Raw genomic sequence first — 144,179 nt, forward strand, 5'->3', positions numbered from 1 at the left:
GGTTTGTGTCGTGATCAGAAGAGTTTGTTCGTTTTGGTGATAGTGTAGAGGGATTTGCAATTGACATTTTTCTCTGATCTCTTGAGTATGAACAGTTTGTATTGGAAGTAGTATGTATACTTGCTAATATAAATTAACATCTGAAAACAAGTGTACTAAGAAAAAAACACAGTTTCTACAAGAGTAGGTCAGAGGCTAGGAATATTGCAGCGCATCATTCTTCTCCTGACTGCCCAAAGCTTGTCCATCTACAAGGCAAAAGTTAGGAGTGTAATGGTATACTCCCCACTTGCTTGGATGGGTACGGCTCCAACAACCCTTAAGAAGCTTTACACTATCGAGGATAAAGCAACCTGCTTGATTGGCACTACAACCAAAGCATCCACCACAAATGTTCAGTAGCAGTAGTGTGTACTTTCTACAAGATGCACTGCAGAAATTCATCAAAGATCCTCAGAAAATCCCATGACCACTTCTATCCTGAAGAACAAGGGCAGCAGAAACATGGGAGCGCCACCAATCTCCCCTCCAAGCCACCCACCATCCTGACTTCATAATATATCTCTGTTCCTTCACTATTGCTGGGTCAAAATCCTGGAAATCCCTTCCTAACGGCATTGTGAGTCAACCCACAGCAGGTAAACTGCAGCAATTCAAGAAGGCAGCTCACTGCTGCTTTATCAAGGGCAACTTGGGATGAGCAACAAACGCTGGCCAGCCAGCAATGCCCACCTCCCATGAATGAATTTTTAAATAAAAAGTATAAGGTTCCATCTTGAAGACACTATATGTTTCCAAAGTGAAAAAAGATGTCAATAATAGCTGTGGTTATAATCTACGAGGAGAAAGTGAGGACTGCAGATGCTGGAGATCAGAGCTGAAAATGTGTTGCTGGAAAAGTGCAGCAGGTCAGGCAGCATCCAAGGAACAGGAGAATTGACGTTTCGGGCATAAGCCCTTCTTCAGGAATGAGGAAAGTGTGTCCAGCAGGCTAAGATAAAAGGTAGGGAGGAGGGACTTGGGGGAGGGGCGTTGGAAATGCGATAGGTGGAAGGAGGTCAAGGTGAGGGTGATAGACAGGAGTGGGGTGGGGGCAGAGAGGTCAGGAGGAAGATTGCAGGTTAGGAAGGCGGTGCTGAGTTCGAGGGATTTGACTGAGACAAGGTGAGGGGAGGGGAAATGAGGAAACTGGAGAAATCTGAGTTCATCCCTTGTGGTTGGAGGGTTCCTAGGCGGAAGATGAGGCGCTCTTCCTCCAACCGTCATGTTGCTATGGTCTGGCGAAGGAGGAGTCCAAGGTCCTGCATGTCCTTGTTGGAGTGGGAAGGGGAGTTGAAGTGTTGAGCCACGGGGTGGTTGGGTTGGTTGGTCCGGGTGTCCCAGAGATATTCTCTGAAACATTCCACAAGTAGGCGGCCTGTCTCCCCAATATAGAGGAGGCCACATCGGTTGCAGCGGATGCAATAGATGATGTGTGTGGAGGTGCAGGTGAATTTGTGGCAGATATGGAAGGAATTCACCTACACCTTCACACACACCATTTATTGCGTCTGCTGCACCCAATGTGGCCTCTATATTGGGGAGACAGGCTGCCTACTTGCGGAATGTTTCAGAGAACACCTCTGGGACACCCGGACCAACCAACCCAACCACCCCATGGCTCAACACTTCAACTCCCCCTCCCACTCCACCAAGGACATGCAGGTCCTTGGACTCCTCCATCGCCAGACCATAGCAACACGACGATTGGAGGAAGAGCGCCTCATCTTCCGCCTAGGAACCCTCCAACCACAAGGGATGAACTCAGATTTCTCCAGTTTCCTCATTTCCCTTCCTCCCCACCTTGTCTCAGTCAAATCCCTCAAACTCAGCACCGCCTTCCTAACCTGCAATCTTCTTCCTGACCTCTCTGCCCCCACCCCACTCCTGTCTATCACCCTCACCTTGACCTCCTTCCACCTATCGCATTCCTGAAGAAGGGCTTATGCCCGAAATGTCAATTCTCCTGTTCCTTGGATGCTGCCTGACCTGCTGCGCTTTTCCAGCAACTCATTTTTAGCCATGGTTATAATCTAACCTACAATTACATAGGCAACTGATTTGTAAGCCAGCTACATGAGACCCGAAGACGGAAGTGATGGAGAACATAGTAATAATTCAATGAGGATGTAAGAGACATGAGAAAACAGAAGCTCATTAATAGTCAAAAACAAAATAAGGGAAGGAATATAATTCAGGTGACCACACATTTGGCATCAGACATGTAAAAACCAGTGGCCTTAGTAAGCATGTTGAATGTCTTTATTGAAAATACTGTACCACTGATGCTTGTGACAGACCTTGACCATCTATTGCATTTACAGTGCTTACAAATTAGAGCATAAAAGATTGAATAAAATCTTAATTTCATCTTCAAATATAAAATCTTCTATTATTCAAATTTTAGCTGATAGAGACCAAAAAAAAATGTTACTCATGGAAGAACGGGAGGCTGATTAGTCTTTGAAGTTAGGAAAGGCATTATTTTGTCTCCAGAAAGTTAAGTAAAAATGATGGAAGTTGTGTTTCTGTTCCATTATGTGGATCGCAATCTGTCTGAACAGATTGATTTTAAACTGCGTTTTAGTATGTAGTGGTGTTATTATGGGAGTGGTACCAAAATTCCCTATTAATTTATGTTGACCTTATCTTAGGAAGCGATCTATCTGGAGACCATGTGCTGCCTCCAGGGGTTTCCATAAGATCCATTGAAGTTGTTAAAGATAAGGAAGTAAGAGCAAGATGAATGGACTTGGAGGAACATTTGCCTGACTTTGAATCTATTGTGAAGAAGAATGGTTTGACTCAAATGGTGTCTGAACATTGGAAAACCCAGACTTTTGAGATTAAAAAGGCACTGAAGTATCAGATTGACCAGAACGAGAATTTAAATTTAAGCCAAATGAAACTGAGCTCAAGCTACGTTATTTTCAGGAAATGCTTAAAGCAGCTGAAGAAGAACCTACGATTTAACAGGAAGAGAATGATTCAGCTGTTTGGCTGGCCGAGACTTTATTTTCACTGAGAATTTCTTTACTGACCTAGAGAATAAAAGGCCTACAGCCATGAAAAGAGCAAGGAAATCCAAACATAAAACCTGAATAAAGTGGTTTACTAACTGTGTTTAAAAGTTAGTGCCCTATTGACAATGTAATGTTTTGTTCTAAAGAAGAACTAAAGGACATACTGACAGGACATGAGAAGAGGAGTTGTAATACACGACTTTGTCTTGATGTACAGCTTTTGGCTAATGGAATAATCAATAATCATAGGGATTGTCTCTATCAAGAACCACGCTGGTACTTAAAGTTACCCAGACTACCATTTGTATAATCATTGAAGAATACTGGAAAACTGCAAAGTATAAAAGGTGATATTCTGTGATAATGGTGAACACAAAGCCACTAGCAGGAAAGCAAGTTCTTATTTACTTGAGAGAGAATGTTAATGACCCAAATATGTCAAACTTCAATGCTAACTGTGGATTGTTGAGTGGTAATGGGTTAATCTGTGTAAGAATGTTGATGTGAATTGTGAACCAGTGAGCCGGGAGGAAAGGTTGATTTAAATATATTGTGTTTAGCACATTCATTGTTAAAAGACGTGGAAAGTTCTTATTCACATAACATCAGATTATAATCCAACAGGTTTAATTGGAAGCACTAGCTTTCTGAGCACTGCTCCTTCATCAGGTGATTGTGGAGTACATAATTGTAAGACACAGAATTTATAGCAAAAGTTTAGTGTGATGTAATCAAATTATACATTGAAAAATATCTTGATTGTTTAAGTCTCTTGTCTGTTAGAATGACCGTGTTAGTTTCACTTCTTTCATATGCAACTTTTTTTGAAAAGTTACATTCTCAGGTTAACTGTAACAATTGGTGTTATATGAAAGAAGTGAAACTAACATGGTCATTCTAACAGACGAGAGACTTAACAAACAATCAAGGCATTTTTCAATGTATAATTTTGGTTACATCACACTGTAAACCTTTGCTATAAATTTTGTGTCTTACAGTTGTATACTCCACAACCACCTGATGAAGGAGCAGCATTCCGAAAGCTAGTGCTTCCAATTAAACCTGTTGGACTATAACCTAGTGTTGTGTGCTTTTAACTTTGGACACCTCAGTCCAACACTGACATCTCCAAATTATGGAAAGTTCTTAGTTTTGAGTAGTGTTTTTGGAAACCTGTCAGTTTGGTGATGACTTTTAATCTTCTGATGGCATGGTGAGACCTCATAAATATGGAATTTGAAAGGTTATTTATCTGTTTAATTTAAAGGAATCATGAGACCTGCTCTGAAATCTGCCTCACAACAAACTTGGATGATTTGGTTGTTAAAGGGGAGCTTTTGCTGGGGTGTAGGATGTTTGCACCTGTTAATCTTCAACACTATCAGAGAGATCTTAGGAATGTTAGGTTTTTAATGTCTCCTTATTCCGAAATAAAATGGAGTTGCGAGCTTATAAGGTAGGTAATCAGTATCTTGACCTTTGTTACAAGGCTGATGTTATTGCCATGGAGTTGGACTTTTAGCAAGGAACAAACCATAGAAAGCTATGGCTTACCAGATTGTCTTAAGATATCCTTGAACCTAATGGGTCAGTCTGCAGGAATCTGAGAAAGTGATAGAGGTAACCTATTGCTCTTCACCAAGGCTACTTCAATAGCATCTTCCAAGCCCATGCCTTCTAAAACCTGGAAAGACGAGGGCAACAGATGCATAGAGCACCACCACTCTGCAAGTTCCCCTGCAAATCACACACCATTGTGACTTGGAGTCATTCTGCTGTTTCTTCACTGTTGCTGGATCAAAATTATTGAACTCCCTTGCTTCACTGCCCTGTAGGTGTACTGGCTGCCATCCTTTCCAGAGCAGTTAGGAATGGGGAATAAGTGCTGCTTAATCAGCAATGCCCACACCCCTTGGATAAATGAAATGGAAATGCAGGTGAGAGCTAGTGCTCAAATTGTAGAGAAAACAATTTGGAAGGATTTATGCATCTCTAAAATTTGCCTAGCTTTGGTTGAGTGAAAGGATCTCTGGGGTCACCCTTGTTGTAGAAGACAGCCTAGGGATAACTGGCTGGAAAAACAAGCAGTCATCAGCAGCTGTGAACAACTTTTGGACTGGTTCCTGAAGAATGAAATGTCCAGTTGAGGGACACAAGGGAAAGTGGGTACTGCAGATGCTGGAGATCAGAGTCGAAGAGTGTGGTGCTGGAAAAGCACAGTTGAATCGACGTTTCTGGGCACAAGCCATTCATCAGGAATGAGGCTTGTGGGCCAAAGGGGTGAGAGATAAATGGGAGGGGGCTGGGGGGAAGGTAGCTGGGAATGTGATAGGTAGATGAATGTGGGGGTGAAGCTGATAGGTCCGAGAGGAGAGTGGAGCTGCTCCACTCTCCGACTTATCACCTTCACCCCAACCTTCATCTACCTATCGCATGACCATATATCTTCCCCTGAGTGTCTCTTCCTCCCTCTCTCTTCCCTTCCTTTCTCTCCTCTTCCCCCAACCACACACACACACACCTACACACCTCTCATTTATCTTTCAGCCCCCTTGGCTCACAAGCTTCATTCCTGATGAAGGGCTTATGCCCGAAACATCAATTCTCCTGCTCCTTGGATGCTGCCTGATAGGCAGTGCTTTTCCATCACTACACTCTTCAACACTTGAGAGCCACAGTGAGCAATGAAGGGGTTTTTGGCCTTTTTAAATGTCAAATTGGAGAGCTTTTGTGGCAAACTGCTCGAAGGTCCAGGTTCAAGTCCCACCTACCCCAGACATTGTTGTAACATGTCTGAACAGATTGATTTAAAATATCTAAAAGTTAAATAGACCCTTTCTGTAGTTTGGAGTACAAGCTACCTCTTGTACATTGTATCGGCAATATTCCTTTTACATGTTTATTATAGTAAAAGTCATAATTTGCTATCTTGTCATTTTTCATAATTGACTGAAAAGATAATCAGTCACCACAGGATATTTCACTGTGATCATTGTAAATTAGCTACCCTCGTCCTTTTGGACCCGTCTGCAGCGTTCAACATGGTTAAATCTCCATCGTGCCTCTCTACTATTACTTGTATTTTTCTGTCTAATTAGAGCCAGAGAATTATTAGCAGTGGATTTTCTTCCTGCTTTGGCACTTTTGCCTCTGGTATCATCCAAGGATCAGTTCTTTTGCTATTTTCATCTATGTGCTGCCAAGTTACAGTATCATTCTAAGGGACAGTGTAGATTTTCATATATGCTACCTAACCAGCACCACTCACAACCATCTTTTTCCTTTACTTCTTTTTGTTTTCATGGGATGTAGGCGTCACTGGTAGAGCCAGAATTTGCTACCAAACCCTAATTACCACTTAAGTGGCTTGCTAGGTCATGTCAGAAGGCAGTTGTGTGTCAACCACATTGTTTTGGATCTGGAGACGATACCAGATGAAGACAGTAGATTTACTCAGACCATAAGACATAGGAGCAGCAATTAGGCCATTCTGCTTAGCCTAGTCTGCTCCACCATTCAATCATAGCTGATAAGTTTCTCAACCCCATTCTCTTGCTTTCTCCCCATAACCCTTGATCCTCAAAAACCTATCTACCTCCATCTTAAATATACTTGATAACCTGGCCTCCACTGTCTTCTGGGGCAATGAATTCTATACATTCACCACTCTCTCTGGCTGAAGAAGTTTATCCTTATCTCTAAAAAGTTTTCCCTTTACTATGGTATTCCCCCTGGTCTATCCAATCAATGGAAACCTCTTTCCAACGTCTACTCTGTCCAGGCAATTCAGTAATCAGTAGACTTCAATTAGATCACCCCCACCCCCAATCCTTCTAAACTCCATCGAGTATAAACCCAGGGTCCTCAAACTTTCCTCAAATGTTAAGCGTTTCATTCCTGGGACCATTCTCATGAACCTCCTCTGAACACACTGTAGGGCCAGTACACCCTTCCTGAGATATGGAGCCCAAAACTGTGCACAATACTCCAAATGTGGTCTGACCAGAGTCTTGGAGCCTTGGAAGTACATCCTTGCTTTTATATTCAAGTCATCTCAAAGTAAATGCCATCATTGCATTTGCCTTTCTAACTAGTGACTCAACCTGTGAGTTTATCTTGAGAGAATCCTGGACTAGAACTCCCAACTTTCTTTGCACTTCAGACTTCTGAATTTTCTCCTCATTGAGAAAATAATCCATGCCTGTGTTCTTCCTAAAAAAGTGCATGAACTCGCACTTTCCCACACTGGTACCCCTTGTGTCACTTCTTTGTCCACTCTCCTAACCTATCCAAATCTTTGTACAGCCTCCCTGCCTCCTCAATGCTACCTGTTCCTCTACCTATCTTTGTATTGTCCGCAAACTTAGCTAGAATGCCCTCAGTTCCTTCATCTAGGTCATAATGTATAAAGTGAAAGCTACTGTGAAGAATGTTGGTGAACTATGTAGGCTTTTCAGCAATCATTGTAGTCAACTTTTGCTGAGACTAGCTTTATAATTTCATGTTAATTTAACTTGAATTCCTTCAACTGCTATGTTGGCATTTGAATCCATGCTCTCAAAGCATTATCCTGGGCCTCAGTCCAATGACTGTATGACAATGTCACCAACTCCTCTATTATTTCTAAATTGTCAGACTACTTATCTGGCATCCAGTACTGGATGACCAAAAATTGCATACTGAAAAGACTGAATCAGTGTTTATGGTCACTGTACTAAAATCTAGCCCCCAATTATCAAATCCATTTCTCATCTTGAGGAGAGATCAATTTCTTTGTATTCATTCTTCAACTGTGGGTGTCACTGGCTGGGCCAGCATTTTTAAGGGTCAACCATAAGCCTTTTGGGTTTTATGGAGTCTCATATAAGCTAAACTGGGTATGAATGACTGACAGATCTTGTTTCCTGAAGGGTATTAGTGAACCAAATGGATTTTTAAGACAATTGACAGTGGTTACATTTTCTGACTTTATTTCCAGATTTTTATTGAATTCAGATTTCACCATCTGCCATGGTAGACTCAGATTCAAAACCCATGTCTCTAGATCATCATTAAGAGCAAAGTACTGCATTTACCTCTAAATCATAGATCTGATGGAAGTCTTAAAGATATTAACAGAATTGTTTGTAATGTATATGAATGATTTGGAGAATGTAGATGCCTGATTAGTAAGCTTGAGGGCAATGTAGAGATTGTGGAAGCTACAGGTAGTGAGGAGGATTGCCAGAGGGCACAGCACAATATAGATTTAATTTGGACAAATGCAAGGAAATTTGGAATATCTACTGCAGGAGGGAAGTACTGCAGTGAATAGTCAAACCCTTAGTAGTATCAGCATAAAGGGATCTAGGCATACAGGTTCGCAATTCCTGAAAGTGGTAACACAAGTAGATAAGTTAGTCGAGAAGGCATATGGCATGCTTGACTGATCAGTTGGGGTATAGAGAATAAAAATGGGTAAGTCATGTTGCAGCTGTATAGAATTTTAGTTGACCCTCATTTGAAATATTGTGTACAGTTCTGGTTGCCGCACTACCAGAAGGATATGGTTGCTTTGGAGAGGTTGCAGAAACAGTTTACCAAGATATTACCTGGTTTGGAGGGTTAGATTAGATTCCCTACAGTGTGGAAACAGGCCCTTTGGCCCAACAAGTCCACACTGACCCTCCGAAGAGTAACCCACCCAGACCCATTTCCCTCTGACTAATGCACCTAGCACTACGGGCAATTTAGCATGAACAATTCACCTGGCCTGCGATAGGAAACCCACGCAGACACTGGGAGAATGTGCAAACTCCATACAGACAGTCGCCCGAGGCCAGAATCGAACCTGGGACCCTGGTGCTGTGAGGCAGCAGTGCTAACCACTGAGCCACCGTATTACCTGTGAGGAGAGATTGGACAAACTTGATTTATTTTCACTTGAACTTTGAAGCATGAGAGGTGACCTGATTGAAGTTTACAAAATTACGAGGGGCGTGGAGAGTATGGATAATCGGAGTCTTTTTATCCCAAGGTAGAAATGCCAGTTATAGGTTTAAGGTAGGGGGTGAGTTTAAAGGAGATGAGAGACATGTGTTTCACGTGGTGGGTGGTATGTGCTGCCAGAGGAGGTGTTGGAGGTGAATAACATTAGCGATGTTTAAGAGGCACCTTGACAGGTATGACTAGGTTAGGAATAGAGGGATTTCAACCACATAGAGACAAAAGGTTTCTAGTTTAAAAAGGCATCATGTATTGGCACATTCTTGATGGACCAAAAGGCCTGTTCTTTTGCTGTTTTGTTCTTTGAAAAGACAGGATAGATAAAGACAAAAAGTAAAAAAACTGCGGAAACAAAATCAAAAATTGCTGAAGAGCCTCAGCAGGACTGGCAGCGTTTGTGGAGAGAAATCAACATTTCAGGACCAGTGACCCTTCTTCAGAAGTGTAGCAGTTAAAGGTAATTACTTCCACTGGTTGGGGATTCTAGAACTAGGGGGCATAATCTGAGAATGTGGGCCAAACCGTAGGAGAGCTGTTAGAAGGCAATTATATACAAAGGGTGGTAGATGTTTGGAACTCTCTCTCCTACATGCTGCAGTGGATTCTGGATCCATTGTTCATCTTAAATCTGAAAAAGATAATACCTTTGCATAACAAACAAATTTAAATATATGAATCAAAGGTAGGTATGTAGAGTTAGGCCATATATCTACCATGATCTTGTTGAATGGCAAAACAGACTCAAGGGGGGTGAATGGCCTGCTCCTGTTCCTGTTCCTGTTCCTGTTAGCTTGAGTGTCTGCTTTTACTAGACCAGTGATTTTATGACTATGCTGTCACCTACTCATCTGGTTGATTTGTAGTCTTGATGTCATATTTGATCTGAGATGAGCTTCTGATCTCTTATTTGTACCATCTGTAAGAAAGCCTGATTCTTCCTCTAAAATTGTTCAAATTTGCCCTTATCTCAGCTTATATGCTGAAATCCTTATCCATACTTTATGTCACTCCTTTTAAACCTACCACCTGAGATTGCATTTTTACTCATCTGATCTAATATCTCCTTATGTAATTCCTTATAGTAATTAAGTTATACTGCTGCTGTGAGTGCTTTAGATCGTTAAAGGTATAGTTAAATGTATGTTGCAATTCTTTAATTTTTATGTAGGTGCTAAAACAATGCCATCATTGATAATAGTTTGTCACTTTTCAATGGTCAGTAATGAAATTGAGTGTGATAGCAGGCGTAAGGTGCTGAATGGCCTACTCATGTTCCTCAATCATACGAATATGGGACTTGAATATAACACATGGGAGCATGATTAGGCCATTTGTTAATCTACCAACCCTGTTCTGCCACTCGGTAAGATCATGACTGATATGGTTTTGGTAGGAGAAAGTGAGGACTGCAGATGCTGGAGTTCAGAGTCAAAGATTATGGTGCTGGAAAAGCACAGCCATTCAGGCAGCGTCTGAGGAGAACGAGAGTCGATGTTTCGAGCATAAGTTCTTCATCAGGAATGTGGGGAGTCCAAGGGAGCTGAGAGATAAATGGGAGAAGGATAGTGCTGGGGCAAGTTAGCTGGAGATGTGAAAGGTAGATTAAGATGAGGAGTGATGGTGTTAGGGTGGAGTGGATAGGTGAGAAGATGGACAGGTAGGACAGTTCAAGAGGCTGGTGCTGGGTTGGATCTGGGATAAGGTGGGGGGAGGGGAGATGAGGAAACTGGTGAAATCGACATTGATCCCATGTGGTTGGAAAGTCCCAAGGCAGAAGATGAGGTGGATGTCTAGAATTTGCTAGTGGAAGAAGTCCAGGAATTGCATGTCCATGGTGGAGTGGGAGGAGAAGTTTACGTGTCCAGTCACAGGGCGGTGGGGTGTTTGATGTGTCCCAGAGATTTTCTCTGAAACGTTCTGTAAGTTGGCATCCTGTCTCCCCAATGTAGAGGAGACCACATCGAGAGCAACAGACGCAGTAGATGACATGTGTGGAGGTGCAAGAAAAATCTTTGTTGGATGTGGAAGTAACCTTTGGCCTTGGACGGAAGTGAGGGGAGAGGTGTGGGCACAGGTTTTACACCTCTTGTGTGGCAATGGAAGGTACTGGGAGTGGAGGGTGGGTTAATTGGGGGGGGGGGGGGGCGCTGACCCTAACAAGGGAGTCGCAGAGAGAATGGTCTCTGTGGAACGCAGATAGGTGTGGGAAAGGAAATGTATCTCTGGTGGTGGGGTCTGTTTGTAGATGGTGGACATGGCAGAGGATAATATGTATCTGAAGGTTGGTTGGGTGAAAGGTGAGGACTGGGAGTGGGGGAGGTGTTGAGGAGGTGTGCTAGAGAGCATTGTTGACCATGTGGGAGGGGAAATTGCAGTCCTTGAAGAAGGAGGCCATCTGGGATGTTTTGAAGTGGAATTGATCCTCCTTTGAAGCTGATGCGGCATAGGCAGTGGAATTGTGAGTAAGTGGTAGTGTTTTTGCAGGGGAGAGTGGGCGGAGAGTCCAGGTAGCTGTGGCATTTGATGGGTTTGAAGTAGATGTCCGTGTTGACTTGGTCAACCTCCTCGTGAGAGCATGAGGTGGTGCTAATATAGTCATTGATGTAGCGGTGGGGAATGGTGCTGGTATAGCTGCAGAAGATGGACTGTTCCACATACCTGATGAAGAGGTAGGCATGGCTCAGGTCCATGCAGGTGCCAATGGCTACCCCTTTGCTCTGAAAGCCATGGGTACCCACATGGGCCCGAGCTATGCCTGCCCCTTCACCTGGTATGTGGAACAGTCCATCTTCCGCAGCTACACTGACACCATTCCCCACCTTTTCCTCCACGACATCGATGGCTTTATCGGCACCACCGCATGTTCCCACAAGGAGATTCAGCACTTCTTCAACTTCACTAACACCTTCCACCCTGACCTCAAGTTCACCTGGACCATCTCAGCCACCTCCCTCCCTTTCCTGGACCTCTCCATCTCCATTTCCAGCAACTGACTCAACACAGACATCTACTTCAAACAGACCGAATCCCACAGCTACCTAGACTACACCTTACTCCCAATTCCTCCGCCTATGCCGCATTCCAGAGAATATCTCTGGGACATACACACTAAGCAACCCCACTGATCTATGGCCAGACACTTCAATTTCCGCTCCCACTCCACCAAGGACAAGCAAGTCCTGGGCCATCTCCACCACCACATTCTAGCCACCGACACCTGGAAGAAGAATGCCTCACCTACTGCCTTGGGACCCTCCAAAAACATGGAATCAATGTGGATTTCACCAGTTTCCTCATGTCCCCTCTCCCCCACCTTTATCCCAGATCCAACTCGGCACCGCCCTCTTGAACTGTCCGACCTCTCCATCGTCCTTCCCACCTATCTGCACCATCCTCCACTCTGACCTATCACCATCAGCCCTCATCCTTATTCGACCTATCGCATTTACAGCTACGTTCCCCTCAGCCCCCCTCCTATTTATCTCTCAGCCTCCTTGGGGCCCCCCACATTCCTGATGAAGAGCTTATGTACAAATCTCCTGCTCCTCAGATGCTGCCTGACCAGCTGTGCTTTTCTAGTGCCACATCTTTTGACTCTGATCCAGCTTTGGTCTCAATGCCACTTTCTTGTCTACCCCATAACCCTTGACTCCCTTGTCGATCAAAAATCTATCAAACGTGTCTTGAATAAATTTAATGGCATGATTTCCACAACTTTCTGGGGAAGATAATTTCGCAGACTAACAACTCTGAGAGAAACATAATTCTTGTTCTTAAATTGTGTCCCTGTATTTGTATAGTTGTGCAAAACTTCCCAACTTGTATGCTCCAATTCCCTTGCAGTAAATTCCAATTGTCCTTTGCCTTCCAAATAACTTGCTATTCCTGCATTCTGAAGCTTTTTAAACTTCCTTCAGGATTGCTGGCTAGGCCAGCATTTATTCTGCATCCCTATAATTTTGTGATTCATGTAACAGGAAGCCCAGGATTTTTGCTGATGTTGTATTCTTCCTGCCAAAGTGGACAAGTATACATTTTCCCAAATTAAACTCTATCGGGCAAATGTTTGCACATTCACTTCCCTAACTACATCCATTTGCAGACTCTTCACCTCCTTTTGACAACTTTATTTCCTGCCTTTCTTTATGTCATCAGCAAACTTAGTTACCATACTTTCAGCCCCCGGATCCATGTCATTGATATTGTTAATTGTTGAAGCCAAAACTCTGATGCATGTGGCACTCTACTTTTATCCCTAAACTGTTTTTTCTGTTTGCTAGCTAATCCTTTATTCATGCTACTCTGCAACGCCAACAGCATGTAGTATTATTTTGTATAGTAAATTCTAATGAGGCACCCTTGTCAAATGCCTTTTAGAAATCCAAGTACACCATATTTGTCAGTTCCCATTTATCCACCTTGTGTGTTTCTTCATCAAAAAATTCAAAATTTAAACACTATTTCCCTTTCACAAAGCTATATAAACTTTGCCTAATCTCACTATTACGCATGTAATCTTTTTAATGGATTTTAGTAATTTCCCTAACTAGCCTATAGTTTTCCTGCTTTCTATCTACTCCTTTTCTTGAATAAAAATGTTACATGCTTATTTTCCAATTTGCTGTTTCCTTTGCAGGACATGAGAAATTTTGGAAGACGTTAACAAAGCATCTACTACCTCTAGAGCCAATTTTACAATCCTAGAATGCAAGGCATCTGACTCTGGACATTTGTCAAACGTTTTAGTTCTAATAGTCTTCCCCCATCTTTTTCCGAAGATGGTGATTACTTTACTTTAAGTTCTTTCTTTATGTTCACCTCAAAGTCATACAGAAGTAGACCCTTTGGTCCATGCTGACCAAGTTTCCCAAATTAAACTAGTCCCAATTGCCTGCATTTGCCCCATATCCCTCTAACCTTTTCCTATTATTTGTACCTATCCAAATGTCGTTTAAATATTGTAACTGTATCTGCATCTAACACTTCCTCTGGCAGTTTATTCCACATATGAACTACCCTCCATGAGGAAAAAGTTGTCCCTCAGGTCCCTTTTTAAGTATTTCTCATTTTAGCTTAAAAATATGTCCTCTAATTTTGAAATCCCTCACCCTAGGGAAAAGACCTTTGTTTTCACCTTAACTGTGCCCCTCATGATTTTGTTGACAAACTGCCTATGTCAACAAGACAGAAATGTGAGCTTTTAAGGTCTGGCTGAGGCTGATGTTTAAGTATCTATGGGAAGATTTTCTTTAAGTCTTCTACATTGAAGATCAACACAAAATACAACATAGTTCAACATAGTTTACCATGAGCATCATATGAACTGTGCTAAGGTATTGTGTTTGAATGAAAATAATTTACAATTTAACCTCCAAGATATTGATAATGATGGATTCAGTGGTGATAATGCCATTGTATATCAAGGGTGATTGTTAGGTTCTGTGTTTGGAAGTGGTCATTGCATGACATTTATGTGGCACAAATGTTTGCCACTGCCAATACAAACTTGTTCAGGACTTGCTGCATTTGGACATGGACTACTTCAGTATCTGAGTAGTCACAAATGGTGCTGAACATTGTGTAATCATTGGTAAAAATCTTTATATCTGACACTATGATATAAGGGAACTCATTGATGAATCAGCTGAAAATGGTTGGTCCTAGAACACTTCCTTGAGGAACCCCTGCAGAGATGTCCTGGATCTGAGATGACCAATCTCCAAAAACCAGTACCACCATCTTTTGCTGTAGGTAAGCCTCCAACCAGTGAAGAATTTTACCCCAATTCTGGCTGAATGTAGTTCTGCTAGGGTTCCTTGATGTTAAAAGCTCTCACATCACCTCTGGGGTTCAGTTCTCTTATCTATGTTTGAGCTAAGACTGTATTGAGGTCATGAGTTGAGTGGCCCTGGTGGAACCCAAACAATGTCAATAAACAAGCTATTACCAGGTAAGTGCTTTTTTAACACATTGTTAAAGACACCTTCCATCATTTTTGTTTGATGATCAGTAGTAGACTGATGGGACAGTGAGGGACTCGTTTGGATTTATCCTACCTTTTTAGCATGCAGGATATACCTCGGCAAGTTTCCATATTGGGCAGATAACAGTGTTGTAGCTGTACTAAAACAACTTGACTAGTGACATGGCAGGTTCTGGGGCACAGGTCCTCAGTACTCTTGTTGGAATGTTGACAGGGTCTATAGACTTTGTAGTATCAACTCCTCAACTCAATTCTTGATATGGTGGATTGAATCGACTGGGCTGAAGGAGAAAGAGCAGTAAATGCTGGAGATAAGAGTCTTAAAATGTAGCGCTGGAAAACGCAGGTCCGGGAGCATCCAAAGCACAGGAGAGTCGCCATTTTGGTGAGACATCAACTTTCTTGCTCCTCAGATGCTGTCTGACCTGTTGTGCTTTTCCAGCACCACTCTTCTCGACTCTAATTGGCTGAAGACTGAAATCTTTGATGCTGGGACTTCTGGAGGAGGTTGACTCTTGACACTTCTGGGTTAATATTCTTGCAAATGTTTCAGCCTTGTCCTTTGCATTGGTGTGTTCAAAGTCGCAACACTATGGAGAAGTGCTCTACTCAATATAAAGACAATATTTCAACACTCCTACTGATCCATCAGAGACTAGATCTTAAAAAGCAGAGAGCTTAAATCTCTTGAGGGAGGCTGACTTTTAAAGATTGCTTGTTTATGACTCCATGTAAAGTATGGAGTATGGGTTGCTGCAAAGTATATGGGATGTTTTGGTTAAATCTGTCTCTTAATATGCAGTTTGTTCTGTGTTCAATCATAATTTGCATGTTAATTTTGGATAAAGGAATATCACTAGGGGCAGCACTGTGGCTCAGTGGTTAGCACTGCTGCCTCACACGAGTTCCGTTCTCTCGGGCAACCGTCTGTGTGGAGTTTGCACATTCTCCCCGTGTCTGCGTGGGTTTCCTCCGGGTGCTCCGGTGGTTTTCCTCACACAATCTAAAGATGTGCAGGTCAGGTGAATTTGCCATCCTAAATTGTCCATAATGTTAGGTGCATTAGTCAGTGGTAAATATAGGGTAGGGGAATGGGTCTGGGTGGGTTACTCTTCGGAGGGTCAATGTGGACTTGTTGGGCCAAAAGGCCCGTTTCCATATTGTAGAGAATCTAATCTAATCTAGCATCACAATCACATAATTGTAACAATGCAAAACATATCCATTCAGCTCATTGAGCCTGCACCAGTTCTGTTACCTAGTGCCAATATCCTGCCTTTTCCCATATCCTTGCACACCTTGTCTATCCAAGACCTTCTTGAATGCCTCAACTGAACCTGCTGTTTCCTACCTACTTGTGTGAAAATGCTTTTTTTCACATTGCCCTTGCTTTGTTTGCACATCATTTTAAATCTGTTCTCTCTTGTTCTTTTTCCTTTTTGAGTAGGAACAGCTTCTACTATTTACTATGTACAGTCCAATCATGATTTTGAAAACTGTCAAACCTCTCAGCTTTCTTCTTTCGAAGGAGAACATCCCAACTTCTTCAATCTATCCTCCTCACTGAAGTTTCTCATTCCTAGAATTATTCTTGCAAATCACTTCTGCACTGTCCCAGTGCATTCAAACCTTTCCTATAATGTGGCACCCACAAATGTACACCATACTCAAGCTGAAATCGAACGTGTTTTGTACAAGTTCAACATCACATCCCTGCTCTTGTGATATATGCCCAGTTAATAAAACCAAAAACACAATATGCTTTAATTGATCTCTGCACCTGTCCTGCCACCGTAATGATCTGTGCATGTATGCACTCAGGTACCTCTGCTCCTGTACCCCTTATTTTCTTTCAATTTTGTTCCGAACAAACTGTATCATCTCACACGTCTGTATTGAATCTCATTTGCCACCTATCTGCCCACTCCATCAACTTGTCAATGTCCTTTTGAGTTCCACACTGTCAGTTTCATGGTTTACAAGTCTTCCAAGTTTTATGCTTTCTGCAAACTTTGAAATTGTTCTCTGTACAAAAAGATCCAGATCATTAATATAAATTAGGAAAAGTAAGGGTCCCGATTCTAACCCTTGGGGGATCCCACAACAAACTTTTCTCTAGTCCAAAAGATTGACCTTCTCTGTTTCCCCTCAGTCAGCCAGTTCTGTGCCAAGTTGCAACTGTCTATTTTATTTCATGACCTACATCTTATCCTCTCAAGTTTGTGTGGCACTGTATCAAACACCTTCGACATCAAATAGCATTTTTTTCATCAACCCTTTCTGTTATCTCTTCAGAAAACTCCAGCAAATTAGTTAAACACTATTTCCCTCTTAGAAGTTGCTCTGAATTTTCCGAATCAACCCAACTTTGCCTTTATGACTATTAATCTTATCCAGAATAATTACTTCTAGAAGTTTCCCCACCACCGATGTTAAACCAACTGGTTTCTAATTGCTAGGATCATCCTTACATCCTTTCTTGAATAAGGCTGTATTGTTTGCAATTCTCCAGTTTTCTGGCACCTCAAGTCTAAGGAAGACTGAGATCATGGCCAGTGCCTCTGAAATTTCTACCCTTACTACCTTCACAATCCTTGGATGCATCTCATCTGGTTTGGTGTCTTGTCAAGTTGAAGTGCCAACAATCTATTCAAGACTACTTGCTTATTAATTTTGAGCCCTTATAATGACAGTTGCCACGCCTCTCAATGACCTGAGTAGCAGCATTCTCCTTTGTAAAGTTAAGTATTGTTGATTTTCTACATTACTGTTTTCTGTAGTGTTAAAACCTGTTCTGTTTTGTAGAAATTTGTGGCTTTATTCCATTAGTCAGTAATTGGGATTTATTGTCATGTGTATTTTAAACAAAAAGTTTAGATCCCTGCCCTGATCCTGTCCAAAGTTGGAAATCTGGTCTGGGAGCATAGCATAAAATATTTCTTCAGAATGAGAAGTAATATTGAAACATACAAGACTTTGAGTGTATTTGACATATAATGAGAGAATATGTTTCCTTGCTGGGTAGCCCAGAAGCATGGAGCACATTTTAAAAATGTCTTCCATTTACAGCAGCATGAGAATAAATATCTTCTGTGAGGCATTATCTTTGGAATTATCTAGCCCAAAGTGTGGTGGAGACTGAGGCATTGAGTTTATTCAATAATAAGTTGATCAGATTTCTTATCTGGAAGGGAGTTGAGGGTCACATGGATTAGGGAAGGTGGCAATGGGGAAGATAAAGACAGGCAACTTACTGCTACTATTTTTTTTCAGTTTTTGATTAAAGCAGAACAAAGAAACAATGCTGTTGAATTTCAGCAGGAGTTGTACTGATTTCAGTCTATAAAGGCACACATAGCAGTGGCTGGAGCTTTACATAAATCAAATTTGTCTGGTGAGATTCTGTCAATGCATTTTGCTATGACAGATTGCATTTCCCAATACAATAGGGTAAAACACTGTACCTTTACCCTATTGTCATGCACATTTAGATGAACTCAGTATCAGCTACAGAAAGATGAATGGGTTTTTCAAGATCGACTCAAAATTCACTCATCATTGAATACTTACTAAGTTCTTACTTGTAACTTTGCTGAAAGAAATTGTAACAGAGACATTTCCTTAATGTAATGAAATCAATTTTTAAATAAAAACTAGATTAGTCTATTTCCATTTTCTTTACCCCAATTCCTTATTTGTGCTGTTTATTGAAAATAATATTCTGTACTTTTAATATCTTCCATTGAAAATCCGTATCAAACTAATCCTTTATTTTCATGACGGTTGAGAAATGGCATTTTGTTCTCTTTCTCGCATTCTCTCTCTCTTGCATTCACTGTCTGTCAGCCTCTGTGTGTGTTTCTCTCTCTCTCTGGCTTTTTCGGTCTCACATTCGCTCTGTCTCATTCGCCCACGCATACACTTTTGCTTTTCTCCTGTTTCCTTCCGTATAACATTATTTGGCATATTCTGAGCCATTGAATTTTTACTACATTGCTTATTTTGTCAGTTATTTTATTAACTGTACTTCAGATTTAATATGTTTGCTAACTGTTGTGAAAAATAATTGATTTTCCTACAATACATTTTTTAGTAAAGTCCTTCAAGACAGATTACAGGGCATTCTAGTATAACATGATGGTTGTCTCCCTCTGCACCCTCACACTATGGGAAATCATATTCTGGGAAACAGCTATAGAAAGTTGCTGAAGAAGATCACAATTGCAAATCGTTAAACCCATTCAGGAGAATGTTCGCATAATCCAAGCAGCGTCCACAATTCATCAAGCACGTTATAGCCAACTCGCGTTGATTAAATGCACGTTATACCAGAACGACCTGAACTTCATTCCTACCACCTTCCCTTTTGCTATAATGAGATGGCTGTGCAACTTCTGGTTCAACAAAGGGCCATAGAATCCTGATTGGAGGAGTTCGTACATGGAATTATGGGAAAAATAGGCATGGATTTAGGATACCATCTGTTCAAAGACTGAACAGGAAAATGAGGTTGGATATAGGTTCATAGTCTACAAGGAGATAGATACTTTTAATCCCTGGATCAGGTGGGACTTGAACCCACACTTTCTGGCCCAGAGGTAGGGACATTATTTATTGCACCTTAAAAGGCGTTCCATTTCTATTCATAGATACTCCTCCAGAAGAACGAAGGGGATTTGATTGAGGTAAATAAAATGCGAGAGGGGACAGTCTCAAACAAGAAGTCATGGATATAGAATGAGAGAAGTAGTTTCTGTTTATCTCAGTTTTGAACCTACTTCTCTCAGGGTTGTGAATCTGTGGAACTCACGCCCTCCGGGTGCATTGGAAGTGTGGAATCAATCAACAGATTCAAGAAACAAATATTTATGTTTTTGATGAAAAGTTGAATAAAGGGTTATGAGGACAGGCAGGAAAGTGGATTTGAGACCAAGATAAGATCAGCCATGATCATGTTAAATGTAGAGAACACGCTGAAAGGGCTGAATTGCCTTCTAATTTCTATTGTTTTATGTTTCTGTGTTCAAAGCCTACCTCACTGACCAACCTTTTCCAGCAATTTCTGCCTTTGTTTCTTTTAGTTAGCTGTTTTGCTTTCTCAGTGTCAAATTTTGCTTTTGAAACTGCTTCTGTGAAGCACCCTGAGATGCTTTGCTACACTGAAGGTAAAATACAAGTGTATTTTATTTGTTGAATTGTCTCTATGTTCACTATGATGATGCATTGTTATTTTTCCAGCAGGCATAACTCTGAATTTGCCACAGTAAACTTGGGGGTACAGTAATAGCATTCTCGCATACATTTGTCAATGCTAATTTTGTAATGATGGATTTTACTGTTTAAGCATGAAACTTTTCTCTATAGAAACCACGGCTAGTCCAGCAAAAGATAATTGCAGAATGAATCGTTATAAGAATAAAGCATTAAATCCTGAGGAATTGCGTAGGAGAAGGGAGGAAGAAGGGATTCAGCTAAGGAAACAAAAACGAGAGCAACAGGTATGCACCTTTGGTTAATTTGAATCATTTTATTTCCAACTGTTTCAAAGTATAACAAACCAATTTGAATGTTGCTGGCTAATTGGACCTTAGCAATTTAACCTTGAGTTCAGTGACAAATTGACTTCTACCACCCAAAAATGTCTCGGAAGAATAGGCAAGTGCACAATCCAATGATCAATTATTAATTTTTTTGTTTGTGAAGAAAGTTGACTCCTGTTTTTGCAGATATAACAGTAATCAATTACTTTTGAAATCACTTGATTCTTAGATCACTTGATTGTAAGATGGCATAAAATGTGACATGGCACTGCATAACAGTTCATTGATTCCAAAAATCTAAGATGTCATGATTAGTTTAGTATTTCCTACTCCGTAAGAAACAATATTTTTTAAAACTGTTCTTTAATCTAATTGCAGTTGGCATTATTATTGCTTATTTACAAAATGAAACAGAAGAACGTTGTACACGATAGTTGAGATGTTCTTGGGATTCTGGACTGCTTTTTGAAACTGTTACATAATTCTTTTGAAAATTATCGCATACTTTTATTTACTGTGTAACCATTTTGGATAACACGAGGTTATCAAACCATTTATGGAATGTCCATAGTTTAATTGTTGATTATAAAATGGTTATTTTATGGAAAAATGAGCAATATTAGAATTCTGATGCAAAGTATTACTCTTTTCCAGCTATTTAAAAGGAGAAATGTGGAGCTTATAAATGAAGAATCAGCCTTATTTGAAAGCCCTCTCATGGATTCATATGTCAGTTCAACTGCAGCAGGGGTAGGAGCGATGTGATGAATGACTCAGTGTTAATGGATCATTCCAGTTTGTTTAAACAGTTTGTTTAAATGGTAAAGTTAAGAATTTTGAATTAACAACTTTGAGTGCAAAAGGAAAATTGGGAAATTGAGTTCAATAGATTTTGTAATTTGTAGACTAATGCATGAAGAAATGACAATCAAAACAGTTGTTGTCACTCAGTAATGTTTCCTTTAAAGAAGGAAATCTCAGTGCTATGAGTGATGAACATAAGACTTTAGAATATCTCCTAAGTCCATCCATCAATATGTCCACCACCATCAAATCTCCTCAACACTGACTTAAAAAGTGCAACATTTGTGCTGTAAATGTCATTTCTTTATTCAACTAAAAATAAAGGCAAGCATTAAGAAATGGTGACACTAGTGTTTGAACAATTTAAATTAATTTGGGAAGAGTCATGATTTAAAAGCATGTTTGTATTAAGAGATAATGGTAAAATATTGAAATTTATACTGATTAGTTATGTTTTTTTTAAATTCCAAATTGATGCAATTGAATTCAAATAAATGGTTAAAACATATTCATAATGCTTAAATTGTGTCAGCCAGGTTTCTTGGTGAACTGCTTTATTTGGAGTTTCTGTCCTTCATGTTTTTTCAGTGCCCAGCTGGATGCAAATCCAACCTTGCAAGGCTTTATAGTTGTAAAAATAAAACATGTTGGAAATACTCAGGATGTCTGCCAGCATCTGTGGAGTAAAATAACGGAGTTTATATTTTAGGTCTGAACTGTGAACTTTGGTTTTTTCTCCTCACAGATGCTGCCAGATCTGTTGAGTATTTCTAGCATTTTCTCTTACTCTAGATTTCCAGCACCCAAAACTTTTCTTATTGTATCACTAAAATTACTTTCCTGTGAACGTTTATGTCTTTCTGGATTGTTACGAAAGAAGTTGTACTATTTGTATCTTCTAAATTGTATTTTCAATTCAGGAGGGTGTGATCACAAGGGAAATGGTACAGATGCTTTTCTCTGATGATACTGAGCAGCAGCTAGCTACCACTCAAAAATTTCGAAAATTGCTTTCCAAAGGTAATTAAACTTCACTGAAAACTGAAGGAAACGTGGATGAGGTCAAAAATTGCTAAATGAATGATAGTTGTAGGGCAGTGTCCCCTACAAAATGATTATCTGCCCTTTTAAGGCATGTAAGAGTGGAAGGCTGGTTAAATTTAATTGGATTGTTTGTATTGACGGACCAAAATTAATAATGGCACTTCATAGAAGATTGAACGAGCACACACAAATTCACGTATTTCTAGCCATGCCACATGTATTATTATTGTCCAAAGTACTGTAAGTCAAACACCACTTTTTTTCTGAAATGGCAGTTTTCATAATCATAAGAGATATATTGTAGAGGCGAAAGCCCTTCCAGCCCTTCATTAATGTAGGTTTCTTAGACTAACATTACAAAACTCATTCCATAATTTCATTTTCTCTCAATCATATAAAAATTTGAAATGCATTTTGTCACTTCTAACACTTGAATACAGTTTTTGATTGCACATGGATTGTAGTAAATACTCCAGAACCCATATCATTAAAACAATCCTCTGGCCATCAAAACTGCTCTACCATTTTAATAAGATCATAAGTGAACTGACTGTGGCCTTAATTTCACTTCTTTCAGCCTGCTGCTCATAATCCTGACTCCACAGTAGATAAAGATCTGTCGAACCCCACTTTGAATTTATTCAATAATTCAGCTACTACTGCTCTCTGTGGAAGAGAAGTTGAAAGGCCAGATATACCCTCTAGAGGATGAAATTTCTCCCAGTCTGTCTTTAAATAGGAGATTCCTTACTTTTTTAAACTGTGCCCCATAGATCACCACATCTGACTAACCTCTGTTCCTACCCTATCAAACTTGGTCAGAATCTTGTTTGTTCTAAAAAGGCAATCTCTCACTTTTTCAAATGAGTACAGACCCAAATCTTTCATCATTAAAGAAACTCTTCATCCCAGGATTCCATCTGGTTGGACTTCTCATAAATCATAGAATCCCAACAGTGCAGAAGCAGGCTATTTAGCCAATTGAGTCCTATACTGACCCTCTGAAGAGCATCCCACCCAGACCCACCTTATCCCATGGCTAATCCGCCCAGCCTGCATATCCCTGGCAATTTAACAGGGCCAATACACCAAAGAAAGCGAATGCAATGTTGTCTCTTATCTCAAGAGGGTTGGAATATAAAAGCAGAGATGTACTACTAAGACTTTATAAAGCTCTGGTTAGGCCCCATTTGGAGTACTGTGTCCAGTTTTGGTCCCCACACCTCAGGAAGGACATACTGGCACTGGAACGTGTCCAGCGGAGATTCACACGGATGATCCCTGGAATGACAGGTCTAGCATATGAGGAACGGCTGAGGATACTGGGATTGTATTCGTTGGAGTTTAGAAGATTAAGGGGAGATCTAATAGAGACGTACAAAATAATACATGGCTTTGAAAAAGTGGATGCTAGAAAATTGTTTCTGTTAGGCGAGGAGACTAGGACCCGTGGACACAGCCTTAGAATTAGAGGGGGTCATTTCAGAACGGAAATGCGGAGACATTTCTTCAGCCAGAGAGTGGTGGGCCTGTGGAATTCATTGCCACGGAGTGCAGTGGAAGCCGGGACGCTAAATGTCTTCAAGGCCGAGATTGATAGGTTCTTGTTGTCTAGAGGAATTAAGGGCTACGGGGAGAACGCTGGCAAGTGGAGCTGAAATGCGCATCAGCCATGATTGAATGGCGGAGTGGACTCGATGGGCCGAATGGCCTTACTTCCACTCCTATGTCTTATGGTCTTATGGTCTTATAAAACTGCACCACTTTGGGTTGTAGGAGGACACCAGAGCATCCTGTGGAAAGCCACACAGACGCTGAAAGCATGAGCAAATTCCAAACAATCGCCTGAATGTCGAATCAAATTGGGATCCCTGGTGCTGTGAGGCAGCAGTGCTAACCACTGAGCCACCATACCACCTTCTTAGTATTGCTTCACAGGCATATATCCTTTCTTCAGTCAGGTGACCAAGTACTCGAGGTACAGTCATACCAATGTACTAGGTAAAAACAATGACTGCAGATGCTGGAAACCAGATTCTGGATTAGTGGTGCTGGAAGAGCACAGCAGTTCAGGCAGCATCCGAGGAGCAGTAAAATCGACGTTTCGGGCAAAAGCCCTTCATCAGGAATAAAGGCAGAGAGCCTGAAGCGTGGAGAGATAAGCTAGAAGAGGGTAGGGGTGGGGAGAAAGTAGCATAGAGTACAGTAAATGACCTGGGAGTTGCAGTGGGAGAGGGACTCCCTGAGATTCTTGTAGATAGAGGAGGAAAACTTCTTCAAGGCAGGCATCCTTGCAAGAGGATTCGCATACCAATGTACTGCCCAGTTGAAGCAAAGCTTCTTTACTTCTATACTCCTTTTCCTTTTTCAAGTTCCATTCCTAATTTCTTAACGTAAGTGCGCCCTAAATTTTCATACAGGTAGTTATAGAGTCATAGAAAAGTACAGCATGGAAACAGACCCTTAGGTCCAACTCATCCATGCCGACCAGATATCCAAAGCTACTTTAGTCCCATTTGCCAGCACTTGGCCCATATCCCTTTAATCTCATCCAGGTGCCTTTTAAATGTTGTAATTGTACCAGCTGCCTCCACTTCCTCTGGCAGTTCATTCCATTCGCACACCACCCTCTGTGTGAAAACGATGCCCCTTAGGTCCCTTTTAAATTGTTCCCTTCTCACCTTAACCTATGCCCTCTAGTTTTCGACTCCCCCACCACAGGCAAAAGACCCTGTATATTTACCTTATTCATGCACCTCATGACTTTATAAACCTTTTAAGGTCACCCCTCAGTCTCTGAAGCTCCAGGGAAAACAGCCTCTCCCTGTGACTCAAACCCTCCAAACCCGCCAACATCCTTATAAATCTTTTCTGAACCCTTTCAAGTTTCACAACTTCGTTCCGTAGGAGGGAGACCAGAATTGTACACAGTATTCCAAAAGTGGCTGAACCAATGTCCTGTAGAGCTGCAACATGACCTCCCAACTCCTATACTTGACATTCTGATCAATAAAGGCAAGCTTGCCAACTGCCACCTTCACTATCCTGTCTGCCTGCGACTTCACTTTCAAGGAACTGTGAACCTGCGCTCCAAGGTCTCTTTCTTCAGCAACTCTCCCCAGGACCTTACTATTAAGTATGTAATTTCTGTCCTGATTGGCCTTTCCAAAATGCAACACCTCCCATTTATCTAAATTAAACTCCATCAGCCATTCCTCAGCCCATTGGCTCATCTGATTAAGATCCCATTGTACTCAGAGGTAACCTTCTTCACTGTCCATTATACCTCAAATTTTAGTGTCATCTGCAAACTTACTAACAATACCTCCTACGTTCATGTCCAAATCATTTATATGAATGATGAAGGTTGCGTTCTTGTGCAACCCCGCATTATAAAAAAAATCGCGCTTTAGAAGCAGCGCTTAATGTGTTGGGAGTGTAATCATGTTACAGCCAGCATACATTTTAGACGTTCGGAGTTCTTCAATCCTCCATCTTTTGTATCCTTACTACCAGTTTTAAGATCTTTCATTTGCACTTTTTATCAAGTTTTTAATTGCCATTTGTAAGCTCTTATTCGATTTGTTATCTTTATTTTGCAGTGAACATATGTGGATGGCCTTGAGGTTTGCTTTGTTAAAACACTGTTATGAGCGGGTTGGAAGTGTGCACTGTCTCTCTATCTAACCTCATTACCCGACTGGTGACAAAAAGTTAAATGTTTTACCCAGTTACTGACCTGGCTATTTACATATTTGATATTAAGTTCTGAGTACAGGTAGTTCTTCTGTAACATGATGGTTGTATTCTTGTTCAACCCCACATTATAGAAAAATCATGCTTTAGAAACAGTGCTTTAAGCATTGGCGATTTAATCATGTTTCAGCCACCACGTGTTTTAAAAGTTTGTGCTTTAGAAATAGTGTTTTACGGTTGTCAACCATGTTACAGCAAATTCACATTAACAAAATGCGCGTTATAGCGGAACAAGTTGTAATAAGATACATTAGCCAAGTATCTTAATAGCAAAATTGTTATAAAAACAAGCCTTATTTTACAAGTATGCAATTTTAATACTAATACAGCTGATTAATTTAGAACTTGAAATGTGAAAATTTAAATATTTGTACTTCTAAATAACCCAATTGATGTATGCACAAACACGTTAGAAGAAAATTTAAAGGAACTGTCTCTGCAGAAATGAACACTGGCCAAAACAGTTGTTAATCTTGGAGAATAAAAGTATATTATATGAAATGTTTCAGAGCTTTCAGTCCAGCGTCCTGGTACACTTAGATGGGCACTGCTAGAACACAGGCGAAAGTGAGGACTGCAGACGCTGGAGATCAGAATCAAGATCAGAGTGGTGCTGGAAAAGCACAACAGGTCAGGCAGCATCCGAGAAGCAGGATAATCGACGTTTCGGGCAAAAGCCCTTCATCAGGAATGAGGCCATTCTTGATGAAGGGCTTTTGCCCAAATCGTCGATTATCCTGCTCCTCGGATGCTGCCTGACCTGCTGTGCTTTTTCAGCACCACTCTAATCTTGACTGCTAGAACACAGACTGTTGTCACTGTGCTCTTCAAGTATAGTTCATCCAGGCAATGTCTTGATGAAGTCTTCTTAACAGTTTTTCAGGAACAGTAGTTGTTTTGATTTTATTTTTCAGTTCTTGCACAGGATACTTAAGGGTTTCTCAGAAATTTAGCAAAGACTGAGCTTGGGGGTCTTATCTCTTCACAGAGATAAGTACCATAAAGCCACATTTCTGACAATCATAAACTCAGACATGTGACTTCCAGTAAATCCAAGTCGTTAACTTAAGTCGCATGACTTTCAGTAACTTTTTTTATCAAGTGTCCCACAATGTGCCTTCAGTGAATTTTAAAAATAAGGTCCAGGTATCTTTTCAATGCTCCAAATGAACCAACTTTCACAATTCTAAATATAAATGATTGCTGTTATTCAATTATTGCAAATAGATATTAATTCTTGAATAATACATGAGAATTTAATATAGTTTAATAAATTACATTCCATGATTAACTTAATGTAGAGAAAGGGGGGAGGAAAGCATTCTTTTGTAACTAATCTTTGTGTTCATCAGAACATATTCGCTTACAGTAAGAGGGCAGCCTTTTGCATCCTTGTGAAGTCTCCAGCCAGTTCCTTATTTTATTCATGGAATATGGGTCTTGCTGGAAACGCCAGCATTAATTACCTAGAAAATTGTCTGTAAACTGCACGAATGTGCACATGTGCAGCCGCTCCAACTAGTGTTAGCATTGATTTTGGTTCCAGAATTCTTTGCTGTGCATGGGCAATGGTGGTTGCCTATCCCCAGTTTTGCCACACTTCAGTTCTCCTTTTTCCTTCTTGATAGTGACTGTTACTGCTTTAGTAGTGTTATGATAGTCCACATTTATCACTTTCAAATTTTAACATCAGTTATTTCAATGTTATGCTGGATGCCTTTGGACTTAAACCATGTTTTAAAAATGGATACACACTGACCTAAAATTGTTGCTGTGATTGAGATACATGGAATAAACAAAGACATCTGTACTTAAATTAATGAAACAAGTCAGTGCCAAAAGGTTGCATCTTCTGTTTTAATTTTTTTGTTATTCATTGAGGGGATGTGGGCTTTGCAGGTTGGACTAGCAATTATTATTTTCCTCGCCATCCCATCAGCATTCTGCTGAGACCATTCGATCCGCAACTCCCTTGTTAGGTCCACGATCCCCACCAATCCACCCTCCATTCCTGGCACCGTTCCTTGCTGCCGCAAGAGGTGGGAAATCTGCGCCCAGACCTCCCCCCACCTCTACCCAAGGTCCCAAAGGATCCTTCCACATCCAACAGATTTTTCTGCACATCCAAACACCTCATCTACTATGTCTGTTGCCCTGAATGTGGTCTCCCCTACACTGGGGAGACAGGACACCAACTTGCGTAACGTTTCAGAGAACACCTCTTGGACACCTGCAACAAACAACTCCACTGCCCTGTGGCCAACCACTACAATTCCCCCTCACATTCAGCCAAGAACATGCAAGTCCTGGGCCTCCTCCACCACCACCAAAGCCTAGCCACTCGGCTCCTGAAGGAAGAACATCTCATCTTCCGCCTTGACCCTCCAACCATACAGCATTGACATTAATTCCACCAGTTTCCTCCTCCCCTTTCCACCTTGCAACTCCGTACTGTTCTCTTCAACTGTCCTACTTGTCCATCTCCCTTCCCACCTAACTGCTCCACCCTCTACCTTGACCTATCATCATCACACCCCACCTGCACCTACCTATCATCTTCCCAGCTACCTCCCTCCCCACCCCCAGTCTCAGCTCACCCACTGCCCACATTCATGATGAAGGGCTTATGCCCGAATGCTGTTTGAATGTTGTCTGACCTGCTATGCTTTTCCAGTGCCACATCTTTCAATTCTGATCTACAGCATCTGCAGTCCTCATTTGATGAGGCCACACAAAGAAAAGTACAGCACAGTACAGGCCCTTCGGCCCACGATGTTGTGCTGAGGAGCGGCTCAGTGGTTAGCACTGCTGTCTCACAGCGCCAGGGACCCAGGTTCGATTCCAGCCTCAGGTGACTGTGTGGAGTTTGCACATTCTCCTTGTGTTTGTGTGAGTTTCCTCTAGGTGCTCCAGTTTCCTCCCACAGTCCAAAGATGTGCTGGTCAGGTGAATTGGCCATGCTAAATTGCCCATATTTATAGGTGTATTAGTAGGGAGTAGGTGAATGGGTTTGGGTGGGTAACTCTTCAGAGGGTCGGTATGGACTTGTTGGGCCAAAGGGCCTGTTTCCGCACTGTAGGGAGTCTAATCTAATCTAATCTAAGATAACCTAACCTATGCATCCTCAATTCACTGCTGTCCATGTGCATGTCCAGCAGTCGCTTAAATGTCCATAATGACTCTGCTTTCACCACCACCGCTGGCAGCGCATTCCATGTGTTCATGACTCTGCATAAAGAACCAACCTCTGACATCTCTATACCTTCCTCCTAACAGCTTAAAACTCTGACCCGTCATGGCAGTCAGTCCTGCCCTGGGAAAAGTCTCTGGCTATCAACTCTATCCATGCCTCTCATTACCTTGTACACCTTGATCAGGTCACCTCTCTTCCTCCTCTCCAGAGAGAAATATCTGAGCTTAGTCAACCTCTCTTCATAAGACAAGCCCTCCAGTCCAGGCAGCAACCTGGGAAACCATCTTTGCACTCTCTGCAAAGCCTCTGCATCTTTCTTATAATAGGGTGACCAGAACAGGACACAATATTCCAATATTGGTCTCACCAGGGTTTTGTAGAGTTACAGAAAAAACTTTGCGTCTCTTAAACTTGATTCCCCTGTTAATGAAAGCCAAAACACCATATGCTTTCTTAACAACCTTATTCACTTGGGTGACAACTTTGAGGGATCTGTGCACTTGAGCACCATGATCCCACTGTTCTTCCACACTGCCAAGAATCCTGTCTTTAATCCTATATTCAGCATTCAAGTTCGACCTTCTAAAATGCATCACTTCACATTTATCCAGGTTGAACTCCATCTGCCATTTTTCAGCCTAGCTCTGCATCCTGTCTATGTGGATTAGTGGTGCTGGAAGAGCACAGCGGTTCAGGCAGCATCCGAGGAGCAGTAAAATCGATGTTTCAGGCAAAAGCCCTTCATGCTTTATTCCTGATGAAGAGCTTTTGCCCGAAACGTCGATTTTACTGCTCCTCGGATGCTGCCTGAAGTGCTGTGCTCTTCCAGCACCACTAATCCAGAATCTGGTTTCCAGCATCTGCAGTCATTGTTTTTACCTATGTCATGCTGCCGCCTGCAACAGCTCTTGACATTATCAACTGCACTTCCAACCTTTGTGTCATCTGCAAATTTACTAACTGACCCCAAAACCTCCTCCTCAAAGTCATTTATAAAAATTACAGAGCAGAGACCCAAGAACAGAACCCTGTGGGACACCACTCACCACTGACCTCCAAGCAGAATACTTTCCATCTACAACCACTCTCTGTCTCTGTCAGCCAACCAATTCTGAATCAAGAGAGCCAAATCTCCCTATATCCCATACCTCCTGACTTTATGAATGAGCCTACTTTGAGGAAACGTATCAAATGCCTCGCTGAAGTCCATATACACCCCATCCACTTCCCGACCTTCATCAACCTGTCTCATCACCTCCTCAAAGAACTCAGTAAGATTTGTGAGGCATGACCTGCCCCTCACAAAGCCATGCTGATTGCTTTTAATCATGCTATACTATTTCCAAATAGTCATAAATCCTATCCCTCAGAATTCTTTCCAAAACCTTGCTGACCACAGATCTGTAATTGCCAGGGATTTCCCTATTACCCTTCTTGAAAAGAGGAACAACATTCACCTCCCTTCAATCTTCCAGTACAATGTCCATGGGGAGAGAGGAAGCAAAGATCTTGGCCAGAAGCTTAGCCATCTCCTTTCTCGCTTCTCGGAGCAAACCTGGATAAATCTGGTCTGGCCCTGGGGACTTATAAATCTTAATGTTGCCAAAATTTCCAGCACATCAACTTGCTCAATCTCAATCTGTTCAAGCCTGTTTCCCAGCTCCTCAAAGTTCTCATTCACAACAAGGTCCCTTTCCTTAATGAAAACTGGAGCAAAAAACTCATTTAGGGCTTCCCCTGTCTGCTCAAACTCCATGCACAAGTTCCATACGCTATCCCTGACCGGCCCTACCTTCTCCCTGATCATTCTCTTATTCCTCAAATATGAATAAAATGCTTTTGGGTTCTCCCTAATCCTTCCAGCTAAGCCTTTATTGTGCTCCCTCCTGGCTCTCCTCAGTCCATTTTTGAGCTCCTTTCTAGTAAGCCTGTAATCTTCTAAAGCTGATCTAGATCCTTGCTTCCTCCACCTTACATAAGCTGCCTTCTTCCTTTTGACATGAAGCTCCTCTGTTCTCATCATCCAAGGCTCCTTAATCTTACCCCTTGCCTGTCTCAGAGGACCAAATTTGTGCATCACTTGCAACAACTGCTTCTTAACCAGTTTCCACATGTCTGCTGTGCCCTTTCTGTGGAACAATAGCTCCCACTCTGTACTTCCCAACTCTTGTCTGATAGTGTCATAATTTCCTTTCTCCCAATTAAATATCTTCCCATGGTAACTGCTTTCCCTCTCCATGGTTATGGTAAATTTGAGGTAGTTGTAGTCACTGTCACCAAAGTGTTCTCCCACCGCGAGATCTGACACCTGTCCTGGCTCATTGCCATGCACCAAATCCAAATTGGCCTCTCCCCTCATCGGTCTGTCTACATACTGAGCAAGGAAACAATCCAGAACACACCTGACAAAAACGGCTCCATCCAAACCATCTGCACTAAGGAGGATCCAGTCAATATTGGGAAAGTTGAAGTCACCCATAACAACAACAACCCTGCTACATTGGCAGATTTTGGAAAAATGCAAATCTATGAATTCTTTAATCTCCCTACTGCTAGTAGGGGGTCTGTAGAAAACCTCCAATGAGGTGGATGCTCCCTTGCTGTTCCTAACTTCCACCCATACTAACTCAGTAGGCAAACCTTCCTCGACAACCTTCATTTCTGTAGTTGTGACGCACTCTCTGACTAGCAATGCTATACCGCCTCCTCTTTTTTTCCCCCCTCCTTGTTCTTTTTAAATGTTCTAAACCCTGGAACATCTAGCAACCATCCCTATCCCTGTGAAACCCACGTCTCAGTTATGGCCACAATATCATAGTCCCAAGTACTGATCCATGCTCTCAGTTCATCACTCTTATTTCGGACACTCCTTGCGTTAAAACAGACACAACTTGATCGATCCCTTTGTTTCATCACAAGAAAAACCTCCCTGATAGATTCACTACATCCTGTCACTACCCCATCTACAACTGCCCGTCTCTCAGATATGTATCTCTGGTTCCCATCCCCTGCCAAACTAGTTTAAACCCTCCCGAACCACAGGAGCAAATCTCCTACCCGGGACATTTGTGCCCCTCCAGTTCGGGTGCAACCCATCCTTCATCAACTGGTCCTATCTTCCCCAGAAGGCATCCCAATGGTCCAAATATCTGAAGCCCTCCCTCCTGCATCAGCTGCACAGCCATGTGTTAAGCTGCAGTCACTGCCTGTTCCTCACCTCACTATGTCATGGTACTGGTAGCAAACCTGAGAACATTACTCATCCTGCACTTCAGCTTCCAACCTAGCTCTCTATAGTCACTTTTCAGATGCTCAGTCCCTTTTCTGGCTATGTCATTGGTACCAATATGTACTACGATTTCTGGCTGTTCACCCTGCCTCTTCAGAATCTTGTAAACCTGGTCAGTGACATCCCAGACCCTGGAACCGGGGAGGCAACATACCTTCCAGGAGTCCCATTCCTGACCACAAAGTCTCCTGTCAATTCGTCTACCTATTGAGTCACCTACCACTAGCGCTTTTCTATTCTCCCCCCTTTCCCTTCTGAGCCACAGTGCTAAGCTCAGTTCCAGAGGCCTGACAACTATGGCTTTCCCGTGGTAGGCTGTCCCCGCCAGCAGTATCCAAAATGGTATACTTATTACTGAGGGGAACAGCCACAGGGGATCCCTGTTCTGTCTGTCAGTTCCCTTTCCTCCTCTTGACTGTGTAACCCAGCTGTTCTTATCCTGTGTCTGAGAAGTGGCATTTCCCTGTACATCCTCTCAATGTTCCCCTCAGCCTCCCAGATGATCTGCAGTTTATCCAGCTCCAGTTTCCTAACTTGGTTTTCGAGGAGTTGGAATTGGGTTCATGTCCTGCAGATGAGGCCAGTGGAGACATGTGTCGTGTCTCTCACCTGCCACATTGTGCAGGAGGAACATGCAACTGCCTTTTTCAGCCATATCCCACTAATCTAAAAGCCCACAATGGACTAAACAAGGAAGAGGGAAAAAAGAATAGAAAACCTGAAGAACTTATCGAGTTTACAGACTCTTATTAAGGTTTGAGGAGTTGGGTGGGAGAGAGGCCTATATGGTTTAGGGTCTCAGGTTTGACTCTCACCTACTTAAAAAAAAATCACTTCCCCTTCCAGGCAGCCCTTGCTTCTCTCTGCCCTCACTCCTCGCCACTTTGTAAAAAAATGGAAGCCCGACTCTCGAAGTAAGTCCCTTTTTTAAGTGGGAAAGCTTACCCTTCCTGGCAGCCCTCTCTTCTCTCTGCCCTCTCCTTGCTGCTGTGCAAAATATGGTGCATCTGGAGCAGTTTTGGTCCCCTTATTTAAGAAAAGATATTTCAGTGGAGGCAGTTCAGAGGAGATTCACTTGGATGATCACTGGTAGGGAGGGATTGTTCTATGAGCAGGTTAAACATATCAAGTCTCTATTCATTGGAATTGAGAAGTGATCTCATTGAAACATACAGGATTCTTAAGGGACTTGTAGGGTACATTTTCCCTTATCATCATCTCAGAATTAAGAGCAGCCAATTTAAGACCTAGATAAAGAAGAATTTCTTCTCTCAGACTGTTGAGCGTCTTTGGAAATATGTCTTACAGCTCTCTCTGGTAAGAAGTCCTTATGTATATTTAAGACTGAGATATACAGATTCTTGATCAGTAAGCGAATCATGGGTTATGGGGAAAGAGTCGGAAAATGGACGTGAAGAGTATTGAAACAGCCATAATCCTATTGAATGGTGGACCAGGCTTGAGGTAGAATCATCTATTTCTTATGGATTTCTGTTGTGTACACAAAAAGCAGGCCAAATCCAACTTGACCAATTATCATTCCATCCGTCTACTCAATCAACAGTTTCATTCCTTTTCTGAGGCTTTTTAGCAGTTTGATGCAACTAGTTACGTTCTGTCTATTTTTCCTTCTATGCAGACCTCCAGAGGTCTAAAACTGGAAGGCTACATGTCAGCATGCCAACCTGTGTGCAACCACACGTCTGTGCAGTCTAGAGGGAATGTTGTAACTGAGTGTCATGCTAAGCCGTTTGATTTGATTTATTATTGTCACATGTACCAAGGTACAACAAAAAGTATTATTTTGCTTGCTAACCAGACATAAGTTTAAGGTGAAAGGGGAAAGATTTAAAAAGGACCTGAAGAGTAACTTTTTCACACAGGGTAGCGCATAAGTGAATGAGTTGCCAGAGAAAGTGGTGGAGGTGGGGGTACAATTACAAAATTTAAAAGACATCGAGATGCGTATTTGAATAGGATGGGTTTGGAGGAATAAGTGCCAAATTCTGGCACATGGGGCTAAGTCAGATTGGGATGTCTAGTTGGTGCAGATGAGTTGGACTGAAGGATCTGTTTCCATGCTGTATGGCTCGATAACTCTCTGACTCCAAATCATACCTTACATAAATACATCGGGGTAATAGAACAGAATGTGGAATATGGTTTTAGATTAGATTAGATTAGATTACTTACAGTGTGGAAACAGGCCCTTCGGCCCAACAAGTCCACACCGCCCCACCGAAGCGCAACCCATCCATACCCCTACATCTACCCCTTACCTACACTACTGGCAATTTAGGATGGTCAATTCACCTGACCTGCACATCTTTGGACTGTGGGAGGAAACCCGAGCACCCGGAGGAAACCCACGCAGACACGGGGAGAACGTGCAAACTCCACACAGTCAGTCGCCTGAGGCGGGAATTGAACCCGGGTCTCTGGCGCTGTGAGGCAGCAGTGCCGCCGTGCCGCCCAAACGGTGTTACAGCTACAGAGAAATGCAGAGAAAGATCAACTCAAACATATACAAGGTCTGTGTAGAAGTCTGATAATAGCAGGGAAAAAGTTGAAAATGTTGACGCAGCAGCAAGTGTAGACTGAGTCAATGGAAGACTGGCTGTTTTTTGTGATGGACTGGGCTGCATTCACAACTGTCTGTAACCTTTTGCAGTTTTGGTTAGATCAATTGTCATACCAAGCTGCAATGCATCTGGGTCGGCTGCTTTTTATGGTGCATCTGTAAAAATTGGGAGGAGACATTAGATTAGATTAGATTAGATTAGATTACTTACAGTGTGGAAACAGGCCCTTCGGCCCAACAAGTCCACACCGCCCCGCCGAAGCGCAACCCACCCAGACCCATTCCCCTACATTTACCCCTGCACCTAACACTATGGGCAATTTAGCATGGCCAATTCACCTGACCTGCACATTTTTGGACTGTGGGAGGAAACCGGAGCACCCGGAGGAAACCCACGCAGACACGGGAAGAACGTGCAAACTCCACGCAGTCAGTCGCCTGAGGCAGGAATTGAACCGGGTCTCTGGCGCTGTGAGGCAACAGTGCTAACCACTGTGCCACCGTGCTGCCCATTCATACACCCTGAGGAACACAGTGTTTCAAGTAGGCACCTCATGACATGCCAGAGTACAAGAAAGAGATGGATATCTTAGTGGCATGGTGTAAAGACAGCAATCTCTTCCTTAATGTCAGCAAAATGAAGGAGTAGGTCACTGACCTCAGAAAGTTGAATGGAGGACATGTCTCTGTATCAATAGTGCTGAGGTGGAGGTGGAGGTGGTCGAGAACTTCAAGCTCTAGGAATAAATATCATCCACAATCTATCCTGCTCCATCCACGTTGATGCTCCAGTCAAAAAACACATACAACATCTCTGTTCCTCAGAAGGCTGAGGAAATTCAGTATCTTCAGCATGTAATATTACTAATTAAAATTCTAATCCCCTTATAAATTTCCCCATTACATGCACAGACCAGCAATTAGAGGGGAAAAATTGGCACGACTTCAAAAACTTTTCTTCCCAGGTACTGTAATAGAGATGATTTTTATGACTTCTCTGCTGGCCAGTAAATTGCTTTAAATGTCTCTCTCCAGGTACTTCCACTGCTTCATAAGAAACATAAGACGGATGGTCCCCTTTTAAAAGGTTTCTGACTTATTAGTTAAAACTCACAGACAACAGCTGTGGCAGGATAGATAAACTGGTTTTCTTCAGGCTTACAGTTAAATATAGAATAGAGAGCTGGGAAAGAACTGAACATTTATTTCTCATTCTGTGACTTGTTCCCAGCTTCACACTGTTATAAAGCCATAGTCATACTGAATGAAAACAGACCCTTCAGTCCAACTTGTCTGTGCTGACATGCTAATCTGACCTAGTCTCATTTGCCAGCATTTGGCCCATATCCCTCTAAACCCTTCCTATTCATGTACCTATCCAGATGCCTTTCAAATATTGTAATTTTACCCACATCCACCACTTCCTCTGGCAGCTCATTCCATGCACACACCATCTGCTTAATAAAGTTACCTCTAATTTTGGATTCTCCCACACAAGGAAAAAGATCTTGGCTACTCACCTATCCATGCCACTTAAAATTTTATAAACTTCTATAAGGTCACCCCTCTGCCTCCGATGCTTCAGGGTGAGAACCAATCACAATTGTTGACAGACAAAAAGGCCTCTGTCATTGATAGTCCATAGACAACTCAATTTCTTGCCAACCAGAGCTACATGTGTATACCCGCTTGGCTCCAAATTGTCTGTTGCTCAGCTTCAATCATGCTCGTTCAAACAAGGGTGGTACAGTGGCTTAGTGGTTAGCACTGTTGCTCCGTGGTACCAGGGACCCAGGTTCGATTCCAGTCTTGGGCGACTGTCTGCATGAAGTTTACACATTCTGCTTGAGTTTCCGTCAGGTGCTCTGGCTTTCTCCCACAGTCCAAAGATGTGCAGGGTTGAGAGTGTATTGCTGGAAAAGCACAGCATGTCAGGCAGCATATGAGGAAATCCGCTCTTCCTGATGAAGGGCTCTGGCCCAAGACGTCAATTCTCCTGCTCCTTGGATGCTGCCTGACCTGCTGTGCTTTTCCAGCAATACACTCTACTCTGATCTCCAGCATCTGCAGACCTCACTTTCTCTTCCAAACATGTGTAGGTTAGGTGGATTGGCCATGCTGAAATTGTCCATAGTATTAAGGCATGTGTAGGCGAGGTGGATTAGCCGGGTCGATGTGAGGTTCTGGGATACGGTGCGGGGTACTGGGTCTGGGTGAAATGCTCTTCAGAGGGCCAGTGCAAACTCGATGAGCCAAATGGCTTCATTCCACACTGTAGGGCTTCTAGTTGTTTATGTATTGTGCATAATGGGTGTCAGGTTACTTGCTTTCAAAACTGTAGTGACCCTCTCAGGCATTGATTTTAAAACAGCTCTTTCTCGCTTCAGTCCCCAGTTTGTGAAAAAGAAAATATTAGAAAATAGTCTGTACACCAGTGAGAAAGCAAATTGGGAAGATATTTGTGTCGATTACAACCAGTCTCTGATGTACACTTGTAGCTGCAGTGGTTTATTATGGATTCTCCAGGAAGTTTCCAGTCAATAATGATACTCCAGGATTTGATGGTGAAGGATTTAACAATGGTAATGATGTTGAAAGTCATTTGGGGATAATTGGAGTCTGTCTTGTTGGAGATGATCATTGTGCCTCGAGTGTTGCCCGTATCTAGCTCCCTGTAGATATCAACTGCTTCATTACCTGCTGATAATTGGACACTGCAATCATTAAAGAGTATAGAGGGAGTGTCATTGAGGTAGCTAAAGGCGGTCAGCCCGTGACAACAAGGCAATATTTGATGGAATGTGGCATCAAGGACCCCGAGCAATACTATTGCCAATAGAAAAGCAGGGATGTGTGGGTGGGGTGGATCTTCAAGGTTTGCATAAAGATTTGTAGCTCTGGTACTGGTTGCCATAGTTGTGGGTATGTTCACCAAGCTGGGAAGTGTGATCAAGAATATACACCGGACTATCAACACCATGCTCAAAGGGATAACATTTTTGAGAGAGGAGGAAACTAACAACCAAATTCCATTCCTGGATGTGATGGCAGAAAGAACACAGAACTGTGAATGCACAACAGAAAAGCCATACACGCTGACCAGATCCTGGACTACATCAGCAACCACCCAAACACACAGAAGAGAAGCTGCATTCGGACCTTGTTCAAAAGGGCTACAACACACTACACCAGTCCCAACCTGAAAAGAGAAGTAAAACGCCTCTATAAAGTCTTTGCCAAGAACAGATATCCCCACAACTTCATCCACAAATGCCCAGCAGACAGACAACGCAACAAGGACATGTCACAACCTAACACACTAGCCACACTACCTTGTATAAAAAAACATCTCTGAACTGACAGCAAGTCTTCTCTGACCACTCAGATTCACGACAGCCCATAAACTGACAGCCACGCTCAGACAATAACTCACCAGAACAAAAGACCCTATGCCCATTCATGTGCAAAACAAGATTCCATGCAAAGACTGCACAAAACATTATATAGGGCAGACAGACAACTAGCAATTCACATCCATGTGCATCAACTAACTCCTAAATGCCACAACCAGCTGTATCTGGTAGCCATACACACAGATGACAAGAACCACAAATTCGACTGGGACAACACAACAATAATAGGAAAAGCTGAACAGAGGACAGCCAGAGAATTTCTACAGGCATGGTACTCGTCCATGGACTCCATCAGGAAATGCATTGACCTAGATCCACTATACCAACCACTGCAACGAACAACGGGAACTGGCAACCAGAAGCAGCAGGAACAAAATCAAATAAATTCCAGAAGAGACAGTACAACATCAATTCACATTAAGCTCCAAAGCACTTAGGATGTCACCTAGAAAGGGGACAAAATGTCTACCAATCAACTTCCCAGCTCGGCGAGCTACAGGGTGGAGATCCTTCCACTGTTTGAAGTCATACCTGACAAAAGAAAGATGGGGAATTGTAATTCTTAGAGGTCAGTCATCTCAGCTGGAAGAGCATCTCTGCAAGCGATCCTCACGGATTTCTTGGAGATCCTCTCTGACCAATTTGACCTTTTTTTGAAAAGGTGGCTAAACATATTGATAATGGTAGTGCAGTTGATGTGGTTTACATGGACTTCAGTAAGGCATTTAGCAAGGTCCCACATGGAAGGCTGTTCCCAAAGGTAAGAGTCCATGGAATCTAAGGTAAGTTGGCAAACTGGATCAAAATTGGTTTACAACTCGGAGGCAAAAAATGATGGTGGAAGCCTGAGACCGGTGATGTCCCACAGGGATCAGTACTGGGACCTTTAGACTCTGTACATTAATGACTTGGATAAGAATGTAGAAGGTATGATTAGGAAATTTGGTGATGACATGAAAATTGGTGGTGGTAATGAGCAGGGAGAGTTATTTACAGTCTACTATTGATCAGCAGGTAAATTGGGCAGAGCAGTGGCAGATGGAATTTAATTCCAATAAGTGTGAGGTGAAGGATTTTAAGACCATGACACATAGGAGCAGACGTTAAACCATTCAGCCCATCGAGTCTGCTCCACCATTCAATCTTGGCTGATAAGTTTCTCAACCCCATTCTCCCGCTTTCTTCCCATAACCCTTGATACTCAATCTATCTATCTTAGTAAGGATGCCTGCCTTGAAGAGGTTTTCCTCCTCTCTCTACAAGAATCTCAGGGAGTCCCTCTCCCACTGCAACTCCTAGGTTATCTACTTTCTCCCCATCCCCACCCTCCTCTAGCTTATCTCTCCACTCTTCAGGCTCTCTGCCTTTATTCCTGATGAAGGGCTTTTGCCTGAAATGTCGATTTTACTGCTTCTCAGATGCTGCCTGAACTGCTGTGCTCTTCGAGCACCACTGATCCAGAATCTGGTTTCCAGCATCTGCAGTCATTGTTTTTACCTATTGATTTTAAACCTACTGCGAATCCTCTTGCAAGGATGCCTGCCTTGAAGAAGTTTTCCTCCTCTCTCTACAAGAACCTCAGGGAGTCCCTCTCCCACTACAACTCCCAGGTCATATACCTTCTCCCCACCCCCACCCTCCTCTAGCTTATCTCTCCACCCTTCAGGCTCTCTGCCTTTATTCCTGATGAAGGGCTTTTGCCCAAAACGTCTATTTTACTGCTCCTCGGATGCTGCCTGAACTGCTGTGCTCTTCCAGCACCACTAATCCACTATCTATCTTGGTATTAAATACAATAAATGACCCGCCCTCCACATCCTTCTGTGGCAATGAATTCCATAGATTCACCACTCTCTAGCTGAAGATGTTTCTCCTTACCTCTGTTTAAAAAGGCTTTCCTTTTACTCTAAGACTGTGCCCTCTGGTCCTAGTCTGTTCTACCAATGGAAACATTTTCGCAAACATCTACTTTGTCCAGGCCATTCAGTATTCTGTATGTTTCAATTAGATCCTCCCTCATCCTTCTAAACTCCATCAAGTATAAACCCCAGAGTCCTTTAAGGTTCCTCATATGTTAAGCTTTTCATTCCTGGGGCCATTCTCATGAGCCTCCTCTGAAAATGCTTCAGGGCCAGTACATCCTTCCTGAGATATGGGCCCCTAAACCCCACACAGTACTTGGGACGTCTAATCAGGGAAGGATATGCACAATGAATATTAGACCCCTGTGGAGTACTGAGAAACAAACGGACCTTGGTATACAAGTCCATAGACAGAATGATGAAGGAGGCAGCATTTGAGATGCTTGCCTTCATTAGCTATAGCAGAGAAATAGAAGCGAGGAAGTCTTGTTAGAGCTCTACAGAGCATTGGCTAGGTCATGGATGGAATGCCATATGCAGTTCTGGTCGCCACGTTGTCAGAAGGACGTGATTGAAATGGAGACGGTAGAGAGCAGTTTTACAAAATGTTGCGTGGGATGAAAAGCCTCCGTTTTGAGGAGAGAAATGGATAGGCTGGGTTTGTTTTCCTTTGAGTACAGGAGGCTGAAGGGGAATCTGATTCAGGTACACAAAATTCAGAGAGGTATGGACAGGGCACTGTTATGAAAATGTTTACCCTGTGTCATAACAATACATTTGTAAAAGTTTCTTCCCCATGGCAGACGTGTCTAAGACTAGATGGCCTAAGTTTAAGATGAACAAAAAAAATTACAGCACAGGAATAGGCTCTTTGGCCCTTCAAGCCTGCGCCAATCCAGAACCCCTACATAAACCTGTAGACTATTTTCTAAGGATCTGTATTCTTCTGCTCTCTGTTCATTCATGTATCTGTCTAGATACATCTTAAATGACAATATCGTGGCCACCTTTACCACTTCTGCTGGCAACGTGTTCCAAGCACCCACCACCCTCTGCGTAAAGAACTTTACACGCATATTTCCCTTAAACTTTTCCCCCCTCACTTAAAACTTATGTAATTGAGTCCCCATTAACCTAGTAATTGAGTCCCCATTCTGGGAGGGAAAAAACTTCTTGTTATCCACCTTGTCTACACCTCTCATGATTTTGTAGACCTCAATCAGGTCCCCCCTTAACCTCCATCTTTCTAATGAAAATAATCCTAATCTACTCAACCTCTCTTCATAGCTAGCACCATCCATACCAGGCAACATCCTGGTGAACCTCTTCTGCACCCTGTCTAAAGCATTCACATCCTACTGGTAATGTGGTGATCAGAACTGTACACAGTATTCCAAATGTGGCCAAACCAAAGTTTTATGCAATTGTAACATGACCTGCCAACTCCAGTACTCAATACCCCATCCGATGAAGGAAAGCATGCCATGTGTCTTCTTGACCGCTTTACTGACCTATGTTGCCACCTTCAGGGTGCAATGAACCTGAAGACCCGGGTCTCTCTGTACATTAATTTTCCCCAGGGCTTTTCCATTCACCATAAAGTTCTCTTTTGAACTGGAGCTTCCAAAATGCATCACCTCACATTTGCACCAATTGAACTCCATCTGCCATTTCTCTGCCTAACTCTCCAATCTATCTGTATACTATGCATTCTCTGACAGTCCACTTCACTATCTGCTATTCCACTAATCTTAGTGTCATCTGCAAACTTGCTAATCAGACCACCTGTACCTTCTTCCAGCTCTTTTATGTATATCACAAACAACACTGGTCCCAATACAGATTCCTGTAGAACACCATTGGTCACAGTTCTCCATTTTGAGAGACTCCCTTCCACTACTACTGTCTGTCTCCTGCTGCCCAGCCAGTTCTCTATTCAACTAACTAGTATAACCCTGGACTCCATGCGACTTCACTTTCTCTGTCAATTTACCATGGGGAACCTTATCAAATGCCTTACTGAAGTCCATGTATATGACATCTACAGCCCTTCCTTCATCAATCAACTTTGTCACTTCCTCAATGAGGAGCATATGTTTTAGGGGAGACCTGAGGAAAATTATTTTTACCCAGGTAGATATATGAATGTATGCATTCATATATCTACCTGGATAAAAATAATTTTCTTATTCGTTTGGCTGAACTGGTCCTCACCCTCAACAATTTCTCCTTTGAATCCTCCCACTTCGTCCAGATGAAAGGAGTAGCCGTGGACACTTGCATGGGCTCCAGCTATGCCAGTGTCTTTGTCGGCTACATGGAACAGTCCATCTTCTGGAGTTACACCAGCGCCACTCCACCTCCGCCCCCCCCCGCCTTTTCCTCCGCTACATTGATGATTGCATTGGCGCCACATCATGCACCCACGAGGAGGTTGAACAGTTCATTAACTTCACTAACACATTCCACCCTGACATTAAATTCACCAGGACCATCTCTGACACCTCTCTTCCCTTCCTGGACCTCTCCATCTGCATGAACAGTGACCGACTCAACCTCCGCATACATCGCATCATCCTCCGCCACCCTCCCTCACCTCCATCAAGGTTTCACCTGCACTTCCACACGTCATTTAGTGTATCCGTTGCTCCCGATGTGGTCTCCTCTACATTGGAGAGACTGGATGCCTACTTGCAGGGCGCTTCAGAGAACTTCCAGGACACCCACATCAATCAACCCTACCACCCCGTGGCTGAACATTTCAACTCCCCCTCCCACTCTTCTGATGCCATGCAGGTTCCGGACCTCCTTCACTGCCACTCCCTTGCCACCTGATACCTGGAGGAAGAATGTCTCGTCTTCCACCTCTGGACCCTTGAACCCCTTGGCATGAATATGGATTTCACCAGTGTCCTAATTTCTCATCACCCCACCTTACCCCAGTTCCAACCTTCCAGCACCGTCCTCATGACCTGTCCCATGTGTCAATCTTCCTTCCCACCTATCTGCTCCATCCTCATCTCCGACCTATCACCTCCACCCACCTATTGCACTCCCAGCTACCTTCCCCCACCCCACCCCCCCTCCCATATATCTTTCCACCCCCGAGGCTCCTAGCCTCATTCCTGATGAAGGGCTTTTGCTCGAAACATCGATTTTCCTACTCCTTGGATGCTGCCTGACCTGCTGTCCTTTTCTAGCACCACTCTAATCTTGACTGTGATCTCCAGCATCTGCAATACTCACTTTCACCTCGATATATGAATGTGCTGCCAAAGAGAATGGTGGGAGCTACTACTCTATCAACATTTAAGAATCATCTGGTTACATACTTAAAATGCCAGGACCTTATATGTGATGGACCAAGTGCAGGCAATAGGATTATTGTAGTTAGTGGATAAGAATTGGTTCAGTGAATCAGCTAAAATTTGACAGATGATGTTTAATGTGGATAAGTGTGAGGCTATCCATTTTGGGCGAAGGAATAGAATTGCAACTTATTCTCTGAATGGAGAGAAACTTCAGAGTGGTTCGGGGCAGAGGGATCTGGGTATCCTATTGCATGAATCACAGAAACGTAGTACGTAGGTACAGCAGGTAATAAAGAAGGCATATGGAATTTTGGCATTTATTGCTCAAGGAATAGCATGTAAAAGTAGGGGAGTGTTGCTACAACTGTACAAGGCATTAGTGAGACCACACTTGGATATTGTGTACAATTTTGATCCCCTTATTTGAGAGATATAGTTGTATTGGAGGCAGTTCAGAGGAGGTTTGATTCTGGAGAGGAGGAGTTTGTCTTATTGTTGAGCAGTTTCAGTCCATATTGTCTGAAGTTTGGAAGAATGAAAGATCTAATTGAGGTATATAAGATGTTAAAGGGGATTGACAAAGTAGTTATAGAAAGAACATTTCTTCATGTGGGGTAATCTAGAACAAGAAGTCATAAGTTTATGATAAAGAGTAGCAGATTTAAAACCCAAATGAGAGCAAATTACCTATCTCAAAAGATCGTGAATCTGTGGAATTCACTCTCCCAGATTGTGGGTGATGCTGGGACAATGAGTGATTTTAAGAAGATAGGCAGACAGATTTTTAAAAAATCAGTAAATGGTTTAAGAGTTATGAAGAGCAGGCAGAAAAGTGGAGTTGAGGCCAAGGTGAGAAGTCATGAGCAGACTCACGAGGTTGAATTCCCAACTTCACCTCCTAGTTCTTATGTTCTTATAAGACTTCAGCACTCTCCTAGGTTTCTGTTAGCACCTGAAGTGCTTTTTGCTGTGTTCAGTGCTCTCAGTAATTTCTTGATTGCAATAAATAAATAGAACAAAAGTAGAAATGGGTGAAGGTTGATATCCGAGATGGTGGTGGACCTCAGAAGAATGCTGAAATAGGTCTCCACCCAGTACTTCCAGTTGAACTTGGTTTCAAGTTCTTGAGTCCTTTTTGCATCCTTGTTGGGCTCTGCCGTCATTTAAAGAAAGGTCTTTACAATTTCTTTAATTGTTTTCTACCATTCATACATCTAGCACCCCGGAGAGCTTTGACTTGATCTGTTTGTTATGAAATTTCTTAGTCCAGTTTACAGCATATAACGTGTGTTGTTTAGCATGCTTGTAGCTTTGGTGTCTAATTTTTAGGTATGCTGCCTGGAGCTGCTCATTGGGTTGGAAGTGTGGAACTGGGTCAGACAATTTCCTGATTTGTTGTTAGAACTTTTTGATGAGGATCAAACTAGATACTTGCCATTGTGGTAGTTATTAAGTGACTGGGAGAAAGTGAGGACTGCAGATGCTGAAGATCAGAGCTGAAAATGGGTTGCTGGAAAAGCGCAGCATGTCAGGCAGCATCCAAGGAGCAGGAGAATCGACATTTCGGGCATGAGCCCTTCTTCAGGAAGGACTGTCAACAGTTATTAAGTGCCCTTAAACAGTTATTAAGTGCCTGTCAACTGAGGGACCTCCTGCCTCTTACCTTAAATCTATGCCCCCTAGTCATTGATCCCTTCACCATAGGGAAAAGTTCCTTCTTGTCCACCTATTCATGTCCCTTGTAATTTTATGCATCTCATGTCCTGCCTCAGTCTTCTCTGCTCTAAGGAAAACAACCCCAGTCAAAGAAAATCTAGATTTATCACACATAAAATGATACAAAATCATAAACTACTTTATACTGTGTCAGAACTAAAAGTAATGGTCTTGCTATAAATTTAAAAAATCAGCCCTTTTACCCTCAAATACCTTACAGATACTCAAACCACAATGAAGGGTTACCCTTCTTCCATTTTAAAATCCATTGGTTTGTGGGCATAGCCGTACTTGAATCTTCTGCATTCACTTGATCTATCTCCTTCAGTTAATGGCTCATCACAAGACCGTTAAACAGCTAACATAGGTTCTATTATTAAAATTGATTGCTTAAGTTCCTCTTCCATAAACCTTTTTCTGGAGCTTTCTATTAGTCATAGTAACCATTTCGGGACTTCTTTTCTTCTGCCTGGTAGCTCTGTCTCAGACCTGTTCTGTCTGATTGACAGAATCTGCACCGAGAGAAACTCTCTGGTTTGTCATCCTGTTCTGTCCTCCTAAACAGACTAGTTTCTGTGTCTCATTTTTTATTAAATTCTTCTCACTGGCTTTCCTTTTAAAACCTAATTTAAATGCATGTAACAACATTTCCAGTCAACCTGGCACCACTCTAAGAACTCAAATGTAATTAAGTCCTTATCTTAAAGTAGATTTTGAAATATAAATCAAATTTTAAATTATGGATGGTTATGTCCACTTCGGAATCCAGTTTTTCACATCTGCACCGAGGAGGCAATGGCTTTGTGTTATAATCATTAGACTATTAGTCCAGAAATGTTCTGGGGACCCAGTTCAGATCCCACCATGGTAGATTATTGAGTTTAAATTCAATAGAAATCTGGAGTTGAGTTGAATGATGTCCATGAAGCCATTGTGGATTGTTGCAAAAGTCTATCTGATTCACTAATTTCTGTTAGGGAAGGAAATTGCCATCCTTATCTGTTCTAGGGTACATGTGATTCCAGAGCCACACTAAAGTGTTTGATTGGTCTTCACTTGCCTGGCCTAGCCAGCAATGCTTCCTGTGAATGTATAAAAAAAACTATACAGTTACAACCTTTTCCTTCATTGTACGTTTGTCTTTATCTTCAGCATGGCAACCTTGTATCAGAATACTCTTTGTTCTGATATCCTTTAACTCTAGAGTTTTGCATCCGGGGTAATTCAAATCGTTCAACTCATTGTTACAAGTCCTTCAGTTATTCAGTCCGTTGGTCCTTCAGTTCATTAGCCCTCGCAAAAGAATCAGTCGACTCTGATTGAGAAAGGTTTTCTCTTCTGCAGCCAGCTTTCTCTCCAATCTAACTGGCTTTGCACACAGAATCACAAACCTATAATTGACTTGAGCTTTTATTTCGTTTATCATTTGTCTCCCAAGCAACTTTGTGACGTGATGATTTACTGGAAACCGTGTGCTTCATCAGAAATAAAATTTGAAGGAAACCTTATTTTTTTAGAAGGATTATTGCCTCAAGATAAGTTTTATTTTCTCTTGAGGTGCATGGGCCATCACAATATATTTATAGACTGAAGATTTGCAATGTAATTTCAACATCAGGTCCAAGTTCAATGAAAAGATAGAAGATACTTCAAATCACACACCATTATGCGCATTTGACTTTTGAGAGCTGTTATTCAAGGAAAATAGCGTAGATGTTTTAAAAATATTTGCACAATGTTTTTCTTTTTTTCTTACATTGAGTACATTGTGTAACAGTTGCTTTAAAAGTTCGAATTGCATGTATTTTTCTCTTTTAAAAAAACTTCTGTTTAAAAGCCACAACTTATTTTGTTTTAATGAAATCTTATGTTTCTTTTTAGAGCCAAATCCTCCTATAGATGAAGTAATCAACACATCTGGTGTTGTAGAAAGATTTGTGGAATTCTTGAAAAGAAATGAGAATTGTACACTACAGGTAAATCTTTTGATGTTATTCTTTGTTAGCTGTTGTATTTGTTGGTTAGAAGCCAGCTGGGTCTGTGGCTCAGAAGGGAAGGGGAGAAAATAGGAAAGCAATAGTGATAAGAGATTCAAATGGTTAGAGGAACAGACAGGAGATTCTGTGGTTGCAAACGAGACTCCCGGGTGGTATGTTACCTCCTGGGTGCCAGGATCAGGGATGTTTTGGATTGAGTTTGCAGAACTCTTAAGGGGGAGAGAGAGCAGTCAGAAGTTGTGGTACAAATCCATACCAATTACATAGGTCAGGAAAGGGATGAGGACCTGAAAAGTGAATATAGGGAGTTGGTTGGAAGCTAACAGGCAGGACAAGCAGAGTAGTAATCTCAGGATTGCTACCAGTGCCATGGGCTAGTGAGGCTATGAGCAGAGTGTGAGTGCAGATGAACATGTGGCTGCAGGGCTGGTGTAGGAGTGAGGGATTCAGATATGTGGACCATTCGGATACCTTCTGGGGTAAGTATGACATGTACAAGGAGGACGGGTTGCACCTGAACTGGAGGGGCACCAAAACCCTGGGCAGGAGGTTTGCTAGAGTTCTTCAGGAGGGTTTGGCAAGGCAAAGTTTCAGTCAGTGTGATAGGTTGAAGGGGTTTGTCTATTTTAATGCAAGATATTTCAGGAATAAGGGTGATGAACTTGGAGCATGGATCAGTATGTGGAACTATGATGTTATGGCCTTTACAGAGACTAGGATATCACAGGGGCAGGAATGGTTGTTGAATGTTCCAGGGTTTAGATGTTTCAAAAAGGAATGGGGAGGGGCTGGAGATAAAAGAGGTGGAGGACTGGCATTGCTAATGAGGGATAGTATCACAGCTATAGAAAGGGAGGTAGTCAAGGAGGGTTTGCCTACAGAGTGAATATAGGTAGAAGTCAGAAACAGGAAAGGAGCAGTCACTTTATTGGGAGTTTTCTACAGACCTCCCCAATAGCAACAGAAACATGGAGAAGCAGATTGGGAGGCAGATTTTGGAAAGGTGCAGAAGTAGCAGGGTTGTTATCATGGGTAACTTCAACTTCCCTAATATTATTTGGAGCCTTCTTAGTTCAAATAGTTTAGGTGGAGCAGTTTTTGTCAGGTGTGTCCAGGAAGAATTTCTGACTCAATATGTAGATATGGCCTCCCCTCTGGTCGGCCTATTTGATTTAGTGCTTGGCAATGAAACATGCTAGGTGTCAGATTTCTTGGTGGGAGAGCATTTCAGTGGTAGTAATCACAACTCCTTAAACTTTACTATGGTCATGAAGATGAATAGGAGCAGACGGTATACGAAAGTATTTAATTGTGGGAGGAGGGAAATTACAATGCTATTAGGCAGGAACTGGGCATCTAAGTTGGAAGGCGATGTTCTCAGGAAGTGCATGACAGAAATGTGGAGGTTGTTTAGGGAGTACTTGCTGATACTGCTGGATAGATTTGTCCCACTGAAGCAAAAAAGGGATGGTAGGGTGAAGGAACCTTGGGTGACAAGGGATGTAGAACATCTAGTCAAGAGGAAGAAAGAAGTTTATTTAAGGTTGAGGAGGTAAGGATCACACATGGCTCTAGAGGGTTATATGGTAGTCAGGAAAGAACTGAACAATGGACTTAGGAGAGCTAGAAAAAGCTTTAGTGGGTAGGATTAAGGACGACCCTAAGGCATTTTACATTTTTATGTGAGGAACAAGAGGATGGCCAGAGTGAGGATATGGCTGATCAGGGATAGTGGCAGTACACTCAAGGATTTCACTTTTATTTCAATACGGCAATCTTTATTGTAAATAAAAGACTTGAATAAAACAAGCATTGTTAACTTAAGCTTTTCTTCCTACTTCTCCCAAGAACTGTTTTAGATGACACATCACTTTTGAATTTATTCCCTTCTGAAGGGACCACTCATAAGTATGCTACAAGGTTCTGGAGAACTTGCCTTCACTCCAGCTATACTTAGAAGTAAAACTAATGTTTGTCCTCTCTTGACTTTGGATGTCTCAGTCTGATATTCTAAAAGCTACACTGGTTAATTTCTTTAGCATTAAGATATTTGAGGCCAGCTGCAGATCTTGCTGTTAGCTCTTGTCTGTGTAGTCTTCCAGCTTCTGTTCCTCAGATAAAGGCATATCTGCCTTCCAAGTGGCCATTGGTAAACATATTATTCTGGTTAGAACACAGATCTATTTAATACTTCTTTATTTTATCTAACTTTTCTCTCAATGAACTGGAAAACATGCCCAAACTGCTATGAAAAACCTCTCTCAGCCTTTCTATCCTCCACCTAAGACAGTATAGCCTGCTCCAGACTGACCTTTTTAGATTAATTTCACCTCATTTACAATTTCTCCTTTGATCTAGTGAAGTAAACACATTTTATAACTTTTCAGGGTTTCCTAGATGCACTTTCAACTAATTGAGCTCTAACTCACAAAGCAAAAAAAAACTCTCTCTGGATTTCAGTTTCTATCTGTAGACATACCTCCAGTTCTCCAGCTGAATAAGACCACCCATTGTTATATGTTAGCGAGTTTTGAGAAGATTTGTAGCTCAGGTTGAGGTGCTGGATGTAAGTTTGCTCTCTGAGCTGGAAGGTTTCTTTTCAGACATTTCATCGTCATACTTGATAACATAGTCAATGGGCCTGCAGTGAAGCACTGGTGTTAGTGACCTGCTTTCAATTTGTGTTTAGGGTGAGGGTTAATAAACACAAATTGAAAATGGGTCACTAACATCAGTGCTTCAACGGAGGCTCACTGATGATGTTACCTAGTATGGTGACGGAACGTCTGAAAATGAATCTTCTAGCTCAGCGAGTGTTCTTGTCTTTCTAGCTGTTTGTTTTAAAGCGTCATGACCCCGACGTTTTTGAGTGTAATAGACTCCAAACAGCATTAGTTTAATATATTCCATTTTCTGCTATTAAACTTAAATTCCTTAAGCAAAAATAATGCTCAAACACATGAACCATGTGTTAGATATTTGCAGTGCATGTAAAACATATCCATGAGTAAACATTTCTTAAGTTATAATAAATCTGACAAACCCATACCTGATGGGTTGCACGCCAGGATATAAAAATAAAGTAACTACAGAGATGCATACACACAGGAATCCTTAGATTCTAGAAATGTGTCGGAGGAGAAGAAAACTGCCAATGCACCACCCTTGTTCAAAAAGGGAAAAAGACAAAAACCAGGTAACTGTAGGCTTGTTAGACTAACACTTGCCATTGGGGGAAATAGTTTGAATCTAATAGAAAGATTGTAATAGCAAAACATTTAGAAATACATAATCGAGCAAAGTCAGCAAGAAAGGGAAATCGTGTCTGAAAACTTTATTTGAATTCTTTGAAGAAGTGACAAACACAATAGTTAAAGGGGAGCAAGTAAATGTAAATTTTTGAATTCCAAAAATCATTCACTAAGCCACCACATATTAGGCTAATTAGTAAGACCCCTTGGTGTTAGGTGTAGTCTATTAGGAGAGATAGAGAATTAGTTAGCTGTTAGACAAAGTTGGGACATGAGAGCATTTTTATAATGTCAACCTGTAACTAATGGAGGGATACAGAGATTAGTACTGGGGGTGCAATTATTTATAATATATGCTAATGATTTAGATTATAGAACAGAATATACTTTTGAAAGTTTGTAGATTTACAAAAGAAGTTGGAGGGTGAGTGTTGAGTGTGTCAACTCTGTGTCAGTAAGATATAAACGGGTTGAGTGGGTAGAAGCTTAGATGAAATATATTGTGGGAAAACATAAGATTATGCACTTTTGCAGAAAAAAATAGGGAAGATGAACATTATTTGAATAGAGAAAGACTCAGAAAGCTGTATCACAGAGGAATTTTGGGAGGGCAGTGTCCTTGTACATGAATTGCAAAGAGTTAACATACAAGTTGAACAGTTCAATGGCATGTTGGTCTTTATTTCATAGGAATTGGAGTGTAAAATTAGAGAAGTTTTGTTAAGGCTATGTTAAGCACAAGTTGGACCATCGCTAGAACACTACAAACTCTTTTGGTTTCCTTATCTAAGGAAGTTTATGCTGATGTTGGAGAAAGTCATGGAAGGTTCACTATGTTGATCCTGGAAAGGGAGAGATTTTCTTATGAGGAGACGGTTGTGTTGGTTGGGCTTAAACTAATTAGTGTTCAAAAGAATGAGAGGAAATCTTAGTTGATATCCTCAAGGGGCTTGAGGTAATAGGTGCTGTGAGGTTGTTTCCCCTGGTGGGAGAGTTAGAACCAGAAGGCATAATCTCAGTGTAAGGGGTTGTTCATTTAAGACAGTTGAGAAGGAAGTCCTTCTCTTCAGCCAGCGGGTGGTGAATCCATGAAATTCATTGCCACAGAAGGTTGGAGAGGTCAGGTCACTGAATATATTTAAGACTGAGATAGATTCTTGAGTATGAAAGGTTACAGGGAGAAAGCAGGAGAATGGGGTTGAGAAACCTATCAACTATGATTGAATGGCGGAGCAGATTTGATGGGATGAATGGTTTAATTTCTACTCTTACATCTGATAGTCTTACAATAGTCAATCTGTGAATTATTTAAGGCAGGCAGCATTACATTACATTACAGTGTGGAAACAGGCCCTTCGGCCCAACAAGTCCACACCGACCTGCCGAAGCGCAACCCACCCATACCCCTACGTTTACCCCTTACCTAACACTACGGACAATTTAGTATGGCCAATTTACCTGACCTGCACATCTTTGGACTGTGGGAGGAAACCGGAGCACCCGGAGGAAACCCACGCCGACACGGGGAGAACGTGCAAACTCCACACAGTCAGTCACCTGAGGCAGGAATTGAACCCGGGTCTCTGGCGCTGTGAGGCAGCAGTGCTAACCACTGTGCCACCGTGCCGCCCACTACCAGCAGTAGAGATTCAATCATTAAATATTTTCAAGGCCGAGATAGACAGATTTTGATTCAGGAAGGGAATCCATGGTTAACAGGGCAAAGATCACAAAGCGGAGTTGAGGTTTATCCAGTCAGCAATGATCTAATTGAATCGGGAAGCAGACTCAATGAACCAACTGGCAACCTCTGTAAGACTATAAGATGTAAGAACAGATATTCAGATTACAATAGGTAATTGGTTTGATATTAGGTATTGTAATGCCTTTGATACTAAATATATTTTTAGCTCTTAACCATCTCAAAATCTAACTGATTATCAACATTTGTGTGAATTTAGTGTTTTAAGGTCTCAGTAAGTTTAGAATTAAATGTTTTCCATTTTTAACAAAGTATGTCTCAATTCTATGCATCTTTTGAATTTGGCATATACTATTTACTGATGTTTTTGAGTACTGTAATTAAGTTTCATAGATTTAAGTCAAGGTGGGGGCGGTTTTTCTCCTCTCCACCCTTTTGCATGATTTATATGGAAAAGGGCATTGAATCATTTTCCTTCTTTAAAATTAAGTTTTCCATACTGCAGAGAAATATATTGTATATTCACATTTTACAAAGCCACCCATTTGTTCAAGTGAGTTGATCGCCAGGTAATGTCTTTTTTGTATTGATGATACAGAAGGAGGAAGAAAAGGAAGCATCAAATGTGCCAGGTTGAATACTACTTAAACAAGAGAATCTCAAAACTCACTAAGAATCTCCACGGTTTTGTTTACAATACGTATGCATTATATGAAGTGCACTTCTCTTCATATAGCTCATAGTACAATTTAACTAAATGACCTCTGTATCTGCGCTATTTTAGAAATAACTTAATGCATTGGTTCAGGGTAGATTGTTGGGTAGATATTCAATCTGAAAGAACATTTCAACTTAACCATCCAGAATCATTTTTCTTTATCCAGAAGAAAATGTAACTTCAAATGTTAGTTCAAACATTGATTTGTTTCTGTTCCCTTCCAGTTTGAAGCAGCATGGGCTTTGACAAACATAGCTTCAGGTACATCTCTCCAAACCAAAGTTGTAATAGAAGCTGGTGCTGTACCAATTTTCATTGAGCTGTTAAACTCTGAATTTGAGGATGTACAAGAACAGGTAAGAGGTCGTATTTAATTTTTAATTGTTCACCTCTTCCATTAAACCTTTGTAAAAATATAAAGTAGAAAATGAACAACAGTGGACAATTTTTTGGTTTTTATTGAGTTTTTACGTGAGGTAGGTTTATTTTCTTATCTGTGATGATTTCTCAATTTAAATTCTTCTTGCAACAAATGTTGTGAATTTTAAAATAAAGTAGATCAGTCTCTTATCACACTTGAATTAGATATTTTAACATGACATCTCATGCGCACACAAACTATAAGCAGATGAGGAGGAAATATCAATACAGTTGCAAGTTGTAAAAATTTGTCACTTTTGAAGTAAGCCTTTAAATTCTTAGCTAAATTGATGCTTTGGCTGGAGTAGAGATCTGTAAAAGTTGAACATTCTTGGTAGGTTTCTCAGGTAAACTGGAAGATTTGAACAGGTTTGGAGGAATGCTTCTCCTGCTTCGAGGTATAGCTGTTTTACTTTCTGTGTAGCTGTCTCGCAGCTAGTTTGATTGCTTTTCAGATGGTATTCGTTCAGGTGTTATTCATCACAAAAGTACCTAACTTTTCAAAGCTGGTAATAAAACCATGACTGCTTTACTCTTGTGCCCTGTTACAAGTCTACTTCCAAATTAAGTAGGTCGTTAGTTAGGCAAGCACTGATCCTGTTTTGGGATTTTTTTCACATTTGAGAAGACCAAGGTCTTTGACTTTGAAATGAGGAACTATTATAATATAATGAAAATCTGAGATTAGTTTCATATTTGTCTCGCATATATTAAACTTCAACATTTCTATTGTCTGTGGTGAAGCAAAAAGACAAATTGGCTTTTTCCAAAAAAAAAGTCATTGTGGATATGAACCATTAACTCTATTTTTCACTCTACAGTTGTTTTCAGAACTGCTGAATTTCTCAGCACTTTTTTATTTTAAAAGCTGCTACGTCCGTTTTAAAAATGCAGCTTTAAAATTTGTAATATCTTCATGCCTGTGCTTGGCATAACAAACCTTTTTATATTTTTGTACCATAAAAACCGAGGTTTGCTTTTTCATTGCCAATATTCTTATCTCATTGGAGAAAAGGATTGCTAGAGGAATGTTCATTTTGTTGTGAAGAGATGTGGATCTTTTTTATTCATGTGGACTCCTATAAATATATCGTGAACACTTTGCTTACGAAAAGGCACTGATTGCAACAGCAACAATATTGCACTTGCAAGGAGCAGGGAGCTTATGTGGAACTGTACAATCTGAAGGACTTTCAGATAGGGGACTTGGCCCAGTTTGTAGGAGAGCAAGATTATTGCATTTTGTTTCAAATTTCAGAGAGAATTTGATACATGTCTGACAGGCCACTACCCCTTGCTCTCTTTTTCCTTCTTTGCAACACAGTTTAGCCTTGTTTGTGAGGTGAAAACCCACTGGAAGTCATCTTTACCACTTGGAGAGAATTCCTGGAGTGGACTTATTGCATCATTTCCCAACATCCCAGCTACAGCTGTTCCAGAAAGAGATACTAGGGCTATCAATTTTGTGTGCAGAAAGCATCATTGTGGGCCAGTCTTTGACCTTTTCTTTTGTGCTTTTCAGTGTCATATGGCCAAATTACTTGAAAGTTAACACTCTACAGATTTCATTCACTTTAGACATGTGTGTATGCATATTTGGTTTGAAAAGGTAGATATATATTTGTATAATTCAAACTTTGTCGGTAATAGAGTCATAGAGGTGTACAGCATGGAAACAGACCCCTCAGTCCATCTTGTCCCTGCCAACCAGATATCCTAAACTAATCTAGTCCCATTTGCCAGCACTTCTCCCCTATCCCTCTAAACCCTCCTTATTCATATACACATCCAGATGTCTTTTGAATGTTGTAATTGTATCAGCCTCTACCACCTCCTTTGGCAGCTCATTCCATACGTGCACAACCTCTTCATGAAATAGTTACCCCTCAGGTCCCTTTTAAATCTTTCCCGTCTCACCTGAAACCTAAGCCCTCTAGTTCTGGGCTACCCCACCCCAGGGGAAAGACTTTGTCCATTTATCCTATCCATGTTCTTCATGAATTTATAAACCTCTATAAGGTCACCCCTCAGCCTCCGACACCTCAGGGAAAACAGCCCCAGGCTATTCAGCCTCTCCCTGTAGCCCAAACCCGCCAACCCTGGCAGCATCCTTGGAAATCTTTTCTCTATTCTTTCAAGTTTCACAACATCCTTCCAATAAGAGGGAGACCAGAATTGCACACACTATTTCAAAAGTGGTTTAACCAATGTTGTGTACAGCTGCAACATGACCTCCCAACTCCTATACTCAATGCTCTGACCAATAAAGGAAACCATATCAAATGCCGTCTTCACTATCCCTTCTACCAGCAACTCCACTTGCAAAGAAGTCTTTGCATTTTTGAGCTGGTTTATTTTTGATGGTAAACAGTTGTTCATTGTTGATTTAACGAAAACTGGCTAACTTGATCTTAGTACTGAACAGTTCTTTGTTTGTTTGTGGGATGTGGGTGTTGCTGTATAGATCAGTATTTATTGCTCATCCTTAATTACCCTAGTGGGCTGCCTTCTTGAATTGCTTTAGACTTTATGGATGTGGGAGACATCCACAATGTGTTAAGAAAGGTCATTCCACGATTTTGACCCAGTGACCATGAAGAAACAATGATATGGTTTTAAGTCCAGATGATGTGTGGCTTGAAATGGAACTTGAGGTGGTGGTGTCCTTCTAAGAGATGACAGATTTGGAAGGTGCTGTTGAAGGAGTTTTATTGAGTTACTGCCGTGCATCTTGTAGATGGTACATGCTGCTACTGCTTTGTGCTGATGGTGAAAGAAGTGAATGATGGTGGTTGATGTGCTGTTAGTCAAGTTTGTCCTGGTTTGATGTTGAGTTTTTTGAGTGTTGTTGGAGTTACACTAATCCATACAAGTGGACTTGACTTTGATTTGTGTACTGCTGATGATGTGTAGGCGCTAAGGAGACCAGTGGTGACCTACTCAGGACAAAATTCCCAACCACTTGTTAACCAAACCTGGATGGTATGACAGATATTTCTGTTCAAGTCCATGGTATACATGTACTTCAGTAAAGTCTTTGACAAGGTTCCACATGGTAGGCTGTTGAAGAAATTGCAGAGGCATGGGATTTACAGTAATTTAGCAGTTTGGAAAGAAGGCAGAGTGGTGGTTGATTGAAAATGTTCAGCTTGGAGTCCGGTTACTAGTCGTGTGCCATAAGGATCTGTTTTGGAACCACTGCTATTTGTCATTTTTATAAATTACTTAGACACAGGCATAGGTGGATGGATTAGTAAATTTGCAGATGACACTAAAGTCGGTGGAGTGGTGGACAGTTTGGAAATATGTTACAGGGGGACTTCGATAAACTGTAGAATTGGGCTGAGAGGTTGCAAATAGAGTTCAATACAGCTAAATGTGAGGTGATGTCCTTTGGGAAGAATAACAGGGAGGCAGAGTACTGAGTCAATAGAAAGATTGTTGGTAGTGTGGATGTGCAGAGGGATCTTAGAGTCCATGTACATAGATCCCTGGAAGTTGCCACCCAGGTTGATAGTGCTGTGAAGAAGGCATACGGTGTGTTAGGTTTCATTGGTAGAGGGATTGAGTTCCAGAGCCACAATATCATGCTGCAACTATACAAAACACTAGTGAGGCCGCACTTAGAATATTGTGTACAGTTCTGGTTGCCATATTTCAGGAAGGATGTGGAAGCATTGGAAAGGTACAGAGGAGATTTACCAGGATGTTGCCTGGTCTGGAGAGAAGGTCTTATGGAGAAAGGCTGAGAGACTTAGGTCTGTTCTCATTGGAAAGAAGAAGGCTAAGAGGGGACTTGATAGACAATACAAGATGATCAGAGGATTAGATGGGTAGACAGTGAAAGTCTTTTTCCTAGGATGATTATGTCAGCTTGTACAAGAGGGCATAACTACAAATTGAGGGGTAATAGATTTAAGACAGATGTTAGAGGCAGGTTCTTTACTCAGAGAGTGGTAAGGGCGTAGAATGCCCTACCTGCCAATGAAGTGAACTCAGCCACATTAGGGAAATTTAAACAATCCTTGGATAAGCACATGGATGATGATGGAACCAAAAGAGAAAATGCTGGAAAATCTCAGCAGGTCTGGCAGCATCGGTAAGGAGAGAAAAGAGCTGACAGTTTGAGTCTAACTGACCCTTTGTCAAAGCTCATGGTATACATGGACTACATGGATGATGATGGGATAGTATAGGGGGATGAGCTGAGAATAGTTCACAGTTCGGAGCAACATCGAGGGCCGAAGGGCCTGTTCTGCGTTGTATTTTTCTATGTTCTATGAAATGTTTCAATATTTGAGGAGTAAGGAATGATACTGAACATTTATGCAATCATCAAAGAACATCCCCACTTTTGACCTTTATGATGGAGAGAAAGTCATTGAAGGAGCTGAAGATGGTCAGGCCTAGGACATTATCTCCAGAACTTCTACAGAGATGCCCTTGGATGAAATAATTGACCTCCAACAAAGAGAACAATCTTCCTTTGTGCCAGGTATGATTCTGAACAGTGGAATTTTCTCCCAGATTCCCATTGACTCCAGTTTTGTTGGCTCATCCATATTAGAATTAAAATTAGAATCCATACAGTGTGGAAGCAGGCCATTTGGCCCAAGTACACACTGACCCTCTGAAGAGTATCCCACCCAGACCCATTCCCTGCCCTATTACTCTACATTTCCCCTGACTAATGCATCTAACCTACACATCCCTAAACGCTATGAGCAATTGAGCATGGCCAATTCACCTGACCTGCACATCTTTGGACTGTGGGAGGAAATGGGAGCACCCGGAGGAAACCCACACAGACATTGTAAAACAAGTCAAGTGGAGTTGCAGTGTATTCCAATGGAAGTGGTCACCCTCACCAGTCTGGCTGAGCTTGGCGAACACCACTTGAGTGAAGGCAATTGCATAGCTTTACTCAGGACACATCCTGACAGAGGGACTCTTTTTATTAGCCATACCATAACCCCCAAAACAAAGTCAAGCCTTGGCCAAACAGTTAAAATTTTCTTTAGGATCTGGGGCGTCAATCCATTGTAGTTGCTGCCAGTATGTAGACTGTGACAGCAAAGCAGTCCTACTAGACCTAAATTGACTAAGAGAACTCATGGCCCCTGTCCAGGAGAGTGCATACCTTGGATTTGCGTAATCATCTGAGATAGACAAGTCTCTAATCTTGCTGAGCGATTATTGTAAGTCTATTACCTACATGTACTTCTCCCTCCATTGACTTAATTCCATCTGAACTTAGTATATATGCTCAATGTGGAGCATCTCTGTGTCACCATTATAAGGTTGATTCAAGATCCTAAACACTGCAATAGACACAGTCCAGTTAGGAAAGTAAGGAAGATTTAACTTCCAAGAAGGTTTGGATAGCTTCTTCCAGAGACTAGGAAAAATCACAGACAAATCCTAAAGAAAAGGATCTTACCACAGATGATCAACAGGACCTATTAACTTCATATGGTACAAACACTCTAAATATACACATGACAAGTAAACGCAAAAAGTAAGCACAATATTAAATATGAAGAATCCATCTCGGAGCTATGGACCAAAAGTGTTTCAGCAATACCTTCTCTGAATTGCTTCCCGTGAAATAATGTATTTCCTTTTAATAAGGGGAGCAAAACTGCACCATTACCTTTACAGTGCAAGACTTCCGACTCTTGTAGGACAAACCGACAAACACTGACCAAATACTTAACTACACCAGCAACCATCCCAGCACACACAAACGAAGCTGTATCAGAACACTATTCCAACGACCCACCACACACTGCAGCACAGACGAACTACGCAAAACAGAGGAGAACCACCTATACAATGTATTCAAGAAGAACGGATACTCAAAAAATATAGTGCGCAGATTGGTGGGCGGCACGGTGGCACAGTGGTTAGCACTGCTGCCTCACAGCGCCTGAGACCCGGGTTCAATTCCCGCCTCAGGTGACTGATTGTGTGGAGTTTGCATGTTCTCCCTGTGTCTGCGTGGGTTTCCTCTGGGTGCTCCGGTTTCCTCCCACAGTCCAAAGATGTGCAGGCCAGGTGAATTGGCTATGCTAAATTGCCCATAGTGTTAGGTAAGGGGTAGATGTAGATGTGGGGGTATGGGTGGGTTACGCTTCGGCGGGGCGGTGTGGACTTGTTGGGCCGAAGGGCCTGTTTCCACACTGTAAGTAATCTAATCTAATCTAATCTAATTCCTCAAGAACAAACCACGACAAGCAGACCAAACACAGCCAGAAACCCTAACCACCTTATCGTACATCAAGGTAGTCTGGCTGTCATTTCTGAAACTTCTAAGACCCCTCGGAATCCTAGTAGCACACAAACCCACCAACACTCTCAAACAAAAACTAACAAACTTAAAAGACCCAGCACATCCCCTGGACAAAACCAACGTCATCTACAAAATTCCATGCAAGGACTGCCACAGACACTACATAGGACAAACAGAAGAAAGTTAGCCACCAGGATACACGAACACCAGCTAGCCACAAACAGACACGACCCTCTCTCCTTCGTAGCCCTACACACAGATGAAAAAAGCCACCATTTCGACTGGGACAACACATCTATCCTGGGACAGGCTAAGCAAAGGCATGCCAGAGAATTCCTAGAGGCCTGGCACTCCAATCACAACGCCATAAACAAACACATAGATCTAGATACAATCTATCAACCCCTCAGAAAACAAACAGGAAATGACATCACCACAAACCCCAGAAACCCCATCCAGGAGAAAGATATAAATAGAAAGCAGGAGACAACAGCTTTGCTTCACTTGGAGGTCACCACTGATGATGTTACCTAGCCAGGTAACGAAACATCTGGATATCAAACCTACAGCTCAGCGAGCAAACCTACACCCTATATATGAATAAAGGACTTGAACAGGAAGGGTACTATTGTTCAACAGTTAGCAGACCGCCAACAATTCCACGTTGTCTGTACAGCAGAGTTGTACGGAAGAACTATCGGAGCATTGTCTCATTGTACAAGCATTGCCTGTTAATACTTCACTAGGGTGAACTCAATGAAGAATGTGAAGACAATAATGGTTTACAGACTCGAGATAATGTTCGCCGTCAAGGCCAACAATCATCAAGCCAAAAATCCTGCTAATCCTCCAACTGTGAAAGCTCAAACGACCAGTTCACTTAGTCATAACAGCAAGAAGGAGGTCCTTCGGTCCAACCAGTACATGATGACCATGTTTCCAAACTTAACACATCTCACCTGCCTGCACTTGGCCCATATCCCTCCAAATATTTTTTATGTATGTACTTTTATCCAAATGTCTTTTAAACGTTGTAACTGAACCCGCATCCACCGCTTCCTCAGGAAGTTAATTCTACACATGAACCACTCTTTGTATAAAATGAAATTAATTGTCTCCATGTCTTTTTAAAAATCTTCCTTCTCTCACCTTAACAATGTACCCCCTAGTCTTGAAATCCCTCACCCTAGCGAAAAGACATCTGCCATTCACCTTATATATGCCCCTTATGATTTTGTAAACCTCTTAGGTCACCCCTCAACCTCCAACACTCCCGTGAAAAATGTCCCTGCCTATCCAGCCTCCCCTTATAACTCAAATCCTTCATTTCCAGCAACATTCTGGTAAATCTCTCCTTAAACCCTCTTCGGCTTAATAATATCCTTCCTATAACAGGGTGACCAGAATTGGACACAGTACTCTAGCAGAGGCCTCACTAATGCCCTGTCCAACCTCAACATGACATCCCACTCCTATACTCAAAGATCTGAACAAGAAAGCAAGCATGCTAAACTCTTTCTTAACAACGTATCTATGTGTGATGCAAACTTCTACGAATTATATACCTGAACCCATTGGTCTTCCTGTTCTACAACCCAACTGAAGGCCCTACTTTTAATTGTTTAAATCTTGCCTTTGTTTTGCCAAAGTGTAATACCTCACATTTATTCAAATTAAACTCCATCTGAATTTGGGAAATCAGAAACCAAGGGAGAAGAGAGGGTGGTGCTAAATGTTGCATTGCTTTTTATCATTGGTTAACCGGCGGGGTGGGGGTGGATGGAGGTGTAGCTTGCAGGGAAATATTGTAGTAGATGACAGATATAAAATAATCAGATCAGATAAACTGAAATTCTGCCAATCATGTATAGCATTTATAGACTTTTGTAATTAGAAACTGTCATGTTGTCTTCTCCTGTTGTCACCAGTATAATGCAACATGTGAACAGTTATTTAAGTGTGAAAAACCCTACCTGTGTAACATTCCCAGATCATAGAGTCATAGAGATGTACAGCATGGAAACAGACCCTTTGGTCTAACCCATCCATGCCTACCAGATATCCCAACCTAATCTAGTCCCACCTACCAGCACCCAGCCCATATCCCTCCAAACCCTTCCTATTCATATACCCATCCAAATGCCTCTTAAATGTAGTAATTGTACCAGCCTCCACCACATCCTCTGGCAGCTTATTCCATACATGTACCACCCTCTGCGTGAAAAAATTGCCCCTTAGGTCCCTTTTATATCTTTCCCCTCTCACCCTAAACCTATGCCCTCTAGCTCTGGACTCCCCGACCCCAGGGAAAACACTTTGTCTATTTATCCTATCCATGCCCCTCATAATTTTGTAACCCTCTATAAGGTCACCCCTCAGCCTCCGATGCTCCAGGGAAAACAGCTCCAGCCTGTTCAGCCTCTCCCTGTAGCTCAGATCCTCCAACCCTGGCAACATCCTTGTAAATCTTTTCTGAACCCTTTCAAGTTTCACAACATCTTTCCGATATGAAGGAGACCAGAATTGCATGCAATATTCCAACAGTGGTCTAACCAATGTCCTGTACAGCCACAACATGACCTCCCAACTCCTGTACTCAATACTCTGACCAATAAAGGAAAGCATATCAAACGCCTTCTTCACTATCCTATCTACCTGCTCTCCACTTTCAAGGAGCTATGAACCTGCACTCCAAGGTCTCTTTGTTCAGCCACACTCCCTAGGACCTTACCATTAAGTGTATAAGTCCTGCTAAGATTTACTTTCCCAAAATGCAGCACCTCCCATTTATCTGAATTAAACTCCATCTGCCACTTCGCAGCCCATTGGCCCATCTGGTCCAGATCCTGTTGGTAATCTGAGGTAACTCTCTTAGCTGTCCACTACACCCACCAGATCATCAAAATTATTTTATGGTCTGGCCAGGACAGTAGCTTTGATTTTTAAGAGATTAAATCTACCAGATTCCATAACTTTGAGCAAACAACAACAAACTTTTACATTACAATGTTAGGACAGTAGAAATCTATAACATATTTATAACTTATTTCTGACACAGAGTTAGCATGTGGTAATTATAGGTAATTGACCATGATCAGTCACCCTACAGTGTGCATGTAACACAGATCTTTAAGATTTCTCTACAATCTCCACATCCCTCCTCCCACATTAATGACATAATGAGTCATCAAATCTCATTAAATTTCACAAGGTATTACAATTCTTCTTGTTTTACAACCTGGTTTTTAAGCTCCCCCTCAAGAACCAGTCCATAATGTATGTTTCGTTAACTGCTTTCATTCTGGTCCATCAACTCCCTGTCTTAGGTCTACAGTCCCCTGGATTCTGAAGCTGCAATCTAACTACAAGCTTAGAACATAGAACATAGAACATAGAACATAGAACAATACAGCACAGAACAGGCCCTTCGGCCCACGATGTTGTGCCGAACTTCTATGCTAGATTAAGCACCCATCCATGTACCTATCTAAATGCCGCTTAAAGGTCGCCAATGAATCTGACTCTACCACTCCCACGGGCAGCGCATTCCATGCCCCCACCACTCTCTGGGTGAAGAACCCACCCCTGACATCTCCCCTATACCTTCCACCCTTCACCTTAAATTTATGTCCCCTTGTAACACTCTGTTGTACCCGGGGAAAAAGTTTCTGACTGTCTACTCTATCTATTCCTCTGATCATCTTATAAACCTCTATCAAGTCACCCCTCATCCTTCGCCGTTCCAACGAGAAAAGGCCGAGAACTCTCAACCTATCCTCGTACGACCTACTCTCCATTCCAGGCAACATCCTGGTAAATCTTCTCTGCACCCTCTCCAAAGCTTCCACATCTTTCCTAAAGTGAGGCGACCAGAACTGCACACAGTACTCCAAATGTGGCCTAACCAAAGTCCTGTACAGCTGCAACATCACCTCACGACTCTTGAATTCAATCCCTCTGCTAATGAACGATAATACTCCATAGGCCTTCTTACAAACTCTATCCACCTGAGTGGCAACCTTCAAAGATCTATGTACATAGACCCCAAGATCCCTCTGTTCCTCCACCTGACCAAGAACCCTACCATTAACCCTGTATTCCGCATTCTTATTTGTTCTTCCAAAATGGACAACTTCACACTTGGCAGGGTTGAACTCCATCTGCCACTCCTCAGCCCAGCTCTGCATCATATCTAAGTCCCTCTGCAGCCGACAACAGCCCTCCTCACTGTCCACAACTCCAGCTATCTTTGTATCATCTGCAAATTTACTGACCCACCCTTCGACTCCCTCATCTAAGTCATTAATAAAAATTACAAACAGCAGAGGACCCAGAACTGATCCCTGCGGAACTCCACTTGTAACTGGACTCCATGCTGAATATTTACCATCTACTACCACTCTCTGACTTCGACCGGTTAGCCAGTTTTCTATCCAATTGGCCAAATTTCCCTCTATCCCATGCCTCCTGACTTTCCGCATAAGCCTACCATGGGGAACCTTATCAAATGCCTTACTAAAATCCATGTACACTACATCCACTGCTCTACCCTCATCCACATGCTTGGTCACCTCCTCGAAGAATTCAATAAGACTTGTAAGGCAAGACCTACCCTTCACAAATCCGTGCTGGCTGTCCCTAATCAAGCAGTGCCGTTCCAGATACTTGTAAATCCTATCCCTCAGTACCCTTTCCATTACTTTGCCTACCACCGAAGTAAGACTAACTGGCCTGTAATTCCCGGGGTTATCCCTATTCCCTTTTTTGAACAGGGGCACAACATTCGCTACTCTCCAGTCCCCTGGTACCACCCCCGTTGCCAGTGAAGACGAGAAGATCATTGCCAACGGTACTGCAATTTCCTCTCTTGCTTCCCACATAATCCTAGGATATATCCCGTCAGGCCCGGGGGACTTGTCTATCCTCAAGTTGTTCAAAATGTCCAACACATCTTCCTTCCTAACAGATATCTCTTCTAGCTTATCAGTCCGTTTCACACTCTCCTCTTCAACAATACAGTCCCTCTCGTTCGTAAACTTGGGTCTTTACTGATAGCTACCCAAATCAAACCAGTCCTGTCCTTTTGTCTTTCTCCTCATTTCAATCTTGTTCAGTTGCATCAGCCAAATATTCATGCAGGATTTTTAGCCCTCACCTTTTCCTTATGTGCACTGAAGTATTAATGCTTACCAACTTCTTTCAAGCCTCTTGGGCATTCTCTAAATAGAACAATCCTCCTACTTCCTGAGTCCTGATTCCAGCACTTAAATGCTTACAAAGTGGTAAGACTACCCTGAATCCTAATGGCGCAAAGCTATCCTGCTGCTTTTGACTCTTCACTGACTCCCCTACTAGTTCAGCTGCATTTGCAGTCTTCCCTGCCTTCCTTTACTGACTAAGTTGACTGCAGTAATTGTTGAATTGTCCTGCATGACCTACACAAACGTTGCAATAAACCTGTCCTCTGTTGCTGGGTAGAAACATATCTTGCCACATAGAAATTCTCAGAGCTGAGTGTGCTCTGAAACTCACAGTTACTGGCTTCTGAGCACAAAATCCTTAAAAAGGAGGATTTGTCTCACTTGACTTGTGCCTCTTCTGCTGAAAATTATTTGTGGTACATCAACTACACCTTATAATTACTATTATAACAGCTGTTTTTTAAAAAGATTGATTGAAAATTTTGTTTTTAATTTCTCTTAGCCTCTGCCTGAAGGATAACAATCCTTGCTTCTCTAGTCTTTTTATCTAATTGAAATCATTCATCTCTGTTGCCATTCTATAAATGTCTAACAGTACTCTTTCTTAAGCAAGACAATGTATTTCCTAAAATTGTGATCTTGTTCTGAAGGATTAAAATGATTTCGGCATTCTCTTTAGCCTCTGTATCTTTTGTTGGAAAGAATAAGTGAATAATGGTTTAGTTGCTACAATTTTATTGGATGTGAGTTAATTTGAAATAAGCTTTAAAGTTTAAAATGTTTTTTCTAGGCTGTATGGGCTTTGGGAAACATTGCAGGTGATAGTGCAGTATGCAGGGATTTTGTCCTCCACTGTGCGATTCTTCCACCATTGTTACAGTAAGTCTGTGAATTTTCAGAGATATTCATAATTGTATTAAAGTGTACATCATGAGCATTGAAAGAGGAGAAGAACGGTTTTGGATTTGCTTAGGTTGATAAATCTTTTTATGGAATCTATTCCACTGAAATAAATATTGCCATTTTAGTAGTTTGGGTGCACAATAACTTTGGCATGTAGAATAATGATTATGGATCAATATCAGTTGTACTTTGACAAATTATGGTTAGATACAAATACTTAACATATATTCTTAATTGTCCCCTCCATCAAATGCTATTGTATGTTAAACTATTAATATTAATGGATAAACAGCTGTTATAATTTTTTAAGCATATGCATTGTTAAATTGGAAAAGTTGTTTGAGTTAGAACTGTATGTATGACTTGGTCTAGAGCACACTATTTACTTGTTATCTGATTATATATTGAATTGGATTCAAGCATCCATCTGGTATTTTGTTTTAGATTTGTGCTTTTCCTGTAGGTTATTAACAAAGCCTAATAGGCTCACAATGACAAGAAATGCTGTATGGGCACTGTCCAACTTATGTAGAGGCAAAAATCCACCTCCCGATTTTGAGAAGGTAACTGTCTTCTGTTATGTTGTCTGTTACATTTGTGTTAAATATATATCACTGTGATCTTTAGCCTCAATTAGTTGTAATGTTTCTGTTTTTGACATATTGATTTTTCTGTACAAAAATGCTATGCTATGAGGTGGGTAGGTTGAAATCAATAAGTTTAGATCTTCATCTCTAATTTGCGGAGCATCTAAATATAAAGATCTCTACCTTTTCTTATTTACAGGTATCCCCCTGTTTACCTGTGTTGTCCAGGCTACTGTTCAGCAGTGATCCTGACTTGCTTGCTGATGCTTGCTGGGCATTATCTTACCTGTCAGATGGACCCAATGAAAAAATTCAGGCTGTTATTGACTCTGGGGTTTGTAGGCGATTAGTGGAACTCTTAATGTAAGTATATTTTGATATGGAGGTGGTCACCTTTGTTTCTTATTTGTTGTGGATTTGAGGGATATGTCGAGAGGTCGATTCAACCCTTTATAAACATTTTTGAAAGTTTGAGGTTGTTAACCAGGTGAGATTAGATGATTTGGCTCCTACTTTTATCTCCTTTTTGTTTTTTTTTAAGCATGTAGCTATCACACTTCAAGATTTAATTAAAAATGTAGTTAACGAGATGAAAATGAACAAGGCAGTTACAAAGATTTTCTTGCGTGAAAGAAAGAGGAATTTCATTTTTTACGAGCTCCAAGAAAAATAATAAAAACATAACAAAGTCTACGCAATTTGAAAATCCTTGGAGTCTTTGTGGTGTTAGTTTTTTTTAACCTCATAGCACATTAGTTTAATCATTGATTGGTATCCTCAGCAGTGGGTGTAGTTTGTAGACATCCATGAGTTTTCAGTGTACAGTTGTTTCCCAATTTGTTTTTTCAATAGACGCTATCTTTTGAGATGATGAGCAACAGGGAAGAGAACATTTCCTTGCCCTTACCAAATCATATTTTTTTTCTCTCTTTTTAAGAATTCCATTCAAGAGATTTAGATATTGCTGGCTGGGCTATCATTTATTGTCCATCCCTAGTTCCCTGCAAAATGTGGTAAGCTGCCATCTTGAACTGCTGCAGTCAATTTGGTGTAGGTATATGCACAATGCTGTTAGGAAGGGAGCTCCAGGATTTTGATCCAGTGATACTGAAGGAACAACAATATATTTCCAAGTCAGGATGGTGAGTAGTTTGGCAAGCAATTTGAAGGTGGTGGTGTTCCCATATATCTAATGCTCTTGTGCTTCTAAATGGGGATAGTCATATCTTTGAAATGTTATGCAAGGACCCTTAAAGAATTTCTGTAGTGCTTCTTATAGGTGAAACATTCTGTTCCTGCTGAGTGTTGGTAGTGGAGGGAGTGCATGTTTGTAGATGTAGTCCCAATCAAATGATCTGCTTTATCCTTGATGGTAATAAGCTACACTATCCCAACAGCATTCACGAAGTTTTACTGTTGAAATATAGTTCAGTGTGTATTCCGGAGTCTGGCTCCATTGTTTCAAGCTGGCTAACTGTTAGGTGAATCTTTCATTCTGCTAATATATGAAATAACCATACAACTGTATATTAAACCAAGCAATACAGATGTGATTTCTTGAAGCCTGATTCAGTTGTTTTATTTTTGATGTATTTTGATAAAATGTTAACTTCAGTGCAGATTGTTAAAAATCACACAACACCAGGCTAAAGGCCAACAGGTTCATTTGGAAGCACTAGCTTTTATCAGGTGGTTGTGAAGGTGCAGTGCTCTGAAAGCTAGTGCTTCCAAATGAGCCTGTTGGACTATAACCTGGTGTTGTGTGATTTTTAACTAGAAATTGATGGCTTCAATTTGCCACCATTTGTGACAACAATAGGCTAGCCAAAGGTTTGAATTTGAATGTCAATTATTAGACTAAATTAAAAGTTTACAAGGAAAAAAAACATAATTGTCACTATATGCAACTGTTTTCCTGACCATTTTCATCAATGTATAGTTGCAAAACAGATTCTATTTCTAACATGTTGATTTGTAGAGGTATATTGTGTATTTTTCTGTATTTAATCTATAAGTGTCGTGTCCTCTGTATGCATAGGTGATCAAGCTGATGGTTTCCTTTATTGCTGCCAGTTTTGATGAGGTATAGATCAAGGATGGCTTCTGATGAAGCACCTTCCTTCTCCTCAACATCTTCCTTAGTGATACAGAACTTGGCAATTTTCCCACTTTTGAATTGACCTGTAGCTTGGTGTTGGAACACTAAACTGCTGTGCTGAACTCCCATTACTTTGGACATTTTTTAAACAATTATTCTAAGGAGTATTTCTGAACAAAGCGTGTTAAAATTGTTCTCTGTGATTTATGTAAAATAACTATTAAAGGTGATATGTTGGAGGTATAATTTCTGATCAGTTGTTTTGTCGATTTCTTCATAGGCATAATGATTATAAAGTTGCATCACCAGCATTAAGAGCTGTGGGTAACATAGTAACAGGTGATGATGTCCAGACGCAGGTAAGTGCAGCAATGAGTTGTGCATCTGGAGTCAGTAATAAATCAGTTATTTTCTCTGTTGGCTTTAGTTTAAATTAATTGGCATTTTTCAGTTTACCTAATGTGAATGAAACGCTGAGGAAGTAAACATGTTGTAATGAAGTTGTTCTACCGAAGCTTTAGATTGCAGAACCTTTCCCCCCTTCAATTATTTTAAGTTAATTATAATAATTTACTACAAATTCACTGAACTTTATTGCAAAATATTGTTTAAAATCTTAATTTTTGTCTTATCCAGGTCATATTAAATTGTTCAGCCTTGCCATGTCTTCTACATTTATTAAGTAGTCCTAAAGAATCCATAAGGAAGGAGGCCTGTTGGACTATTTCAAACATTACAGCTGGAAATAGAGCACAGATTCAGGTATAGCAAAACTAGTTTCCACTTGGAATCAAAATATATAATTAAAGACTGTGTTCAACATCTGTTTGAAGTAGTTAATTTAAATGCTGTAAATTACTTGAAGCTGCCGTGCAGGAACAAGTGGCAGGAACATTTTGATTGATCAAAAACATTTAGCGCACATTTACTGTCTGTGAATTTTAAATTCTGATGAGGATGCAGTTTGTTTCAAACAAAAAAATCAGATGTTTCCAAAATCCTCTTACAAACTTTCCTACTTCAGTGTACTTCTCAGTAATATGCTAGTAAAGAACATCATGTAGTCTACATTTCACAGAAGCTGAAAAGGCTCCATGTGTGTAATATTGTGGAATTGCTCAGTAGAGCCATTCAGAAGAAACCATTGCATTTAATACCTACTTGCTTCTGAATTTTTAGGTTTCTACCATGTTACAGTGTTCTAATTAAGTTCCTGTTTGTCTTTTCCAGAGCTGGCATTGTTGATATAGGGACTTTAAAGAACACTTTTTCAAAAGTACCAGATAGTATTGTGATAGTGTCAGCTCTGGATCAAAGGTAGACCTGAATCTACAAGTTGTCATTTTGTAGATTCAGATCCCACTCTAGCACTGTGAGCACAAAAATCAAAGCTGGCATTCACCTTCAGTGCTGAGAATGTGTTGCAATGCCAAAAGTCTCATCTTTTTGATGAGGCATTCTGCTGAGGCCCTGTCTGCCCGTCAGGTGGACATAAATGTTACCATCTCTCACTTTGGAAGAAGAACAGGGAGGTTGTGTCCATTGTCAGCAAAGATGCCCCGGAGCTTACAACTGCTTGCCGTTTCAGCACTCATCCGGCTTGGTGGCTCAGTGGTTAGCGCTGCTGCGTCACAGCACCAGGGACGCAGGTTCAGTTCCACCTTCAGGCAATTGTGTGGTGTTTGCGCATTCTCTCCTGTCTGCATAAGTTTCCTCCAGGTGCTCCAGTTTCCTCCCACAATCCAAAGGTGTGTAAGTTAGATGGATTTACCATACTAAATTAGCCATAATGTCCATGAATGTGCAGGTGAGGTGAATTAGCCATGGGAATTGCACGGTTACAGGGATAGAATAGAGGGTGGGTCCAAGTGGGATGCTCTTCAGAGGACTTGATGAGCCAAATGGCCTGCTTCTACACTGTAGGGATTTATGATTCTATTCTGTGTTCCCTGGTCAATATTTCTGTCTCGGGCCTGCAGCAATGCTCTAGCGAGGCTCAGCACAAACTGGAAGAGCAGCATCTTGTTTTCTGCTTGGAGCTCGCAATGTTTAGGGCTCCACATTGAGTTCAATAGTTATAGAGCCTGAACACCACCACCACCTATGTTTTTTTTTATCCACTTCCACACTCCAGGCCCTATCATGATGCAGCTCACTCCAGTTACATGCTCTGCCACCACCCCCAGCTCCACACCTATATCAGGTCCTAGATCCCAGTCCTGCTGGGATTTTCACTCCCCCCCCCCCCCCCCCCCCAGACCTCCCCCTCACTGAGGACGAATGATGAGTCCTCAGCAAAGGCCTTAGCTTCATCCCCCTCCCTCCACACATCAACGAATTCAATACATGTCATGACGTCAAACACTTCTTCCACCCACCTCCACCTCCGAGCTTCCTTTTTTAATCAGGACTCCAGCCCACCTTCCAAGGAACCCTTCAGTCACCTCCAACACACTTTATTCACCTGGACATCCCGTGCTGGCCTATTACCCACCCTCAATCTCTTCATTTCCAACTGCTGCCAAGACATTAACTGCCTCAACCTGTCTACCGCCCTCCCCCGCTCCAACCTCTCACCCTCACAACGCGCAGCTCTCCACTCTCTCTGCTCCAATTCCAACCTCACCATCAAACCAGCGGATAAAAGGGGTGCAGTGGTAGTGTGGCGCACCGACGTCTACACTGCTGAAGCCAGGCGCCAAACTCAAAGACACTTCCACCGACTGCCCCCTCGGCCATGACCTCACCACCCCATCACCAAACCATCATATCCCAGACCATACGCAACCTCATCACCTCAGGAGATCTCCCACCCACAGCTTCCAACCTCATAGTTCAGGGACCCTGCACTGCCCGATTCTACCTCCTTCCCAAGATCCACAAGCCTGACCACCCCAGCTGACCCATTATCTCAGCCTGCTCCTGCCCCACTGAACTCATCTCCACCTATCTTGATACTGTCCTATCCCCCTCAGTCCAGGAACTCTCCACATACATTCGAGACACCATCCACACCCTCCTCCTCCTCCAAGTCTTCAGTTTCTCCGGCTCCCAACATCTCATCTTCACCATGGCCATCCAATCCCTCTACACTTCCATCCGCCATGACCAGGGCCTCCAAGCCCTCCATTTCTTCCCCTCCCAACGTCCCCACCAGTACCCTTCCACTGACACGCTCATTCGTTTGGCTGAACTGGTCCTCACCCTTAACAATTTGTCCTTCGAATCCTCCCACTTCCTCCAGACGAAAGGGGTAGCCATGGGCACCCGCATGTACCTCAGCTATGCCTGTCTCTTTGTAGGCTACGTTGAACAATCCATCTTCCATAGCTACATCTGTACCACTCCCCACCTTTTCCTCCGCTACATTGATGACTGCATTGGCGCCACCTTGATCTCCCATGAGGAGGTTGAGCAGTTCATCAACTCCAACACGTTCAACCCTGACCTCAAATTCACCTGGACCACCTCTGACACCTTCCTCCCCTTGCTGGATCTCTCCATCTCCATCAATGACGACTGACTCAACGCTGACATTTTTTATTACAAACCTACTGACTCCCACAGCTACCTGGATTACTCCTCTTCCCACCCTACCTCCTGCAAAAATGCTATCCCATGTTCCCAATTCCTCCGCCTCCACTGTACTCCCAGGAGGACCAGTTCCACCACAGAGCACACCAGATGGCCTACTTCTTTAAAGACCATAATTTCCCCCTCCCACGTGGTTGAAGATGCCCTCCAACGCATCTCATCCACATCTCACACCTCCACCCTCAAACCCCACCCCTCCAACCGCAACAAGGACAGAACCCCTGGTCCTCACCTTCCACCCTACCAACCTCCACGTAAACCGCATCATCCACCGACATTTCTGCCACCTCTAAACGGACCCCACCACCAGGGATATATTTCCCTCCCCACCCCTTTCCGCTTTCCTCAAAGACCGTTCCCTCCATAACTACCTGGTCAGGTCCACGCCCCACCCCCAACAACTCACCCTCCCTTCCTGGCACCCTTCCCTGCCACTGCAGGAATTGCAAAACCTGCGCCCACACCCTCTCCCTCACCTCCATCCAGGGCCCCAAAGGAGCCTTCCACATCCATCAAAGTTCACCTACACATTCAGAAATGTCATTTATTGTATCCGTTGCTCCTGATGCAGTCTCCTTTACATTGAGGAGACTGGACGTCTTCTCGCAGAGCACTTTAGGGAACATCTCCGAGACACATGCACCAATCAACCCTATCGCCCTGTGGTCCAACATTTCAACTCCCCCTCCCACTCTGCCAAGGACATGCAGGTCCTGGGCTGCCTCCACCCCCACTCCCTCACCACCCGACGCCTGGAGGAAGAACATTTCAATCCAGGGCATCAATGTGGACTTCACCATTTTCCTCATATCCCTTCCCCCCACCTTACCCCAGTTCCAAACTGCCAGCTCAGCACCGTCCTCATGGCCTGTCCCATCTGCCAATCTTCCTTCCCCCTTATCCGCTCCGCCTTCCTCTCCGTCCTATCACCTTCACCCCCACCTCCACCCACCTATTGCACTCTTAACTACCTTCTCCACAACCCCACTCCTCCTCCCATTTATCTTTCCACCCCGGAGGCTCCCAGCCTCATTCCTGATGAAGGGCTTAGTTTACTCTTGTTCCTCGGATGCTACCTGACCTGCTGTGCTTTTCCAGCACCACTCTAATCTTGACTCTGATCTCCAGCATCTGCAGTCCTCACTTTTGCCACAGCTCACTTTCAATTTTCACCAATTTATGATCCCCATCACCAGCTTTTCTTTCTCCCTGGCATACTATCAAACATCTCTTAGCCTAACTGATGTTCTCTCCATCTCCATTTATCGGCTCAGTCCTTTTCCCCTGCACCCACCCCACGTCTTCAGTATATCTGCTGCCTTTTCCTAACTACTGTCCATTCAAAAGAAGGATCACAATGTTAATTCTGCTTTCCTTTCAGAGATGCTGCCAGACCTGCTGAGTTTCTCCAGCAGTTTCTGTACTTTCTTTCGATTTCCAGCATCCACAGTTTTTTGTTTTATTTTGAAGTATCTTTCCAATATCCTGGCTAATTACATAAATTTCATTCACAGATGTGACCATCACTGGCAAAGTTGAAAATCACGCAACACCAGGTTATAGTCCAACAGGTTTAAATGGAAGACACAAAGACCCACATGCACACATATACATAGATGTTTGTGGGGTGAATTTGTACTTTCAGAGTTACATTGTACTTTGCTCAAAAACTGCATGAATTCATGTAAAACTCCGTTATCTCACTTTTTAGATTAGAATCAATCTAAACATCATGACACAGACAGAGAACACAGGGGCCTAACACCTTCAACATATTGTCTAGCTAACACCAATTGTTACAGTTAACATGAGAATGCAACTTATAAAAAAAAAGTTTTGTGATTTACACATGAAAGAAGTAAAACTATCATGGTATTCGAACAGATGAAAGACTCAACAGACAATCAAGGTATTTTTCAATGTATAATTTCAGTTACATCACACTGTAAACTTTTGCTATAAATTCTGTCTTACAATTGTATCCTCCACAACCACCTGATGAAGGAGCGATGCTCCGAAAGCTAGTGTGCTTCCAATTTAACCTGTTGGACTATAACCTGGTGTTGTATGATTTTTAACTTTGTACATCCCAGTCCAACACTGACATCTCCAAATCATGATCACTGGCAAAGGCAGCATTTATTGCCCTTCCATAGCTGCTGTTGAAAGTTGCTAATGAGCTGCGTTCTTGAACCACTGCAGTCCATTTACTCTAGGGAGACCCACAATTTTCTCCTTTCTAGCAGCTGATACAACTGAATGCTTGCTAGACCATTTCAGAGGGCAGTTAAGAATCAAACCACATTGCTGTGGGTTGGGAGTCACATATAGGCCAAACTAGGTAAGGATAGCAGTTTCCTTCCCTAAATGATAATAGTGAATCAGATTGGTTTTTATGACAATTAACAGTGGTTTCATGGTGATCATTTGACTTTTAATTCCAGATTTTCATTTTGTATCTCTACCAATATCACAGAGCAGATTATCTGGTCAGTTGCTGTTTCTGGAATCTTGTTTTGTGTAAATTGGCTGCCATACTTCTGACTTTGGACTAGCACCTACACTTCAAAATAACGCCTACTGCTGTAAAGTACTTTGGGATAGCCTGTGATCATGAAAATGCTATGTCAAAACATGTCTTTTTGTTCACTTCTTTGAAACATTTTATTTTCAAGGCTGTAATAGATGCAAACATCTTTCCAGTGCTGATTGACCTTCTTCAGAAAGCAGAATTTCGGACAAGAAAAGAGGCAGCATGGGGTATCACAAATGCAACTTCTGGAGGAACGCCAGAACAAATTAAGTGAGTAAAATAAACACGTCATTTGTGTGCCTTTTATTCACTGTTTCTGTTCAATTTTTTAAAATAAATTGTGAAATATTTTTCATGTTTTTACTACTTAAATTTTGTAGTTTCTAATGTTCATTTCCCATTCAAGGGATCTAAGCTTTCTCCTTTATGCAATGCTGTTTTTAACATACAAAATAAAAGCAGAAGTAGATCATTCACCATTAAATAAAATCATGGCTGATCTGTTTGTGTTTTGAATTCCCCATTCCCATCAATAACTTTTGATTTTCTCTGCCTAGCAATCTATCCATCCCTGTCTTAAAGATACTCAGTGATCCGGGTTCTACCATCTTCTGAGGCACAGAGTTCCAAAATTGCACAGCCTTCTGAGAAAAGATTTCTCCTAACCTCTGACCAGAAAAGGCAACGCCTAATTTTAAAACTATGCCCCCTAGTCCTGGACTGACCCACAAGAAGAAATGCCTTTTCCATACCCAACTTGTCAAGGTTAATTAGGACCTTATACACCTCAGTCAGTTTACCTCTTACTCTTCTGTATTCTAGTGGAATCAAGCCCAACTTGTCCTAAATATCCTCCTAAGATAACCCACACATTCCAGGTCAATCTAGTAAAGGTTCTCTGCATTATTCCCAATGCATTTACTTGCTTCCTTAAATAAGACTAAAACTGCACATATTACTCAAGACATGATCTCACCAATGTTTAGATGAAGTGTAGATATTGTAATAAAGGATAGCATCCTATTAACTTTCTTGATTACTTGCTGTAAGTGCCCAAGAATCCAGCACAGACAAAGATCAGTCCATCACATCAGAAGCAACCACCTATTCAACTCCCATTTTTTCAGAGTTTGACCCATTGCCTTGTATGCTTTGGCATTGCAAGTACACATCTAAATACTTCTTAAATGTTGAAGTATTCTTCCTCTATCACCCCTACAAACAGAGAGTTCCAGGTTCCCACCACCCTGTGAGTGAAAAAGTGTTTTCCTCACAACTCTTCAAAACTTTTGCCCAGGTGCAAGGGTACGTGATGTCTCTGATCGTGTTTTCCGGGTCCTTAAGGGGGAGGGGGAGCAGCCTGAAGTCGTGGTCCATATTGGCACCAATGACATAGGTAGGAGGAGTGCTGAGGATGTTAGACAGGCTTTTAGGGAGCTAGGTTGGAAGCTCAGAGTTAGAACGAACAGAGTTGTTGTCTCTGGTTTGTTACCCGTGCCACGTGATAGAGAGTCGAGGAATAGGGAGAGAGAAGAGTTAAATGCGTGGCTACAGGGATGGTGCAGGAGGGAGGGATTTCGGTACTTGGATAACTGGGGTTCTTTCTGGGGAAGGTGGGACCTCTATAAACAGGATGGTCTGCACCTGAACCTGAGGGGCACCAGTATCCTTGGGGGGAGGTTTGCTAGTGCTCTTGGGGGGGGTTTAAACTAACTCTGCAGGGGCATGGGAACCCAGACTGTAGCTTTAGGGTGCAGGACCTGGAGTGTAGGGAGGTTAGGAATATGGCATCAATTTTAAAGGAGGGTGCCTGTAAACAGAAGAGTGGCTTGAAGTGTGTGTACTTTAATGCCAGAAGTATACGAAATAAGGTAGGTGAACTCGCAGCGTGGGTTGGTACCTGGGACTTCGATGTTGTGGCTATTACGGAGACATGGCTAGATCAGGGACAGGATTGGCTGTTGTAGGTTCCAGGGTTTAAATGTTTTAGTAGGGTCAGAGGTGGGGGCAAAAGAGGGGGGGGTGTGGCTTTGCTTGTCAAAGATAGTATTACAGCGGTGGAAAGGAAGATGGACGAAGATTTGCCATCTGAGGTAGTTTGGGTGGAGGTTAGGAATAGGAGAGGTGAGGTCACCCTGTTAGGAGTCTTTTACAGGCCTCCTAATAGTCCTAGAATCGTTGAAGAAAGGATTGTGAAGATGATTCAGGAGAAGAGCGACAGTAATAGGGTGATTGTTATGGGAGACTTTAACTTTCCTGATATTGATTGGGAAAGCTATAGCTCAAGTTCGTTAGATGGGTCAGTGTTTGTGCAATGTGTGCAGGAGAGTTTCCTGACACAATATGTAGATAAGCCTACAAGAGGTGAGGCCATACTGGATTTGGTTCTGGGTAACGAACCAGGCCAAGTATTAGAACTAGAGGTAGGTGAGCACTTTGGGGACAGTGACCACAATTCGGTGATTTTTACTCTCGTGATGGAGAGGGATAAGTGTGTACTACAGGGCAAGAGTTATAGCTGGGGGCAGGGAAATTATGATGCGTTGAGGCATGACTTGACAAGGGTGACCTGGACAAGTTAGGTGAGTGGGCAGATGCATGGCAGATGCAGTTTAATGTGGATAAATGTCTGGTTATCCACTTTGGTGGCAAGAACAGGAAGGCAGATTACTACCTCAATGGTATCAAATTAGGTAAAGGGGCTGTTCAGAGAGATCTGGGTGTTCTTGTACACCAGTCAATGAAGGCAAGCATGCAGGTACAGCAGGTCGTGAAGAAGGCTAATAGCATGCTGGCCTTCATAACAAGAGGGATTGAGTATAGAAGCAAAGAGGTGCTTCTGCAGCTGTACAGGGCCCTGGTGAGACCACACCTGGAGTACTGTGTACAGTTCTGGTCTCCAAATTTGAGGAAAGACATTCTGGCTATTGAGGGAGTGCAGCGTAGGTTCACGAGGTCAATTCCTGGAATGGCAGGATTGCCTTACACGGAAAGACTGAAGCGACTGGGCTTGTATACCCTTGAGTTTAGAAGACTGAGAGGGGATCTGATTGAAACGTATAGGCTTATGAAAGGATTGGACACTCTGGCAGGAGGGAACATATTTCCGTTGATGGGGGAGTGCCGAACCAGAGGACACAACTTAAAAATACGGGGTAGACCATTTAGGACAGAGATGAGGAGAAACTACTTCACACAGAGAGTGGTGGCTGTGTGGAATGCTCTGCCCCAGAGGGCAGTGGAGGCCCAGTCTCTGGATTCTTTTAAGAAAGAATTGGATAGAGCTCTTAAAGATAGTGGAGTCAAGGGGTATGGAGATAAGGCTGGAACAGGATACTAATTAGGAATGATCAGCCATGATCATATTGAATGGCGGTGCAGGCTCGAAGGGCAGAATGGCCTACTCCTGCATCTATTGTCTATTGTCTATTGTCTATTGTCTATTGACTTAGGATGTGTGGATTGGAAAAGTAGATTCCAAGGCAAGAGCGTAATTGATATGTGGAACTTGTTCAAGGAGCAACTATTGAGTGTCCTTGACACTGTACAGAGGTTCATTCCCAAGAAAAGAAAGATTAACCGGGGAGGGATTAGACAACCTTGGCTGACAAAGGAAGTCAGGAAATGTATTAAAGAAAAAGAGAGATCCTATAAAGTGGCTAAGAACAGTGGGAAATCAGAAGATTGGGAAGGATACAAAAGCAAACAGTGGATAACAAAGAGTGTAATAAGAAATGAGAGGATCAAATATGAAGGTAGGCTAGCCAGTAATATTAGAAATAATAGTAAAAGTTTCTTTCAGTACATAAGAAACAAACGACAGGCAAAAGTAGACATTGGGCCACTTCAAACTGATGCAGGGAGCCTAGTGATGGGAGATAAGGAAATAGCAGGAGAACTTAACAAGTACTTTGCGTCAGTTTTCGCAGTGGAAGACAGGAGTAATATCCCAAAAATTAAAGGGTGTCACGGGGCTGAGTTGAGTATGGTTGCCATTATGAAAGAGATAGTGCTAGAAAAGTTAAAAAGTCTTAAAATTGATAAATCTCCTGGCCCCGATGGGATACACCCTAGAGTTCTGAGAGAGGTTGCTGAGGAAATAGCAGAGGCATTGGTTGAGATCTTTCAAGAGTCACTGGAGTCAGGAAAGGTCCCGGACGATTGGAAGATGGCTGTAGTAACCCCCTTGTTCAAGAAAGGATCAAGGCAAAAGATGGAAAATTATAGGCCAATCAGCTTAACCTCGGTTGTTGGTAAAATTCTAGAATCCATCATTAAGGATGAGGTTTCTAAATTCTTGGAAGAGCAGAGTCTGATTAGAACAAGTCAACATGGATTTAGTAAAGGGAGGTCATGCCTGACAAACCTGTTGGAATTTTTTGAAGAGGTAACAAGTAGGTTAGACCAGGGGAACCCAGTGGATGTGGTCTATCTGGACTTTCAAAAGGCCTTTGATAAGGTGCCACACGGGAGACTGCTGAGCAAGGTGAGGGCCCATGGTGTTCGAGGTGAGCTGCTGGGATGGATTGAGGATTGGCTATCTAACAGAAGGCAGAGAGTTGGGATAAAAGGTTCCTTTTCAGAATGGCAGCCGGTGACGAGCGGTGTCCCGCAGGGTTCGGTGCTGGGGCCACAGCTGTTCGCATTATATATTAATGATTTGGATGAGGGAACCGGGGGCATTCTAGCGAAGTTTGCCGATGATACAAAGTTAGGTAGACAGGCAGGTAGTACTGAGGAAGTGGGGAGGCTACAGAAGGATCTAGACAGGTTGGGAGAGTGGTCCAGGAAATGGCTGATGGAATTTAACGTGAGCAAGTGCGAGGTCTTGCACTTTGGCAAAAAGAATATAGGAATGGACTACTTTCTAAATGGTGAGAAACTTAATAAAGCCAAAGCACAAAGGGATCTGGGAGTGCTAGTCGAGGATTCTCTAAAGGTAAACATGCAGGTTGAGTCTGTGATTAAGAAAGCGAATGCAATGTTGTCTCTTATCTCAAGAGGGTTGGAATATAAAAGCAGAGATGTACTACTAAGACTTTATAAAGCTCTGGTTAGGCCCCATTTGGAGTACTGTGTCCAGTTTTGGTCCCCACACCTCAGGAAGGACATACTGGCACTGGAACGTGTCCAGCGGAGATTCACACGGATGATCCCTGGAATGACAGGTCTAGCATATGAGGAACGGCTGAGGATACTGGGATTGTATTCGTTGGAGTTTAGAAGATTAAGGGGAGATCTAATAGAGACGTACAAAATAATACATGGCTTTGAAAAAGTGGATGCTAGAAAATTGTTTCTGTTAGGCGAGGAGACTAGGACCCGTGGACACAGCCTTAGAATTAGAGGGGGTCATTTCAGAACGGAAATGCGGAGACATTTCTTCAGCCAGAGAGTGGTGGGCCTGTGGAATTCATTGCCACGGAGTGCAGTGGAAGCCGGGACGCTAAATGTCTTCAAGGCCGAGATTGATAGGTTCTTGTTGTCTAGAGGAATTAAGGGCTACGGGGAGAACGCTGGCAAGTGGAGCTGAAATGCGCATCAGCCATGATTGAATGGCGGAGTGGACTCGATGGGCCGAATGGCCTTACTTCCACTCCTATGTCTTATGGTCTTATGGTCTTATGGTCTTATAAGTACGTACCTATCAGGCAGGGAGGAAAGGGTCGTGTGAGGGAGCCGTGGTTTAATAAGGAGTTGGAATCCCTTGTTAAACGGAAGAGGGCGGCCTTTGTAAAGATGAGGCGTGAAGGTTCAATAGGGGCAATTGAGAGTTATAAGGTAGCCCGGAAGGACCTGAAGAGAGAGCTAAGAGCAGCAAGGAGGGGACATGAAAGGTCCTTAGTTGGTAGGATTAGGGAAAACCCTAAGGCTTTCTATAGGTATGTTAGGAATAAAAGAATGACTAGGGAAGGAATAGGTCCAATCAAGGATAGTAATGGGAAGTTGCGTGTGGAGGCTGAAGAGATTGGGGAGGCGCTGAATGAATACTTTTCGTCAGTATTCACTCAGGAACAGGACATTGTTGTCGATATAAATACTGAGGCACGAATAAGTAGAATGGATGGCTTTGAGATATGTAGAGAAGAGGTGTTGGAAATTCTGGCAAGGGTGAAAATAGATAAGTCCCCTGGGCCTGATGGTATTTATCCTAGGATTCTCTGGGAAGCAAGGGAGGAGATTGCAGAGCCATTGGCCTTGATTTTTGTGTCCTCTTTGTCGACAGGAGTAGTGCCAGAGGACTGGAGGCTAGCAAACGTGGTTCCCTTGTTCAAGAAGGGGAGTAGGGATAATCCTAGTAACTATAGGCCAGTGAGTCTCACTTCTGTTGTGGGCAAAGTCTTAGAGAGAATTGTAAGGGATAGGATTTATGCACATCTGGATAAGAGTGATGTGATCAAGGATAGTCAGCATGGTTTTGTGAAGGGCAGGTCGTGCCTCACAAACCTTATTGAATTCTTTGAGAAGGTGACTAAGGAGGTAGATGAGGGGAAAGCGGTAGATGTGGTATATATGGATTTTAGTAAGGCGTTTGATAAGGTCCCCCATGGTAGGCTACTGCAGAAAATACAGAGATATGGCATTGAAGGTGAGTTGGAGGTTTGGATTAGGAATTGGCTCTCTGGAAGAAGACAGAGGGTAGTAGTTGATGGCAAAGGTTCATCTTGGAGTGCCGTCACTAGCGGTGTTCCGCAAGGATCTGTTTTGGGACCATTGCTGTTTGTCATTTTTATAAATGACCTGGAGGAAGGGTTAGAAGGTTGGGTGAGCAAGTTTGCGGATGATACGAAAGTCGGAGGAGTTGTAGACAGTGAGGAAGGATATGGCAGGTTACAGCGGGATATAGAGAAGCTGCAGAGCTGGGCAGAAAGGTGGCAAATGGAGTTCAATGTAGCTAAGTGTGAAGTGATTCACTTTGGTAAGAGTAATAAAAAGATGGACTACTGGGCTAATGGTAGACTACTTGGTAGTGTGGAAGAGCAGAGGGATCTTGGTGTCCATGTACACAGATCTCTGAAAGTTGCCACCCAGGTAAATAGTGCAGTGAAGAAGGCATATGGCGTACTGGCTTTTATTGGTAGAGGAATTGAGTTCCGGAGTCCTGAGGTCATGCTGCAGTTGTATAAGACTCTGGTGCGGCCGCATCTGGAATATTGTGTGCAGTTTTGGTCGCCATACTATAGGAAGGATGTGGAGGCACTGGAACGGGTGCAGAGGAAGTTTACCAGGATGTTGCCTGGTATGGTAGGAAGATCCTATGAGGAAAGGCTGAGGCACTTGGGGTTGTTTTCATTGGAGAAAAGAAGGTTTAGGGGTGATTTGATAGAGGTGTACAAGATGATTAGGGGGTTAGATCGGGTTGACAGTGAGAACCTTTTTCCACGTATGGAGTCAGCTATTACAAGGGGGCATAGCTTTAAATTAAGGGGGGGTAGATATAGGACTGATGTTAGGGGTAGGTTCTTCACTCAGCGAGTCGTAAGTTCATGGAATGCCCTGCCAGTAGCAGTAGTGGACTCTCTCTCTTTATGGGTATTTAAGCGGGCATTGGATAGGTATATGCAGGATAGTGGCTTAGTGTAGGTTAGGGGTGCTTTGATCGGCGCAACATCGAGGGCCGAAGGGCCTGTACTGCGCTGTAATGTTCTATGTTCTATGTTCTATGTTAACTTAAAACTATGTTCCCTGGTCATTCACCCCATTCATTCAAGGTGAAATGTTTCTTCCTGTCAACCTTATCTATACCCTTATAATTTTATGCATCTCAATCATATCCCCTGTCAATCTTCTCTGCTCTGAGGAAAACAAGCCCAGTCTGCCCAATGTCTCTTTATAACTGAACCTCTTCAGCCCAAGCAGCATCCTGTTAAATCTTCTGTGCACCTTCTCCAGTGCTATTTCATCCCTTGAAAAATATGGACTCCAGAATTGCACACTATCTACTTGCTGTGGTCTAACCAATGCTTTATACACCTCCGGCATAAACCCCCTGTTCTTAAACTCTATGCTTCAACTAATAAAGCAAGTGTTCTATTTGCCTTTTTAACTACTTTATCCACCTGTTCTGTTACTTTATGAGTCTAGTGTATATGCACACCAGGGTTGCTGTGACCCTCTCAAGGACCCTACCATTCTTCATGCATTCACTTGCTTTGTTTGTCCCACCCAAGCGCATCACCTCATTTATATCAGGATTGAATTCCATTTGCCACTTATTAGCTCAGCTGACCAGCCCATCTATGTCCTCTTGTAGTCTAAGGCAATCCTCCTCACTATTTACTACACCACCAATTTGTGTATCATAAACTTACTCATTTATCTTCCTGAATTCAAGTCTAAATCATTTATATAAACTACAAATAGCAAGAGCCATGATACTGACCTCTGTGGAACCCCACTGAATGCAGACTTCCACTGACCTCTCACCATCACCTTCTGCTTCCTGCCACTCAGCCAAATGTGGACCAAATTTGCCAAATTTCCTTGGATCCCTTGGATTCTTATCTTTACTATCAGTCTCCCATGTGTGACTTTATTAAAAGCCTTGCTGAACTCCAAGCACTGCATTAACAGCAAAATTCAATCTAGTTGGTCAGACATGACCTCCCCTTAACAAAATGATACTGACTGTCTTTGGATTAATCACTGCCTCTCCAAATGTAGATTAATTCTGTCCCACAGAATTGCTTCCAATAGTTTCCCCATCACTAAAGTTAGACTAACTGGCCTGTAGTTTCCTGGTTTATCCCTTTCTCCCTTAGAACATAGAACTGTACAGCACAAGAATGGGCCCTTTTGCCCATGAAATTGTGTCAAAACATTACACCAAGTTAAACTAAGGCCTTTAGCCTGCCCTTGACTATATCCCTTCATTTCTTGCATATTCATGTGCTTATCTAAAAGTCTCTTAAACACCCCTAATATATCTACCACCACCATGACCCCCCCCCACAATGTGTCCTTTTGAACTTGCCCCCATCAGGTTAAATTCATGCCCCAGATTTTAAACATTTTACCTCCGGGGTTAGAGATTCTGACAGTCAACTCTATCTATGCATCTCATAATTGGGTTCCATATTGGTTGTCCTATAGTCCTTCCACACCTCTCGTGTGGCAAGAGAGGAAATGAACAGTTTTGCAAGTGCCCCTGCTATTTTTTCCCATGCCCCTTCTACAACTTGTGGTATATTTCATCTAACCCTGGAGACTTAGGGTCATACAGCATAGAAAAAGACCTTTCAGACCAAGCAAATCCAGACCAACCATAATCCCAAACTAAGCTAGTCCCACCTGCCTGCATTTGGCTTGTATCCTTCCAAATATTTCTTATTCATGTTTTTATCCCTCAACTTCTTATGCTGCAATGAGAAAAGCCTCAGTCTATCCTGCCTCCCCTTATAATTCAAACCCTCCATTCCAAGCAATATCCTGGCAAATCTCTTCTGAACTGTCTCCAGCTTTAATAATATCCTTCATACAACAGGGACAACCAGAACTGGACACAGTACTTCAGAACCAGCCTCACCAACATCTTGTACAACCTCAACATGACTTTCCAGCTCTTATATTCAAAGGTCTGAGCAATGAAGGCAAGCAAGCTAAACACCTTCTAAGCCACCCTATTATATGTGACACAAACTTCAAAGAATTATATGCCTGAACCCCTAGGTATCTCTGTTCTACAACACTATCCAAGACCCTACTTTTAATTAAATAAATCCCAACCTTGTTTGTTTTACCAAAATACAAAACCTCACACTAATCCAAATTAAGCTCCCATCTGCCACTCTTCAAGCCCATTGATTTAATTGATCAAGATCTCTTTAGATAACCGTCATCACTGTCCACTATAACACCAATTTTGATGTCATTCACAAACTAACTAACCATGTCTTCTACATTCTCATCTAAATAATTTATATAAATGACAAACAAAAGTGGACCTAGCACCAGTCCCTGTGGAACACTGCTGGTAACAGGCCTCCAGTTCAAAAAACAATGCTCCACCATCACCATCTGATTAAGCATTAAGCAATTTGCATGTTTCAATTTATATAAAAGTTAAAATCTGACTTTCTAGACACTCCGCAGAGGTTAGGGAAGCCCATAGCAAAGGCAATCAAACAGCCAACTATTCAGCTGCTACTGAAGTGCCTATACACAACTCACACTATGGTCTTAAATCTCTTTGTATTGATTTTTGCTAATAAATTTTCTGTTTCCGACTTATCCCTTGTTATTACACCACATCAACTACCCTACCTTCATCCACCTGTTTGGTCAGCTTCTCAAAAAACTCAATGAGGTTTGCGAGGCTTGACCTGCCCTTGACAAAACCATCTTGACTATCTGCAATCAAATTATTGCTTGCTAGATTATAAATGCTATTTGTTATAATCCTTTCCAAAACATTTTCTCCAACAGATGTAAGGGTCACTGGTCTATAATTACCTGGGTCATCTCTACTGCCCTTCTTGAACAAGGACACAACATTTATAATCCTCCAGTCCTGTGGTACTAAACCTGTAGACAATGACAACCCAAAGATCAAAGCCAAAGCCAAAGGCTCCAAAACCACCTCCCTAGCCTTCCTAATTACTGACTCAACCTGCAAGTTTACCTTAAGAAAACCTGGACTAGGACTCCTAAGTGCCTTTGTATTCCAGATTTCTGAATTTTCTCACCATTTAGAAAATAGTCCTTGTCTTTATTCTTTCCACCAAAGTGCATGACCTCACAGACTCCCACATTATATTTCATCTGCCACTTCTTAGCCCACTCTCCTAACCTGTCTAAATCTTTCTGCAGCCTCCCAACCTCCTCAATGCTGCCTGCCCCTCCACTAACCTTTGTATCATCTGCAAACTTAGCCAGAATACCCTCAGTTCCTTCATCCAGAGCATTAATATATAAAGTGAAAAGTTGTGATCCCAACACTGAACCTTGTGGAGCACTACTAGTCACCGGCTGCCATTCTGAGAAAGACCCTTTCATCCCCACTCTCTGCCTTTAGCCAGACAGCCAATCTTCTATCCATGCTAATGACTTGCCTCTAACACCATGGATATTATCTTACTCAGCTGCCTCCTGTGTGGTATCTTATCAAAGGCCTTCTGGAAGTCCAGATAGATAATATCCATTGAGTTTCCTTGGTCTAACCTGCTTGTTACCTCCTCAAAGAATTCTAACAGATTTGTCAGGCAGGATCTCCCCTTGAAACCATGCTGACTGTGCCCTGTTTTACCCTGCATTTCCAAGTATTCAGAAGTCTCATCCTTCACAATGGATTCTGAAACCTTACCAACTAGTGAGGACAGACTAATTGGCTGATAATTTTCTGTCTTTTTGCCTTCCTTTCTTCTTAAATGGGGGTGGGGGGGGGGTTACATTTGTAATTTCCAGTCCTCTGGGACCCTCCCTGACTCCAGTGATACCAGAAAGATCACTACTAAAGGTTTCACCATCTCTTCACCTCTCTCCTTCAGAACTCTAGAATGTAGCCCATCTGGTGCAGGTCCTTTCGGTTTTTCAAGCGTCTTCTCCTTGTTGATGGCTGCCATACTGTTTTCTGCCCCCCAACTCTCTTGAATGTTTGGAATATTACTCATGTCTTCCATTGTGAAGACTGACGCAAAGTACTCATTCAGTTTCTCAGCCATTTCTTTGTTCCCATTACCAGTTCTCCAGCATCATTTTCCAGCAGCTCAATGTCTATTTTTGCCTCTCTTTTGCCCTTTACATATCTAAAGAAACTCATGGGATCATCCTAATATTACTAGCTAGGTAATATTACTAGCTAGCTTACCCTCCTATTTAATCTTCACCTGTCTAACAAGTATACCATTTTGGATACTGTTTGGGGGGACAACTTATCAGGGATAAACTATGGGGTACAGGTCTCTGGCGCGTAGTCTGTCCCTGTTGTTCAGAAGGGAAGCGGGGGGAGAGGAATAGAGCATTATTAATTGGGGACTCCATAATTAGGGGTCAGATACAAGATTCTGTGGAAACTAGAGAGACCCGCAGTTGGTGTGTTGCCTCCCAGGTGCTAGGGTCCATGATGTCTCGGATCATGTTTTTGGAATCCTTAAGGGGGAGGGGCAGCAGCTCAAAGTCGTGGTCCATATAGGCACCATTGACATAGGTAGAAAAAGGGATGCGGATGTAAGGCAGAAATTCAGGGAGCTAGGGTGGAAGCTTAGAACTAGAACAAACAGAGGTGTTATCTCTAGTTTGTTACCCTTGCTACATGCTAGCTAGGCGAGGAATAGGGAAAGAGAGAGCAGTTAAACAGGTCGCTACAGGGATGGTGCAGGTGGGAGAGAGGGATTCAGATGCCTGGATAATTGAGGCTCATTCTGGGGTAGGTAGGACCTCAACAAACAGGATGTTCTACACTTGAACCAGAGGGGTACCAATATTCTGGGGGGTGATATTTGTTAATGTTGTTTGAAAGGGTTTGAGCTAATTCAGCAGGGGGATGGGAACCTAAACTGTGGCTCCAGTACAGGAGGTTGAAAGTAGCGAGGTCAGGAATAAGGTTTCAAGATCGCAAGAGTGTATCAGTAGGCAAAAAGGTGGTTTGAAGTGTGTCTACTTCAACACCAGGAACATCCGGAATATGGTGGGTGAACTTGCAGCATGGGTTGGTACCTGGGACTTCGATGTTATGGCCATTTTGGAGACATGGATAGAGCAGGGACAGGAATGGTTGTTGCAGGTTCTGGAGTTTAGATGTTTCAGTAAGTGTGGAAATGTGGAAATTCAGGAAATGTGGTAAAAGAGGGGGAGATGTGGCATTATAGTCAAGGATGGTATTATGGTGGTAAAAGGACGTTTGAGAACTCATCTACTGAGGTAGAATGAGCTGAGGTTAGAAACAGGAAAGGAAGAGGTCATCCTGTTGGGAGTGTTCTATAGGCCTCTGAATAGCTCCAGAGATGCAGAGGAAAGAATTGTAAAGATGATTTTGGATAAGAGTGAAAGTAACAGGATAGTTGTTATGGGGGCTTTAACTTTCCAAATATTGACTTCAAGTACTTTACATGGGTCAGTTTTAGTCCAGTTTGTGCAGAAGAGTTTCGTGACACAGTGTGTAGAGTCCGCATTGGATTTGGTACTGGGTAATGAACCAGACCAGGTGTTAGATTTGGAGGTAGTTGAGCACTTTTGTGATAATAACCACAATTCTGTTACGTTTACTTGAACAATGGAAAGGGATAGGTACATACCGCAGGGCAAGAGTTATAGCTGGGAGAAAGGCAATTATGATGCGATTAGGCAAGATTTAGGATGCGTAGGATGGAGAACGAAAACTGCAGGAGATGGGCACAATTGAAATGTGGAGCTTTTCCAAGGAACTACTACTGCGTGTCCTTAATCAGCATTTACCTGTCAGGCAGGGAGAAAGTGGTCAAACGAGGAAGCCGTGGTTTACTAAAAAAGTTGAATCTCTTGTCAAGAGGAAGAAGAAGGCTTATATTAGGATGAGATGAGAAGGCTCAGTTAGGGCTTGAGAGTTACAAATTAGCCAAGAAGGACCTAAAGAGAGAGCTAGGAAGAGCCAGGTGGGGACATGAGAAATGTTTGGCAGTTAGAATCAAGGAAAACCTCAAAGCTTTCTATGGGTATGTCAGGAATAAAAGAATGACTAGAGAAAGATTAGGTACTGGATTAGTGGTGCTGGAAGAGCACAGCAGTTCAGGCAGCATCAACTGAGCAGCGAAATCGATGTTTCGGGCAAAAGCCCTTCATCAGGAGATTAGGGCCAATCAAGGATAGTGGTGGGAAGTTATGTATGGAGTCCGAGGAGATAGGGAAAGCGCCAAATGAATATTTTTTCATCAGCATTCACACAGGAAAAAGACAATGTTGTCAGAGAGAATACTGAGGCTATTTGACTGGATGGAATTGAAGCTCATAAGGAGGAGCTGTTAGCAATTCTGGAAAGTGTGAAAATAGATAAGTCCCCTGGGCCAGATGGGGCTTACCCTAGGATTCTCTGGGAAGCTAGGGAGGAGATTGCAAAGCCTTTGACTTTGATCTTTATGTAGTCATTGTCTACAGAAATAGTGCCAGAAGACTGGAGGAAAAGCAGATGTCCCCCTGTTCAAGAAGGGGAGTCCAGACAATCCTGGTAATTGTAGACCAGTGAACCTTACTTCTGTTGTGGGCAAAGTTTTGGAAAGGATTATAATAGATAGGATTCATAATCATCTAGAGAGCAATAATTTAATTAGTCAGTATGGTTTTGTGAAGAGTAGCTCGTGCCTCACAAACTTTACTGAGTTCTTTGAGAACATGACCAAACAGGTGGATGAGGGTAAAGCAGTTGATGTGGTGTATATGGATTTCAATAAGGCGTCTGATAAGGTTCCCCACAGTAGGCTATTACAGAAAATAGAGAGACATGGGATTGAGGGTGACTTAGCAGTTTGGATCAAAAATTGGCTAGCTAAAAGAAGAGGGATTCTCCTCCATCGCCAGACCATGGCAACACGACGGTTGGAGGAAGAGTGCCTCATCTTCCGCCTGGGAACCCTCCAATCACAAGGGATGAACTCAGATTCTCCTCCATCGCCAGACCATGGCAACACGATGGTTGGAGGAAGAGCGCCTCATCTTCCGCCTAGGAACCCTCCAACCACAAGGGATGAACTCAGATTTCTCCTGTTTCCTCATTTCCCCTCCCCCCCACCTTGTCTCAGTCAAATCCCTCGAACTCAGCACCGCCTTCCTAACCTGCAATCTTCTTCCTGACCTCTCCGCCCCCACCCCACTCCAGCCTATCACCCTCACCTTGACCTCCCTCCACCTATCGCATTCCCAACGCCCCTCCCCCAAGTCCCTCCTCCCTACCTTTTATCTTAGCCTGCTGGACACATTTCCCTCATTCCTGAAGAAGGGCTGATGCCCGAAACGTCGATTCTCCTGTTCCTTGGATGCTGCCTGACCTGCTGCGCTTTTCCAGCAACACATTTTCAGCAGTAGCTAAAAGAAGACACAGGGTGGTGTTGATGGGTAATGTTCATCCTGGAGTTCAGTTTCTAGTGGGGTACCGCAGGGCTCTGTTTTGGGGCCACTGCTGTTGGTCATTTTTATAACTGACCTGGATGAGAGTGTAGAAGGATGGATTAGTAAATTTGCGGATGACACTAAAGTCGGAGTTGTGGATAATGCAGAAGGATGCTGCAGGTTACAGAGGGACATAGGTAAGCTGCAGAGCTGGCCTGAGAGGTGGCAAATGGAGTTTAATGTGGAAAAGTCTGAGATGATTCACTTTGGAAGGAGTTACAGGAACACAGAGTACTGGGCTAATGCTAAGATTCTTGGTAGTGTGGATGAGCAGAGAGATCTTGGTGTCCACATGCATAGATCCTTGAAAGTTGCCACCAGGTTGATAGGGTTGTTAAGAAGGCGTACGGTGTGTTCGCTTTTATTGATAGAGGGATTGAGTTTTGGACCTATGGTTGCAGCTATACAAAACTCTGGTGCGGCCGCACTTGGAATATTGCATACAATTCTGGTTATCGCATTGTAGGAAGGACGTGGAAGCATTGGAAAGGGTGCAGAGGAGATTTTCCAGGATGTTGCTTGGTATGGAGGGAAGGTCTTATGAGGAAAGGCTGAGGGACTTGAGGCCGTTTTCATTAAAGAGAAGAATGTTAAGAGGTGATTTAGTAAAGGCATACAAGATAATCAGAGGATTAGATAGGGTGGACAGTGAGAGCTTTTTCCTCAGATGGTGATGGCTAACATGAGAGGAAATAGCTTTAAATTGAAGGGTGATAGATATAGGACAGATGTCAGGTAGGTTCTTTACTCAGAGTAGTAAGAGCATGGAATGCCCTGCCTGCAACAGTAGTGGACTGCCCAACATTAAGTGTATTTAAATGGTCATTAGATAAACATATGGATGAAAATGGAATAGTGTCGGTTAGATGGGCTTTAGATTGGTTTCACAAGTCAGTGCAATATCGAGGACCATAGGACCTGCACTGCGCTGTAATGTTCTATGTTCTCCCTCCTCATTTCTTGCTTCGTTGTCCTCTATTGGTCTTTGAAGGCTTCCCAATCCTCTGGCTTCCACTGCCCTTTGCCACATTATATGTTTTCTCAATGCTTTTATGCTGTCTGTGACTTCCATGGTCAGCCATGGTTACCTCATTCTCCCTTTCTCCTCAGGATGAATTTTTGCTGTGTCTTCCAAGCTACTCCCAGAAACTCCTGCCACTGCTATTCCACTGCTATTCCACTGTCTTTCCACTGCTATTCCACTGTCTTTCCACTGCTATTCCACTGTCTTTCCTGCTGTGCTCCTCACCCAGTGAATTTTGGCTAGCTCCTCCCTCATGCCTCTGTAGTTGCCATTGTTCAACTGTAATACAGTTACATCTGATTCCACCTTCTCCCTCTCAAATCGCAGAATAAATTTAATCATATTATGGCCATTGCCTCTGCCTCATTGCACAACACTAAATCCAAAATTGCCTCTTCCGTAGTGGGCTTCACCACAATCTGCTGCAAAAGGCCATCTCATAGACATTCCACAAATTCCTTTTCTTGCAAGTCCCTGCCAACCTACATATTGAAATCCCTCATGAAGACAATAACCTTGCCTTTCTTGCAAGCCTTTTGTATCTCTTAGTGTATCTTGTACCCCAATCCCAACTACTTTTGGAGGCCTGTAGATAGCTCCCATTATGGTTCTTTTACCTTTTGTGGTTTCTCAACTCTACCTACACAGATTCCACGTCATCTGACCCTACTTTGTTTATTGTTATTAATTTAATTTCATTTCATTTACTAACAATGCAACACCCCCCCCCCCCGCCCACCAACCTGTCTTTTCAAAAGGACATATATCCTTTGATATTTAGCTCCCAGTCCTGATCCTCTTGCAGCCACGTCTTCATAATGCCCACCACATCACACTTGCCAATTTCAATTTGCCTCCAGCTCATTTACTTTAGTTTTATACTGCGTACATTCAGATATTGACTATCCCTCTTCTCATTGTTATTCATTTATCCAGTGAGTTTGAAGTTTGATTCCTAACCTTTCCAAACACTCTCTCCTTTTTTTTAGATTAGATTACTTACAGTGTGGAAACAGGCCCTTCGGCCCAACAAGTCCACACTGACCCGCCGAAGCGCAACCCACACATACCCCTACATTTACCCCTTACCTAACACTACAAGCAATTTAGCATGGCCAATTCACCTGATCCGCATATTTTTGGATTGTGGGAGGAAACCGGAGCACCTGGAGGAAACTCACGCAGACACGGGGAGAATGCGCAAACTCCACACAGTCAGTTGCCTGACCATTATATTTACTCATTGCGCTAAAACTCTGACCCTAGGTTGGTTCACGTGGAGGTTGTTCCAACACTGATGTCGGTGCCCCATTAAAAGGAGCCTCTCTTACCCGTACCACTCTTTTAACCACATTTACTTCCCTTATTCTTGTGTTCCTATGCTAATTTGCACATGGCTCGAGCAGTAATCTGGAGATTATGAAGTTTGCGGGCCTGTTCTTTAGTTTTGTTCCCAGCTGCTGATAATTCCTGAAGAGGTCCTCTTTCCTAGTCTTCTAGGAGACAGTGAGGACTGCACATGCTGGAGATCAGGAATGAAGAAGGGCTCATGCCCGAAACGTCAATTCTCCTGCTCCTTGGATGCTGCTTGACCTGCTGCACTTTTCCAGCAACACATTTTCAGCTCTTTCCTAGTCTTGTCTATGTTGTTTGTCCTGACGTGGACCACAACAACTGGATCCTACCCCCCCCATATCCTTTCAAGCTGGTCAGAGATGACAATGCCACTGGGGAGGGAATTCCAGGATTTTGACCCAGCAATAGTGAAGGAATATATTTCCAAGTCAGAATGGTGACTGGCTTGGTGGGGAAGTTGCAGGAGGTGGTGTTCCCATGTGTCTGCTACCTTTGACCTTCTAGATGGAAGTGGCCATAGGTTTAGAAAGGTGCTGTCTGAGGATCTTTGAATTTTTGCATTAATGTTTGTAGATAATAGCAATGTGTACTGTGCTTTGGTGGTAGAGGAAGTGGATGCTTGTGGATGTGGTCCTGATCACGCAGGCTACTTTGTACCCGATGGTGTCAAGCTTCTTGATTGTTGTTGGCACAAATCTCATTTGCCACTTGTTAGCACAAGCCTGGATATTGTCCAGATCTTGTTGCATTTGAATATGGACTGCTTCAGCAACCTGAGGATTCGCAAATGGTGCTGAATGTTCTGCAGCCAACGGCGTACGTTCTTCATTTCTGGCCTTAAGATGAATGGAAGGTCATTGATGAAGCAGCTGATGATGGTTGGGCCTAGGAAACTACTCTGAGGAACTCCTAGGGACCACTTGTGGCACAGTGGTGGTGTCCCGACCCTCTTGCACAGGAGGCCTGTGTTCAAGCCTAATGTGTGTCTAATAATATCTCTGAATAGAAAAATATGCTAATTTTTTAAAAGACCTTGAGGAATTCCTGCAGAAATGTCCTAAAGCTGAAGTGACTGACCTTCTACCAACCACAACTATCTTCATATGTGTCAGATAGAACTCCAACCAGTGAAGAGTTTCCCCTTGATTCCTATTGATTCAGTCTTGTTAGGGTTCCTTGATGCCACACTCAGTCAAATGCAGGCCTTGATGTCAAGGGCTATAACTCTCACCTCACCTTTGGAATTCAGCTTTTTCATCCGTGTTTGAACCAAGGCTATAATGAGGTCAGGAGCTGCAATAGGCCTTGGTGAAATCTAAACTGGGCATCGCTGAGCAGGTGCTGCTTAAAAGCACGGTTAATGACACCTTCCATCACTTTACTGATGATCGAGAGTAGATAGATGGGGCTAATTGGCTAGGTTAGATTTGACTGGCATTTTGCAAACAAGACTTACCTGGGCAACTTTCTTCTTTGTTGGATGTATACCAGTGTTGTAACTGTACTGGAAGAGCTTGGCTAGGGCAGCAGCAAGTTCTGGAACTCAAGTCTTTCAGTACTATTGCTGGAATGTTGAATTGATTTGGATTATAGTTACTAGAATTGAAAAGAATAGGGTGTGGAGGTAATAACATAGAAACTATTAAATTCTAACAGGATATGACAGGTTAATGTAGGAAGGGTGTTCATCTTGGTGGGTGAGTCCAAAACCAGGTGTCATATTCCTAGATTATGGAGTAAACCATTTAGGACTGAGGTAAGGAGAAATTTCTTCATCCAGAGAGTGGTGAACCCATGGAGTTTACCAACACAGAAAGCAGTTCTATGGTTTCAAAGGAGTTGGATATACCACTTGAGGCTAAAGGGATCAAAGGGTATGGGGGAAAAGCAGGAACAGGCTTTTGAGTTGGTTGATCAATCACAATCATAATGAATGGCAGAGCAGGTTTGAAAGGTGAAATGGCCTACATCTGCTCCTATTTTCTATCTTTCTGTATTAGAAAGAGAGGATAACTTGTTGTAAGAATTCCTGTTAAAGGAACAAGGGTCTGCTGTAGTTAAGAAGTTTAGAGAAGTTTAGAGCAAAACATACCCAGATTGAACATGAATTATATTGATTTTTTTCTGCAATTAGCATATTGGAATTAATAATCTAAAATAGAACTGTTTAAACTTAATAATTGCTTGATTAACTTCAACAAAATGAGACATCATCTGACACAGACTTCCTTTGGATAATTTGTATGGTTTGAATACAATTCTGGAGATGCTAATATATGATCCATCACTGTAGAAATTTTATATTATTATTCTGCAGAAGATCTTTGCACATTTTAGGAAGTTTTCTTCTTTTGTTTTAAAGGTATCTTGTAAACCTGGGTTGTATTAAGCCATTATGTGATCTACTGACTGTGATGGACTCAAAAATAGTTCAAGTTGCCCTAAGTGGGCTGGAAAACATCTTGAGACTTGGAGAGCAGGAGGCTAAACAGAATGGAAGTGGAATTAATCCATACTGTAGTCTTATTGAAGAAGCTTATGGTAGGAGAAGTGATTAACATTGTGTATTTTTTTCATAAATTTTATTGATATTTATAAAATGTCTTAAATTAATTAGTGCTGTCCCTTCATCACAGGTCTCGATAAAATTGAATTTTTGCAGAGCCATGAGAATCAAGAAATCTATCAGAAGGCCTTTGATCTCATTGAGCATTACTTTGGGGTGGAGGAAGAGGACAGTAATATTGCTCCACAAGTCGATGAAACTGCCCAGCAATTCATCTTTCAACAACAGGAAGCCCCAATGGAGGGTTTCCAATTGTAAAGTCTGCAAGAATTAACAAACAACTACATGCGCAACCCCACTGCCCCATCCCAAACACACCTCCAGTTGAAAAAGAGTGACAGGAAACTTTATTGTTTTCAAACATTTTCCCCCGAAAGGAAAAAAATAGTTTTGGTACAAGAAGTTTTGCTCTCTATTTAAGTTTGAGTGGTAGAGTTGTGGACTAACTGTTGCACTTTCCCTTTATGTTTGTTTGATATTACACCGGAACTCAATATTTTTCAATTTGTGTGCTGTGGTGCACCTGTAAAAGGCAGTTCTCCCAGAAATAAAGCTAGAGAAAATTCCGTATACGTTAAATTTAATTCTGATAGATTGAAATATCCATGAACTGCTTGAAAATTGTTTTTTCCACAGAAGTGACAAATTTTGCAGTGGGAAGTTTGAGTTAGCAGTCAATTGATGTAACTAAATCCATAAAAAGATTGCTTGTGTAGATAATTGAGACAGCCCTCGGGGCATGTCGCCGTTTATGAATGATTGCTATTTTATTCAGCAATTTGAACAATTAATGGACAAATGTATAAATATTGGAAACAATTGTCTTTTGGGTGGATTTGAATCTGGATTTATTGAGTTATGGGATGGGTGGAGTGAGAATGCTTAAAATATTTCAGTGAATATATAGAAAAATGTATCTTTTCAGAGATTTAGTCCTAAAAGTTTCAGCAGGTCTTATAATGAGCAAGCTGAGTTATGTGCTAATTCTGAATTCAGTAAATTTGCAGTTCTAATTATTTGCTTGGTTGCAATTAATGTCAATCAAGAGTAGAGCCAAAGTTCTAATTAGGAATTTCAGAGTGTTGTATTTTGAAAGCCAGGGAGCATTCAGAATTGGCACAATCCTTATTTGAAGATCTTAAATGTATATTTGCTACTAATAGAACTGTTAAATGCTGAAAAGCAGTCAATTTTGTTTGATTATGGCTTAATTTAAATATTCAGATTTGATTTCTATATTTTCCTCTAAAAAGGAGGGGGAAATTGTAATTTTTGGTAATAGTTTGGGAAACTTAGAAGACAGCTTGATGCGAGCTGATACAGAATATAGGGAAAGTTATAAGCTGTGTGCTGTGTTAATGAAAATTCAAGTATCTAGCCTTCCCAGGTGTTTCTCACAGCAGCTATTGATCATGTATTAATATTAAAAAACAGACTTGATCTGTCTACAAATTTGAGAATATTTAATCTGTAAATTGGAATGCTGTACAATGGAAATCTGTAAATGTCAGTCATTACTTATTTCGCATGTTATTTTGAAATATTAAATGTATTTGTCCCTTGCCAAGCAGCTGGAGTAAAACCATTGAAACTATAGTTGCCGAGCTGCCAAGTTTTATAGCATAATTGGACAGTGATTCTCTATCTGTAAACTTGTTCAAGTTTCATCAGCAACTGCTTCTTGCACATCTAAACTCCATGTTTGTTTCCGGAAAATCTACTACTGAAACCAATTCAGTAGTAATTGCTCCCAACTTGTAAACAGTTTAACTGGGCAATCGAATTTGATTCAGAATCTCACTAATATTTACATTTACCTCCTTGCTGAAACAACAGGAAATTATTTCTGCATAATGTTTGGTTAGGGTGCTGGCTGTCACTGTAAACCAAACCAGTTTGATTTAGTTTCCATTGTTTTGAATCAATTTGTAATTGGTAATAGATAGAAGTACTAAACTCTAAAATGAGAATTGAGGCATTTATTGAAATTGCATTTGGTTGCAAAGTGACTTGGAGAATAGAATTGCATTGCTTCACCCTTTAGGATGTAAAATGCACTGAGGATAGAGGAAACAAGCTTGCTATAGAGAAATGATAAAGAAAACTGAACAAACTTGAAGCAAGTTTGCAGATCCAAGCCAACTTTATTAAGGAAAAGGAAACAATTTTTGCTATGAGCACTTTTAAAATACTATTGATAACCTCATGATTTGGCAAGGGAACAGTTTGTCATTACTTGCACATATTATCACATACATACCAGCATACTGTTCTACATTCTTTTATGTCTACAATTTTCAAGGAAATGACTTCCATAATGAATTCTGGTATACAGAACTTTATAAAAAGTTGGGTTATATTCTATGAGCAAAGAATCTGCATTAATTAGACAAACTGTGAATATTAATTATTGAATCCTATTAAACATTGAAAAAGAAGCTATTTTTCTCCACTTCTGCAATTAGCCTTGCTTTGGGATTGACAGAAAGATCATAGGACAGACATTATAGATCTGTGAAGTCGAACCACTGTGAACTGAATAAAACCATTCAGTGATTATTATTCTCCTCACTCTGAACTCGGGATCTTTATAACCTAACTTTGCTATTAATTTTGTTGCAATTAGTATCTTCGTTATGAAAGTGAATGCACTGAATTATTCTTGCCAATTCATTAAAATGAGATCAACCGATTATTTACAATAATTTAATGTACAGAGATTAGGGAGCTTCTTGTTTCAAGTGCATAAATTCAATTTTGAGAGAGTTGGGCACTGGTATTTGGGTTGGGTGGTGGAATTTATAGAATGAACTGCATATAGTAATTACTTTATTTGGGGGAAAAGGTGGTGAGGTAAGTAACTTAAAAGATTAGAGCAATGGATACTGCAAGTGGAAAAAATATGTATTATTCACATAACACCCCAAAAGGATCTTATTGAGCTAGTCCTAACTTTATTTATAATCCAGCCAGCTCCAGTTCAGCTTGGTTTTACTTTTGTATGTCTCTAACAGACCAGTGTGATGCTGACTGACTTGAAGATGTGTGATGTGATGCAGAGTTTGAATTATACACTTGCCATTGCTTGAAGGAAGACTAAGTTCTGTCTTTCTGCTGTATACTTAGTCCAAAAGTAGGAATGACCTCCAAACCAGACTTTCTAAAGCTATATTCACTTACTCTAAAATTTTTGTAATATAATTACTACTAGAAATGAGCAAACTTTTGGTTTCCAATATCATATACAATGTTTGCATACTTTTCTTACAGTATTTTTGCAATAACTTAATTGTACATCTTGAAAAATGTTTGTTAAAAAGGTATATGTCATTTTGCTTAGTTATCAGGTTCCTGCATGCCTTGCAATATTTCTTTAAGTTGGAGTTCGTTTTGCATCCAGGCATGATGAAAAATTTGTGTTTTGCTCTCCTGTTAGTTAAAATTATCAAAAGTGCATTTTGTATCTTCAACTAGAATGAAATATTGTGATGATCTTACTCCCTGATTCTTGCTGACAGGTTGTGGTAGAGTAATGAAAGTTTGGGGAAGGGAAAAAAAAATCCACAGTTGGTATGAAAATTTAATTTTTAAAAAGATTCCTTGGATATTAATGTAACATTTCTGTTTATAAAACCTAAATGAACAAACCTTTCCTATTCTGTTGTACCACTGGAATTCCACAAAACATTTCTAAGGCTCTGTGAAATGATGTGCTATGATCTTAGCAGAAATATATTTCACCACTGTTAAACTTTAGAAGATCTCTGTCCTCATTAGATAAAAACAATTGTATAACATTCCTCTCATCCAAGCACCTTCTTTAAAGTAGAATGTTGTGCTGGAAGCAAGACTAAATTTTTGGCAAGTTAAGCAGCTAGCTCTTTTGGAGGATAGGATGGGGAGAAGTATTTTTTCCAAAATCTTGAAAGCCTTTTTAAGAATGGCTGGCTAGGCCAGTAGTTAATACTTCTAATCCTTTAACTGACATAAACTAAAAGCAGACTGGTTCCATGATAATTTGGTATTAAATTCTCTTCCCAGAATGTTGTTGTAGCTGCTTAAAATTTGTTGTAGAAAGAGAGTATGTAACTAACAATGAGGATTTGCCTGAACAGCTTTTCTCATGCATCATTATAAAAGATGAAGTCATCCCAACAAGTAAAACATTGAGCTATATTTGGAATTTTAATAAACTCTGTTGAAGGGAATAAACAGCTTTTAACTATGCAATGCACTTTAGTCTTCAATTTCAATAGTAAGCAATTTCTCCAGTACTGAGAGAGGATTAACTTTGTAATGTTGAACATACCTTTGCTGGCAAATTATTTGCAGATGTATCTGATATCTTGACTATGTTTGAACCAGTGAAATTGAAGAAGGCCTATAGTATAATTCATTTACCTTTTGAAATATACTACAGTTTTTTGCTTCTAATGAGCACGGTGAAGAGAAAACATTGAAGGAAGGTTGTTTCTGTGCTCTTCACTTAACACTATGTTTGTGGCAGCTGTAAATCATTTGATAGTTTAGATTTTCCTATAATCCTTAGACGTACTGCAGATAATTTTCCTAAAGGAATGTGGTGCATAAATTCCACACAAATCAATAAATTAGTCCTAATGTAATTTCATGCTATTGGTATATTGCTGTCAAAATGTAGAGCATTTCCATTTGCCAACTATGCAAATCATTTTGCTGGAGGCCTTCTCTCCAAGGTTCCCCCATCTTTACGTATTTCTAAATGCCTCATACAGCTTTTTGTCTAGAGGATTTTTGAACAGTTTTTTTTACTGATATTTGATGTCTAATACTGAAAACGTGCAATTGGGCTGGTCGAATATTTGAATTTGTATTAATTGGAGCTGTTAATTTAAAATATTGTTACTGGAAATTGCTGGGAATAACACTGCTGTAGGCTTAGAACATGCCAGTAATGAACTAGTTAAAAGCAAAGTGTAATAAAGCTGCTACACCTTATGAGACTTCTGTATTTTTAAACTTGTAATTTTCACATTTACAGAAGTTTTTTTTTGCTTCCTTTACTCCATTTGTAGCCTTCTTCAAAGTTTCAACATCAGACTTTCTATGGAACAAGAAAGCAAAATTGCAATGTGCTCCTGTTCTTTACTCACTTAAGTGCCAGCCTGACCATGAGTTCGTGAAGATTTGTGTTAATCTTCTTGGTCTGTAATAATTTTATTTTACTTGAATGTGCACATTTTTTGTGGATTTGTGCAAACATGCTGCTCTTTATTTTTCACCCTTCCTTATCTGCCACAATTGCATTATTTAAGTCATGTTAACAGTGGCAATAATTAATATTACATGCACTGATCCGTTAAATACGTGGGGAAGGCGGTGAAGGGGGTCAGAATATAGATAATAATTGACCACTAGCTTGACAATCCAGCTATGGATGCCCTCGGCCCCAGGTTTCATTTGTTATTTTGCAAACAAATGTAGGAGGATTAAAATTTTACAAGATTTTTTCTTGAAGATATAGCTAAAAAAATTGCATAACCAAAAATACATTCTATTTATTTTCATATGTGATATGTTATACGATAGATTTTTTTACTTGCTCTTCTACGATGTTTGCAAACTTGATGTATCTGTTCAAATTGCTGTTCCTTAAAGCTTACATAAATCATTTTTTCCCTTTTAATTTTGGGAGGGTGTGTTATTACCCTTAATGTTTTATGACAGCTGATGGAGTTGACAGATAACTGTACGAATGTGTAAGATGACGGAAACAGACAGCACAAACAGAACATGGCACACAACACAAAAGCAATTACAAGTGCTGTTCCTTTGTTTAAAACACTGGAAATGTACAAGTATGAAATAAATCTTGTTGCAAATCTACATTTTGTGTGTTACTTACTGAGAGCATTAAGAAATTCAAAATTTTATGTAAAAAGCATTTTTTACAAAACCTCATGAACTTTCTTTGAACTGCCTCTAATGACAGCGTATCTTTTCTTAGATAAGGACTCCAAACTACCAGTGTTCCAATTGTGATCTGACTATTGCCTTCTATATTTTTAGCAATATCTTACTACTTGTGTACTCCATTCCCTTTGAAATAAAGTCCAACATTCCATTTGCCTTCCATTTTACCAACTGAACTTGGATGCAAGCTTTTTGGGATTCATGGACAAGGGCTTAAACTTCCTGTTCAGTAGCCTTCTGCAGTTCATTCTGCTCCTCATTCTGCCTGCCAAAGTTCGTAATAGTACATTTCTCCATGTTAGGAACACTTGCTTAACCTGTCCATATTCCACTGCAGACTTTGTGTCATTTTCACCATGTGCCTTCCCACCTGATTTTGTCATCCACAAACTAGGCTATAGAAGATACACTTTCCCTATCCATGCCATTAATATATTGTAAATAATTGAGGCCCAGCCCTGATCTATGTGACACTAGTAACAGGTGTCATCCCTGAAAATGCACCCTCATCCAACTCACTGTCTTCTATCAGTTAGCTAATTCTCTATCCATGCTGATATACTACTACCAACACCTGGCTCTTAAGTAGACTAATGTGTGATATTTTTCAATGCTTTCTGAAAATCCAAATATATTCAATGTTTTTCCTTTAACCTGCCTGAAACCTTCAGTAAATTTTTGTAGATTTGTGAGAAATGATTTATCCTTAATGAAGCCATGCTGACTATATTTGACCATATTAAATATTTCTAACTGCTCTGTTATTACTTCCTATTTAATGGGCTAATGTTTTCTCAACAACAGACATTCAGCTAACTGGCCTATAATTGCCTGTTCTTTGTCCCCTTTCTAAATAAAGGTGTTAGGTTGGCAGTTTTCCAATTCGCCAAGTCTTTTCTAGAATCTACAAACTCCTGGAAAGCTACTGTCAGTGCATCCATTCCCCAAAGTATCATAGAATTAATGATGACATGAAGATTAGTTTGTTCATTGACATTGATGAAGCCATTGGCCTATCAAGTGTGCATTGACAAAACTGCTTTACACTAGTCTCATTTTTCAGCACTTGGTCTACAGATTTATGTGTTGTGACATTTTTAAAGTTCTCATTCAATTAATTCTTAAAATGTTAAAATTTGTTACCTCAACTACATTCCCAGGCAGTGTATTCTAGATTCCCACCACCTTCCCAAACCCTCTAAACATTTCATCTTAAAATTACTCCTTGATATTGACCTTTCAATGAAGTAGAATAGCTGCTTTCCATAAATCCTGTCCAGGACCATCAATCTTATACACCTTAATCAGGTCCCCTGTCAACCTTTTCTGCAGTAAAGAAAACAACGGGCTTATCCAGTGTCTTCACAGCTAAAGCATTCTATCCCAGGCAACATCTTGGTGGATCTCCTGTGCATCCCTTCCAGTGCAATCACATTCTTCCTATAATGTGGTGACCAGAAGTGCATGCTGTACTCCAGCTATGATATAGAAAAAATCTTGTACATCTCCAACAACCTCACCACTCATCATCTAGTACCATGACTGATGAAGACTAGTGCCCCATATGTTGCCTTAACAACCTCCTTTAAAGCATCCTGCTATTTTTAGGATCTGTATTTGTCTGAGCGTCCTAGTGTTCTACCATTCTTTCAGTACATGCTGATCTTATTCCAAAGTGCATCATCTCAGGTATATCAGGATTAAATTCAATCTGCCCATTTGAGTAATCCATCCATATCTTCCTGCAACTTGGAGTTTCTTTATCACTGTCAATGAACAAACTAATCTTCATATCATCAGCAAGCATCCTTATCATTCTTTTCCAAATCAATTTTTTTGTTTATCACAAATGATAAGTGACCCAACACTGATTTTCATGGTATGCCCCAAAGCATCAGCCTACAGTCTCATGAACAGCATTCTACCATGGCCCTCTGTGTCCTGTAACTAAGCCAGTTTTGGATCCACTTGTCATGGTACCTCTGATCCCAAGAGCTTTTTAGCTTTATCAGTGTCTCTTGTGGACTCTTGTCAAAGGTGGATGTACTTGGTGAATTTAAATTCTTCAATACTGACTGGGACTCGCTTCATTCTGGAGTTTAAATGGGGCAGAATTTGTTAAGTGCACCTAGGACAGTTTCTTCAAACAATGTGTAGATAAGGAAAGGGCCATATGAGACTTTGTAATTTGGGAATGCACCTGGCCAGGTGATTGTATTTTCAGTGGGGAAGCATCTTGGAAACGTGATCATAATTCCATAAGTTTTAAGATGGTTATGCAAGTGGTTAAGACTGGTCCTCTTGTGAAAGTACTAAATTCCCCAAAGGCTATTTGGAATAGAATTAGGCAGGAAGTGGAAAAGTTCAGTTAGAGCAGCTGTTTGAAAGTAAATCCAAATCTAATTAGATTAGATTACTTACAGTGTGGAAACAGGCCCTTCGGCCCAACAAGTCCACACCGCCCCGCCGAAGCGCAACCCACCCATACCCCTACATCTACCCCTTACCTAACACTACGGGCAATTTAGCATGGCCAATTCACCTAACCTGCACATCTTTGGACTGTGGGAGGAAACCGGAGCACCCGGAGGAAACCCACGCAGACACGGGGAGAATGTGCAAACTCCACACAGTCAGTCGCCTGAGGCAGGAATTGAACCCAGGTCTCTGGCGCTGTGAGGCAGCAGTGCTAACCACTGTGCCACCGTGCCTGCCCAAATGTGGGAGTCTTTTAAATGCCAGTTGACCAGAGTTCAGAACCAGAGTTCCTGTGATGATGGAAGATGAGGATGGCAAGATTCAGTAACATTGGACAATGAGAGATGTTGTAAGTTTAGTTAAAAAGAGAAAAGAAGCCAATGTCCTTTCTCCAGGAAGTGGAACAGGGATAATCCAGGAAATTATAGACCAGTGAGCTTTATCAGTGGTAATAAAATTATCAGAGAAGATTTGTAGGTGCAGAATTTATTTCATGTAAGGTTTAGGAAGCAGAAAAGAGCTTATAAAAAGAAGTTGGAGGGCAGGAGAAGGCCATAAAATGGCTTTGGCATATATAATTAAGGAAAATACCCTGACATTTTATATGTCAACTGGAAGCAAGAAGGTAACTAGGGAAAAAGTAGGTCCAGTCAAGAATAAAGGAGGGAATTTTCATGTAGAACCAGAGGAAATGGATAAGGTTCTTAATGACTACTTTGTTTCAGTCTTCACCAAGGAGAAACACATGGATTTTGGTATGTTTAGAGATGGGTTTGTTGATACTCAAGGCATTTTGATATTAAGGAGGATGAGGTGTTGGGTATGTTGAAAAGCATTAAGGTAGATAAGTCCCCAGGGTCTGACAGGATCTCTCCCAGAATACTGAAGGAGGCAAGGGAGGAGATTGCTGAGGCCTTGGCAGAGATCTTTCATCACAGGTGAAGTCCTAAAAGCCTGGAGAATAGCCAATGTTATTTTATACAAGAACTGCAATAGGGATAATCCAGGAAATTATAGACCAGTGATACTATATTAATGGTAGTAAAATTATCAGAGAAGATTAATAGGTGCAGAATTTATTTCATTTGGAGTAGAATGGACTTATTAGAGATAGTGTGGCTTTGTACAGGCAAAGTGTTGATTCTCAAATTTGAGTTTTTTGAGGAAGTGACAAAGATGATCAATGAGGGTAGGGTGGTGGATGTTGTCTACATGGACTTTAGTAAAGCATTTGACAGGATCTTCATGGTAGGCTAGTCCAGAAAAAAACAAATTTCATGGAATCTGAGGTGAGTTGACAAGTTGGATACAAAATTGGCTTAGCTACAGAAGTCAAAGAATAGTTCTGGAGATGTGTTTTTCTGGCTGATTGTGACCAGTGGTGCTCCACAAGGATCAGTCCTGGGACATCGGTTGTTTGTGATATATATAATTTGGATGAAAATGGTGGTCCAGTTAGCAAGTTTGCAGATGGCCTGAAAACTGATGAAGGTGTGAATAGTGAGGAAGGATATCGAAGGATGCAGTAGCATGTGGATTAAATGGAAAGTTCTGTGGAGAATTGGTGGGTAGTTTAATCCAGACAAGTGTGAGGTGATGCATTTTGGGAGGTCAAATGCAAGAGGGAAAATATAGCTAGTTTTGAGAAGATTTGTAACTCAGGTTGAGGTTTTGGATGTAGGTTTGCTCGCTGAGCTGAAAGGTTCATTTCCAGACATTTCGTTACCTTACTAGGTAACATCTTCAGTGGACCTCATGCAAAGCAATGCTGAACATTCCTGCTTTCTATTTATATGTTTGGGTTTCTTTGGGTTGGTGATGTCATTTCCTGTGGTGATGTTATGTCCTGTGGTTAAGTCACTTCCTGTTCCTTTTCTCAGGATCTTGTGCGCCAAGTCCTTAGCTCCCTGAAAGTGACAAGCCATTAGACAAGATTGTAAAAATGCATACAGGATGCATGCCATCATTGATCAGGGCACTGAATATCAAAGATGTCAAGTCATGTTGCAACTGTATTAGATTCGGTCAGGCTACATTTGAAGCATCGTGTGCATTTCTGGTTGTTACTCTGTAGAGAGGATGTGAAGTCTTTGAAGAGGATACAAAAGAGGTTTACCAGAATGTTGCCTGCATTGGAGTGTATTAGCTATAATGAGAGAGTGGACAAATTTGGACTGTTTTTGCTAGGATGTCAGAGGCTGACATGACCTGACAGAAAGTGAGAGGTATGGATACAGTGGAAATGTAAAATACTAGGGGACATAGGTTTAAAGTGAGAAGGGTAAAGGTTAAATGAGGTAAGAGAGGCAATTATTTTACAGAGAGGGTGGATGGTGCCGGGAACACACTGCTGGGGAGATAGTAGATGCAAATGAGAGCAGAGTTTAAGAGGCATTTTGTCAGACACTTGAACGGGCAGGGAATAGAGGGATACAGTCCATGTGAGTGAAGGTGTGATTAGTTTGGGATAGTATCATGTCAGCGCAGACATGGTGGGCCAAAGGATCTGATCCAGTGCTGATCTGTTCTATGCTCTAAATGAATTCAGTACCTACATCCTCCTCCAAAGTGAAGACAGATGCAAAGTACTTATTTGACACTTTACCAGTGTCCTGTAGCTCCATCCACAGATTGCCTCCTTGGGTCCTACTCTTTCTCTGGTTATCCTCTTTCTCTTTATGAATATCTTTCTGATATATTTATTGAATTTCAAGAGATTCTCCTTAATCTTACCTACCAGTGCTTTATCATGCCTATTCTTTGCTTTCCTGATTATTTTCTTAAGTTCCCCTTGCACTTTCTGTACATGAATATGCAAGGGATAGAGGGATATGGACCAATGGCAGGCAGAAAGGATTAGTTTAATTTGGCATTATATTCAGCATAACATCGTGGGCTAAAGGGCCTGTTCCTGTGCTGTACTATTCTATGTTCTAATCCTCCATTGATTTGCTCCCTTTGCACCTGTTAAAAACCTACTTTTCATTCTTATGCAGTCCTGAATATTTCTAAACATCCAGGGATATCTGGGCTTGTTGTTCCTACATTTCACCTTAAAGGAAACATAGTGGGTGTATACTTTCTGCAATTCAATTTGGACTCCCTGCCCCCCTTTTAGATTAGATTACTTACAGTGTGGAAACAGGCCCTTCGGCCCAACAAGTCCACACCGCCCCGCCGAAGCGCAACCCACCCATACCCCTACATTTACCCCTTACCTAACACTACGGGCAATTTAGCATGGCCAATTCACCTGACCTGCACATCTTTGGACTGTGGGAGGAAACCGGAGGAAACCCACGCAGACACAGGGAGAACGTGCAAACTCCACACAGTTAGTCACCTGAGGCGGGAATTGAACCCGGATCTCTGGCGCTGTGAGGCAGCAGTGCTAACCACTGTGCCACCGTGCCGCCCATAAATTTCTGCCATAGATTTACACAGACGTAGTTATTTTGACTGGAAGCTGCCTTTTTTTTAACAAAACCTTGCTTCCATAATCCCAAGCCCTTTTTGGCAGGTCATCTTCCTCTTTTTCCAAAACAAACTTAAACATATTGTGGTCACTGTCACTAAAACACTCCTCCCCATCCCCTCAAACACCTAACTGGCTTCATTCCCCAGAATTCAGTCCAACATTCTCTTGTAAGACCATTTACATGTTGACATAAAAAGCTCTCCTATATACATTTCAAGAAATCTGCTCTCTCTAAACCCATACTATGGTTATCCCAATTAACATTGGGGTGGTTGAAATTCCTTCATATAATCGCTATTATTGTTTTTATATCCCTCGGTGAACTGCCTGTGTATTTGTTTCTCAATTGCCTGCAGACTCTTTGGGGGCCTATAATATATACCCAGCAGTATGACTGCTCCCTGTTTATTTCTAAGCTCCATACACAAAGCCTCAAAATTGAAGACCCTTCTAAGATATAATCGCTCTTTATTGCAGTAACTATCATCTTTTTTACACCTTCTCCTAGGATGCAGGTACAGATGAGGAAGATGTATTCCCAGAGCAGGGCACCCATCCCTCCGTACTATCAGCCTTGCAATGGAGGGACTGGACTCTTCACATATTTATGCCCAATTGTATATGGTAGTGACAAAACTGTATGTAGAAGCAAAAAGGATGAGGTGTCTAGTAGATGCCAGAGTATGCTGAATGGTTCTACACTTACCTACAGGGATACCTCTCTCTCGCGGTTTACTAGATCAAAGGCTATATACAAGGGGGCATAGCTTTAAATTAAGGGGGGGTAGATATAGGACTGATGTTAGGGGTAGGTTCTTCACTCAGCGAGTCGTAAGTTCATGGAATGCCCTGTCAGTAGCAGTGGTGGACTCTCCCTCTTTATGGGTATTTAAGCGGGCATTGGATAGGTATATGGAGGATAGTGGGTTAGTGTAGGTTAGGTGGGCTTTGATCGGCGCAACATTGAGGGCCGAAGGGCCTGCACTGCGCTGTATTCTTCTATGTTCTATGTTCTATAAGTGATTTAGCAACGGAAAGCCATTGAGAGTCTGGATGGCATCCTTTGAGACTCAATGTGAATATGTGAATAAAACTGCAAGATCTAACCCCATGAGTGTATTGAACACAGATGTTGGCTCTTGCTCACTGCTTAGCAGTGGATATGACTGATGCCTGCTTCTGGGGCAAAGTGATGGAAGAACCTGGAATCCTAATGATCCCTCATGTAGCATGGGAAGCAGGTGCATAATTGTTATGAAATCATATGACATACAGGAATTTTTGACAAGATACTAATGTCATGTCCTGGAGAATAGACGCAACAGAACTGCAGGAGGATCCAGTCTAGGGAGGTGCATATAGATGGGTGACCGCATGTCTGAACCTGAAAGATAGTGTCCCTTCCCAAGAAACAGTTAAGGATTTGGAGACTGTTGAAGGGTCATTGGTTGAACCTAATACATTACACACCTTTGCCACCAATGTAAATTCACCAATTTGTCCAGTAAGGAAACCTGATAGTCTGCTTCAATGATTATGAACTATTTGATTTGTTTTATTATTGTGACATGTACTGAGATAGTGAAGAGTATTGTTTTGCGTGCTAACCAGGCAAATTATATCTTACGTAAGTGCATCCTGTAATAGAACAGGATGCAGAATATATTGTTCCAGCTACAGAGAAAGTGCAAAGAAACACCATCTCTAATATATGAGATGTCCATTCATAAATCTGATGACAGTGGGAAAGAAGCTGTGTAATTATCATTATTACATTATCATGTAATGAATGAGAACATCCTAGTCTGTGCACCCATGTGATAGCAGTGGCTAAGCTAATAGCAGCTAGACCCAAGGAAGCTAAGATTTTCATGGTATTATACATTTCTGACTGCTTTTGGTTCATACTAGCAAAGAAAGAGGTCCAGTGTAAGTTTGAGTTTGGAAAGGGTCAACAGTATAAGTGGAAGATAGAGGGGGACTGCAGATGCTAGAGAAATCAGAGTTGATAAAGCGTGGAATTGGAAAAGGCACAGCAGGTCAGGCCGTATCCAAGGAGTAATAAAGTTAATGGTTTGAGCAGAACCCTTCTTCAGGTCTAGGGAGGGGGAAGGAGGGGGAGAGATAAATGGAGGGAAAGGGAGGTGGGGCTAGGGAAAAGGTAAGCAATAGGTGGGCAAAGGTAGGAGGTGATAGTGATAGATCGGTGGGAAGGGTGGAGTGGATAGGTGAGAAGGCAGATGGATAGGTAGGTCAGGTCAAAATGGGAAATTGAGTCAGAGGGTTGGATCTGGGATGGGATGGGGGGAGGGGAGATTTTGAAACCGGTGAATTCAGTGTTCATGTTCATGTAGGCTCCTGAAGCGGAAGATGAGGTGTTCAAGTGGACATGTTTGCCACAAAGATTCCATACTAGTCCATCTATTCACCAATCCATAGCAGAGGGACCAGAGAAGTTCAGGTCACTTAGCCAGTTAATACAAAACATGGTTGATTTGTTACTGTTCTCAGTGATTGAAGAAAAACACCTAAATCTCCTGAGTGAGTTGCTGCAATTATTGTGGAATATGAAATTGAAGATTAACCCTAGGAAAGCTCAAATTGGACAGGAGAATGTTCAACATTTGACATCTGATCCAGAGAAACATCCATAGAGGGGATGAAAACTAAAGTGGAACAGGAATGAACCCAATGTCGCTGTCAATCCTGGGTTAAAAAAATACCTGGAGGGTAGGATATAATGTTGCTGCAGCTTCTCTGCTCTGTGTGGGACTGAATGGAGGGATTTAAGAGTGCTTTTATCCAGCTCTGATCTGCAAACTGTACTGGTGTTGGAAAAGCACAGTAGATCAGGCAGCATCCGAGGAGCAGGAAAATCGACGTTTCGGGCCGGAGTCCTTCATCAGGAAAAGGGAGGTGGGGCTGATGAAGGGCTCCGTCCTTAAACATCGATTCTCCTGCTCCTCGGATGCTGCCTGACTTGCTGTGCTTTTCCAGCAACACACTCTCAACTCTGATTTCCAGTATCTGCAGACCTCATTGTCTCCTTGTGTTAGAAACTCTACTCTGGAGCTGCCGATCTTTGACTGTATTAGGACAGCCTGATACAGGAGGTGCATGGTCAGGCTCAGTCACCTATGCCTCCTGTATACTGTCTGATGTGGAAAAAGCATATTCTGCCTGTGAATCACATCTCTTACCATCTCTTGGGCTTTAAAAGACTTTGCAATATATAACACATGCATGATATATTCTTGACCATTCAACTTAGCCTTGTCCCCTAACAAAGCTCTTGATGGAAGGGAGGATTAAGGATAGCAATGTGATCTGCACTTGCGTGCTCTGTCAGACCTGATGATAAAGCCTTTGACAGAGCCAAAGCTGGCAGGGAGTGTGGTTTATGAGGGTGAAACATAAGCATCTTTGAGGAAATACAGAACAACAGGGGTGGTATGAGGCATCACTGTGAATGGCTCAAATTCTGTCCAAAACGAGGAAAGGAATTAGCACTGAAGCTACGCTTGACCATGAATATCCAATATTGGCAGGAATATATGTGGTCATCCATCACCAAGAATGCCATATGTCTTATACCATTTTCAGTGGAAGAAGTCTTTGTTTTCTTTCTTGGGCTGATGGAGGGAACTCCTAATGATCTTCCAAGGAGTTGGTAGACCATTTCTCTAAATCCTTGTGTCTCTCACTTCCCACCCATCCTTATTAATATATCTCTGACAATTTCTGCTTGTCAATAACCTGTTGGAACTCTTAAAATAAAACAAAAAACAGTGGATACTGGAGACCTGAAACAAATACAGAAATTGCTAGGTCTGGCAGCATCTATTGAGAGAAAGCAGAGTACTTTTTTCAAGTCCAGTTACCCTTCATCAGAAGATGAAATTGGTTCCCTAATTTCTTGATTATACCCATTAGAACCCTTTTTTGGTAAATAATCGTGGGCAGCTTCTCATGATGCTGAAATGATCATTCTCCTCTTGCCACTTCCATCTTAGGGTTAATTTACTTTTCTTTATTAGAACAAAAACATCTTATTTTCACAAACATTACATTGATAATAAGGGATAAAGGGCATTAGATAAATTGTTGATGTTATTTCAATGAGGCACCATGATCTTATTGATTCTTGTGACCTTTCCTTGTGTTTTCAAAAACTATAAATTTGAAAAGATAGCTACTTCTGTAACAGCAATTAAATGAAATCTCATGCTTCAAAGTAAATACTAGGATAATTCAGTTTTAAAGGGACCGTAATTTCTAATAGTGCCCCCCTTTGAGAAAGGCAGGTTCTTGTTGACTTCTCACAACTAATTCTTAACAAGCTTGTCTCTTTCTGAAGTATTAACTTGGTTCCCTAATTTCTTGATTATATATTGCAGATAATTTACTAAAGTTATTAGACTTGTTAATATCAAGCTTTGGGTGGCAACTAAGCATAAAATCAACAACCTGAACCATGGGACTGATGTCATATACCAGAGAATACCAAATGGTCACTCCTAACTTTTGAATTTCTTGTTCTATACCTTAATACCACTGAACCATTTCATTCAGATATCTTTCTGAAGTATTGGTCCTTAACAAGGCATGGATATGCCATCTTTAGGTTGGCACACTGTCTTTTTGCTTCTTCCATCCAACATCATTGTGTGTGTTCTTCCTCAGCTCAGGGTTTCTCTGGCACCCATTATTCACATATTGACACTCAATAAACTGTTTGTCAGCTACATAACTTTACTTTTTCAAACTCATCCTCCTTATGATTTGACACTTCTCTCCTATATCGTTCAATAAGTTACATGCTTTGTTCATTTCTAACATCTATCTTGATTTATCTCCTGCTGTGCACTCTTTTCCTTTCATTGATAATAAACATCAGTTTTATCAATATCAGCCAGACAATTTCTTTGTGGCTAGCTTTCAAGTGGATTCTTAAGCTCACTCATCCATATCCTGCTCCAGATCCTTACTCACATAGAACAGTACAGCACAGTAAGAATCTTCAGCCCTCGATGTTCTGGCGACCTTTTATCCTACTCTAAGATTAAACTAACCTATATGGCCTACATTTTATTATCATCGATGTGCCTATCCAGGAGTTGCTTAAATGTCCCTAATGTAGTTGACTCTACTACCACTGCTGGCAGTGCATTCCATGCACCCATCATTCTCTGTGTAAAGAGCCTACCTCTGACATTTCCCCTAAACCTTCCTCCAATCATCTTAAAATTATGTCCCTTAATGATAGCCATTTCTGCCCTGGGAAAAAGGTCTCTGGCTATCCACTCTATCTATGCCTCTCATCATCTTGTACACCTCTATTAAATCACCTCTCATCCTCCTTTACTCCAATAAGAAAAGCCCTAGCTCCATCAACCTTTCTTCCTAAGACATGCCCTCCAGTCCAGGCAGCATCCTGCTAAATCTCCTCTGCACCGTCTCTAAAGCTTTCACATCCTTCCTGTAATGAGGCGACCAGAACTGAACACAATATTCTAAGTATGGTCTAACCAGGGCTCTGTAGAGTTGCAGCATAATCTCACAGCTCTTAAGCTCAAGCTGCAAATGAAGGCCAACACACCATATGCCTTCTTAACAACCCTATCAACTTGGGCGGCAACTCTGAGGGATCTCTGGATGTGGATCCCAAGATTCCTCTCTTCCTCCTGCTTTTAGCCCTGTAACCTGCATTCAAATTTAACCTTCCAGTATGAATTACTTCACATTTTTCTAGGTTGAACTCCATCTGCCACTTCTCAGCCCAGCTCTACAACCTGTCAATGTCCCATTGCAGGGTAAAAACAAGGACTGCAGATGCTAGAAACCAGAGTCTAGATTAGAGTGGTACTGGAAAAGCACAGCAGGTCAGCCTGACCTGCTGTGCTTTTCCAGCACCACTCTAATCTAGACAATGTCCCATTGCAGCCTACAACAGCCCTCCACACTATCCACAACTCCACCAACTTTCGTGTCATCAGCAAACTTACTACTCCACCCTTCCTCTTCCTCATCCAAGTCATTTATAAAAACCACAAAGAGCAGAGGACCCAGATCACATCTCCATGTGGAACAGCACTGCTCATCGAGCTCCAGGCTGAATACTTTCCATCTTCCACTACCCTCTGTCTTCCATGGGTCAGCCTATTCTATATCTAGACAGCCAGATTTCCATGTATCCCATGCCTCACTTCCTGAATTAGCCTACCACAGGAAACCTTATCAAATGCATTGCTACAATCCATATATATCACATCCACTGCTCTACCTTCATCAATGTGTTTTGTCACATCCTCAAAGAATTCAATAAGACGTTGTGAGGCAAGACCTGCCCCTCACAAAGCCATGCCAACTATCTCTAATCAAGTTATGCTTTTTGAAATAATCATAAATCCTGTCTCTCAGAATCCTCTCAAATAATTTGCCCACCACTGATGTAAGACTGACTGGTCCCTAATTCCCAGAATTATCCCTATTCCCTTTCTTGAACAAGGGAATAACATTTGCCATCCTCCAACCATCTGGTACTACTCCAGTTGACAGTGAGGACACAAAGGTCATCACCAAAGACACAACAATCTCTTCCCTCACTTCCCGTAGGAACTTTGGGTATATCCCGTCTGACCCAGGAAACCTATCTATACTCATGTTTTTCGAAATTTTCAGCACATGCTCCTTAACATCAATCTGTTTGAGCCTATCAGCCAGTTTCACACTGTCCTCACAAATGACAAGGTCCCTCTCACTCATGAATACTGAAGCAACGTATTCATTAAGGACCTCCCCTACTTCCTCCAACTCCAGGCACAGGTTCCCTCCACTATCCCTGTTAGCCCTAGCCTCACCTTGGCCATCCTCTTGTTCCCCACATAACTGTAGAAATCCTTGGGGTTTTCCTTAATCATACCCACCAAGGCTTTTTCATGCCCTCTTCTAGCTCTCCTAAGTTCATTCTTCAGTTCCTTCCTGACTTCTGCATCTCTTGTCATCCAGTGTTCCCTCACCCTATCATCCCTTCCTTGCCACAGTGGTACAAACCTATCCAGCACACAAGTGCTCCCTAAACAACCTCCACATTTCTGTCATGCATTTCCCTGAAAATATCTCCTCCCAATTTATGCTCCACAGTTCCTGCCTAATAGCACTGTAATTCCCCCTCCTCCTACTAAGCGCTTTCCCATACCATCTGCTCCTATCCCTCTCAATGTGTATAGTTATGCTGAGGGAGTTGTGATCACTATCACTGAAATGCTCTCCCACTGAGAGATCTGACATCTGACCTGGTTCGTTGTCAAGCAACAAATCCAATATGGCCTCCTTTCTAGTCAGAGTATCTATATATTGAGTCAGGAATCCTTCCTGGACACACCTGACAAAATATGCTCCATCCAAACTATTTGACTAAGGAGGTTCCGATCAATATTAGGCAAGTTGAAGTCACCGGTGACAACAGTCCTGTTACTTTTGCACCTTTCCAAAATCTGCCTCCCACTATTAGCAACACTATTGAGGGGTCTATAGAAAACTCCCAATAAAGTTACTGCTCCTTTCCTGTTTCTTACTTCCAACTGTAATGACTCAGTAGACAAATCCTCCTCGATGACCTCCCTTTTTGCAGCTGTGATACTATCCCAGATTAGTAATGCCACCCCTTCACTTCTTTTACCTCCCTCCTTATTCCTTTTGAAACATCTAAACTCCGGAACATCTAACAACCATTCCTCCCCCTGTGAAATCTATGTCTCTGTAATGGCCACAACGTTGTAGCTCCAAGTACTGAACCATTGTCTAAGGTCATCACCCTTATTCCTGACACTTACATTTAAATAGACACACTTCAACCCATCATACGAACTGCAACTTTGCCCTAACAAATGTCTATCCTTCCTCACAGACTCTCTGCACACTATATCTGCCTGTTCACCAACTACCCGATCCTCTAACTCCGGTTTCCACCCCCGCCCCCCGCCAAACCAATTTAAATCCTCCCCAAAAACTCTTGCAAACCTCCCGCCCAGGGTATTGATGTCCCGTCCTCCTTGTACAGGTCCCACCTTCCCCAGAAGGTATCCCAATCGTCCACATATCTGAATCCCTCCCTCCTATATCAGCCCTGCAGCCACGTGTTCATCTGCACTCACACTCTGCTCATAGCCTCACTAGCCCATGGCACTGGTAGCAATCCTGAGATTACTACTCTGCTTGTCCTGCCTTTTAGCTTCCAACCAACTCCCTATATTCACTTTTCAGGTCCTCATCCCTTTCCCTACCTATGTCATTGGTACTAAAATGTTACACGACTTCTGGCTGCTCACCATCCCCATTAAAAATCCTGTAGACTCAATCTGAGACATCCCTGACCCTGGCACATGGGAGGCAACATGCCATCCAGAAGTCTCATTCACAACCACAGAATCTCCCATCTGTTCCTTTAACCATTGAATCTTCTATCACTATCGCTCTCCTATTCTCCCCTCTTCCCTTCTGAGCCAAAGAGCCAGACTCAGTGCCAGAGACCTGGTCACACTGGCTTTCTTCTGGTAGGTCACCCCACCCCAACAGTATCCAAAGCAATATGCTTATTATTGAGGAGAACAGCCACAGGGGATCCCTGCACTGGCTGCCTATTCCCTTTCCCTGCCCTGCCGGTCACCCAGCTACCTTTATCTGTAACTTAGGTGTGACTACCTCCCTATAACTCCTCTCTATCACTTCCTCAGCCTCCCAAATGATCTGAAGTTCATCCAGCTCCAACTCTAGTTCCCTAATGTGGTCTGAGAGGAGCTGGAGTTGGGTGCCTTGCTCGCAGATGAAGTCAGCAGGAACACCAGTGGTGATCTTACCTCCCACATCCTGCAAGCGGAGCACGCAACTGCCCGAGCTTCCATCCCCCTTGCCCTAAATTGCCAATAGAGACTGAAACAAACCTTACCTAACCTAACCAACCCTCCATGCAGAGTCTATTTTTTTGGTTAGAGGAGGAGGATGGGTGGGAGATACTGCACGTGTGGTGTTTCAGGTTTAGCCACTGCCCAAATATATTAGTTCACTAACCCAGTAGGCCCCGTGTTCACTTCCACTCCTGTTCAGTCTTCACTCCACTGATGCACAAGGTAAGTACTTAATATTCAAATTTACCCTCTGGGCTGCCCCCGGCTCGTGCTCTCTTGACGCCCGCTGCTGAAATGGAGTTGCTTCCTGCTACTTTGGAAGATGATTCCCACCCACCTCTCCATAATGACTTTGAAACTTACAGAGTTATAGTCATTATCTCTAAAATGCTCACAACTAAAACTTCACACAATTGACTGGCTTCATTCCATAGGTGTAGATATTTTGGACATAACCCTTCTTCAGGACTGGAGAGGGGGAAGGGGGCTGAAAGATAAATGACATAGGGAGGCGGGGAGCTGGGGGGAAGGTAGCCTGAGCATAAACTCACGGAATGGTTAAGGGAACATCTCTGCTCCATACACACCAACTAACTCCACCTTCCTGTGGCCATCCACTTCAACTCCCCATTTCACTCCCCAGAGGGCATATCCATTCTGGGCCTCCTCCACCGCCAACACAAGGCCACCCACAAACTAGAGGAGGAACACCTCATTTTCCGCCTCTGGAGCCTACAACCACATGGCCTTAACATTGAATTCACCAGTTTCCAAATGTCCACTCCCCCAACCCATCCCATCCCATCCCATCCCAGATCCAATCCTCCAACTCAGATCCACCCTCTTGGCCCGACCGACCTCTCCATCTTCCTTCCTATTATCCACTTCATACTTCCCACTGACCTATCATCATCACTTCCTACCCTCATCCACCTATCACCATCCCACCTACCTTTCCCCTTGCTTCAAACCCCCTATTTATCTCTCAGCCCCCTTGCTTCTCCCCAGTCCTGAAGAAGAGTTATGTTCCACTCTTGCTCCTTGGATGCTGCCTGACCTGCTGTGCGTTTCCAGTGCCACACTTTATCAACTCTGATTCTCCAGCATCTGTGAGGATCTAAAATTTGAATTTAGGCAACAATTATATGTAGATTTTTATTTACTCAAAACGGTTTCTTGATTTAAAAGATTACTATAAAATGGCCTGTGAACCTGTACTGCTGATTTGCAGAACTAAGCTGAAATTCAAAGATAAGAGGACAATAGAGTTTTCAAAAGCTGAATACTGACACATTAATTGACCATTTGAACTAACCTTGAACTCCTGGCCTCGATGGACTACATCCTAGAGTTCTGAGGGAGGTGGCTGAGAAAATAGCAGAGGCGTTGGTTGAGATCTTTCAAAAGTCACTGGAGTCAGGGAAAGTCCCGGATGATTGGAAGATCACTGTTGTAACCCACTTGTTCAAGAAAGGATCAAGACAAAAGATGGAAAATTATAGGCCAATTAGCCTAACCTCGGTTGTTGGTAAAATTCTAGAATCCATCATTAAGGATGAGGTTTTCAAATTCTTGGAAGAGCACGGTCGGATTAGAACAAGTCAACATGGATTTAGTAAGGGGAGGTCATGCCTGACAAACTTGTTGGAATACTTTGAAGAGGTGACAAGTAGGTTAGACCAGGGAAACCCAGTGGATGTGGTCTATCTAGACTTCCAAAAGGCCTATGATAAGGTGCCACAAGGGAGGCTGCTGAGTAAGGTGAGGGCCCATGGTGTTCGAGGTGAGCTACTGGTATGGATTGAGGATTAACTGTCTGACAGAAGGCAGAGAGTTGGGATAAAAGGTTCTTTTGCGGAATGGCAGCCGGTGACGAGCGGTGTCCCGCAGTGTTCAGTGTTGGGGCCACAGCTGTTCGCATTATATATTAATGATCTGGAAGAAGGGACTGGGGGCATTCTAGCGAAGTTTGCCGATGATACAAAGTTAGGTGGACAGGCAGGTAGTACTGAGGAAGTGGAGAGGCTGCAGAAGGATCTAGACAGTTTGGGAGAGTGGTCCAGAAAATGGCTGATGGAATTCAATGTGAGCAAATGCAAGGTCTTGCACTTTGGAAAACAGAATACAAGCATGGACTACTTACTAAACGGTGAGAAAATTCATAAAGCCAAAGTACAAAGGGATCTGGGAGTGCTAGTCGAGGTTTCTGTAAAGGTCAACATGCAGGTTGAGTCCGAGATTAAGAAAGCGAATGCAATGTTGTCACTTATCTCAAGAAGGTTGGAATATAAAAGCACCGTTGTGCTACTGAGACTTTATAAAGCTCTGGTTAGGCCCCATTTGGAGTACTGTGTCCAGTTTTGGTCCCCACACCTCAGGAAGGACATACTGGCACTGGAGCGTGTCCAGCAGAGATTCACACGGTTGATCCCTGGAATGTTAGGTCTAACATATGAAGAATGGCTGAGGATCCTGGGATTGTATTCATTGGAGTTTAGAAGACTAAGGGGAGATCTAATAGAAACTTACAAGATAATGCATGGCTTGAAAAGGGTGGACACTAGGAAATTGTTTCCATTAGGTGAGGAGACTTAGGACCCGTGGACACAGCCTTAGAATTAGAGGGGGTAAATTCAGAACAGAAATGCGGAGACATTTCTTCAGCCAGAGAGTGGTGGGCCTGTGGAATTCATTGCCGCAGAGTGCAGTGAAGGCCGGGACGCTAAATGTCTTCAAGGCAGAGATTGATGAATTCTTGATGTCACAAGGAATTAAGGGCTCCGGGGAGAATGCGGGTATGTGGAGTTGAAATTCTCATCAGCCATGATTGAATGGCGGAGTGGACTCGATGGGCCGAATGGCCTTACTTCCACTCCTGTGTCTTATGGTCTTATGGTCTTATGGAACCAGTACATTGCATGACAATTTACGTAAATAAGATATCTTTTAACATAGAGCATCATTGGATTAGCCTGTCTTCAATCATGTCACCTTATTACGGTTGATTGGACCTTTCTCGTAATTAAGAACCCTTTCCCAGGAAATATCATTGGATTACCTTGCTGTAAATCATGTCGCCTTATTATACGTGATTGATTTTCCTTGTAATTAAGGCTGTACTATTTCTTAAAAACATATAAATAATGTGTAATTTTCAAATGTAATTGCACAACTTCACCATGGAACACAGAAGCTTCAATCTCTGTGTTGCTGGATAGAATTGTGTCAAGGTACCTTAATTCAATAAACTAATGACTCTTGCTTTTTGAATAGACCGCAATGGTCAAATCTTTTGACTGATCTCGAACCAAGAGGCCCCTCTTGAGGGGTCATAGATCTTCATTTTGATGCAGTGACAGATTGTGAACAGCGATGTAAGAGTTAAATGTCCTTCACTATTGAGTGTTGAGGTATTCAGGCGGCCAGACGTGAGTATTTTAGGAACGTTTTGTTTTCCTCTCATTCAGGTGGTGTCTGACGTGACCCCTCGCTGTTTATTTACCAGTCCAGCCCGAAAGGATCGGTCTTAGCAAGGGTTGAGTCTGGGGGACTTGCTAAATGTTTAAAAAGGGGAGAGAGATTAACTGAAGTTGAGGGTGCTTTGGTTCATATGGCCAGTGGTGATTGAAAATTGCTGAACTCTGAGGGGAGGGTTGAAATCTGAATTCCCAAGCCTTGTTAATTTTTGGTTTTTTTAAAAAAATTATTTCTCCCTAGCTTCGTTGATTTCCGAAGTAAAAACAATTGATCTCCCAAGATTTGTTATTTTCCGGTTTTTTTCTTTAAAAAAACTTTGATCGCTTAAACTTCATCTATTTTCGGGATTGAATTGTGTTAACATCGTAACTTTTCGGTATTTAAAAAAAACTCAGAGTGCCTTAACTTTTTTTTATTTTCGGGTTCGTATAGTTTGAAATTTGTTTTCTTTTCGTTTAAAAAATACTCCGATCGCTTGAACTTCTTTTTTAAACTTTAAAAAAATACTTTGATTCTTTGCTCTTTCTTTCTTAATAGGTTTTTAAAAAAACTTCGAGATCGTTTCAACTTCTTTTTATTCCCAGGTTCAAAAAAGATCGGATGCTTGCATTTTCTGCAGATTTCAAAGACAGTTGCCCTCAAAAGTATCAATATAAGAAATAACTAATATTTGATATTTGAGTTCCTCGGGAAACCAAGAGGCTCCTGGTATTTGAAATTTATAGGAGGCAAGAGGCTCCAAGTATTTGAAGTGATAGGAAGCAAGAGGCTCCAAGTATTGGCAGTTATAGGGAGCAAGAGGCTCCAGGAATTTGAAGTTATAGGGAGCAAGAGGCTCCTGGCATTTGAAGTTATAGGGAGCAAGAGGCTCCTGGTATTTGAAGTTAAAGGGAGCAAGAGGCTCCTGGTATTTGAAGTAATGGGGAGCAAGAGTCTCTTGGTATTTGAAGTTCAGAGGAGCAAGAGGCTCCTGGTATTTGAAGTTGTAGGGATCAAGAGGCTCCTGGTATTTGAAGTTCTGAGGAGCAAGAGGCTCTTGGAATTTGAAGTTAAATGGATAATGAGGGTTCTGCTATTCTAAGATATACGGAACCAGAGGCTCCTGGTATTTGAAAATATAGGGAGCAATAGGCGCCTAGGATTTGAAGCTGTAGGGAGCAAGGGGCTCCTGGTATTTGAAGTTATACGGAGCCAGAGGCTCCTGGTATTTGAAGTTATGGGGAGCAAGAGGCTCCTGATATTTGAAGTAACAGGGAGCAAGAGGCTCCAGGTATTTGAAGTTTTAGGAGCAAGAGGCCCCCGATATTTGAAGTTCTGAGGAGCAAGAGGCTCCCGGTATTTGAGGTTCAGAGGAGCAACACGCTCCTGGTATTTGAAGTAATAGGGAGCAAGAGGCTCCTGGTATTTGAAGTTATGAGGAGCAAGAGGCCCCCGATATTTGAAGTCCTGAGGAGCAAGAGGCTCCTGGTGTTTGAAGTTATAGGGAGCAAGAGGCTCCTGTTTGAAGTTGTAGGGAGCAAGAGCCTCCTGGTATTTGAAGTTCTGAGGAGCAAGAGGCTCCTGGTATTTGAAGTTGTAAGGAGCAAGAGGCTCCTGGTATTTGAAGTTGAAGGGAGCAAGGGGCTCCTGGTATTTGAAGTTCTGAGGAGCAACAGGCTCCTGGTATTTGAAGTTAAAGGGATCATGAGGTTTCTGGAATTTGAAGTTATACGGAGCCAGTGGCTCCTGGTATTTGAAGTTATGGTGAGCAAGAGGCTCTTGGTATTTGAAGTTCTGAGGAGCAAGAGGCTCTTGGTATTTGAAGTTACAGGGATAATGTTATACGGACCAAGAGGCTCCTGGTATTTGAAGTTGTAAGGAGCAAGGGCGTCCTGGTATTTGAAGTTAAAGGCAGCAAGAGGGTCCTGATATTTGAAGTTCTGAGGAGCAAGAGACTCCTGGTAATTGAAGTTGTAAGGAGCAAGAGGCTCCTAGTATTTGAAGTTTTTGGGAGCAAGAGGCTCCCGGTATTTGAAGTTATAGGGAGCAAGAGGCTCCTGGTATTTGATGTTGTAGGGAGCAAGAGGCTCCTGGTATTTGAAGTTCTGAGGAGCAAGAGGCTCCTGGTATTTGAAGTAATAGGGAGCAAGAGTCTCCTGGTATTTGAAGTTCTGAGGAGAATGAGGCTCCTGGGATTTGAAGTTATAGGGACAAGAGACTCCTGGTGTTTGAAATTCTGAGGAGCAAGAGGCTCCTAGTATTTGAAGTTATAGGAAGCCAGAGGCTCCTGGTATTTGAAGTTCTGTGAAGCAAGAGGCTCCTGGTATTTGAAGTTGGAGGGAACAATAGGCTCTTGATATTTGAAATTATAAGGAGCAAGAGGCTCCCAGTATTTGAAGTTATAGGGAGCAAGAGGCTCCGGATATTTGATGTTTTAGTGAGCAAGAGGCTCTGGGTATTTGAAGTTCTGAGGAGCAAGACGCTCCTGGTATTTGAAGTTCGGAGGAACAAAAGGCTCCCGGTAATTGAAGTTATAGGGAGCAAGAGGCCCCCGATATTTGAAGTTGTAGGGAGCAAGAGGCTCCTGGTATTTGAAATTATAGGGAGCAAGAGGCCCCCGATATTTGAAGTTCTGAGGAGCAAGAGGCTTCTGGTTTGTGAAGTTCTGAGGATCAAGAGGCTCCTGGGATTTGAAGTTCTGAGGAGCAAGAGGCTCCTGGTATTTGAAGTTGCAGGGAGCAAGAGGCGCCAGGTATTTGAATTTATAGGGAGCAAGAGGCTCCTGGTAATTGAAGTTATGACGAGCAAGAGGCTCCTGGTATTCGAAATTATAGGGAGCAAGAGGCCCCCAATATTTGAAGTTCTGAGGAGCAAGAGGCTCTTGGTATTTGACGTTACAGGGATAATGAGGGTTCTGCTATTCTAAGTTATACGGACGAAGAGGCTCCTGATATTTGAAGTTGTAAGGAGCAAGAGGCTCCTAGTATTTGAAGTTCAGAGGAGCAAGAGGCTCCTGGTATTTGAACTTATAGGGAGTAATAGGCTCCAGATATTTGAAGTTCTGAGGAGCAAGAGGCTTCCGGTATTTGAGGTTCCGAGGAGCAAGAGGCTCCTGATATTTGAAGTAATAGGGAGCAAGAGGCTCCTGGTATTTGAGCTTATAGGGAGCAAGAGGCCCCAGGTAGTTGAAGGTATAGGGAGCAAGAGGCTCCTGGTATTTGAAGTTCTGAGAAGCAAGAAGCTCCTGATATTTGAAGTTGGAGGGAGCAAGAGGCTCCTGGTAATTGACGGTATAGGGAGCAAGAGGCTCCAGGTATTTGAAGTTTTAGGAGCAAGAGGCCCCCGATATTTGAAGTTCTGAGGAGCAAGAGGCTCCCGGTATTTGAGGTTCAGAGGAGCAACACGCTCCTGGTATTTGAAGTAATAGGGAGCAAGAGGCTCCTGATATTTGAAGTTATGAGGAGCAAGAGGCCCCCGATATTTGAAGTCCTGAGGAGCAAGAGGCTCCTGGTGTTTGAAGTTATAGGGAGCAAGAGGCTCCTGTTTGAAGTTGTAGGGAGCAAGAGCCTCCTGGTATTTGAAGTTCTGAGGAGCAAGAGGCTCCTGGTATTTGAAGTTCTGAGGAGCAAGAGGCTCCTGGTATTTGAAGTTGTAAGGAGCAAGAGGCTCCTGGTATTTGAAGTTGAAGGGAGCAAGGGGCTCCTGGTATTTGAAGTTCTGAGGAGCAACAGGCTCCTGGTATTTGAAGTTAAAGGGATCATGAGGTTTCTGGAATTTGAAGTTATACGGAGCCAGTGGCTCCTGGTATTTGATGTTATGGTGAGCAAGAGGCTCTTGATATTTGAAGTTCTGAGGAGCAAGAGGCTCTTGGTATTTGAAGTTACAGGGATAGTGTTATACGGACCAAGAGGCTCCTGGTATTTGAAGTTGTAAGGAGCAAGGGCGTCCTGGTATTTGAAGTTAAAGGCAGCAAGAGGGTCCTGATATTTGAAGTTCTGAGGAGCAAGAGACTCCTGGTAATTGAAGTTGTAAGGAGCAAGAGGCTCCTAGTATTTGAAGTTTTTGGGAGCAAGAGGCTCCCGGTATTTGAAGTTATAGGGAGCAAGAGGCTCCTGGTATTTGATGTTGTAGGGAGCAAGAGGCTCCTGGTATTTGAAGTTATAGGGAGCAAGAGGCTTCTGGTATTTGAAGTTATAGGGAGCAAGAGGTCCAGATATTTGATGTTTTAGGGAGCAAGAGGCTCCTGGTATTTGAAGTTATAGGGAGCAAGAGGCTCCTGGTATTTGAAGTTCTGAGGAGCAAGAGGCTCCTGGTATTTGAAATTATAGGGAGCAAGAGGCCCCCGATATTTGAAGTTCTGAGGAGCAAGAGGCTTCTGGTTTGTGAAGTTCTGAGGATCAAGAGGCTCCTGGGATTTGAAGTTCTGAGGAGCAAGAGGCTCCTGGTATTTGAAGTTGCAGGGAGCAAGAGGCGCCAGGTATTTGAATTTATAGGGAGCAAGAGGCTCCTGGTAATTGAAGTTATGACGAGCAAGAGGCTCCTGGTATTCGAAATTATAGGGAGCAAGAGGCCCCCAATATTTGAAGTTCTGAGGAGCAAGAGGCTCTTGGTATTTGACGTTACAGGGATAATGAGGGTTCTGCTATTCTAAGTTATACGGACGAAGAGGCTCCTGATATTTGAAGTTGTAAGGAGCAAGAGGCTCCTAGTATTTGAAGTTCAGAGGAGCAAGAGGCTCCTGGTATTTGAACTTATAGGGAGTAATAGGCTCCAGATATTTGAAGTTCTGAGGAGCAAGAGGCTTCCGGTATTTGAGGTTCCGAGGAGCAAGAGGCTCCTGATATTTGAAGTAATAGGGAGCAAGAGGCTCCTGGTATTTGAGCTTATAGGGAGCAAGAGGCCCCAGGTAGTTGAAGGTATAGGGAGCAAGAGGCTCCTGGTATTTGAAGTTCTGAGAAGCAAGAAGCTCCTGATATTTGAAGTTGGAGGGAGCAAGAGGCTCCTGGTAATTGACGGTATAGGGAGCAAGAGGCTCCAGGTATTTGAAGTTTTAGGAGCAAGAGGCCCCCGATATTTGAAGTTCTGAGGAGCAAGAGGCTCCCGGTATTTGAGGTTCAGAGGAGCAACACGCTCCTGGTATTTGAAGTAATAGGGAGCAAGAGGCTCCTGGTATTTGAAGTTATGAGGAGCAAGAGGCCCCCGATATTTGAAGTCCTGAGGAGCAAGAGGCTCCTGGTGTTTGAAGTTATAGGGAGCAAGAGGCTCCTGTTTGAAGTTGTAGGGAGCAAGAGCCTCCTGGTATTTGAAGTTCTGAGGAGCAAGAGGCTCCTGGTATTTGAAGTTGTAAGGAGCAAGAGGCTCCTGGTATTTGAAGTTGAAGGGAGCAAGGGGCTCCTGGTATTTGAAGTTCTGAGGAGCAACAGGCTCCTGGTATTTGAAGTTAAAGGGATCATGAGGTTTCTGGAATTTGAAGTTATACGGAGCCAGTGGCTCCTGGTATTTGAAGTTATGGTGAGCAAGAGGCTCTTGGTATTTGAAGTTCTGAGGAGCAAGAGGCTCTTGGTATTTGAAGTTACAGGGATAATGTTATACGGACCAAGAGGCTCCTGGTATTTGAAGTTGTAAGGAGCAAGGGCGTCCTGGTATTTGAAGTTAAAGGCAGCAAGAGGGTCCTGATATTTGAAGTTCTGAGGAGCAAGAGACTCCTGGTAATTGAAGTTGTAAGGAGCAAGAGGCTCCTAGTATTTGAAGTTTTTGGGAGCAAGAGGCTCCCGGTATTTGAAGTTATAGGGAGCAAGAGGCTCCTGGTATTTGATGTTGTAGGGAGCAAGAGGCTCCTGGTATTTGAAGTTCTGAGGAGCAAGAGGCTCCTGGTATTTGAAGTAATAGGGAGCAAGAGTCTCCTGGTATTTGAAGTTCTGAGGAGAATGAGGCTCCTGGGATTTGAAGTTATAGGGACAAGAGACTCCTGGTGTTTGAAATTCTGAGGAGCAAGAGGCTCCTAGTATTTGAAGTTATAGGAAGCCAGAGGCTCCTGGTATTTGAAGTTCTGTGAAGCAAGAGGCTCCTGGTATTTGAAGTTGGAGGGAACAATAGGCTCTTGATATTTGAAATTATAAGGAGCAAGAGGCTCCCAGTATTTGAAGTTATAGGGAGCAAGAGGCTCCGGATATTTGATGTTTTAGTGAGCAAGAGGCTCTGGGTATTTGAAGTTCTGAGGAGCAAGACGCTCCTGGTATTTGAAGTTCGGAGGAACAAAAGGCTCCCGGTAATTGAAGTTATAGGGAGCAAGAGGCCCCCGATATTTGAAGTTGTAGGGAGCAAGAGGCTCCTGGTATTTGAAATTATAGGGAGCAAGAGGCCCCCGATATTTGAAGTTCTGAGGAGCAAGAGGCTTCTGGTTTGTGAAGTTCTGAGGATCAAGAGGCTCCTGGGATTTGAAGTTCTGAGGAGCAAGAGGCTCCTGGTATTTGAAGTTGCAGGGAGCAAGAGGCGCCAGGTATTTGAATTTATAGGGAGCAAGAGGCTCCTGGTAATTGAAGTTATGACGAGCAAGAGGCTCCTGGTATTCGAAATTATAGGGAGCAAGAGGCCCCCAATATTTGAAGTTCTGAGGAGCAAGAGGCTCTTGGTATTTGACGTTACAGGGATAATGAGGGTTCTGCTATTCTAAGTTATACGGACGAAGAGGCTCCTGATATTTGAAGTTGTAAGGAGCAAGAGGCTCCTAGTATTTGAAGTTCAGAGGAGCAAGAGGCTCCTGGTATTTGAACTTATAGGGAGTAATAGGCTCCAGATATTTGAAGTTCTGAGGAGCAAGAGGCTTCCGGTATTTGAGGTTCCGAGGAGCAAGAGGCTCCTGATATTTGAAGTAATAGGGAGCAAGAGGCTCCTGGTATTTGAGCTTATAGGGAGCAAGAGGCCCCAGGTAGTTGAAGGTATAGGGAGCAAGAGGCTCCTGGTATTTGAAGTTCTGAGAAGCAAGAAGCTCCTGATATTTGAAGTTGGAGGGAGCAAGAGGCTCCTGGTAATTGACGGTATAGGGAGCAAGAGGCTCCAGGTATTTGAAGTTTTAGGAGCAAGAGGCCCCCGATATTTGAAGTTCTGAGGAGCAAGAGGCTCCCGGTATTTGAGGTTCAGAGGAGCAACACGCTCCTGGTATTTGAAGTAATAGGGAGCAAGAGGCTCCTGATATTTGAAGTTATGAGGAGCAAGAGGCCCCCGATATTTGAAGTCCTGAGGAGCAAGAGGCTCCTGGTGTTTGAAGTTATAGGGAGCAAGAGGCTCCTGTTTGAAGTTGTAGGGAGCAAGAGCCTCCTGGTATTTGAAGTTCTGAGGAGCAAGAGGCTCCTGGTATTTGAAGTTCTGAGGAGCAAGAGGCTCCTGGTATTTGAAGTTGTAAGGAGCAAGAGGCTCCTGGTATTTGAAGTTGAAGGGAGCAAGGGGCTCCTGGTATTTGAAGTTCTGAGGAGCAACAGGCTCCTGGTATTTGAAGTTAAAGGGATCATGAGGTTTCTGGAATTTGAAGTTATACGGAGCCAGTGGCTCCTGGTATTTGATGTTATGGTGAGCAAGAGGCTCTTGATATTTGAAGTTCTGAGGAGCAAGAGGCTCTTGGTATTTGAAGTTACAGGGATAGTGTTATACGGACCAAGAGGCTCCTGGTATTTGAAGTTGTAAGGAGCAAGGGCGTCCTGGTATTTGAAGTTAAAGGCAGCAAGAGGGTCCTGATATTTGAAGTTCTGAGGAGCAAGAGACTCCTGGTAATTGAAGTTGTAAGGAGCAAGAGGCTCCTAGTATTTGAAGTTTTTGGGAGCAAGAGGCTCCCGGTATTTGAAGTTATAGGGAGCAAGAGGCTCCTGGTATTTGATGTTGTAGGGAGCAAGAGGCTCCTGGTATTTGAAGTTATAGGGAGCAAGAGGCTTCTGGTATTTGAAGTTATAGGGAGCAAGAGGTCCAGATATTTGATGTTTTAGGGAGCAAGAGGCTCCTGGTATTTGAAGTTATAGGGAGCAAGAGGCTCCTGGTATTTGAAGTTCTGAGGAGCAAGAGGCTCCTGGTATTTGAAATTATAGGGAGCAAGAGGCCCCCGATATTTGAAGTTCTGAGGAGCAAGAGGCTTCTGGTTTGTGAAGTTCTGAGGATCAAGAGGCTCCTGGGATTTGAAGTTCTGAGGAGCAAGAGGCTCCTGGTATTTGAAGTTGCAGGGAGCAAGAGGCGCCAGGTATTTGAATTTATAGGGAGCAAGAGGCTCCTGGTAATTGAAGTTATGACGAGCAAGAGGCTCCTGGTATTCGAAATTATAGGGAGCAAGAGGCCCCCAATATTTGAAGTTCTGAGGAGCAAGAGGCTCTTGGTATTTGACGTTACAGGGATAATGAGGGTTCTGCTATTCTAAGTTATACGGACGAAGAGGCTCCTGATATTTGAAGTTGTAAGGAGCAAGAGGCTCCTAGTATTTGAAGTTCAGAGGAGCAAGAGGCTCCTGGTATTTGAACTTATAGGGAGTAATAGGCTCCAGATATTTGAAGTTCTGAGGAGCAAGAGGCTTCCGGTATTTGAGGTTCCGAGGAGCAAGAGGCTCCTGATATTTGAAGTAATAGGGAGCAAGAGGCTCCTGGTATTTGAGCTTATAGGGAGCAAGAGGCCCCAGGTAGTTGAAGGTATAGGGAGCAAGAGGCTCCTGGTATTTGAAGTTCTGAGAAGCAAGAAGCTCCTGATATTTGAAGTTGGAGGGAGCAAGAGGCTCCTGGTAATTGACGGTATAGGGAGCAAGAGGCTCCAGGTATTTGAAGTTTTAGGAGCAAGAGGCCCCCGATATTTGAAGTTCTGAGGAGCAAGAGGCTCCCGGTATTTGAGGTTCAGAGGAGCAACACGCTCCTGGTATTTGAAGTAATAGGGAGCAAGAGGCTCCTGATATTTGAAGTTATGAGGAGCAAGAGGCCCCCGATATTTGAAGTCCTGAGGAGCAAGAGGCTCCTGGTGTTTGAAGTTATAGGGAGCAAGAGGCTCCTGTTTGAAGTTGTAGGGAGCAAGAGCCTCCTGGTATTTGAAGTTCTGAGGAGCAAGAGGCTCCTGGTATTTGAAGTTCTGAGGAGCAAGAGGCTCCTGGTATTTGAAGTTGTAAGGAGCAAGAGGCTCCTGGTATTTGAAGTTGAAGGGAGCAAGGGGCTCCTGGTATTTGAAGTTCTGAGGAGCAACAGGCTCCTGGTATTTGAAGTTAAAGGGATCATGAGGTTTCTGGAATTTGAAGTTATACGGAGCCAGTGGCTCCTGGTATTTGATGTTATGGTGAGCAAGAGGCTCTTGATATTTGAAGTTCTGAGGAGCAAGAGGCTCTTGGTATTTGAAGTTACAGGGATAGTGTTATACGGACCAAGAGGCTCCTGGTATTTGAAGTTGTAAGGAGCAAGGGCATCCTGGTATTTGAAGTTAAAGGCAGCAAGAGGGTCCTGATATTTGAAGTTCTGAGGAGCAAGAGACTCCTGGTAATTGAAGTTGTAAGGAGCAAGAGGCTCCTAGTATTTGAAGTTTTTGGGAGCAAGAGGCTCCCGGTATTTGAAGTTATAGGGAGCAAGAGGCTCCTGGTATTTGATGTTGTAGGGAGCAAGAGGCTCCTGGTATTTGAAGTTATAGGGAGCAAGAGGCTTCTGGTATTTGAAGTTATAGGGAGCAAGAGGTCCAGATATTTGATGTTTTAGGGAGCAAGAGGCTCCTGGTATTTGAAGTTATAGGGAGCAAGAGGCTCCTGGTATTTGAAGTTCTGAGGAGCAAGAGGCTCCTGCTATTTGAAGTTATAGGGAGCAAGAGGCCCCAGGTAGTTGAAGGTATAGGGAGCAAGAGGCTCCTGGTATTTGAAGTTTTAGGAGCAAGAGGCCCCCGATATTTGAAGTTCTGAGGAGCAAGAGGCTCCCGGTATTTGAGGTTCAGAGGAGCAACACGCTCCTGGTAATTGAAGTTGGAGGGAGCAAGAGGCTCCTGGTAATTGACGGTATAGGGAGCAAGAGGCTCCTGGTATTTGAAGTTTTAGGAGCAAGAGGCCCCCGATATTTGAAGTTCTGAGGAGCAAGAGGCTCCCGGTATTTGAGGTTCAGAGGAGCAACACGCTCCTGGTATTTGAAGTAATAGGGAGCAAGAGGCTCCTGATATTTGAAGTTATGAGGAGCAAGAGGCCCCCGATATTTGAAGTCCTGAGGAGCAAGAGGCTCCTGGTGTTTGAAGTTATAGGGAGCAAGAGGCTCCTGTTTGAAGTTGTAGGGAGCAAGAGCCTCCTGGTATTTGAAGTTCTGAGGAGCAAGAGGCTCCTGGTATTTGAAGTTGTAAGGAGCAAGAGGCTCCTGGTATTTGAAGTTGAAGGGAGCAAGGGGCTCCTGGTGTTTGGAGTTCTGAGGAGCAACAGGCTCCTGGTATTTGAAGTTAAAGGGATCATGAGGTTTCTGGAATTTGAAGTTATACGGAGCCAGTGGCTCCTGGTATTTGAAGTTATGGTGAGCAAGAGGCTCTTGGTATTTGAAGTTCTGAGGAGCAAGAGGCTCTTGGTATTTGAAGTTACAGGGATAATGTTATACGGACCAAGAGGCTCCTGGTATTTGAAGTTGTAAGGAGCAAGGGCGTCCTGGTATTTGAAGTTAAAGGCAGCAAGAGGGTCCTGATATTTGAAGTTCTGAGGAGCAAGAGACTCCTGGTAATTGAAGTTGTAAGGAGCAAGAGGCTCCTAGTATTTGAAGTTTTTGGGAGCAAGAGGCTCCCGGTATTTGAAGTTATAGGGAGCAAGAGGCTCCTGGTATTTGATGTTGTAGGGAGCAAGAGGCTCCTGGTATTTGAAGTTCTGAGGAGCAAGAGGCTTCTGGTATTTGAAGTTATAGGGAGCAAGAGGCTCCAGATATTTGATGTTTTAGGGAGCAAGAGGCTCCTGGTATTTGAAGTTATAGGGAGCAAGAGGCTCCTGGTATTTGAAGTTCTGAGGAGCAAGGGGCTCCTGCTATTTGAAGTTATAGGGAGCAAGAGGCTCCTGGTATTTGAAGTTGTAGGGAGCAAGAGGCTTCTGGTATTTGAAGTTATAGGGAGCAAGAGGCTCCAGATATTTGATGTTTTAGGGAGCAAGAGGCTCCTGGTATTTGAAGTTGCAGGGAGCAAGAGGCGCCAGGTATTTGAATTTATAGGGAGCAAGAGGCTCCTGGTAATTGAAGTTATGACGAGCAAAAGGCTCCAGGTATTCGAAATTATAGGGAGCAAGAGGCCCCCAATATTTGAAGTTCTGAGGAGCAAGAGGCTCTTGGTATTTGACGTTACAGGGATAATGAGGGTTCTGCTATTCTAAGTTATACGGACCAAGAGGCTCCTGATATTTGAAGTTGTAAGGAGCAAGAGGCTCCTAGTATTTGAAGTTCAGAGGAGCAAGAGGCTCCTGGTATTTGAACTTATAGGGAGTAATAGGCTTCAGATATTTGAAGTTCTGAGGAGCAAGAGGCTTCCGGTATTTGAGGTTCCGAGGAGCAAGAGGCTCCTGATATTTGAAGTAATAGGGAGCAAGAGGCTCCTGGTATTTGAGCTTATAGGGAGCAAGAGGCCCCAGGTAGTTGAAGGTATAGGGAGCAAGAGGCTCCTGGTATTTGAAGTTCTGAGAAGCAAGAAGCTCCTGATATTTGAAGTTGGAGGGAGCAAGAGGCTCCTGGTAATTGACGGTATAGGGAGCAAGAGGCTCCAGGTATTTGAAGTTATAGGGAGCAAGACGCTCCTGGTATTTGAAGTTCTGAGGAGCAAGAGGTGTCTGGTATTTGAAGTTCTAAGGAGCAAGAGGCACCTGGTGTTTGAAGTTATTGTGAGCAAGAGTTTCCTGGTATTTGAAGTTATACGGAGCAAGAGGCTCCTGGTATTTGATGTTATAGGGAGCAAGGGGCTCCTGGTATTTGAAGTTCTGTGGAGCAAGAGGCTCCTGGAATTTGAAGTTCTGAGGAGCAAGAGGCTCCTCGTATTTGAGGTTATTGGGAGCACGAGGCTCCTGGTAATTGAAGTTATAGGGAGCAATAGGCTCCTTGTATTTGAAGTTATAGGGAGCAAGAAGTTCCTGATATTTGAAGTTCTGAGGAGCAAGAAGCTCCCGGTATTTGAAGTTATAGGAAGCAAGAGGCTCCTGGTATTTGATGTTGTAGGGAGCAAGAGGCTCCTGGTATTTGAACTTATAGGGAGCAATAGGTTCCAGGTATTTGAAGTTCTGAGGAGCAAGAGGCTTCCGGTATTTGAAGTAATAGGGAGCAAGAGGCTCCTGGTATTTGAGCTTATAAGGTGCAAGAGGCCCCAGGTCGTTGAAGGTATAGGGAGCAAGAGGCTCCTGGTATTTGAAGTTCTGAGAAGCAAGAAGCTCCTGATATTTGAAGTTGGAGGGAGCAAGAGGATCCTGGTAATTGAAGTTATAGGGAGCAAGAGGCTCCTGGTATTTGAAGTTATAGGGAGCAAGACGCTCCTGGTATTTGAAGTTCTGAGGAGCAACAGGCTCCTGGTATTTGATGTTCTAAGGAGCAAGAGGCCCCCGGTATTTGAAGTTATTGGGAGCAAGAGTTTCCTGGTATTTGATGTTGTAGAGAGCAAGAGGCTCCTGGTATTTGATGTTGTAGGGAGCAAGAGGCTCCTGGTATTTGATGTTGTAGGGAGCAAGAGGCTCCTGGTATTTGAACTAAAAGGGAGCAATAGGCTCCAGGTATTTGAATTTCTGAGGAGCAAGAGGCTTCCGGTATTTGAGTACAGTGGAGCAAGAGGCTCCTGATATTTGAAGAATTAGGGAGCAAGTGGGTCCTGGTATTTGAGCTTATAGGGCGCAAGAGGCCCTAGGTCGTTGAAGGTATAGGGAGTAAGAGGCTCCTGGTATTTGAAGTTCTGAGAAGCAAGAAGCTCCTGATATTTGAAGTTGGAGGGAGCAAGAGCCTCCTGGTAATTGAAGTTATAGGGAGCAAGAGGCTCCTGGTATTTGAAGTTATCGGGAGCAAGAGGCTCCTGGTATTTGATGTTGTAGAGAGCAAGAGGCTCCTGGTATTTGAAGTTCTGAGGAGCAAGAGGTTCCTGGTATTTGAAGTTCTGAGGAGCAACAGGCTCCTGGTATTTGAAGTTCTAAGGAGCAAGAGGCGCCTGGTGTTTGAAGTTATTGGGAGCAAGAGGTTCCTGGTATTTGAAGTTATATGGAGCAAGATGCTCCTGGTATTTGACGTTATAGGGAGCAAGGGGCTCCTGGTATTTGAAGTTCTGAGGAGCAAGAGGCTCCTGGAATTTGAAGTTATAGGGAGCAAGGGGCTCCTGGTATTTGAAGTTCTGAGGAGCAAGAGGCTCCTGGTATTTGATGTTGTAGGGAGCAAGAGGCTCCTGATATTTGAAGTAATAGGGAGCAAGAGGCTCCTGGTATTTGAGCTTATAGGGAGCAAGAGGCCCCAGGTAGTTGAAGGTATAGGGAGCAAGAGGCTCCTGGTATTTGAAGTTCTGAGAAGCAAGAAGCTCCTGATATTTGAAGTTGGAGGGAGCAAGAGGCTCCTGGTAATTGACGGTATAGGGAGCAAGAGGCTCCAGGTATTTGAAGTTTTAGGAGCAAGAGGCCCCCGATATTTGAAGTTCTGAGGAGCAAGAGGCTCCCGGTATTTGAGGTTCAGAGGAGCAACACGCTCCTGGTATTTGAAGTAATAGGGAGCAAGAGGCTCCTGATATTTGAAGTTATGAGGAGCAAGAGGCCCCCGATATTTGAAGTCCTGAGGAGCAAGAGGCTCCTGGTGTTTGAAGTTATAGGGAGCAAGAGGCTCCTGTTTGAAGTTGTAGGGAGCAAGAGCCTCCTGGTATTTGAAGTTCTGAGGAGCAAGAGGCTCCTGGTATTTGAAGTTCTGAGGAGCAAGAGGCTCCTGGTATTTGAAGTTGTAAGGAGCAAGAGGCTCCTGGTATTTGAAGTTGAAGGGAGCAAGGGGCTCCTGGTATTTGAAGTTCTGAGGAGCAACAGGCTCCTGGTATTTGAAGTTAAAGGGATCATGAGGTTTCTGGAATTTGAAGTTATACGGAGCCAGTGGCTCCTGGTATTTGATGTTATGGTGAGCAAGAGGCTCTTGATATTTGAAGTTCTGAGGAGCAAGAGGCTCTTGGTATTTGAAGTTACAGGGATAGTGTTATACGGACCAAGAGGCTCCTGGTATTTGAAGTTGTAAGGAGCAAGGGCATCCTGGTATTTGAAGTTAAAGGCAGCAAGAGGGTCCTGATATTTGAAGTTCTGAGGAGCAAGAGACTCCTGGTAATTGAAGTTGTAAGGAGCAAGAGGCTCCTAGTATTTGAAGTTTTTGGGAGCAAGAGGCTCCCGGTATTTGAAGTTATAGGGAGCAAGAGGCTCCTGGTATTTGATGTTGTAGGGAGCAAGAGGCTCCTGGTATTTGAAGTTATAGGGAGCAAGAGGCTTCTGGTATTTGAAGTTATAGGGAGCAAGAGGTCCAGATATTTGATGTTTTAGGGAGCAAGAGGCTCCTGGTATTTGAAGTTATAGGGAGCAAGAGGCTCCTGGTATTTGAAGTTCTGAGGAGCAAGGGGCTCCTGCTATTTGAAGTTATAGGGAGCAAGAGGCCCCAGGTAGTTGAAGGTATAGGGAGCAAGAGGCTCCTGGTATTTGAAGTTTTAGGAGCAAGAGGCCCCCGATATTTGAAGTTCTGAGGAGCAAGAGGCTCCCGGTATTTGAGGTTCAGAGGAGCAACACGCTCCTGGTAATTGAAGTTGGAGGGAGCAAGAGGCTCCTGGTAATTGACGGTATAGGGAGCAAGAGGCTCCTGGTATTTGAAGTTTTAGGAGCAAGAGGCCCCCGATATTTGAAGTTCTGAGGAGCAAGAGGCTCCCGGTATTTGAGGTTCAGAGGAGCAACACGCTCCTGGTATTTGAAGTAATAGGGAGCAAGAGGCTCCTGATATTTGAAGTTATGAGGAGCAAGAGGCCCCCGATATTTGAAGTCCTGAGGAGCAAGAGGCTCCTGGTGTTTGAAGTTATAGGGAGCAAGAGGCTCCTGTTTGAAGTTGTAGGGAGCAAGAGCCTCCTGGTATTTGAAGTTCTGAGGAGCAAGAGGCTCCTGGTATTTGAAGTTGTAAGGAGCAAGAGGCTCCTGGTATTTGAAGTTGAAGGGAGCAAGGGGCTCCTGGTGTTTGGAGTTCTGAGGAGCAACAGGCTCCTGGTATTTGAAGTTAAAGGGATCATGAGGTTTCTGGAATTTGAAGTTATACGGAGCCAGTGGCTCCTGGTATTTGAAGTTATGGTGAGCAAGAGGCTCTTGGTATTTGAAGTTCTGAGGAGCAAGAGGCTCTTGGTATTTGAAGTTACAGGGATAATGTTATACGGACCAAGAGGCTCCTGGTATTTGAAGTTGTAAGGAGCAAGGGCGTCCTGGTATTTGAAGTTAAAGGCAGCAAGAGGGTCCTGATATTTGAAGTTCTGAGGAGCAAGAGACTCCTGGTAATTGAAGTTGTAAGGAGCAAGAGGCTCCTAGTATTTGAAGTTTTTGGGAGCAAGAGGCTCCCGGTATTTGAAGTTATAGGGAGCAAGAGGCTCCTGGTATTTGATGTTGTAGGGAGCAAGAGGCTCCTGGTATTTGAAGTTCTGAGGAGCAAGAGGCTTCTGGTATTTGAAGTTATAGGGAGCAAGAGGCTCCAGATATTTGATGTTTTAGGGAGCAAGAGGCTCCTGGTATTTGAAGTTATAGGGAGCAAGAGGCTCCTGGTATTTGAAGTTCTGAGGAGCAAGGGGCTCCTGCTATTTGAAGTTATAGGGAGCAAGAGGCTCCTGGTATTTGAAGTTGTAGGGAGCAAGAGGCTTCTGGTATTTGAAGTTATAGGGAGCAAGAGGCTCCAGATATTTGATGTTTTAGGGAGCAAGAGGCTCCTGGTATTTGAAGTTGCAGGGAGCAAGAGGCGCCAGGTATTTGAATTTATAGGGAGCAAGAGGCTCCTGGTAATTGAAGTTATGACGAGCAAAAGGCTCCAGGTATTCGAAATTATAGGGAGCAAGAGGCCCCCAATATTTGAAGTTCTGAGGAGCAAGAGGCTCTTGGTATTTGACGTTACAGGGATAATGAGGGTTCTGCTATTCTAAGTTATACGGACCAAGAGGCTCCTGATATTTGAAGTTGTAAGGAGCAAGAGGCTCCTAGTATTTGAAGTTCAGAGGAGCAAGAGGCTCCTGGTATTTGAACTTATAGGGAGTAATAGGCTTCAGATATTTGAAGTTCTGAGGAGCAAGAGGCTTCCGGTATTTGAGGTTCCGAGGAGCAAGAGGCTCCTGATATTTGAAGTAATAGGGAGCAAGAGGCTCCTGGTATTTGAGCTTATAGGGAGCAAGAGGCCCCAGGTAGTTGAAGGTATAGGGAGCAAGAGGCTCCTGGTATTTGAAGTTCTGAGAAGCAAGAAGCTCCTGATATTTGAAGTTGGAGGGAGCAAGAGGCTCCTGGTAATTGACGGTATAGGGAGCAAGAGGCTCCAGGTATTTGAAGTTATAGGGAGCAAGACGCTCCTGGTATTTGAAGTTCTGAGGAGCAAGAGGTGTCTGGTATTTGAAGTTCTAAGGAGCAAGAGGCACCTGGTGTTTGAAGTTATTGGGAGCAAGAGTTTCCTGGTATTTGAAGTTATACGGAGCAAGAGGCTCCTGGTATTTGATGTTATAGGGAGCAAGGGGCTCCTGGTATTTGAAGTTCTGTGGAGCAAGAGGCTCCTGGAATTTGAAGTTCTGAGGAGCAAGAGGCTCCTCGTATTTGAGGTTATTGGGAGCACGAGGCTCCTGGTAATTGAAGTTATAGGGAGCAATAGGCTCCTTGTATTTGAAGTTATAGGGAGCAAGAAGTTCCTGATATTTGAAGTTCTGAGGAGCAAGAAGCTCCCGGTATTTGAAGTTATAGGAAGCAAGAGGCTCCTGGTATTTGATGTTGTAGGGAGCAAGAGGCTCCTGGTATTTGAACTTATAGGGAGCAATAGGTTCCAGGTATTTGAAGTTCTGAGGAGCAAGAGGCTTCCGGTATTTGAAGTAATAGGGAGCAAGAGGCTCCTGGTATTTGAGCTTATAAGGTGCAAGAGGCCCCAGGTCGTTGAAGGTATAGGGAGCAAGAGGCTCCTGGTATTTGAAGTTCTGAGAAGCAAGAAGCTCCTGATATTTGAAGTTGGAGGGAGCAAGAGGATCCTGGTAATTGAAGTTATAGGGAGCAAGAGGCTCCTGGTATTTGAAGTTATAGGGAGCAAGACGCTCCTGGTATTTGAAGTTCTGAGGAGCAACAGGCTCCTGGTATTTGATGTTCTAAGGAGCAAGAGGCCCCCGGTATTTGAAGTTATTGGGAGCAAGAGTTTCCTGGTATTTGATGTTGTAGAGAGCAAGAGGCTCCTGGTATTTGATGTTGTAGGGAGCAAGAGGCTCCTGGTATTTGATGTTGTAGGGAGCAAGAGGCTCCTGGTATTTGAACTAAAAGGGAGCAATAGGCTCCAGGTATTTGAATTTCTGAGGAGCAAGAGGCTTCCGGTATTTGAGTACAGTGGAGCAAGAGGCTCCTGATATTTGAAGAATTAGGGAGCAAGTGGGTCCTGGTATTTGAGCTTATAGGGCGCAAGAGGCCCTAGGTCGTTGAAGGTATAGGGAGTAAGAGGCTCCTGGTATTTGAAGTTCTGAGAAGCAAGAAGCTCCTGATATTTGAAGTTGGAGGGAGCAAGAGCCTCCTGGTAATTGAAGTTATAGGGAGCAAGAGGCTCCTGGTATTTGAAGTTATCGGGAGCAAGAGGCTCCTGGTATTTGATGTTGTAGAGAGCAAGAGGCTCCTGGTATTTGAAGTTCTGAGGAGCAAGAGGTTCCTGGTATTTGAAGTTCTGAGGAGCAACAGGCTCCTGGTATTTGAAGTTCTAAGGAGCAAGAGGCGCCTGGTGTTTGAAGTTATTGGGAGCAAGAGGTTCCTGGTATTTGAAGTTATATGGAGCAAGATGCTCCTGGTATTTGACGTTATAGGGAGCAAGGGGCTCCTGGTATTTGAAGTTCTGAGGAGCAAGAGGCTCCTGGAATTTGAAGTTATAGGGAGCAAGGGGCTCCTGGTATTTGAAGTTCTGAGGAGCAAGAGGCTCCTGGTATTTGATGTTGTAGGGAGCAAGAGGCTCCTGGTATTTGAAGTTCTGAGAAGCAAGAGGATCCAGATGTTTGATGTTATCGGGAGCTAGAGGCTCCTGGTATATGAAATCATAGGGAGCACGAGGCTCCTGGTACTTGAGGTTCTGAGGAGCATGAGGCGCAAGAAGCTCCTGGTATTTGATGTAGGGAACAAGAAGTTCCTGGTATTTCATGTTGTCGGGACCAAGAGGCTCCTGGTATTTGAAGTTATAGGGATAAAGAAGCTCCTGGTGTTTGACGTTCTGAGGAGCAAGATGCTCCTGGTATTTGATGTTATTAGGGATCAAGAGGCTCCCTGATTTTCAGTTTCTGAGGAGCAAGAGTCTCCTGGTATTTGAAGTTGTAGGGAGCAAGAGTCTCCTGGTATTTGAAGTTATAGGGAGCAAGAGGCTCCCAGTATTTGAGGGTATGAGGACCAAGAGGCTCCTGGGTATTTGAAGGTATAGGGAGCAAGAGGCTCCTGGTATTTGATGTTGTTGGGAGCAAGAGGCTCCTGGTATTTTATGTTGTCGGGAGCAAGAGGCTCCTGGTATTTGATGTTGTCGGGAGCAAGAGGCTCCTGGTATTTGATGTTGTCGGGAGCAAGAGGCTCCTGGTATTTTATGTTGTCGGGAGCAAGAGGCTCCTGGTATTTGAAGTTCTGAGGATCAAGAGGCCCCCGGATTTTGAGTTTCTGAGGTGCAAGTGTCTCCTGGTATTTGAAGGTATAGGGAGCAAGAGGCTCCTGGTATTTGAAGTTATAGAGAGCAAGAGGCTCTTGATATTTGATGTTATTAGGGAGCAAGGGACTCCAGGTATTTGAGGTTCGGAGGAGCAAGAGTCTCCTGGTATTTGAAGGTATAGGGAGCAAGAGGCTCCTAGTATTTGAAATTATAGAGAGCAAGAGGCCCCAGGTATTTTAAGTTCTGAGGAGCAAGAGGCTCTTGGTATTTCAAGTTATAGGGAGCAAGAGGATCCTGGTATTTGAAATTCTGAGAAGCAAGAGTATCCAGGTATTTGAAGTTATCGGGAGCAAGAGGCTCCTGGTATTTGAAGTTTTAGGAAACTCGAGGCTCCTGGTATTTGAAGTTATAGGGAGCACGAGGCTCCTGGTACTTGAAGTTTTAGGAAACTCGAGGCTCCTGGTAATTGAAGTTCTGAGGAGCATGAGGCGCCTGGTAGTTGAAGTTATACGGAGCAAGAGGCTCCTGATGTTTGAAGTTATTAGGGATCAAGAGACTCCCGGATTTTCAGTTTCTGAGGAGAAAGAGTCTTCTGGTATTTGAAGGTATTTGGAGCAAGAGGCTTCTGGTATTTGAAGTTATAGGGAGCAAGAGGTTCCTGGTATTTGAAGTTGTTGGGAGCAAGTGACTCCTGGTATTTGATGTTATAGGGAGCAAGAGGCTCCTGGTATTTGAAGTTATTGGGAGCAGGAGGCCCCCGATATTTAATTATAGGTTATTATTAAAATAATAAAATATAATATTTAATAAGTCAATAAATAATAATAACTTAATTATAAAAAATCAACACTTAAGTTGACTTGTTTTAAAAAGAAAAGAAATATCCCGATATTTTATAATAAATGTTATTTTTTAATAAAAATGTTTGTGAAATTGATTCGTGTTTGTGGAAGTCTGATCAGTGAGTAATATTTTTCAAAATTAGCTGCTATAAAACTGAAGTAATTTTAAAATGGGTAATTACATAGACAGAACAGACGTTAGTGAAATCAACGTTAGTGAAATTATATTAAAAATTCCCCGAAAGGTCCAAGGCCTTCAGAAAACTGTATGGAGTCTAAACAAAATATTGGGTGATGAAGAATATCATTTGGCATCCCTAAATCTGTTCAATTGGTTAAAACCGCTCAGCAATTGATTTGATAATGTAACATGGGAGCGGGAACGAAAGAGTTAATTGGACGACAGTTATGGCGACAGTTTTGTGATGAGAGGCACAAAGAATCAGTTTTCCGCTTGTGGCAGGATACTGCCACCAAATTGGGGATTGAATTAACTGCAAATGGTGCTATCAAATCTGTTGAGGTTCTTAAAAGTGAAGTGCTCGAGCAAACTAAATACGGAAACAAAAGGAGAAGTCACAAATGACCGGTAAACAAACAGAACTGTGCAGTTCGATGGTTGGCCTTAGTTTTAATGAGGAAGACAATGATAATTCCGGTTTAGATGAGTGGTGCTTTTTTTATATTATTATATAACTTTTTTGCAGCTCCTATTTCAGCCTTATAGACTGATCGGTCTTTGGAATGTACAGCTGTTTCACTTAATTCTCAATAACTTTACTGCTGTAGTCCAGGAACAACATTGACAAGATAATAGTCTCGCTGATGTATCTGCTGTATTGTTGTTGTTGTACCTGTTGTATCTGCTCAGCTTGGCTTGTCTTGCTTTGTTGCTTTTTTGTTTGTTTTGGTGATTGTTCTTTGTTTATGGAATATGGAGGCTGGCCGTTATTCTTTCTTGACATATTAAAAGGTAAGGCTGGCCAGCGGTAACAATTCTTCCACACTTGGTTAAGCAATGATGCCACAGCCAGGATTTATCAGACTAAACTCCCAAGCTAAAAACTGAGATATGGTGTGTGTGTGTGTTTGAGAGAGAGAGATAAAAAGCTGTACAGCTAATAGAAAATTTAACCCTTTGTGATTTGGTTTGTTTGTTGGTGATTGAATGTTTGTGCTTTGTTCTCTGAAGCTTGAGATCTGGGATTGTTTTGAATCTGATTTCTATTATGGAAATTTAACATGATTTCTTTTAAGGTTAAGGATTTTATAGTGATTATGAAATAAAATATTAACTCCTGTTCTTTTTACAGGTCATGACTGCCTTACTGTCAGTTTCTAAATAATCTCTTTTATCCTTACATAAAAGCCAACCTTAGTCGATTTCAAATCAGCTTAATATGGAGGAAAACAACTTTATAACCTTTTCTTTGTGTTTCAGACTCGTTTGTTTCCACTTAATTTTAAGACTGATGTGTTTCATTGGTGATTATGATGTGCCAGCCGTAACTTTATTCAGAAAGTCCCCTCCCTCAATGACAGTTGAAGTTTCAGTTCAACATTAGATTGTAATAAATCATCAAAAAAATTCTATGGTTAATATCTGTGTCATTGGATTTGGCCATTATTCATGCATTAGAAGTTTTTTTTAACTTGAATAGACAAATCCTTATAAGGCAGCTCCGGTTATTTCATGACCTATAGCATTGTAGTTGAGCAATGACTGGTTAGGACTAATTTAGAAAACTAATTTTGGGTATAAATTAAGGGACTAAAACTGGGTAATTATAGTGGATTTCAAAGTTGGGAACTGTATGCATTTTACATTTTAAATATCAAATACTGAATAAATTAATTTCCAATTTATATATAATATATAAATATATATTTATAAATTATATAAGAAAATAAAATGTATGTTACTCAGATATATTGTAAAAAAAATGACCATTGCTGTATTACCACAGAGGAGATCTCCTCTCAAAAACAAGACAATGAGAACTAAGTTCTGTTGATCCTCCAATGTCCACAAAAATAATTGAACACTTATTTTCCATAATCTTCTTCAGATGCATCCACACTCAGTAATGCACCACTCCACTCAGTGCTCTCTCCAAAATTCAAGCTGGATTCTATTCATATCATTAGGTGTCCCTAACGATAAAAAAGGACTACTGCCTGACTTAAGCAGGCACTGCTGTCACCCAGTATTCCAACCTTTGGAAAATAGGGACAGCCAAACATATCGAGGAGTAGGGTGGTATATCAATCATTATTTCTTTTGTAGCATCACTGCCCCATTTCATGGAGTTGGCAAGCTCCATAATGTCACAGTTATGTGATACAGTGACCAGGACAAGTGAATGAGACAAATCACATATTTTGTTATTCTCCTCTTGCAATTTTTGATTAGCTGAAAATTCAAATCCTAAAATTAGCTTTCAAATTATGACAAGTAAGATTCCAAAATGTATAGTTAGGAACAGGCTTTAAAGTTAGACAAGCATAAATTGAAAAATTGGTTAAATGAGGTTAAAATGAAAATAGAAGCAAGGAGATTAACTACAGAAGGAAAGAGAATGATGCAATAAGAAGGATAAAGCAGCAGAGTACAGTTTTTTAAAAAGTTTTCGTCACTTGTTGGGTTTCCACCCTGAATTACAGATAATGATTATTCTATTTATTATTATAAATATTTATTATTAATTATATATTATATTTATATTATTAATACTTATAACAAATCAATTGTATTAGCCTAAATCAATATTAATTGGCAGTATTTCTTCACACATTCTCAGTGACCTGTCATATTAATTCATAGTTAATTTAAAACATGACTGCATTAATTCCTTGTTAATTAAAGAACGGAAAGCTACATTACTGGCCAGTTGAAGAAATTTTGCATATGATTGGGGGATAGGGATAGATATATATATGGCAGATGAAAATCCCAAAGGTTGGGGAGGTGACTGTGAATAGTTTTATATATGTGTATAAGAAAAATTAAAACTGACATGAGAAAACAATCTAAGGCCACTAAGGTTGAGAAATATATCAACAAGATTAAGCAACAATACTGTAAAATTTTAAAAAAACTTAGATTCTACTTGGAATCCTGAGCCTATGTCTGGCATACCGACCCTTTTTGAGAATTGGGATTTCGTTCCTGTATACATGCTGAGCCCTGTGGCTATGTGGTTGGCTCTGCTGCCTCGCGATGCCAGGGTCCCGGGTTTAATACCAACCTTGGATGGCTGTCTGTGTGGAATTTGCACATTCTCCCTGTGTCTGTGTGGGTTTCCTCTGGGTGCTCCAGTTTCTTCACACAGTCCAAAGATGTGCATGTCAGGTGAAGTGGCCATGCTAAATTGCCCGTAATGTTAGGTGCATTAGTCAGAGGAAAATGGGTCAAGGTGGTTTATTCTTCATAGGATTGGTATGGACTTGTTGGGCCTGTTTCCACACCATAGGGAATTGAATCATCTCCTGATTGTCCCCAGCCTTAATTTAAAGCATCCACTTGTTGAAACTTTTCCTTCTTTTGAAAATGAAGCATTCAGTCTTCATCGTCGATATCATGGGGATGAGTGACCTGCGCCATCCTAAACTGGGTCCCATCCCAGGGACTAGAATAATGTTAATGAAGCATGCCCCTGACTGCAAGACCAAACCGGCCAAATTTACTCACTATGCCCAAGTGTGATACGGATGCAAATGCAGTAAAATTCTAGGAGCAGCCTGAATATGAATGACTTGTGTTACAAGACTAAAAGACGCGTCTATCTGTCTAATGGAAGTAACAAACAATTGAACAATAATCAAGAAGCTCAATTACCTTTATTTAACCCTATTCTTTTGCAATGTTTTCTGGCTGGAGTCACTGACATGATCCAGACCAACCGTACAAACCAGTCCAGGCATTTCCAGTCGCAAATGAGGTGAGTGATGGTTTTCTTTTGGGATGGCCAGAACCGGACTGAACCATGATGCAAGTTACAGGTAAAACAAATTATATTCAGTGTCCTCGCGATCCCAAATGCTGAATGCCAGCCCGGATAGGGTTGATTGGAGCCAGGATACCCACTGGGGGGGGGCGAAACCTACCCGATGACCAATGCTGGATAACACTTTCCTGAGGGGATCCTGAAAATGGGGACAGGCAGGTCCCAACATTTCACCTTTGAGACTGGCAATAAGACACAAAAAAAAACCCAGGGGCAAATGCCTGGCCCTTGCTTTAACTGTTGAAATGTGGCCAATGGGGAGTAATGTGTCTTTAATGTTACCTCGGAGCAGGCGTTGGGAATCGACAGGATTTCATCCTATCAAAAGGAAAATCTACTAATATACACTGACTCTTCATTGTGCTTTTAATATGATCCACGATTTTGGAGCCTTGTGGGAACATTGAAGAATTTTAACTCCAAAGTGGGGCAGCATTATAGTAATGCTATTTTGTCCAATCAATCTGACAGTTATCAAGATATCTGGCTCATGCTGATGAAACTGATGCTGTTTTTAAAGTAATAAGCAAGTATATGCAGCTGCCATGCAGGCAACCTTACACCCCAAACTTCTGATCCCATTGGGTCCCCAGCAAAACCCATTCAGACACAGCATAAGGACGGGTAAGCCAGACCTGGGTAAGGTGTAAAATCACGGGGGAATGATACTGTCTGTTCAGGGCCAAATCACAATGTCGAGGTTGATTTCTCTATTGCTTACTGACTGTAATCATACAGGTTTAGTGTTTGATTGTTTTCAATTGTGTTTTGAATTTTGAAAGTAATTTGCAAATTTCCATTTCTGAAATATTTACAGGCACTTTATACTACAACATGCTACTGACTGAATTATCAAGTGATTTGATTTCATACATTGACGCTAAGCCTAAATATTTTTGCTTTGTGCGTGGAGCTTGTAAGAATACACACTGGTTGATTTGATTGATTTTTGGATTGGGCTGTTAGATCTAAGAAGGGGTGTCTCGCTGAGCTATTATCTTCACTTAGATATTTAATACTGAATAGTGATGGTTTATCATTTTAGGACTGTACCAATATCTATATTTTAGGGTTAGCTCAATATTAGAAAAAATTCAGTGTGGTTTGAAAGCTTTGTGTCACGTTACCATAATTTGGGGACAGCATTGCCCTCCAGCCAATATTTATTACTGATTTTTCTCAAAATCATTATCAGATTTCTACATTTAATTCTAGTTACTGTTAACTAAAGCTATAGATCAGGCCATTTAATTGGGCACAATGTTAATTTTTTTTAAAAAGAGAATACAATATATATCTTGCAGAACTAATCTAAATTTTAGATAATATAGATTTTTTTTAGTAGCAAAACTTCAAAGAACATTACATCCCAGCAAAGCTGGATTTATAAAAATAGGTTTGCTTAATTTG

The 144,179-nt window shown here is 42.2% G+C and overlaps 1 protein-coding gene across 3 annotated transcripts; it reads left to right on the top strand.

Annotated features, from left to right (window-relative positions):
* Positions 1-2,033: 2,033 nt before the first annotated feature.
* On the top strand, positions 2,034-100,721 carry LOC140453339 (importin subunit alpha-7). 3 transcript variants are annotated; one of them, XM_072547884.1, is made up of 15 exons: positions 2,034-3,409; positions 20,272-20,305; positions 20,395-20,528; positions 21,225-21,320; positions 22,295-22,394; positions 47,421-47,515; positions 53,432-53,563; positions 65,911-65,999; positions 66,487-66,586; positions 66,810-66,973; positions 68,989-69,067; positions 69,345-69,470; positions 74,978-75,105; positions 94,653-94,831; positions 94,927-100,721. In XM_072547884.1, exons 3-15 carry the CDS (start codon positions 20,430-20,432, stop codon positions 95,112-95,114), a joined length of 1,575 nt encoding a protein of 524 aa, XP_072403985.1. In that variant the 5' UTR covers positions 2,034-3,409; positions 20,272-20,305; positions 20,395-20,429; the 3' UTR covers positions 95,115-100,721. The 3 variants fall into 3 exon arrangements, with proteins under 3 accessions (XP_072403985.1, XP_072403986.1, XP_072403984.1); XM_072547885.1 differs by lacking the exon at positions 20,272-20,305; XM_072547883.1 differs by lacking the exons at positions 2,034-3,409; positions 20,272-20,305 and having other exon boundaries at positions 20,337-20,528.
* Positions 100,722-144,179: the final 43,458 nt, after the last annotated feature.

This window comes from Chiloscyllium punctatum, chromosome 27, assembly GCF_047496795.1.
Source record: "Chiloscyllium punctatum isolate Juve2018m chromosome 27, sChiPun1.3, whole genome shotgun sequence".
In the NCBI taxonomy this organism is placed as follows: domain Eukaryota; kingdom Metazoa; phylum Chordata; class Chondrichthyes; order Orectolobiformes; family Hemiscylliidae; genus Chiloscyllium; species Chiloscyllium punctatum.

Coding starts and splice junctions, on each gene's coding strand:
- LOC140453339 (XM_072547883.1), top strand. CDS start 20,376: ATGAAACTTTTCTCTATAGAAACCACGGCTAGTCCAGCAAAAGATAAT. Junction 22,395..47,420: donor TCGAAAATTGCTTTCCAAAG/GTAATTAAACTT, acceptor GTTTCTTTTTAG/AGCCAAATCCTCCTATAGAT. Junction 75,106..94,652: donor GGAACGCCAGAACAAATTAA/GTGAGTAAAATA, acceptor TTTGTTTTAAAG/GTATCTTGTAAACCTGGGTT.